Genomic DNA, 144,179 nt, shown 5'->3' with positions numbered 1-144,179 from the left:
AGTACTGGTACTCCAATTTGGGTTCAAAAACTCAACTCAATAACGTATACAGTGGGTAACTCCAATTTGCTCTAAGCTTGTGCCTTAAGATTACGGATGATTCAGATATACTTTGTAGATAATTTCTAGGAAAAAATTGATGACTAGAAGTGAATAAGGGACTTGGATGGATAGTGTAGTTCGTTTCCTATTAGAATTGAGGTTTTAGGATTATAACTTTTATAATTCATGTTTTAGAGTTTACAGCTTTATTGTATATACCGTAGTTGATAGTAAAATGTGAGGAACTCCTCAGAAAGAGATTCTTGTAATATAATCTTATTCCTTCTTACTTTTGTGTCGTGATTAATTAAAGAACGCATTAATGAGCTCTTACCCGTGAACGTGGGTTGACACATTATCGGCCGAATTATGTAAATCATGTGTTCTTGTGTTCTCCTGTTTGTTTTTGTTGTTGTGCTATTTTTGTGCTTGTTTTCTATGATCGTTCTCGTTTATTTCATCTCCAAAAGATACTATTTCTGCTATACTTGTACCGTGTGGGTTTGAAGAGTGCTCGATAACCCCTCAGCCGGTCCCTTCAAAGACAATACATAAATCATATGGTTGCAAAATTTGTTTTGCCATCTTGCGATTTATACATACCTATTTAAAAGTAGTCTTTAAGTGACACAAAATTAATATTACATAGTAAAGTCTAATTTCGTGAGTCATAGAATAGTGAAATAAAAATGCGCTAACCCACATAGTGACAAATTGAACTTCACTCTTTATTTTATATTTTTTTTAATATTTTGAAGTTGTCCATTATTAATATATATATATATATATATATATATATATATATATATACGGCAACTAAATGGCAATCAAAAAATTACTATCCACGTATTTTATTGGTAAAATAGGAATGTTTAAACATGAATTTTTTTTGATTAAAAAAAGAGAGAAAGAGGAGCGAAAACGGCCCCGTGCACGGCGCATAGAATAAAAACGACGTTGGCTCCCGGAGCGGAAGCTGCAGCGACGTCGGTATTCAGAGCGGTAGCGGTACTTATTTCTCCTCTCTCACTCTTTTTATTGGCCCGAGTTGTAACCTTATGTTTAATATATCCTAATTTTTCAGTAAAATAATAAATCAATTGACACCATTGACACCAATCGAAAAAATTGAGTACCGATAGATTTAAAACCATTGTCTTCCTATATAAACGTCTGCCTTTCTGAAAACCTCTCTATTTAGATTATTGAATTTAAAACATCCTTGTATAAATAATAAATTATAAAAAATTCCATCAATATACGTTAATAGGGATTTTAAAAATACCCCTCTTGATTACAATGTAGAGAAAGGGTTCTCTGTTTATTTTTACCTAATCTCAAATTTGTGAACAATATATAATCTAACCCGGTTTAGGTCGGACGGGTATCCAAACAGTCTAACCCGGTCTCCTTAATAAAAGAAACAGTCGTTATAGATTGAAATTGCTAGTTATCTATATAATTTTGAACTCAACAAATTTCCCAATGCACAGCGGACGGGCAAGGCAAGGGAGAGAGGGGGGATCTAGCCGAGTCTAGCCGTACGCGACGCGGTGCGGGCGCGGGGCGGGCGAACTCGATAAAATTCCCAATGCACAGCAGGCGGGCAAGGCAAAGTAAGAATATATATATTATTAAGTTATCTATACAAGTCACCTCATTTTTTTTAGTTCTTTTTTCTAAATAAAATCTTAATACACGTTACCTTAACAGAAGTATGTAATCAAAAAGAACGTAAGTTGATCTTCTCTAGAGATCTTATTTGTCTGGTAAATTATAATAATGTTACTTAATATGAAAACACGTTTCGTACTTTACCAATTCATGAACACATTTTAAATGTTTGTATAATTAACTTTTTTTTTCTCTTTTCTTCTCCTCAACTACAATATGATGGTATTGTTTTCATCCGTGGTCTAATAACAGGAAAAATTATTAATCTATCGGGTCCTATAACTAATGATAGATTTTACGATAGTTATTCCAGTCTCTAAGTTGGGGAATAAGAATAAAACATTTTTACTTAAGTTCGGGGGATAAAAAGCTCATCATATTATCATAATGAAAAATCTCCGAAAACACATCGTNTACTATAACTTTTTCTATATTATTTCAAATTTGACCTCAGGATTTTTCTATCATTATTGGACCAAGAAAAGTTGGGTCGAAGCATGCAGAGATATACGTTTCTGTTTTTGAGTGGAAACGCAAAAATTATATCTTAATCGAATTAATGTAAAAAATGGATAATGTACGCATTTAGACTGTAATTACAAATAGCTTATCTAAAGATGATAATTAAATACATGTGAAACACATGGTTGGTATGTAAATAGTATTCCACAAATCCCACAAATAAACACAACACCTAAAATCCCATTTGTTTAATTAGAGCCTTAACCTGGTCTTTTAGGCTAAATCAAGTTGTTTGATCAAATTCAATCAGTGTAATATGAAATTAATCTCAACTTATTTGTTTGGCACCCCAATAATTTCACATTAGCTATATAATGTCATTTTTGTCAAAAAGAAAAAGAAAAAGAAAAAGAATTGAGATGTAAGTAACACATAAATAATTGTTGGAGGCTTAGTTATAAAGCATTAATTTTTGGATCATGTGATTTATACCCATTAATAAGTTGTTGATGTTAGGGTATTAATTAGGTGGGTTGTAACTAGAATGTCAGTTGCTCTGTCAATTCAGCTCGCCGTTCACAAGCGAGCCATTGTTTGATTCGAAATCGGCTCGAACTCGGCTTGCTCGTTTAATAAACAAGCAGATTACGAGCTCACTTTTCTCAACCCAAGAAAATAAACAAGCTAAATTTGCGAGTTGACCCAGCTCGCTCATGTTTCGGCTTGATATAGCTTGAAACTAAAATAATATATATAAATATTATTTTCACCCCAATAGTCCGATATCAAATAGAAACTGAGTTGTGATTAGATAGATAACTGGCTTAAACATTTTGGGCGGTGGTTTGGACCCAACTAATTATTATTACCAGCGAATTGGGTCATTACATTTGGTACGTATAATAGTCGATTTACCCGCCAAAAGTATGAGTGGGGCTCACACCGCCTAATAATTTTAGGCTGAGTGTGTGACTGGGTTGACAAAAACGTCAGGGCCTAAACGACGGAAGTCTGTGACACCCAATAATTCCACATTTGATGAAAATAATTGTGATTAGGTAGATAAAAAACTATAAGTCTTAATAATAATAATAATAATAATAACTGAGCTTAAATATTTTGAGCTGGTGATTCGGTCGTTACATGTAAAGTAAATTCAAATACTACTTTTAACCTTTTGTTTTTATTAGATGGCTTTTAAAAGTGTAATACTAATTAGTAATACTACAAAAAAAAAGAAAAGCAAGCATCTATAATAAAAAATTAATAATAATAATAATAACAGCTAGTATTAATATTTTATTCAAGATCAATTCAAATCTGTTCGAAAAATTTTCTAAGCCAGCTCAAATTAATTTTGAGTTGAAAACGACTTAGATTTTGTTTTAGCTCATTTTAATTTCAAACTGAACGTGAGCCTGCTCAAATTATTTCTGAGCGGATCTCATATTGGCTCTAGCTAGCTCATGTTCGGTTCGTTGACGATTTAATTCAAAAGGTGTAGCATACTAGGATCAACAAAATGAAAATAACTATTTATCACCAACCGTCCCTAGAGCATGTGGCAAAGGGTTTGGTGGTTGGTACCGGAGACCCAAGTTCGAATCCTAATTGATTCACAATTCTAGCTTAGTTTATTTCTAAATGAAATAAACGAAGCGGGTAGCGTGCTACCTATCTCTCAAAAAAAAAAAAAAGAAAAAAAAGAAAAAAAGAAAATAACTATTTATCTTAACTTGGTGTGTTTGCTTCTGATGATTAGAAGTTCATAACTAAACATAAAGGCTAAATTATAAAACACCCCTTGCACTTTGCGCCGGATTTTAATCACCCCCTTGCATAAATTTTGTTTTCAATTGTATCCACCACTTTATAACTCGTTTTCATAAAGTTTTACACCCGATATATATATACCAGCAGTCATCAAAACTTTTGAGATCTATTTGAGACAGTAATAAAGTACAAGTTTAAATCGAATCNATATATTTGCTATTTGATACAATTGCAGCGACCTGTATAAAATTAATCCAAAGTTTAAGTATGTAAATTTTTCTTTCAAAATGTCTTTATGTTCCTAAAATAAATTTATACTACAGTATTATTAAAAAAAATCATTCGATTTTATCCTCCAATAATTTTTTAACTTATCAGTCGACATGCTTTAAGTTTTCAAAGTAGTTTATATTAAATAAAAAAAAAATAGAACTTAACTAAATTTACTATAACTTTTTCTATATTATTTCAAATTTGACATCAGGATTTTTCTATCATTATTGGACCAAGAAAAGTTGGGGTCGAAGCATGCAGAGATATACGTTTCTGTTTTTGAGTGGAAACGCAAAAATTATATCTTAATCGAATTAATATAAAAAATGGATAATGTACGCATTTTGACTGTAATTCCAAATAGCTTATCTAAAGATGATAATTAAATACATGTGAAACACATGGTTGGTATGTAAATATTATTCCACAAATCCCACAAATAAACACAACACCTAAAATCCCATTTGTTTAATTAGAGCCTTAACCTGGTCTTTTAGGCTAAATCAAGTTGTTTGATCAAATTCAATCAGTGTAATATGAAATTAATCTCAACTTATTTGTTTGGCACCACAATAATTTCACATTAGCTATATAATGTCATTTTTGTCAAAAAGAAAAAGAAAAAGAAAAAGAATTGAGATGTAAGTAACACATAAATAATTGTTGGTGGCTTAGTTATAAAGCATTTTTGGATCATGTGATTTATACCCATTAATAAGTTGTTGATGTTAGGGTATTAATTAGGTGGGTTGTAGCTAGAATGTTAGTTGCTCTGTCAATTCAGCTCGCCGTTCACAAGCGAGCCATTGTTTGATTCGAAATCGGCTCGAATTCGGCTTGCTCGTTTAATAAACAAGCAGATTACGAGCTCACTTTTCTCAACCCAAGAAAATAAACAAGCTAAATTTGCGAGTTGACCCAGCTCGCTCGTGTTTCGGCTTGATATAGCTTGAAACTAAAATAATATATATAAATATTATTTTCACCCCAATAGTCCTATATCAAATAGAAACTGAGTTGTGATTAGGTAGATAACTAGCTTAAACATTTTGGGTGATGGTTTGGACCCAACTAATTATTATTACCAGCGGATTGGGTCATTACATTTGGTACGTATAAGAGTCGATTTACCCACCAAAAATATGAGTGGGGCTCACCACCGCCTAATAATTTTAGGCTGTGTGCGTGACTGAGTTGACAAAAACGTCAAGGCCTAAACGGCGGAAGTCTGTGACACCCAATAATTCCACATTGGACGAAAAGAATTATGATTAGGTAGATAAAAAACTATAAGTCTTAATAATAATAATAATAATAATAATAACTGAGATTAAATATTTTGAGCTGGTGATTCAGTCGTTACATGTAAAGTAAATTCAAATACTATTTTTAACCTTTTGTTTTTATTAGATGGCTTTTAAAAGTGTAATACTAATTAGTAATACTACAAAAAAAAAAAGCAAGCATCTATAATAAAAAATTAATAATAATAATAACAGCTAGTATTAATATTTTCTTAGAGGTCAGTTGAAATCTGTTCGAAATTTGAGCCAGCTCAGATTAAGCTCGAGTCGAAAACGACTTAGATTTTGTTTTAACTCATTTTAATTTCAAACTGAACGTGAGCCTGCTCAAATTAATTCAAAAGGTGTAGCATACTAGGATAAACAAAATGAAAATAACTATTTATCTTAACTTGATGTGTTTGCTTCTGATGATTAGAAGTTCATAACTAAACATAAGGCTGAATTATAAAACACCCCTTGCACTTTGCGCCGTATTTTAATCACCCCCTTGCATAAATTTTGTTTTCAATTGTATCCACCACTTTATAACTCGTTTTCATAAAGTTTTACACGCGATCTGTACCAGCAATCATCAAAACTTTTGAGATCTATTTGAGACAGTAATAAAGTACAAGTTTAAATCGAATCAAAATTTTGTATAAGGAGGGAATTGAGACGGGGACAAAGTAAAGGGGGGTAGATGGCTACAAATGGAATGAACAATTGAATCAATTAAGAGAAAAAGAAAAGGAAGAGGAGGTAGCTAGTAATTTATGTTGAATTTGCTTTTTATTTTCTTTCTCTCTCTCTTTCTCTCTTTCTTTTTGCTATACATTATGTTCAAAATAAGAAAGAATAATCTCATCCATGATCCCCAATAATGAATAAAAGAAAAAAAAAAAAGGACAAAAAAAATATGTACTTCAATCTTGTAGTACTATTGTGCCTAAGTGCCCTACTTGTATGAGGATATACTTTGAGGAGGCTTAAACCCTTGAGTATGTTGTCCTTGCAATTGTGTTAATCTCGCAAACACACCGACCATCGGCGCGGTGTTGTATGTACAGGCCTCTGTCTGCATGTAGTTCCCCCTGGCGTCTCGGAACTCATCCTTTGCGTTTGGCCCCCCGACGATCGCGCCGACGAGCATGTTAGGGTTCTCCTTCCCCCGGCCGAACCATGCATCGTAACCCTGAGCGCATCCAATAAAAGCTTTGTCTTTCTTGTAGGGGAGAATCGAAGCAGCTCGATGGTGCACCCTTCTGGGGTGCTTGGACCCGAAGCCAACTAAGTAGCTGAGTCCCGTAGGGTTCGAGCCCAAGATGTAGTCCGCTTGTGACTTTGCGAAAGATAGTAGTTCTTGGGCGCCCAGTGAGCCCGTTGGGCAAGTGAGCTCTTGGTTGGAGGATTTCGAGAGGTAGTTCGAGAAGGCGGTGGCGAGGAAGGCGGCGCCGGAGACGTATTGCATGTTGTTCCACTGGCGAACGAAGAGGAGGCCACCAGGGGTGCGCCGCACGTTGCTGCCGGCCGTGTTCTTGTTAAGGCACGAGCACAAGTAGTGCTCGGCTTTCGACTTGTATTGCTTTAGTATTTTCTCCTGCTTTTCATCGACTTCGAATTCTCCTTCCATTAGCAACTGAAAAGAGGCGAGATAACTGAAAAGTTAGTACATAATTGTAAAATTGAAAAACTACGAGTAGAGAAAAAAAAAAAAATGTACGTAAAGAGCAGAGCACAATGGGCGCAACTCCGTGCATTTATTTCAAGAGTGAGTCCCAAACACTAAGTAAAATAATCTACCACACATGTGCTCCTACTTATACACATTTGTATTTATTTTTATGTGCATGATCTTGTGGTTCTAAGTAGTAAATAATTACAAATTTTGTTTTTACACACAATAAATGTGATGTGTATATTCAATCCATATATTTTGGATCTGTAATTAAGGACTAAAAGCAAAAGGGAGGTGTAACAATTGAAGGGGACATTTACCAAATAAGTGCATCACAATTGAGATATGTGTGAGAAGGAAATAATAATTGGGCAAGGAAAGAGACAAACATGTGAAGGCCCCTTTCACACATAAATGCCTCTTCAACTACAAAGGAGAAAATATCTGGTGTTATATATGAGTCAAATTCAAATCAGAGTTAAACCCTAAACTATGAGTTTTAAATTTATTTATTTTGTTGGTATAATTGCTCCACTTATTTAAACCCCACTTTAAGGAGTCAATAATTTAGGTCCCACATACCTATAATTTCCTACCTATCTCAACAAAGCTCTCTACACAAAAAACTGATTGCACGTAAACCTTACCTATTCGACAATACGTCCATTTCTGCTTTTAATTGCAATTAACAATAACCAAAATTTTTCATAAATAAAAAAAAGGTAAACTTCAAATGCCATCTCCGTGGTTTCGCACTTTCTCACTTTAGTGCCATGTGGTTTAAAGTATATCAAGTTAGTATTATGTGGTTTCATTTTTATCTTTTCTTCAGCCTTTTCGTTAATATTTCGTTAAATTATATACAGAAAACTTTAGATACCCCACCTAGGTTTATCGAATATTCACTTAAGCACCCTTTAATTTTAACTTTGTCACTAATTTAACAAAAAAAATTAGTGGAATCGATAATAAAAAGATAGAAATGAAACCATATGGCACTAAATTGATACACTTTAAACCACAGGGTGTTAAAGTGAGAAAGTGTGAAACCACAAAGGGTGGTATTTGAAGTTTTGCCTAAAAAAGATCTAATAATATTTTTGCTGTTGCGAGAAGTGAAATTATGATTTTGAAGGATTAGAAACAAAGATTCCAATTTGCAATTTTGATTTTGCTATAGGGAACTTTTTGGGGAGAACTTAATGTGCTACATTTTCAAACAAACCAATGCCTATGTACAGTCAAAAATAGGTCAATTTTGGTTTGCCCACCTCACTAGCATGTACATTGCTCCCTAATAAGTCATAAAATAAATGAGCCAATGCATTCAGTTAGTTACCTATTTGGCCCCACCGCTGCTTTCATCTGCAATTATATGATTACAGATGTTTAGAAGTAGAAGTTTAAACTTAAAATTTCTAATTGTTTTATAGCAAGAACTATTGACCAGAATCTGAAACAGCTCTTCTCCTACAGCATTTTTCAGATAAAAGCTTTATCAGAAAGTACCATATTGTCAAAGGTGGGTCATTTTAGGTTAACCCACCTCACTAACATTGATTCATTCCCCAAAAAGTCACATAAAAAAAACAAGGAGAGAGAGGTGAGTTGGTGCATGCATGGATGCAATTTGTTGACTCCACATTATATATTTTCCTTAGTTAGAACTGTGTCTGATTGGTCAACAATAATCTATGAGCTGGATTTGACAATTCCAAGCTGTTCTTATCTCGAGCTACTATTGGACAAATCTAGAATAATAGAATAAATATTATAGTTTACTCCTTGTTGAAGGGAACTATTGTTGGTGTGATTATTAATTCATCATGTTGTTCACCTAGTACTAATAATTTTAGACATAGTTTGGTTGGGAAAAATAGATCTAAGACGGTCGCTAATCACTTTCACTATCCCCCACCAAATACTATCAGAATTCGACGAATTTTGGTTGTCTAGTAATAGTTACGTACTCCGAGAATATTAGCAAAGTCGTATTTGTAACTACACATGCAGAGATCGAATCTTAAACCTTAGATACAGTAATTCAGGTAACATATGGTCACTGGAATAGCAATTTTGTGTATTGTCTTATTTCTAAAATAGTAATTTGTGAAACAGTTATAACCTAACTTTCAGATTATTTGGATGTCCCAATAATATCTCTTATCATAGTAATAATTTACCATATTCTTGAATAAAAAAGGAAAGATTTAGAGGGTTTATAGGCTTCTTTTTTTTTTCTTATTTATCCTCAACCTAATATATATCCAATGCCTATTGAGTGAAGGAAAAAAAAAGAAAACACCAATAAGATATGCATGCATCTAAAAAACCTTTATAATAATGATTATACTTTTTCTTTTTTGAAGGTCTCCTCATCAATGAAAAAGAAAGGGTAACACAAAACAATTAGGACGTTTTACCCACCACGCATTTATAACTAAAATAATATTGGTTTTAGTTGGGATCTTAGAAAGATTCTTCTCAAGCTTAATTTCTTTTACATCAGAAACACTAGATTAAAATATTATTTAAAAAAAATGTTGGAAACCCAGTGCCTAAGGCATAATAGTGTTGGGTTTAAGAAAGTTTTGAGTTCGAGTCATATCTAAAAAATATAATTAGTATAATTATTTTTAGACGATGCAGTGTAATCGAACAAAATATTACCTTAACGATGTGTTTAATAAAAGAATAAGTGTTACTACCGAAACTGAGTATTGCTAAAAGCAGAAGCAGACGTAGGCTAAATAACACTCGCAATGTGCCTTATAAACCCACACGATAAAATTAAGGAAATAAAACTATAGCACTAGAAGGTAGAGGAAGTGCCTAATTTTCTCACAAACACGATAATTATAATAATGATAATGATAATCATGTGGTTAGAAGATTCAAATCCAAAGTAGGGAAAAAGTCAGTTTCATGAACAATATCTAATATGCTTTTACCAGTTCCTTACTTTAAGAAACAGCTAATATAATCTCATGCACACAAGTAATTTAATAAATAAATAAGCAAATTTATTAAATAATTTCTTAGTTAATAATGCTGGCACAGCATCTTTGTGTTCATAAATTAAAAACTACCAAAGAAGAGGCTTCAAATCAATGGTCATTTTTGCACATGTACCCTTGCAAAATTGTTTATTTATATACATTGCCCTCAAAAGTGGGGAGATGCAAGAACCAAAGTTTTATTTAAGGATTAATGTGAAAATTTAGATTTAAAATACCGAAAGTTCTTAAGTTCGAATCTTAGTTACGAAATTCTATAGTATTAGTGTGTATATATATATTTATATATATATAAGAGCGTAAAATAATAATTGGCTAGGGGTATAGCCGTAAATGAATACCTTGGAAGCTAGGACTTGGACTCCAGCATATTTGATGTCCCAGCTGAACTCAGTGACAGCCCAGCCGGTCCCGCCGAAGCCGTCGGCATTGGCGACGACGTAGTCCAAGTACTCCGCCCGCCCGGTCGCGCGGTGCAGCCACAGCGCGGCCCACAGGAGCTCGTCATAGTAGCCGCTCACCGACGGGTAGTACCCCTTCACCGCCCTCACGCTCGCGTCGTACTTCCCCCTGTACCGATCCCCGAACTCCAGCAGCTGCACACATTATTTGTCAATACAAAAATTTCAGGGACTTAAATGCAAAACACCCTAAAATTGGTACTGAAACTTAAAAAATTCTGACAATTGTACCAAACCTTGTATCTTAATATCTAAGTACATATATGTATGTTAGGGAAAAAAATGCGCTATAGTTCAGATAAAATTGATCCATTTTTGGTACTTGGTATATACCTGCTCGGCGTGCCGGAGGAGGAGATCGGCGTAATGCGGATCGGACGGTCGGAAGACGATCGAGGCGGCCGCCATGGCGGCCGCGGTCTCCCCGGCGAGCTCCGACCCGGGGTGCTCCGCGTCGATCTTGTACGCCTGCCGCGACGTCGTCATGTCCTCCGGCCGCTGCCAGCAGTAGTGGTCGGTCCCGCCGTCGCCTACCTATTCCCAGCCAATCACAATTCTCCAAAATTCAAGACCAACGAGAAATAAAAGACATATTATTATTATTATTATTATTTTTGCTCTCGGGCGTAAATGTTGTACCTGAGCCCAGAGGACATTGGGCTCGGTGTGGGCCTTGATGAAGTAGTCGGCCCCCCACTTGATGGCCTCGAGGGCGTGCTCGAGCTCGCCGGCGGCGGCGACGTGCTCGCCGTGCTCGAGCACGCTCCACGCGAGCATCGTCACCGTGAAGGCCATCGGGAGCCCGAACTTGACGTGGTCGCCCGCGTCGTAATACCCGCCGACCAAATCGACCTGCATGCGTATCAAGAAAAGAAAAGGCGCTAGTAAGTGCGGTGAGCGGAGCGAAGAGGAGCAAGATTGACCCGATCGAGAGATTTGTCGAGCATATATGTTCGGAACATACGCCTTGCTCGAGGCCGTCGGTGAGGCCCGAGTGGCCGCGCCACGCGACGCGCTGGTTGTAGGGCAGGTGCCCCGACCGCTGCGCCTCGAAGTAGAGCAGGCTCTTCGACAGCGCGCCCGCGTAGTCGAGAGCTGCCGCAGAAGAAGATGCGTCCGCAGCAGCAACAACAGCATATAATACAACAAAACAGCAGAGTAGCCGAATCATCAAAAGAGCAAAGGGGGGGAGCTCTTTCCCCCTATGATCCCTCCCCATTCCCACCAAAATTTAGGAATAAGAGAGAAAGAGATGAGAGGCCTCAAATACAAATAATGATTGTTGCATGCACCAATCATGGAAAGATGAGTACTACTGCTGCTGCAACCTCTTCCTTTGCATTTACTATTTTTTTTTTTTTATGGTGACAAATAGTTTTCTCTACCAATACTAAGGGGAGGGGGAGATATGATTCACACACCCACTCCTGTGTCTCTTCTAAAATAGACTCCTTAACAAACGAATTAAGCTTAATAAGAGGGGGGGGTGAGGGATAGGGGAGCTTCTTAGAAGCCCAACAAGTAGTAGTGGGGGGGAAATGTCAAAGGATTCATACTGAAAAATTCATACATGTTTATGGGGTTGGAGAGAGAAAAAAAAAAAAAACAAAACAAAATGATACATTATTATTTTATTGGGGGTAAAGTGGAAAAGATCAAAAGATTCTTGGGTTTGGGGTGGAGAGAAAAGTTGATTGGGTCTATCTATAGATGGAAAAATTCTAGTATGGGGACTTGGCAACGTTTTGTATATTTCCCTTTTTCTAATTTTCTTTTTATTTTATTTTATTTTACCATTTTTGTGTGATGTGTAACATTACTAGGTCAAACATTTTTTGGGACTATAATGGGTCAAGAGATTGATTAGGTAGCTAGGCTTGGTTACTTGCACAGGAGATATTGCACCTTACATTGATGGGTCCTTTTATATTGTTTTAATTGAGTTTACTGTAGGTGCATCATATTATTTTTTTTATTTTTTCTTTCGGTGAGAAAGAGATACTATACTATCTGCTTTATTTATTGGGTCCGTGAACTTAATTACAGAAATGAGATAACACGGTCTCATGACGAGAAATAAGAAAAAAAATATAAATAAATCACTCAGAAATAGCTCAAACATATCGGTTTGTAAGAATTGTGAAGCTCAATTGAGTCATTTCACGTATAGGTTTAGAATAAGATAAATATATGATATCATGCTGTTCAAAATATTATTACGATAATTAGAAAATCATTCAGAAATAATTTTACCACACTTTCTATAGTAAGAAATTAGGATTCAAAGGCTCGATCACCACGAAGAACATTAATTTGTTTGATTCTACTTACCCAAACTCTCAATATTTTTTATTTTAGTACCGAAATTTTTAATTTGTTTGATTTAACTGATTTAATGGCTCTTTGGATATAAATTTAAACAAAGTGTTTAACTGTACGTATGCCCTCAACTTCTTTTTCTTTTTTGTTTTTTTTTTTAGAATTAAGTGATTTTAGTATAAAATAATTAGAAATTTCATCAAATTCATTAACGATTTCACCAAATTTAAGAACTTTAATTAATTTTTAGTAGAAAAACTAGACCAATTAATAGTTGGATAACTAATAGAGCCATTAAAATTGGATAACTTTTTTTTTTATCTTAACTAGATACAAAGACTCAAATAAATAAAAAAAAAATTAGAAGTTGAAAGAATCTCAATCAAAAGCATAAAAAATTTAGGGATCTATTTCAAAGCACTCTAAAGTTGGGAGGGCCTTCATGCAATTTCAACCCAATAAAATGATTGGGATGGAGTTGTGGCTTCTGAACTAAAACAAGCCATACATTTGTCACACAACAATCACACCTTTCCCACTATTTTGCTTGAAATTGGCAAATATGTATGGAGACCCCTCAACTATAGTCAATTCTGGAAAAGACCACTCAACTTTAATTTTATAAATTGACACTTCTCTACCTTCTAATTTTTTTTAAATTAAATTTTAGTATCTAAGTAACTTTAAAAAAATCTAATCCTATTTAACTTTTTATAAACTAATTTAAACTATTGCATTGAGTTGAGCTGGAATGTTATCGGTAACAAACGGGCTCCATTACTACTCATTTGTTTTCGATGATGGAACCACGATTAGTATCATTGAATATGATTTATACCACTTGAAGTATTTAGAAATTAAATTTCAAATCTTTTCGACATCATTAACTTAATGATCAAAGGGTTTTAAAATTTATAATTTTAATAGTCGATATGAGCGTTTTTTCGTTTAACGGTGTAAAGATATCCAAATCAATTGAATTTTGGTTAGAAAATTCTTTAAACTATTTAGCACAAGATTTATACTATCGATCTTGATTACAAGATTCCTATCATCACTTTTAAAAAATATTCATTTTCAACCGTTCATTTTTGTGTCCATTTGATGGATAAAAGAATAATATCAAAAATTATGAAATTAATTTCTAAATGCTTCAAGTGGTATTGATCATATTCAATGATACCGTTCGTCGATTTGGAGGCTCCATTATCAAAACCAAATGAATAAAAACGGAGCCTATTTGCTATCAATAGCATTCCAACTCAACTCCTACTACATTTGATAGAATTAAAAAAAAAAAAATCTAAACTTGACGGGGCCAGCACAAAATATCCTATAGTTGAGGGGGTACTCATGCATTTTTACCTTTGAAATTTTGACATAAGTTGGTGAGCACAAAACCCCAAAAAATTATGTTAGTGGAGTGTTCAACATCACAAATTGGAGAACAAACCAATGACAAAAAAATATTATTATTAGGTGTGGGTGGTGTCTTAATCAATGTGGTGGGTAACTTCTCTCTTTCCATGAGAGGCAAATTGATTTTGACCCAATGATTCAAATCAAACCACAACTTACTATAAATCATTTTTTTCAAGTCAAATTTCTTCTTTTTTTGTTTCAAAAAGGGAGTGATTTAATTGATTTTATTTAGGTAAAAAGATATATACAAAACTTATCTGAACTATGGACCATTTTGATTCAACTATCTGATCTTTTAAAATTTTGATTTTTTTAAACCCAACCTGTCAGCCTGTTTCAAAATTTAAACTCATCGTTTATCTTTACAAGTTTAATTATCATATATTATATAATATTCGTAACTAGAAATTTATTAAACTAAATAATTAGCTTAAATTTTGAAGTCAGGTTACCGTTAACCGACTCAAATCAAATAAATTGAAAAGTTGGATAGTTTTCTCAAAATGTTAGGGAGTAAATATTAATTAGCTTCTCTGTAGCTTAGTGTATTTTTATTTTGTCAATCTGTAATATAATAATAAAGTTATACACTGATGTACTTTCAAAAAATATATATATATACGATGGCGCCTGCAAATTTTATATTTTGATTGAATTTTAAGTATTTTAGAACAGGTTTTTTTATGTAATTAAACCCAATCCAAAGTCGAAATTTGAATTCAAATTCGAATGAATTTTGATAGGATTCACCAAAAGATTCTTAAGAAAAATCAGAATAGTAATTTCAAAATATTAAAAAGAAAAAAAAAAAAAAAAAGATTACGAGGATGGTTTTCAACGTCAACGTTTTATTCATTCATGTTCATGCATTTTAGATTCGTACCGTTTATTTCTTCGCATTAAATATTTTGTTCACATTTATATAATAGAATAGCGATGTAAAAATATATTATATTTGAGATTTTTTTTAAAATATTTTATTTATTTTTATTTATTGTGGAAGGAGCAACTTTATTAGAAACGTGTTGGATTCTTTCTTTTTAATTTGTTTTTTTACGCTTAAATCACGTTGTATAAATTACGTGACTTACGCGTGCGGTCTCTTTCAATTTTAACGTCAAAAATTTGTCACTACCCACATTTTCCAAATATTCAAAAATAAATCAAATTATATTCAACAATAAATATGTATATCGTGCTCTAAATTTGATCCCTTCAATTTATATAGTTTTAGAAAAAAAAAATAATAATAATTTAATTTTCAGAACCGAAAGTTAGGCGTTTGGTAAATAAAACTTCCAATGATTTTAAAAATCTCCAGTTTAGATTTTTTATTCTATTAGCAGAAATGAAAAAAATTATTATTTTTTACCATGTTTTAAAAATAAATCTACAATTGATACTGTTAAATACTATTTAGACAAATAATGTCGAATATTTCTCAATTTTGCAACATTATTTACAAAGTGATAAAGTATTTTAAATCTATCTTATATCAGCTGTTAAAAATTATTAGTTTTCTGACAAATAATGTTGAAAAATCATTAAAATTACTTTATAAAAGGCTTAAATAATCTTATATTATACCTAATGGTGTTAATCATTAATCAGTGATTTAGATTATTTTATAACTCCATTATTTTTTAATTCAATATAAAAATATGGGTAAACTTCAAATACCAATTTTGTGGTTTTGCACTTTCTAACTTTCGTACCATGTGATTTAAAGTGTATCAATTTAATACCATATGGTTTTATTTTTCTCTTTTCATCAGCCCTTTTGTTAACTTTTCGTTAAATTATATATAAAAAACTTCAGATACTCCACATATGGTTTATCGAAAATTCACTTTAGTATCCTTAAGTTTTAACCTTATCACTGATTTAACGAAAAAAAAAAAAAATAGTGAAGAAGAGAACAAAAAGAAAAAAAAATGATATCATAGGATGCCAAAGTGTACAATTTAAACCACAAGATACTAAAGGAGGGGTGATATTTAAAGTTTTCCCTAAAAATATTATTCTTAAAATATTAATCTACATTTTCTTTATAGCTTGTGTGCAAAGCCCAAAAAAGAGTTTCCAATCTTTTTTTTTTTGGAAAAACTTCATAAAAACGCTCCTGTGTTTTCGCACTTTCTCACTTTAGTATCCTGTGGTTTAATGTGTATCAATTTAGTGTCGTGTAGTTTCATTTTTATCTTTTCGGCAGTTTTTTCTTAATATTTCGTTAAATTATATACCAAAAACTTCAGATACCCACCTAGGTTTATCAAATATTCACTTTAATATCTTTTAATTTTAATTTTGTTACTGATTCAAGAAAAAAAATAGTAAAATTGATAAGAAAAATAGAAAGATGAAACCACAAGGCACTAAATTGATACACTTTAAACCACAGGATACTAAAGTGAGAAAATACGGAACCACAAGAGGTTTTTTTTTAAAGTTTTTCCTTTTTTTTTTTGTTTAATTGATTTTAACCCACCACCTTAGCTTTGTTGGGAAGCAACTATCTTTATTTTTTTTTCTTTTTTTTTTTTTGGGTAAAACATCACAACAAGTGCTTTTTTAGAAAAGCACTATTAGCTAAAATAGAAAATAGCTTAATAAGATAATAAAAGCACTTAGCCATTGACACTATTATTCTAACCCTACATTAATTAATTGTCAACCAAAGTGTCAATGTTAATTTGTCGAAAACAAATCCGAGATTATTTTAGCATGGTACTAAATTAATAACGTGCCTTTGAAAATAATGTTACACGGTTAATCGCACGCGTTAATAATAAAAAAATAGTGTACGGTATATATATAATATAATTGTTGGGGTCTTCTATGCAATTTTTAATTAATTTGTTCTCCTAACTAACGTAAAGAAGCTTCAAAAAAAAAAGTCCATGAATTATTATTTTTATTATTTTTTGTTTTATTTCAATAGACCAATTCCTCTATATATTATAATTATATAATAATTTGGGTACAATGTAGAAAGGGTCCTTGTGCAATCTCGATATTGCAACTTGGTTTACGTACTTTTAACTTAAAAACTTTATAATGTAACCATCCTCTTAATTGACTAATAAAGAATTAATTGCACCATGGTCGGTGACCCCCTGGAAAGTTGGAAACTCAAGACTCTGATGTGAAAACTGTATCCTCATCTCTCTAATCTGTCGAGATCAATTATGATCTGAGTTTCGCAGACGAAATATTTTTTAAGAGTGGAATGTAGTATATACTGTGACGCCTCAACTTTTCAGGAGGTCATCCATTCTAGCTAAGGTTACTTCCGTCCTAGTACGCTTAACTCTCTTAACCTCTTGAACCGAGCTACCACTCGAAATGCTTAAGCCAAATTAATAGTTTAGCCCTATTATATCTTATATATAGGACTATCTGGGGTCTCACAATCTTTCCGCATTTAAACTCTGACGTACTCGTCAGGCTCAGACTCACAAGTATCAGGCGATGTGAGACTTGTCTCGCTAGTCTAAATTGACCTTGTGGTGAGCTGTACTGCACCCACAATAGTCAACAGCATGAAAACCTCTCTCTCCCCGTTGTACAATTCTGGCTTAGCCGACATCTCACACTTTCGGCTGGTAAATTGGTTTTGATACCATGCCTGTGACGCCCCAACTTCTCAGGAGATCACCCATCCTAGGACTTCTCTCGTTTTAGCACGCTTAACTCTCTTAACCTCTTGGACCGAGCCACCATCCAAAATGCTTAAGATATATTAAGAGTTTAGCGCTATTATATCTTATATATAGGACTATTTGAGGTCTCACAATCTCCGCCCCTTTCTAGGACTACTTCCATCCTAGCACACTTAACTCTCTTAACCTCTTGAACCGAGCTACCACCCGAAATGCTTAAGCCCGATTAAGAGTTTAGCTCTATTATATCTTATATATAGGACTATCTGAGATCTCACAGTCTCCTCCCTTTTAAGTCATGACGTTCTCGTCAGGGTCAGACTGACAAGTATCAAGCGATGTGAGACTCGTCTCGCTGACCTTGTGGTGAGCTGTGCTTCACCCACAATAGTCAACAACATGAGAACCTCTCTCTCCCTGTTGTACAATTCTGATTTCCGGCTGGTAATTGGCACTGATACCAACTGTGACGCCCCAACTTCTCAGGAGGTCACTCACCCTAGGACTACTCTGTTCTAGCACGCTTAACTTTTTTAACCTCTTAGGCCGAGTCACCACTCAAAAAACTTAAGCCAAATTAAAAGTTTATCCCTATTATATTTTATATATATATATGACTACCTGGGATCGCATATGGTCCCCTACCTTTCCTCAAATTTTTTATTTTGGTCCTCAGCCTTTTTCTTTTTCAATCATATATATTACTAAACTTTCATATTTGTTGCAATTAAGTCCAACCATTAGAATTGTGACCCCCATACCAACCAATAATTACTACATCAGTACCACATCAGAAAACTTTTGTTACAATTAATTATGTTTGACTAAATTGTAAGTAATGCTAAAGATATATAGGGACCTAAATTATAGAAAGAAGAAGTTGGGGACCAAAATGAAAAACCAGTGTAAAGTTTGGAAACCAATGGTACAATAAAACCCTTCATAAAAGATCCCACTTATCAATATTTTTCTTTTATTTTTTAAACAAGGTTTAAAGATTATTTACAACAAACCCCAACTTTTTAATAGTGGAAAACTAAAGTACGCAATATGTAAAAGTTCTTAGACTAAGGCTAAATTATAGAAAACCTCTATATAAATACTCGTCTTTTTATATTTTCTCCGTTACTTTTAAAACCTATATTTTGCCTCCTTTAAATTTTAAAAATATTTTCAAAAAATTACGGTGTTAATAGAGAGGGTGAAATGACTAAATTATCATTACTTGTCCGGTAAGAAAAAAATAAATTTTAATATATTTTTATTATTTTTAAGAGTAATTTTTATATAAATTAAAAAAAATGGACAGAATAATAACGGAACTCTAATTGGGGGAGGGGGGAGGGGGTCTAAATCCATCAACTTAAAATTTTGAGGCGGCAAAATGCAATCTTTTGAAAGTCAAGAGAGACAGTGAAAAAATAAATATTTACAAGAAATTTTCTATATTTTCGCCTAAAATAGATTAGGAAAGTTAAAACTATAGGGGCTAAATTGTAATATTGACATATTACGGGAGCCACCCATACATTTTTCCTGTTTAATTAACTATATTTAATACATACATGTGGTTGGTGGAAAAATGGTTTTCAAAGTACATGTGCCTTTTCCTTTGTGATTAATTAATTAATTAATTAATTAGGGACAAAAATGAAATTCCCTTGTCACTATAAGAACAAGTCAACTTTTCAATAACTTAACATAATACGGCTCTTCATGTTTTTTTTTTAAAAATTTTTTTTAAACCAAATCGAACCGAATTAGAAGCGTGAACCGAACCGAAATAATTCTGTCAATTCAGTTCGATTTATTTTGGTTTTAATAAAATAATTTTGTTAAGTTACTTAAAATAAGATATAATTATGATTAATTTTACATTAAAAACTATTAATTTAAAGATAATATATAATAATGAAAATCTCAAATTATTTGGTTCTTATTTAAGATTGATATATATTTTTTAAAAATTTAGGACTAATATGTACTAAATTATTAATTTTTTATTTTTTGAAATCGAATCTAGTAGAACAAAATAACACATAACACCACGGAAATGCTCACTCCAACTTATGATTCAAAAAAATTACATTTAACTATTCTATCAACATATTTTCACTCTATCATCTTGTTGTTCAGATTTTTATATTTTACTATTCTATCGTTATTAAAAAAATTACTTTATTATTTTATTTTATACTAAATTTTGTTGATAGAAATAAAAATAACTGACATGTAGTTAAGTGTAACTTTCATGAACTACAAGACGTCAAAGTGAAAATAAAATAAACTATGGGGAAAAAATTGAAGTTTACTTTTTTTTTTTTTTTACTTATTTCAACCAAAATAAAATTGAATTATTCTCTTCTCATGCTATTCTCATTGTTCTCTATGTTGTAAAATGCCTAAATAATTTACTTCTAGAAAACTGAGTGGTTACTGAGTCATAATCTATGAAGGATCTCCCTCTATTAACTTTTTTTTTATAGCTAAAATATAGAAAAACCTTCTATAAATATTTATTTTTTTTATTTTTTTATCCTGGCTTTCAAAATTTTATTTTTTGATCTCTTAAAATTTCAGAAATATTTTCAAAAAGTTAAGGCATTAATGAAGAGGGGATATTTGGTTACTTCTTGTTATTTGTTTTGCAGAAAATGAGATGGACTATAAATAATTTTTCGACATTTCTAGTATTTATTTCAGCATAAATCACTTACTCTTAGGACCGTTTGGTTGCTTGTAGTTGCAATTGCACAGTACTTGTAACTGCATGCAAATACAAATTTGGTATTTGGTTTGATATATTTAACTCTAACTGCTGCAGTAAGAATTGCAGAAGGAGGTCCAACTGCAGTAGTTGGAACTACGCCCAAATTAACCACAGTTCCAACTGCAGTAATTGGAGAGGGTAACTTTAAACAAAAAGTAAGCTTACCTTCTTAATTATTTTTAAAATAAAAAATAAATTTTTTTACATTGGAGGTAATCTCATCATCATACATATATAAAATAATAAAATTTTAAAAATTATTTCTCAACTGCATACAACCAAACAAATTATTTGTAGTTGCGGCGTTTTCTACTAATTTAAACATTAATTTAAGAAATTGATAGCCAAATTTAGCCATTAATTTTGCACTAATTTAGGCATTAATTTTAGATAACTTAGGCATTTATTTTGCCCTTATTCTTAACACTCCACTAGGGTGTGAGACCCCGGTTTCTGTCAGTGGGGACTTGTCGACAGCTCTGGAGAGTGTCGAGACAAGCCCGAGTCGCGTTGGCGTCAAATAGACGCGAAGCGGACTCCGTGCGATGCGAGGACAGCATTCTGTGTGAAAATCTGCGAAATTGCAGGATTTTTACTCTATTGTACCGGTACAAGGTTAGTGCTGTACCGGTACAACCATCATGGAAAGTCGCTTGCTGTACCGGTACAAGGGTCCATTTGTACCGGTACAGAGCGTGCGACAGAACTCAGTTGCTCTCGGGTTTGGCCTTGTACCGGTACAGCAATCCATGTACCGGTACAAGGGAGTTGGTAAGGGCTAAATCCGTAATTTTTCTATCTCGTTTGTAACGATTCCTTCCCTCTCTCTCTATATCAGTTGGAAACCGAACAGAGGAAGAGAGAGAAGGCTTTTGTGCTTACTTCTTTCTCTCTCACTCTAAGCTTGGTGGAGGTGGAGCACGGTTGAGCCGGGGATTCGCCGACGTCGCGCCGCGAGCCGTTCGAGCGAGCGTTTGTTGCCGGGGCATTGCGAGGAGGCCGGGCGAGGGTGCGTCTTCGCCGTCCTGGACATCGCGCCGAGGATTGTTGCTGTTGAGGTGAGCATTTGGTCGCAATTGCTCCGAGTACTTCGGGTATCGTTGATTTGAGCTTAAGTGCTGTTTTCGCAGAATCTACCGTCGACTGTTAGTATTTCGGCTCGTTCTCCGCGTAGGAGCGTCGGATCGCGACGAAACTTGGTTCATTGGATTCTAGACTGCGAGAGGATTCCACGGAGCCCTCACTTGCAATTTTTGGACGAGGTTAGCTTGGTCGAAACTTGGTCTCTTTCAGCTGCTGTGAACTTAGGCTGATTTGTGATGTTATGGTCGTTTTAGCTCGGCGACCGGTCTAGGTGGTCCCTGAGGAATCCAGCAGCATCGCGGGTGGCCGAGGCTGAGTTCGCTGCCAGGAAATTGCACTCGAGGTGGGTTACATCGGTTTTACTCCTAAGTTCATAATCGTCGACATGTATAGATCTCTATTTTGGTAATCTAGTTTGGCTCAAATTCTTGAATGATTCTAGATTGGTAAAATCTGAATTCTCGAGCATGTTTCATAATTTAAATAGATTATACATGTTGGACTTGGAAATTGAATTAGGAGAAAACCTGCGATTTGGACCTGTCACCAGTTTTAACTACCTGATTTAGCTCTAGGAGCCGTTAGAAAATTGTACTGTCGCAGTTTCTTCGAGACGAGTACTCCAGGTAGTTTAGAATGTATTTACACTCGTGCTGGTTCGCCGAGTGGATTTTTACAGGGTCGTTCAGGTCGTTTCGGACTGTTGGGTGCCGTCAGAGTTGACGGTGGACCCGTATCGCCTTTTTGGCGTCAGATTGTGCCGAGGGCACGTTACCTGTTGGTTGTTAGACCAGTTTGAGTCGATTACTTGACTTTGGCTAGTTGGAGCCTGATTGAGCTCGACAGAGATACGCTGCATACTCGGTTGGGTAGCGCCCACGAGTGCCACTCCGGAGTCAGGCTTGTGCTTTTGCGTTGGTGTCGCTCATGCCAGTTGGACTTGCTCTCCACGGACCAGTTAGAGTGGATAGAGCCCGATAGTCGCAACGGGGCAGGGACGGGTGTATTCACAGTCCCGGGGACGGGTATGCTTACAGTCCCGATTGGATTGGGTCAGATTTGACATTTCCTACAGTTGGTTAGTGTAGAGCATGATAGTGTAGTGGATGATAGCGGTAGAGTATGCTTCCTGCTTTCCTTCTATCCTTGCTCCCTTCTGTAGACTTAGTGGGTGACCGATGTTGTTTTGGGCGGTACCCACTGAGGACTACTTGTTTTTACAGTAGTTCTCACGCCCAGTTGTTACCTATGTTTTTGCAGAGCCACAGGTTCCGGCTGCTGCACCGTCTGCGGACCAGGATCGAGGCAAGGGCGTCGCGAGTTAGAGCCCTACCCGACGTGCTGAGCTAGAGGTGCCCTACTGCAGGTAGATGTTTTGTTTCGAGTTTATGTACATAGTTGACTTAACTCGCCAGTGCGAGTAGCTCTGTATTTTGGATCCGAACTATGTATATGAAACTCTGTTTTATTTAGCTTCAGTTTTCTCTAGCAGCTCTCTACTACTGTTTGTAGTAGTGTTTGATGTACAGGTACAGCTATCGCTTCGTATACAGGGGAAATTCCTCTGTATACGGCGGATTTGTCGGCGTGCCCGGGGAAAGTGTAATCCGGGGCGTGACATAGGGACTCAAGAGAATGGAATTAATGAAAGAAAATTTCTTAACAGGTGGAGTGAACTGCATGTATTTTAATAATCATCTGGGATTAGTTTAATTTCTTACAAAACTAAAGCTACAAGATCAAGGACAAGATAAGCACATATGTATCTACCATGGGTGGAATTAAAACCCTAATTATTTTGAACCTATAAGGGTTCTAGATTTAGGGCATGTTTAATTAGCCCCATTTATAACATTGTTTGATACAGTAATTTTTTAGCAGTGTCATTAGAAAGAGCATCTTTCCTTCATAGCCAGAATAAAAAGGCACTAAATTGAGCTTGGATTTTTCAAGTTCAAAATTTTATTTCTACTTTGCACTATATCTTTTCAACTAAGGCTTAGTTTCATATTGAGATCTATCTAACGCTGTTAGGGCATGTTTGGTTGCTCGAAAGTGGGCGAAGTGAAAAAAATCATTTTTACAAAAGTGACTTTTACAAAAGTGACTTTTCAGTTCGATTGTTTGGTTGATATAAAGTAAAAAGTTAAAAGTTAAAACTATAATTTTATAATTTTTTTAATTATTAAATTATATATAAAGAGATAAAAATATAAATAAACGACTTATACTTGCAATTTAAATTTAAATTTAAATTTATAATTCAAAGTTATATTTTAAAATTTAAATTTAAACTTATATCTGAGTTTAAATTATAATTAAAATTTAAGACATATATTTAATTTACAATTTGAATTTAAAATTTATGTTATAACTTATAACTGAAATTAAATTTTAAAATAAAAGTTCAACACAAAATTAGAACATTTATTCAAATATGAATCCATAATTTTAATTTACAATTTGAAACATACATTAATTTACTCTTTGATCTTAAATTCTGAATTTAAATATGAATTCATAATTTAAATTAATATTTAAATTAAAAATTAAAATTTGAGTTTAAATCACAATTGAAACTAAACATTTGAATTCAGAAGTCGAATTCCAAATTCAAATTGAATTTCATTATTGAAATTAAATGTAAATAGCAAATTGAAATTTGAATTTGAATTTGAACTTGAAATTTTAAATTTTAAATTCATTAGTCAATAATTTGAATTTATAGTTGGAACAATTTGAATTCAAATTTCAAATTGAAGTTCTTAACTAAAAATAATTTGATTAAAATTTATATTTTAGACTTTAAATTTAAATTCTAGAATTCAAATTTAAATAAAATAAAATTTAAAAATTTAAATTTAAATATAAAATCACAAATTTAAATTTAAAATTTTGTGTTGAATTTTAATTTATAAATAAATTTCAAAATGTGATCATAATTTTAATTCAAATTTAAAGTGAAATTGAATTTTAAAAATAAATTTAAATATTAAAGTTAAGACCAAATATATAACCTCTTAGCTAAGCTCACCGCTTTCGATAACTTCCGAATTTTTTGAGCCGAAGTCAAAAAAGTGAAATTTAGTTATAACTCACTTTATCGGCTCACTTTCGTAAAGTGACTTTCAAATTCATTTTCGTAAACCAAACAACCGATAAGACGTCACTTTCTAAAAGTACCACTTTCGATGCTTCACTTTCGGCGAACCAAACATGCCCTTTAAATAGAATGGAGTTGAGAAAAAGCATATAGGGATATGCATTTGCGTTTTCCGATGGGACCGTAGAAAATATATTGTAATCCACTAACTGCAATATGCGGAACGCAATATTACGTACGGAAACAAACAGGATATTTTTCCTTCATCGTTTCTCACCACACGTAACGCAATCTCCTCTCAATCCCAAACGAAACCTAAATATTTTATTAAAAGCTGTTGAAGGTAAAAGTCAAAACAGAATTGTAGCAAATAGGGCCTTATTAGACTCCAAAGATCACATAAATACAAAATAGGTAAAAATATACAAAACTTACCTAATATATGGACGACTTTGAATTGGCCCTAATCTTGGGAAGTTTTGATTTTACCATCCAACCTTTCAATTTATTTGAATTGAGTCAGTCAATCGATACTTTGACTTTAAATTTTAAACTAATTACGAGAATTGTATAAAGTATGCTAATTAATTTAACATGTAAAAATAAACAATGCATTCAAATTTTAAAGTCAAAGTACAGTTGGCAGACTCAAATCAAATAAATTAAAAAGTTGTGTAATAAAATTAAAATTTTGAAATGTTGGATAGCCAACTCAAAATTGTCAATAGTTTAAATAAGGGCCTTTTTTGCATTTTGCCCCCTGGCAAATTTTTATTTTAAAATTAGTCCTGTCAAAATTTAATTTGCAAAAATGGCTCTGAGCCTGCCGCGCAGGCGCCACGTCAGCGCCACACGAGTAGGACCCGTGTGTTAAGTTGAACACGGTGAATCATTCACCGTGTTCAAACACGGTAAATGGTTCACCGTGTTTAGTATGTATTTTTTGTATATTGAAAAGAGGAATAGGAAGTAGGGATGTCAATAGGTATGGATATCTGAAATATTATCCGAATCCAAACCCGAATAAATTATATATATATATACATAATTTATTTTTATTTATTTATACAATATATAAAATATTTAATAATTTGTATTTCTTAGATCTTCATCCAACGGTATAGATTTTTAAAACCCGCTGGGTTCAGGTTTGGATTTCGAGTGGTCAAATATGGATATGGGTATGAATTTTTAAAATCCGTCGGGTTCGGATCCGGGTTTGGATTTTAATTTGATTTTCAGATTCGGGTTCGGATTTTTGAAAAAGAAAAGAAAAGGAATACAAATTCCCTATTCCTCTTTTCAATATACAAAAAATACGTATTAAACACGGTGAACCATTCACCGTGTTTAGACACGGTGAATGGTTCACCGTGTTTAACTTAACTACCGCCCCCAGCCCCGCCCGCGTGGCGCTAACGTGGCGTCTACGTGGCAGGCCTAGGCCTATTTTTGTAAATTAAATTTTGACGGGACTATTTTTAAAATTAAAATTTACCAAGGGGCTAAATGCAAAAAAAGCCCTTTAAATAATTTTGATACATTTTACCTTACAAAATAAAACCAAGGCCAATAAATTACAATTTTGGTTCTCAAACTATGAAACATGTGGCACTTTAGTCCTCAAACTTTAATTCATTATGATTTCTGACTCGAATTATAAAGCGTGTGACTTTTCAGTCGTTGACTATTAATTAGTTGTATTATCTGACTTGAACTTTCTGAATTGTAGTAATATCTTACTTAATAATATAACTACCACTAAAATACTACACTAATTCAAAAACTAAAATATAATTTAAATTAAAAATTATAATTAATTAAAATTTAAGAACTAAAATTTCAGGCTCCTCACATTGAGAACCAAAAATTATATTTACCCTAGAATCAGTGGATAGACTCATATCTATCTCTCCCAAACACTACACTGTTTCACAAGTCAATTTAGTTAGAGACAAAAGTGTTTGGTGAGTGGTCTATATAGTTGTGTCACCTTTTACTTTTTCTTTGTGGGAGAAAAAGTGTATGGAGTGGTCTCACTCACAACTAGGAGTAATAAAGGAGCCAAAAAGAACAAAAACAATTGAACAAAAACAATGATAGGAGCAAAGACAAAGTTAGGCATGAGGAAACATTTGATTTGAGTTTGGTGCCCATTGCTGGTTAGCCATCTCAATTACTTCAATTTTGAGCAAAAAAAAATCAATCTCTCTCTCTCTCTCTCTCTCTCTCTCTCTCTCTCTCTCTCAATTAAACATAAACAAAATCATTGCTTAGAACTAAGCCCACCATGTGAAGAGTATTAATTAGTTTTGTACTATGATTAGTTTGTACTATGTAGAGATTGTATATAATATGAGGAGCTTTTTTTTCGCTAATCAGCTTTAGTATTAGGTTTAGCATGGTACCATAATAATATAATTTGTTTGAGTATTGGTACTCACACACCCCAAAAGATGTATATATTACACACCTTACTGATCTTATGGGTGGGATTGTTTTACTAATCACATTATGCCACAAGTAAACAAATCCCACCCATTTGACTTGTCAATGTTTGAATGCAGGAATATCTTATTTTATATCGTCCTATTTGGATGCAAAAATATATTATTCGATATATCTCTATAATTTATCTGAGAAGTTTGTATATTTGGTAGATAAAAAATATGATCAAAATTAAAATTAGATATATATTAGACCTTCAAGTCATTTTTTTTATAAGATAAATTGCCTCGCAGGTAAAATATGTTATCATTACTACCAAATTATTAATATCAAGACGTTTTAAAGAGCAAAGATTAAACTCCTTTTTTTTTACAATCGCACTAAAAATTTCTTGTACAGATAATTCCGACATCCAAACAGGACCGTATCTTCTTAATTTACTCAAGAAGCTTATATATTTGGTGGATGCAAATTGTGATCAAATGTTTAGATTAAATATCATATTTCAATTTCAAATCATTTTTTTAAAAATAAGATAAATCACGTCATTAATGAAATATACTATCCTAACAAATCATGAATATTAAAACTTTTCAACAAATAAAAAAATAAAGTTATTTCTTACGATTACATTAGAAAATCTTCATATGAATAAATTATTATTGAATAACTTATTCTGATGTACAACTATGGTTTTAGTAAATTAACGACCACAACTCGCTAGATTTTTTTTTTTTTTTGGAGAGAGATAGATAGCACGCTACCCGCTTCGTTTATTTTATTCAGAAATAAACTTAGTTAGAAATATAAATCAACTAGAATTCGAACTTTTGGGACCTCGGGTATCAACCACCAAGCCCTTTGCCACTTGCTCTAGGGACAGTTGGCAACTCGCTAGATTATTAAGACCATTAGCTTTGTATTATATACAACTTAGGATCATGGCTATATTTAATGTGAGAAATTTGTCCAACAATTTACTTAAGCTTTTAAGCTAAGCCCGACCCGTTTAACATAAATGATGTTATTATTAGAATTATTAAGAGATAATTAAATAAATGACAGATTCACCAAGCGGTTCACAAATAACATGGTAGACCAGGTCCAAGAAAATAATCTCTCTCTCTCTCTCTCCAGATTTCTCCCTCTCTTAAGGATGTCAAAAGGTCGGATTTGAAACGGATTTTAAAAATTTGATTCTAAACCTAAACCCAGCAATTGAAATCCGAATCCAGANATATATATAAATATAATTATATAAAATCTATTTAGATTTAGGTCGGATTTCGGCTCAGGTCATGAGATAAAGACAAAATCCATATCAATTTATCATCAGATAAATCAGCTCCATTCAAATTCGAATTTTGATAAAATTTCAAATATTAGCATCCATTGATACCTTACTCCCCCTCTCTCTCGCTTAATTTTGACAACTCACTCTAGGAAAGAAAAAAGAAAAAAAAAAAAAAAAAAAAAAAAAAAAAAAAAAAGCAGTGCATGTTAGATGCATCAGTGCATGTTAGACGCATTTGTCTTTTTCTCGCCTACTTAAAACAATTTCCCCCCAAATACTTCAGGGTAGTGTTGTTATTATTTTAATAATATAATATATATATTTGGCAGCTACAAATTAAAGAGTTGGTGAACGACTCAACGTGCTTAACATATATAAAAATAATAAATATTATAAGACATGCAAAAACTAAGCATATAAGCATATACTAATAATAAATATGAGCATAAAAATGTAAAATATAATTAAATAAATTTTATATCTTAATAAATAGTAAAAAAAAAAAAAAAATTAAAGAGATCCTCGCGCGGAAGCATGCAGTCAAAGTGGTGTTGGGAGAAGCGGCATACAGCTGGAGCGAGTTTGTTGTTTCAGTCAAAACCTTATCAACAACACAATCACGTTAACGTAGATCCCCACATGACGCAACCATTGCGTGTTGCTTACCTCATCCCATATTGTCTAAGAAAAACTTCAAATAGCACCCCGTGGTTTCACAGCTTCTCACTTTAGTACCGTGTGTTTTAAAGCGCAGCATCAATTTAGTGCCATGTGGTTTCATTTTTATCTTTTTATTATTGATTTTACTAATTTTTTTCGTTAAATCAGTGGTAAAGTTTAAAACTAAAAGGTACTAAAGTGAATATTTGATAAACCTAAATAGGATATCTGAAATTTTTTTGTATATAATTTAACGAAATATTAACAAAAAAGCTGACAAAAAGACAAAAATAAAACCACAGGACACTGACTTGAAACACTTTAAACCGCAAGGTACTAAAGTGAGAAACTGCGAAAAAACATGGGTGGTATTTGAAATTTATCCAAAAGAAAAGTAAAAGGATAAAATGTGGAAACAATTCCCAAATTTTAGGAATCGATCTGATTTAATGTAATTATAAATAAATATAGTATAATTAAAAATATATACATTTATAAATAAAAATATTAAAATTATATTTTAGAATGAATTGCAACTATAAGTTATATATTTGGTTTTATGTAATTGAAAAATACACTTAGTAATAGTTGAATTCAAATGCATCAAACCAGACTGCAAATTAACTTGTCAATGTACGTGCAACCAAACAGCCTCTTAGAGTTTTGGCAAGTAACGTCTGAGCTTTCATTTTTGACAATTAAACCCTCTAAAGTGTATTAAATGGTTTAATTAATCTTTTTTCAAACAAAGTTATCAATTTCGGCAAATGTTTTATATGTGATCTTATGAATCTTTCTATTAAGATAAATTCTACGCAAGTTTCTATTTTGGATGGATCCTTTAGGTAAATGTGGTATTGGAGAAAACGTCCTAGACCCGCTTTGTTCTAGGGTTTTCTGGATTTGATTCCAGTATTCTTTGTCATGTTTATGAGTGGCGGTGCTAAGATAAAATTTTGACCATTTTTTAAATCAGATCGACCTTTTGGGTAATAGTTAAAAACACAGCGAAACTTTTTTTCTTATTTGAGTGCTTTAAAAAATAATAGGAATCCAAAGCGAATTTACCGGATTCGTCGATACGGATGCTTTGTTTTCATTCGTGAGAAGAGAAAAGTTTTTTTTTTTTTCTATTTTAAAGTTTTACAAGATCGATCATCTGTAAATTATGTCGCTATTACAATTGTTCAGTTAGTTACTTTGCTCAAGAAGAAGGATCAATTAAGCTACATGAAACTTATTATGACTCAAAATGTTTTATTTGCATCTAAGCTTTTGCTACACTTTATATCTATATATATATATGTAGAGAGAGAGAGAGAGAGAGAGAGAGCAGGGCTGCTGTTCTCTGAGGAGCACAGAGGCCTCCGTCGCCGTTTTCGATGATGGAGTTTCCAAATCGACGATCGGCTCCGTTAAACTTGATCTAGCATATTTGAAGTTTCTAGAAAATAATTTTTGCGATTTTTCGATATCATGTAATTAGCACAAAATCAATAATTTTTAACGGCTGATTATAAAAATTCTATAAAAAGTGGTGATATAGCACTAAAATTTGCGATCAGAAATATTGATCTTGTTGTAGATAGTATAAAAAATTTTGTATCAAAATTTCATCTGATTTGAATACTTTTACACCGTTAAACTTGAAAATGGCAGATATCAACCATTAAAAATTATAGATTTTGAATCCTTTCGATCACTAGGTAAATGATATCAAAAAATTACAAAAATTATTTTTTAGAAACTTCAAATGCACTAGATTAAGTCTAACGGAGCCGATCGTCGATTCGAAAATTTCATCATCGAAAATAGCTCAGGAACACGGAAGCCTCTGTGCTCCTGTGAAAAGAAAATTGGATAATGTTGACCTTGTGTAAGTCTAAATCAAGGAATTGTGACACAAACATGTAGTCATATTTAAAAAGGCATCTGAAAAGAATATTTAGTAATGAGATACAGCTGGAAGTAAGCTGCATACTCACTGTTCAGCAAAAAAAGCATTGATAGATCTGCTAACCTTGATAGAATAAACCCTAGTAGTTGACTAATGCATTCTTCAAAAGATGATGTTTTCCTAATTGTTAGTACTTATTTAGTCTAATTTCCACTTCTGTTTTCAGACGTCTTATAGAGTATTTGGTAAACAGGACAATTTGTCACTGCTGACGTAGCGAAATAATTAAAATTCTGCCATTTATTGTACTTCTGCTGTGAGGAAAATCTGTTAAAGAAATATGCGTAAGAATTAGAAAGTAAGTTGAGGGGCCCGCTATCTTTGCACTGCTATACTTCTTTTGTGGTCAGGATAATAGTATTGTCTCTCATTTTCATTTCTGAAATGTCTGCAGATTACACCCCCACACACTTTTTGTTCCAAGTATGATTACATTCGAGCTAGGGATGTCAATTGGACCGGATTTCAGACAGATTTTCAAAAATCCAAACCCAAACCCGACTATCAAACTTGAAATTCGAATCTTCGAATCCGAACCCAAATCCGATGACGGATAAGGTGACAACAACGAGGCGGTCAAAAGATCAAACAGCCCCTGCATACTATCCTGTAGGCCTGGCAAATGACGAGCCAGCTCGCAGTTGACCGCGTTCGACTCGATTATTTGGCTCGCTCGAGCTCGACTTCAAAATTAAATGAGCGCGAGCCTTGAGATTACTCGGCTTGTTCGAATTAGGCTAGAAAAGGCTCGATATATTATATAATATATAATAGAACTACTAACTATCGAAAGTGATAGAAAAATCTGGTGCTTCGATTTTTTGTTCTTAATATATCCCTGTTATCATTTCTTATCTTAGATTAAACTATTATCACCTTATAGGGACCACTCAATTCTAGAGTAATTTTTAATACTCTAGGGAGGACGCAATCCATCGCCAACCATACAATTCTTAATCAAAAGTTAAAATTTTGAATAACTCAATCTCTATATTTTCATAGCATAGTAGTCTATCACTATAAAATATATATATTAAAAAATATATAAATATTATATAATTTTACATTAATATATAACTGAGTGAATGATTTTCAGTTTTGTTAAAATTGGCGCCAATATTGTTGCTCGCATCAAAAACAAATTAATTAGCAAATAAAAAAGAAAAATTTCACTAAATTTATATTATGTTTCTTTCTTTCTTTCTTTCACAGAGCTCTAAATTTCAATATATTTCTCCTTCATTTTTATTTTTCTGTCTCTCACCCTAAGTAGTAAGCGAAAGTCCTCAAAGTTACAAGTAACAGTATAACAGCATATTGTCTACCTACTATTAATGTATGGATCTGAAATCTCACAGCCTGCAGAACCCAAGGATACTATAGAATTCCGATGGCGAATTTTGAAAACATATTTAAACTGGAGCTGACATAAAACCGCCTAAACCCGAATGTGGACCTGAAACCATTCCAAAATAACTGTTCTTTACTATATTGTAAAAAATATTATATTAAAATCTATTTTTTTTTAATACAACTTGAATACAGCATCAAACATAATAATATATTATATATATATATATATAATAAAGAGAGAGAGAAGAGAAAGAGAAGGAGAGAGAGAGAGAGAGAGTTGCTAGAAATCATCGATAAGAAAACGGACTCCGTTGCCACCCATTTGTTTCGATGATGGAGCTTCTGAATCGACGATCGGCATCGTTGAACATGATCTATACCACTTGAAGTGTTTAGAAATCAATTTTTATACATTTTCAATACTGTTCTCTTATCCATCGAGTGGACACAAAAATTAACAGCTGAAAATGAATATTCTTTAAAAAATGATAATAGGAGTCTTGTAATTAAAATCAAGAGGATAGATCTTGTTCTAAATAGTTTAAAAAATTTTCTAACAAAAATTCAATTAATTTGGANGAATCTAAATCCATCAAGTTTTCTTTATATCCGTATCAAAAATCATATCTGTTTAGCATCGGATAAATTCGCCTTGTTTAGATTCAGATTCGGGTAAAACTTTGGAAATCCATACCATACTTAGTGAATTCAGATTCGGCAAAAATTCGGTACAGATATAATACGCATAAAATTCGTTTTCTTATTTTTAAATTCGTTGAAAAATTCGGCTTAAAAAACGGATTCGGTATAAAATATAAAATATAAGATATAAAATATAAGATAATTTATATTTAAAAATAAAAATTATAAGCTTTTTATTCATATTTTTAATAATTCGGAAATAATTCGCAAATAATTCGGCTGGCCCAAAAATTCACGAATAATTCATTTTTTTTAAGAAAAATTTATAAACGGACCGTTTAATTCGAATTTTTAATAATTCGTGAATAATTTACAAATAATTTGCGAATTAACTAACTAGGATCCATACCCATTAATGCAGCCTAGAGAGAGGGGTTCCTGGCATATCCGAAATAACCATGAACAATTATTTTTCCAAAAATAAAACACGAACAATTATTTTCAAAAAAAAAAAATCATAAAAAACAACTTTTTTGAGAGTTTCTAATTTTCCAGATAAAAGATTTGAAAAACAAAAATACTAAATTTTCATAAATCTGAAACTAACTTTTCCACGATTAACCGAACGAAAGAAAAATACTTTTCTAGATCAAAAACTATATTCTAAAATATTTTTCAAAAAACCAAATACCTCCAAACCTGGAGTTACTGCCACAAAACAAACAAGCCTCTTCAGAATCCCACAACATAAGAGAAAAGCAAATGCTGATACTCATACAAAACCTGCAATGCAGAACTACTAACAGCATAACATTGTCGAGCCGACGCCGACGAGTTTTCGAATCACTCCCAAAATACTGCATATGCATGTATGCTGGTAATAAATATAACAGGAAAACAATACAACGAATCGGCAAAAGCATCAACTCTGTGAGGGTAAATTTACGCTTATTGGTCACTGAACTTACAGTTAAGTTTCACTTCCGTCTCCGAACCTCAGTTATAGTTTCGATTCGGGCACTGAACGTCGATTTCTGAACTCATCCTATTGAAATAGTTTTCGAACCTCAAGGCCTCAACTGAAACAAAGTGAAGTTCGGAGATGTAAGTGAAACCTACAAAACAAATTCAGCGACCGTCGGTTTAATTTACCCGTCTCTGTAATAATTTGTGATTGTATACATGCGTCTTTTGATGGCCTATCCTGAGAAGCGCCCCAAAACGCCACTCTTCTTCGAGCACGATGAATACGACTAAAAGAAACGGAAAAAAACAAAGGAATGGACCTATGTATAATGAAACAGTCCCATACGCACCTCCGCCGAATCATGATTTTGCTCTCGGGCTCGACTTGCCCAGGCTACGGGAAGAGGCGAATCGAAAGACTAGAACGGGCTCGTTACTAACCGCTTTCGATGCGGCAACTTCTTCTAACCGCTTCCAAATGAATTCCCTCTTCTTTCGTACTTCGTCTTCTCTGGCTTCGTCCTCTTGGAATCTAACCGAGCATTCTTTGAAAAGCTCGCGGTCGGCGTCGAGAAAGAGCTTCCGCACGTTTAGGGTTAGACTTTGGACGGCTGGGTTCCAGTGACTCCTTATATTCCTTTCCAAAGACGGAAAGATTATCGGGAGTATGACTTTGCGGTTTTGAATGATGAGGTCCCGAACATGGTCGTTGTTCCATAAGAATAGAGTTCGCTCCGCTACCTGAAAGATGGTAGATTAAATTTATCAAAAATTTCCAATCAGCACAAAATGGGAATGCATCATAACAATGAAAATAAGGCCTTGCTTGGTCCCATTTACTGTTTTTTTTTTTTTTTTTTTTTTTTTTTGAAACTCAAACTTTATGGATTAGATGCTGGCAGATACGCTTCTCCATTCTTGTTATTGTTGGGCAGCATCCAAATTCATCATTTTTTTAAAAAAAAAAGAGAGTCAATACTCGAAATATTACTATTTTTTTTTCTTTCTTTTTGTTTCCAAACAAACATCACAAATGTGTAGGCTGCAGCAATTTATCATCACTTCGCACAGACAGTAACAGAATTTGAGTCTGGAGAGAGAAAAAAAAAAAAAAAAAGCAAAAAGAACGGCACCGAATCATGCGAAAAGTTAATTACTCTAGAGGTAAAAATATATATTGACCCCCTCGACTTAGGCCATTCTGAAATAGGCCCCTCATTGGATCAAGACCCTTCAACTCCTAATTTTTTTTGGAATTAAATGATTCAGTCAAAAAAAATGGGGATTTTGTCTAAGTCACTAGTGCTTTCACCAAATTTAATGACTTTAATCACTTTTTTACAAACAGAACTGCGTCAATCAATAATTAGTAACTAATAGAATCATTAAATCTAATAAAATTTTAAGCTTTAATTTAAGCTTTATGAAAATAGCTCTCTACCCCTTGTGGTAGCGTGTTTTTTTTAAAAAAAATTTCCGTGTGGAAAACGGTTTTAAAAAGGTTTTCCTTGGTTTTTCATGATTCTTAGTGTTTCAATTGAGTTTCCGAGTGGAAAACGTTTTAAACTGATAGATGTGGATTTGTGAATATCATATGATAAACTTATGATGGAATGAATGTGATGTGGTGATTATATGTGGATTATTATACTGTGTGATTATATCTTGTACTTGTGCGACACCGTGCAAATACAAGGGAGACTCTATCCGTGTGAACAGTGAATTCCCTATATTTGTGGCGGGTCTGACGTCTTCTGGGCACAAGCAAAAAAAAAAAAAAAAATTGGGCACTTCCGCATCGGTTTTAAAACCAAAAGGGACCCCGGGTCATGATAGATTAAAGGGTGGCAATCCGAAAAAGAAAAAAAAGGTTGTGGGGGCTATTTCAGACTGTCCTATATAGTTGAGGGGATCTCCATACATTTTTACCTTCTAGAATGTTTCGACTTCTACACCATCTACACTGTACACCATTCGGGAGATAACTGCATAATACAAAATAAGCAGAAAATGTATCTATATTCTCTAGCAGTATGAATTTTCATCTAACACCACAGATACAAAACAAGCAAGATGCGAGTAAGATCAATCAGAAATATAGTAAAAGCGCAATGAACCGACAATCTAATCAGCAAAAGGAAATTTCTTTCGTAGAAAATATGCCATTAACTGTAGCATATATCATTCTCTCACTGAAACATGTCTGTATATTTGTTTGTTCTAGAAATATGCATGTACCTGGTTATATTGAAGACATGCTAATAGAGAATAGACACATAATATAATATAAACCATGAAAATGCACAGCATGCTTTCAAAAAGATGTGCATGAACAAGTTGGCTTAAACATAGAAAGAAATGTGCTATTACTATCCTCAACTAAAAAACTTAATGCATGCGGAGCAAAACCAAGGCGGGATCTCTTATTACAACTTCAATAAATGTTTAGATATAGGACAGATGTAACATATCAACATTCTAGTAAAGTATCGCATTGCAATTCAATAATCATCCCAAATTTCTGGACCTATTTGCTGCAGTGGTTTAATTCAGGCTGACATTGACAACAATAATCAACCATTGCTATGATCGCCACACACCAAATTGTACTTTCAGCTAAACAACGTACTTGAACGTCTTTGATCATGAGAAAAATACTGATTCACTCTTCGCCAATCAAAATATAACTGCCTGTTCCATAGCTAACACTTCATGACATTGGCTAATGTTCTTCAAATTAGTTACAGTTGCATGCAGTTGTCTCTCCACAAATTTAAAAAATTTGTCCACTGACTTCAAGAAGAACATTTTTAATTAGAAGTACTTCGACTAGTATAAGAAGCTTATTTTCTCGATAGTTACTGACTTTGATTTCTGATAGGCTGCTCTAGTTTTAATCCATAATTTAACTTTGTATAATTATTGTTACTTCCAGATTCAAAACTCTGTCACATATTTCAGTTTTTTTCACAATCTAGTGACTTCAATAGATTCATGGTGGCGTGAACTTCAATAGATTCATGGTGGCGTGACTTTATGCTAACAGTGTCAGATATGCATTAATGCAGATTTGCTAGAAGATACTGTAGCAGCTCTTCGTTCATTCCTGAGAACTACAATAATACAATACCAACTGCCAGCATAGCATATAAGTTCTCTTGCTTTGAATTGAAGTTTCCTTCTTGACGGAGAGGGCAAATTTTGAGCATAGGTTTTTTGATACCTACCAAAATATTTTTCTATTAGAAGAGTTTGACGTGTAGGTGGTATGATAAGGATGCTAATACCATCTTCAACAAATTTTATTACAGTAGTATGGTCACTATTGACAACTATTCTCCATTTAGGATGGAAAGGGTTCATAGTTTTAAAAGGCACCATACAAGGCACACAAAAGAATAATTGATCCTATGCGCAAGGCACACACCTAAGAAGATGAAGCACACATTTGCTTAAATTATCATGAAATAAAATACTCATCAAAAGATCTATATTACTATTATAAACAAATCACAGGTAAGATTCAAAAAAAAAGAGGAAAAAAGAAAAGTTGTAGCATTGAATTATCATAATAAACAAACAGCTCCATTGAATCACTAATGCGAATTGGTACATCAAGAATGCTATAAATTGCAAATTTATTAGGGGCATTAGGGGCCTGCATCTTAGTATATACAGAAACATTCAATACCCATCCTGCATTATAAATCCTTTTACACAAATATTTTGAACTCGCTTTTAGAACTCAAAAAACTATATCTTGGCAACAAGGGCCTAATTATTGACATGCACGTAGGCCCCAAGGCACCCTGCTTGCCGCCTTGAGCCCAGAACTACGGCACAAGTTTGAAGCATGAGTTTCCACACAATGAAAATATTAAATAGGTGTCTGCTAGTTGCTAGAAATCTAGGTCTTTGAAGCATGCAATGGGTACAAAGCAGCAAGGAGAAACGATGGCGTATGGCAAATGAGAAGCACCAAGAACTTAACCCAGTACTTCATTTTAAATCCATTCAAAAAGCAGTAGTTATAACAAGCATAGATCATATAAGATGAAGATACATAGTTAAAGACACCAAACTGAGGATATCAAGTGTCCAAAGTTTGACATAAGTTCCATAACATTGAAGAGAAGACCCAAAAGAAGTTGTCTAAAACTCTACCTTGGTCTCTAATTAAATTTAGGACACGTTTGGTTCAAAATAGGAATAAAAAATAGAAATAGGAATGGAAATGGACGGGAATAAAAAACAGAATGATGAAAACTCCTAATTTGTTTGGTTTATAATAAAAATCAGAATCAAAATCATGTTTAAATTGAATTTCAAAAAAATTTAATTTTAATTAAAATTAAAATTTACTATCTCATTCGTAATCCATATTTAAATCCAAATTTGAACTTAAAATTTAAATTAAAAATTCAAATTCAATTTTAAAGTCAAAATTAAATTAAGAACTAAATCCAAATATCAAACTTATATTAAAATTTTAACTTGAACAAGAAATTAAAAACTTAAATTTCGAATTCATAATGCAAATTCAAATTTAATCTAAAATTAAATATAGATTGATATTTGAATTTAAATAATTGTTGGTGAAAAGAAAGAAATTCTTTTCTGAATCCCTTCTAGAATCAAAATTGATTCCCACCTCCATGGCGGGAATTATTTTGGAGGGATGGAAATCTGAATGCTAATCCCTCAAGCCAAACACCAACACAATAGGGATTGATCATTCTGGTTCTCATTTTAAGTCTCAAATCCAATGCCCTTAAAGTTCATCTTTAGAGTTAGAAGTACCGAAGTCATCTACTAGAGCATCTGCATCAAACAACACATCTTCAATGTCGGCAACTCTTATTCTCTTTGCTTGTGTTGTGGATAAAGAACCAATTTGAGATTTAAATCTCTTTTTTTTTTTTTTTTTTCAAGAGCATTACTTAGCTGATGCATTACTCTAGAAACCCTAAACCATCCACTAGTTTCTCGATCATCACAGTCTGCTTTAACAACAATGGGATTTCTACCCTTTCTTTCTTTCTTCTCTTCGAAGGCACCAAATTATTCCAATGACGACATTTGATAAACTAACAATAATATCCGCTCATTCGCTTGAATCATCCAAGAGTTCTACACTATGGCAAGATAAATCACTCGAGGTGCTCTAATGATCCCGCCAACATTCATCCAAACAATAAATAAGAAACCTTTAGCCAAAGCACCTACCTTTACCAACTCACTAACAAGACCATCTTCTTCTAGTTCCTTAGGCTTTTGGATGAACAATATGTTGGCTTAAATGGGCCTGCCCTGTGGCGGGGACGGGAGGCTATATTGGGCCAAGTCATGTTCGAAATGGCATGAAGTTAGGTGGGCCCAGTCATGTTCGAAGTGGTGTGAGGTTGGGCCGAATCATAATCGAGACTCATGAGCACTGTATGTGTACGCTATAAGTGAATTGATTGTGTATTTCTAGCCGCTCAAGCTTTTGGACTTAATGGTTAGCACCAACGATCCGACACAATAAGCAGTTGAATCATGCAAAATGGGCCGGTACCTGGAAATGCGAGCTGTTTATGCACCGCCCGATCTGCCGGAACAAGGGGATCGCGCAGCAGAGGAACTCGGGCGGCTGCGTGGCCTCGAGAACCTCCTCGAGCTCTCCAAGGAGCAGCACCTCCTTCGCGCTGTTCGTGACAGGCCAGTACCTGAGGATCCCCGCGATCACCGCGTCCGCGAGCTTGCAGTCCTTCTCGACGAACTGCGCGACGCAGCGGGCCAGCTGCTGGTGGTACGCGGCGACGCAGCGCGGGCGGTGGAGCGGCACGAGCGCGCGGGCCAGGAACAGCTTGTGCTCCTCCTTGAGCGGCAGCGCGAAGCCGCTGATCACGCTGCCGAGGACCTCCAGCAGCTCGGCGACCCCGTTGTGCCGCTCCGTCTCGAAGACGAAGCGACAGAGCACGTCGGCGACGGCGCGGCGGATGAAGGGGCGGTGCACCATGAATTTACCGTAGACGCGGTGGAGGATCGTTTTGAGGTACTCGCGCTCGCGCGGGTCCTCGGAGTCGAAGAGGTCGAGGAGGCGGCGGACGAAGGCGTGGTCGACGTAGCGCTTGGCGATCTTGGGGTCGGTCTGCGGGGATGCGACGAATCGGAGGAAGAATTCGTAGACGGCCTGGAGGTGGGGCCAGGCCGGGTCGAGAAAGGGCTCGAAATCATCGTCGGCGCCAATGCCAATACAGGGCTCTAGAGGGCTGTCGGCGGCGGAGGCGGAGGAGGACGGAGGGAGGGGGCGGAAGATGTTGGCGGCGACCATGCGGACGGCGGACTGGACGGCGGCCTCGCTGAATTTGGCGCTGCTGCCGGCGGGGCCGAGGTAGTCGACGAGTTCGAGAAGAGTCTGGAGCTTGACGTCGTTGTGGGGAGTGGGGGCGGAGGAGAGGTCGAAGACGGCGGAGCAGAGGGAGAGCTTCTGCAGGAAGAGGGCCGGCCGGTCGGAGGAGGGGACGTCGCGGAAGGCTGAAAGCGGCTCGAAGGAGAAGGAGGAGGGTTTGCGAGGGAGGCGGCCGAGGAATTGCTTGATGTTCATGGCTGCACAACCCTCCTCTCTCCCCCTCCCCCGTTTCCCTCCCTCCCTCCCTCCAAAAATGAAAAAAAATAAAAAAATAATGATATTAAAAAAAAAAAAAAGGGTGGGGGTTTAGAGAGGGAAGAGTACGAGACGGGGAAAGTGGGGTGGACGGAGACTCGCTGTCGCGTGGGATCACGGAAAAAAAAGTATAGAATGCATTAAGTTATATATTATTGGGAAAGCTTCTAAAACCCCGGCCTGTGGTTTCGTGCATTCTCACTTTGCTACCCTGTGGTTTAAAACGTATCAATTTACCCCCCTGTGGTTTCATTTTTATCTTTTCGGAAGCTTTTTCGTTAATATTTCGTTAAATTATATACAAAAAACTTCAGATAACCATCTATATTTATCGAATAGTCACTTTAGTATCCTTTAATTTTAACTTTGTCACTGATTTTAAAAAATAATAATAATAAAATTGATAACAAAAAGATAAAAACGAAACCACAGGGGGGCAAATTGATACGTTTTAAACCACAGGGTAGCAAAGTGAGAATGCACGAAACCACAGGGGAGGTTTTTGAAGTTTTCCCATTATTATTCACGGTCTGACACTCCTTATTAAATATATTTATTGTATAAAAAAATATTTTTATTATATTTTAATAAAAAAATAATTAATTAATATTATTAATGATAAAGTGTAAGTACTATATATAGACCTTCTTGTGAGACTAGTGTCGCCGCGCGATGCGGGGACAAATATTATGAAAATATTATATTTTTAATCTAATCCAATTCATATTAAATAGAAACTATCAAATAATCTCAAAAAATACTGTAAAATAGGTTAAAAATAAAATAACAAAGAGAAAATAAAAGAGTGAAAAAAAAAAATTAGAGAAACTCTCACTTTGTATTGGTCTCTAAGAGGGTGGGACTTGCTATTGCTATTGTTTTCGCAGCCACAACCGCAGCCGCCGCCGCAGCTTTGGTCTCTATTACCATCACATTCACCGCCTCCGCCAGCGCTATAACTTGAAACAACTAAAAAACTCGACACAAAAAAAGAGGAGGGTAGAGTGGGCTAGGGAGGAGAAAAAAAAGGGGGATGGAAGGAAGCGAAGCGGCGGACGTTGAGAAGATAAGAAAATACTAAAAGTAGTAGTTGAAAAAAAAGAAAAAAAAATAAATCCCATGCCTCATGCTAATTAAATGAGACGTTATATGCGTAGGAAAGACAAAGGGTTGATTTCATAAGATGAAAGCCAAGTGAAGAAAACAAAGCCACGTGGCATTTCTTTTGGGGATTAATTGGTATTAGTCTCTAAGAGGATGAGACTTGCTATTGTTTTCGCAGCCGCCGCCGCTTTGGTCTCTATTGCCATCACATTCATCACCTCCGCCACCACTATGACCTGAAACAACTAAAGAACTCGACACAAAAAAAAGAGAAGGTAGAGTGGGCTAGGGAGGAGAAAAAAAAGGGGGATGGAAGGAAGCGAAGCGGCGGACGTTGAGAAGATAAGAAAATACTAAAAGTAGTAGTTGAAAAAAAAGAAAAAAAATAAATCCCATGCCTCATGCTACTTAAATGAGACGTTATGTGCGTAGGAAAAACAAAGGGTTGGTTTCATAAGATGAAAGCCAAATGAAGAAAACACAGCCACGCGGCATTTCTTTTGGGGATTAATGTGTAGGTATAGATAGATATAGATTAGAGAGAGTACGGATAAATTAAATCGAAGTTTTTATCTTCTTCAAACCTTCGATTTTTGTAACAAATTGTTCTAATAAATTTATATTTAGTGAAATGGTCTCGGTCATGCGAATAGGGATGTCAATGGATATAGATACCCAAAATTTTATTCGAATATGAATTCGAACGAAATAAATTTATTCGATACTAAAGGGATATAATTTCGAATACGAAAATAAAAAATAAAAATCCGACGGATTTGGATTTGAATATGGATTTTAATTGTACCCGACCTAAATCCAAACCCGAAATTATTTTATATTATATATAATATATATAAATATTTGATGTTATATTTAAATTTGTATTTTAAACATTTAGATTTAATGTAATATATTTGGAAATATTGTAAAGAGAAATAATTATTTCGGATTTGGATTTTCGGGTTCGGACTCGGTATTGGGTTTTGAATTTTTGGTTCGGTTCGGATTTGGATATGAATTTTTAAAATCCATTGGATTCGGGTACGGGTTCGAGTTTTTGAAAATCTGTCCCGAATCTAACTCGTTGACATCCCTACCTACAAATGTCATGCTCGACAACCCAAAATTATGTTGATATTTTTAAGCTGAACATAATAATTCAGTCATCATGTTTAGATACGGCGACCAAATTAGTGTGCTCTTTTGGTATTCTCACCATATTCTATTTGTTCCTATCACTCCTAAATAGAAAAATAAGGTTACAGTGTGGATATGAATACGGCAATCTACTCACCGCCTCTCTTTAATTTTCATCACTGNATATATATATATATATATATATATATATATATATATATATATATATATATATAGACCTTTTTGTGAGACTAGTGTCGTTAACCGCGCGATGCGGGAATGGTATTATGAAAATATTATATTTTTAATCTAATCCAACCCATGTTAAATAAAAACTATCAAATAATCTCAAAAAATACTGTAAAATAGGTTAAAAATAGAATAACAAAGAGAAAATAAAAGAGTGAAAAAAAATAGAAAAACTCTCACTTTGTATTGGTCTCTAAGAGGGTGAGACTTGCTATTGTTTTCGCAGCCGCAGCCGCAGCCGTCGCCGCCGCTTTGGTCTCTATTGCCATCACATTCACCGTCTCCGCCAGCGCTATAACTTGAAACAACTAAAGAACTCGACACAAAAAAAAGAGGAGGTAGTGGGCTGGGGAGGAGAAAAAAAAGGGACTGGGAGGAAGTGAAGCGGCGGACGTTGAGAAAATAAGAAAATACTAAAAGTAGAAGTTGAAAAAAAAGAAAAAAAATAAATTCCATGCCTCATGCTAATTAAATGAGACGTTATATGCGTAGGAAAGGCAAAAGGTTGGTTTCATAAGATGAAAGCCAAGTGAAGGAAACACAGCCACGTGGCATTTCTTTTGGGGATTAATTGGTATTGGTCTCTAAGAGGATGAGACTTACTATTGTTTTCGCAGCCGCAGCAGCCGCCGCCGCTTTGGTCTCTATTGCCATCACATTCACCGCCTCCGCCACCACTATGACCTGAAACAACTAAAGAACTCGACACAAAAAAATAAGAGAAGGTAGAGTGGGCTGGGGAGGAGAAAAAAAAGGGGGATGGGAGGAAGCGTAGCGGCGGACGTTGAGAAGATAAGAAAATACTAAAAGTAGTAGTTGAAAAAAAAGAAAAAAAATAAATCCCATGCCTCATGCTACTTAAATGAGACGTTATGTGCGTAGGGAAGACAAAGGGTTGGTTTCATAAGATGAAAGCCAAATGAAGAAAACACAGCCACGTGGCATTTCTTTTGGGGATTAATGTGTAGGTATAGGTATAGATAGATATAGATTAGAGAGAGTACGGATAAATTAAATCGAATTTTTTATCTTCTTCAAACCTTCGATTTTTGTAACAAATTGTTCTAATAAATTTATAGTTAGTGAAATGGTCTCGGTCATGCGAATAGGGATGTCAATGGATATAGATACCCAAAATTTTATTCGAATATGAATTCGAACGAAATAAATTTATTCGATACTAAAGGGATATAATTTCGAATATAAAAATAAAAAATAAAAATCCGACGGATTTGGATTTGAATATGGATTTTAATTGTACGCGACCTAAATCCAAACCCGAAATTATTTTATATTATATATAATATATATAAATATTTGATGTTATATTTAAATTTGTATTTTAAACATTTAGATTTAATGTAATATATTTGGAAATATTGTAAAGAGAAATAATTATTTCGGATTTGGATTTTCGGGTTCGGACTCGGTATTGGGTTTTGAATTTTTGGTTCGGTTCGGATTGGGATATGAATTTTTAAAATCCATTGGATTCGGGTACGGGTTCGAGTTTTTGAAAATCTGTCCCGAATCTAACTCGTTGACATCCCTACCTACGAATGTCATGCTCGACAACCCAAAATTATGTTGATATTTTTAAGCTGAACATAATAATTCAGTCATTATGTTTAGATACGGCGACCAAATTAGTGTGCTCTTTTGGTATTCTCACCATATTCTATTTGTTCCTATCACTCCTAAATAGAAAAATAAGGTTACAGTGTGGATATGAATACGGCAATCTAGTCACCGCCTCTCTTTAATTTTCATCACTGTTAATTTGAAAAACAGAAATTAGGATGTGGATATAAATTCAGCCACCATATTTAAACACAGTGACTGAATCATCATGTTCAACTTAAACTATATAAGTGACATTTTGGTTGTCAAACTTTAATTTGTTGTAATTTCTTGAACGAACTTTCAGAATTATTACAATTTAAATCGTATAACCTAATTTTGTTAATTAAATATTGATGTACCGTTAATATAAAAGCAACATCACAGAATTGTGATAGATAATGTGACAATATTAAAACACTATATCACTTTTAAATCACCGATGCGTCAAAATTTAATCAATTAAATTAGATTGTGGAACTTTACTACAACAATTCTAAAAGTTTAAGTCAAAAAAGTGTCACGTATCTTATAGTTTGAGAACCAAACATACAATTTACACTGGGTAACACTATAGTCCTCAAATTTTAATTTATTATAATTTTTTGTTTAAACTTTCAAAATTATTCCAATCAAGTCCCACATTCTAATTTAGTTTATTAAAAATTAACGCGTTGTTGATGTAAAAGTAATGTGTCATCTCAATTATTGGCACAGAACCAACAACAACACTGCTACATCACTTTCATACAAATCATATATCAATATTTAGTCAACTAAATTAAGTTAGAAAACTTAATGCCAGTAATTCTGAAAACAAATTAGGCCAAAATTATAATAAATTCAAGTTTATAGACCAAAGTGTCAAACTCATCACATTGAGGACCAAACATATAATTTACCCTTAGTTGAATAAGAGAGATGGGATTAGAAAAGCTTAAGAATGAAAAAGTAAATAAATAAATAAATTGTAATATTAGAATGCCAAACTAACATTTATTTTTTATTAAGTAAATTTATACTTTTGATCCTTAAATTTATGAGCCGCCTAATATTTTAATTCTCAAATTTTAATTTATTATAGTTTTTGACTTGATCTTTATAAATTATTATAATCAAGCAGCGCAACCTAATTTAATTAACTAAATATTAATTTACTTGTAATATAAAAATAATATAATAATATAATGAGCATGGCTACTATGCTATTAGGAGCACAGTAGTCCTTGTGCTCCTAACTTTCTAACTACTCATCAAATAGTACAGCAGCCCTTGTGCTCCTAACTTTCTAGCCACCCATCAAACTGATGGGTGGCTAGAAAGTTAAGAGCACAAAGATTGCTGTACTCCAAATAGCTACTCATAATATAATATATATTTAATAAAGAACTAGGCTAATATACTATTAATAGCACCAAGTCATTGGTGCTACCAAGTTTTTGGCCATTGGATTAAAATATGTGCGGTTAGGATGATGTGGGCCCCCTAGAATTGAGTGGGTGGTTGGTTGAATAGTATGATCTAACGGGTGAAAATGATCAAAAGAGTAGATCTAATGGCGAAAAACTTGATAGCACCAAGTGCTTCGTGCTATTAATAGCATAGTAGCCGGACTTTTTTATAAATATGTATAAAAAAAGTATTATTACATGCATCTAATTTATCTGTGTATTTATGTACAGTGTGGAATGAATCTGTTTCTCGGAAATCTCATACTTTAAATTTTTTATATATATAGAAAGAAAATGTAATTCAAGAATGGTAAGATTAAAATATGGGAGGAAACTAAAGAGCCAATAAATGTATAATTTTAAATGTGACCTGTAAAATCGCCCGAAAAATAAATTTTTAATAAAAAAATATGATTCCGAGCATTTATTTGTCCGTAAAAAATTTCTTTTGAAAAACTCTTTTTACAAATCTGAGAAAAACGGAAGTTTTTATTTTTCGCTCGAAACAAGCCGAAAACAAAAACCATTTTTCACGGATTTCGGAGAGGCGGAGTTCACATGCGCGCAGTCCAGGAGGTGGGGGAGGTCCACCATTTCCACGAGGTGGGGGAGGGGTCCACCATTTTTTGCACAGTTTTTTCGCAGAGTTCGAGGTAGAAGGTCCACTGGGGTGCGGTCTACCTCTCTTCCCCAACTTCTTTTTAATGTATATAATATAATATATATAAATATATATTTATATATATTTACATATTTTAAAAATAATATTTTATTTATAAATATATTTATTATATAATATTTTATATCTGGTAATTTATTTTATAGTATTAAATATATACTATTATATATTATATTATATATTTAATTATTGTATAATATATTTTAAATATATTTTATTTATAAATATAAACTATAATACTAATATATATAATATGATAATAATTATATATTAATAATATAAAAAATATAAAATAAAAAAATGTATATAATAATTTTTATTTATATATATATATTTTTTTTTCAACCAAACAAGCGTCGTGGAAAACTATTTTTCTTTTCCTACCAACCAAACATAAACGACGTAATAAGCAAGCTAATAACAATCTTGCAACAAAAAAGAGTAATAACAAAATAATAATAAACAAAATAACAATAAGCAAGCTTATAATCAATAGTACAAACAGTTAGACGAAATTGTCTGGTCAAAGAGCATATTTACCAAAATTTTAAAGTTTGTAGTAATAGTTTTTTTTTTTTTTTTTTTTTTTTTTAATTTGTAAAGATATGTGAGTTATTTAGGACAAGGATTTAAATGCCGTGATATAGAATCATATCGAAAACTTATCAATACGGTACAACACGATACGNTGTAATTTGTAAAGATATGTGAGTTATTTAGGACAAGGATTTAAATGCCGTGATATAGAATCATATCGAAAACTTATCAATACGGTACAACACGATACGTGCCGAGTCGTGCCGATACGTACCAATCACAAAAATTTCATGTATACCGACACATAATATCATGAAATATTTATTTTCTTTAACAACAAAGTATTCTAACTGTTTATTATATATTTTTACCAAATCTTTTTAACTTTATTGAAAAAATTACTTACTAATTTAAAAAATAAAAAGTCTTGAGCTGTATCATTGCCATGGAGGTTCTATCATACCGATATCTTGTTAGCACGAAACGACACGATAAATACGGCCCATAACTATGGACACTTAAATCCTTGATTTAGGGTGTTTTCAAGATAATAACAACTGGAGAGCAAATTGAAGTTAGTCCCTATATAGACATTTCAAGTACAAGTCACAACACATGAGCGAGAAAAGAACCTACACTGAATTTTCCATCTGAATTACCAAGAAAACGAGAGCCAAACTATTTTAGTTTCGAGATCGGACAGGCTTACCGATCTGGATAAAAGATGATTGCATAGTGCCGACGAGCCCAGACAGAAGACCCGTCAAAGATAGTATAAGAACAGCCCATACATTATGTTTTCTGCATAGATAATACTTTTCAACTCCTACATTATGCGCTTCAATTCGAATTTTTTGATTCCATAGAGTACAACTTTGTGAGTATGAGAGTGAGAATAAGGAAAGAGAAAAATTAAGATAACAGCCGCCATCGACGCTGCCGCAGGCCTTGAACTGCAGGCATGAACGTCTGAGCTCCAAAGCCGTATGCAGTTCATATCTATCCATGTTATCAGAACTTACCGAGACGTAGTTTGCGTCTTGCAGACCTTATCATCATTGCATCCATCCTGCATGAGAAGAACACAAACAATGTCATGAAGCAAAAAGGTGGAGCAAACTTTTTGTTTTTTCGGCCGACAATGGTGGCAAAGGCATTTTCTAATGCTATTAATCCACATTCGGCGCAGACATAGTCAAAAGCATTTCAGTAGAGTTGTACAAAGATGCCTGGTTATATATATATATCAGGGTAAATGATTTAATAAAACTGATTTGCTAAGGGGTAGGAAAGAGAGGTTGGCAAAAATAGAAGAAATTTCTATTGTTTGTTCCCAAGGTTGTTGCTTCTGAAATAGCCGCAGTAACGAGTCTTACATATGCAACGCTCATACCTCGTCGTTGCACAAGCAATTTTAAATGTTACTACAAACTATGCCAATTTGAGAACCAACCAAAACACTTTCGCAAATGAATTTACCGGCTTGCCAATCATCTATGATTTATAACCCTGTAAAATCCGGACTCTGGTATAAACACCCCATGAAAATGATGTCTTAGTAATACCATTATCTTAAATCGGACGGTCACCCAGCTTATCATGAAGCTGGTTACTAATTGGAAAAGGTTTCTCTTTATCCTTTTTTTTTTTCTTTTTTTCTTTTTTTTGAGGGGCATTTTTGCAAAGTACAGCATTTAAGAAATTAATTTTTTGGAGGTCATGGAAAAACTGAGATTTGGAGCGGTTTCTACCTAAATAGAGAATTTCTGAGACATATGTAAATATGTCTATGTTATCAAATAGGTTCATTCTTTTAATAGTATGAATTTCCATAAAATGGCAGTCATGCCGTCCTACGCCAAAAAGACGAATTCTAATTTATTGGAACAGGTCATTATAAAAGATAATTAACTAACAACCAAGCTATGACATCTTAATTGTACATGATACAACTATGTATAGATGTCTGTTGCCAAAAGTACGATAAATTAATTCATACCTTTCGTCTTGATTCCAAAATTTCTTCCAGCGGAGGCCGTCCTATAGATAACAAGAAGACAACAATAAACAATTGAAGTAATCTAACCTTCAAATTCAAACAATTTAAATGCAAATTGCTTGAAATATCCATCTTCAATTTGCAATCAAAACGCATATATCATAATTAAAGATAAACTTGCATATGGAGGTTCATTTATGTCACCTAACCTTATCAAGAATGATTACAACTCCATCAGGACAAACTTCATTGCAGTTCTATTAATTGATAGTGTTAAATTTAAGTTTTAAAAACATCATTCTCTGGTAGCTTAAGTTTTTGGAGCACAACTGTTGTTTCGTATAATTTAGCATGATAACAGAGTAAAAAGTCCTGAGTTCGAGTCCCGCCAAGCTCCTCGCTTCATTTAATTTCCTCTCATTTAATTTAGTTCCATGTCTTGGACCTATCAAAAACGTCTCCAGCCTAGACATGCGAGGGAGTGTTGAATATAAATATTGAAAACACAGATCTCTGGTAGCTTAAGCTCTCAGAGAACAATAGTTATTTCACATATTTTAACAGATAGCACACATATGACGTATGAAGTTTTATGCTTCCCTTGATAATTTAAGATATATGCAGCTTCAGTGGCCATAAAAACAAAGGGTAGAAACAAGTCATCAAAGAGGAGGTCATCTTTTTCTTGAAGTACGTAATTTTAAATCGAGACCGCGTGATATAATTTCCATGGCAAACATCTTTCTTTTCAAGCCGTAAATATTTTTGTATCTGTTGATCATTAATATGAGTCATTTAAATATTTTCTTAAGAACAGGTAAAAACCTAGAGAGAGGAATATTCATTTTTTAAGTACTGAATAATCTAAATACCTAAATGGCCATCAACGCAAAATTGCATCAAATACCTGTAATTTGCAAACGATATTTGGCCCAAATGCTATAGATTGCATTTGCTATTGTAGCCACCTGAAATATGTAAAAGGATATGTTTAACCAAGCAGCAACAGAAGAATTAAAGTGCACAGTACTTTAAGACATATAAGGCTTAATAAATCATAACATAGAAATATAAGCATGGTCAACATAATAAAAACCAATTCTAGGTAGATATCTTCTAAAGATAATAAAGCTAACTTTCTCTATCATGAAATTAAAGTTTACAAAAGTAGGCCGGTTAATTCCAGCTTGCATGAAGACAAACAAAATTCTATATAAGATAATGATAGGGCGAAGTATTGATTGGAGTGCATGAAGTTAAAACAAAATTCCATAAAAGATATCGAAAAGAATTTTCTAACAAACTTTCAACTTTTTTGAATCGTTTTTAACAGTTAAAAGTACAGTTACAACCAATCAACCGTTAAAACAGTCAAATTTGAGATGACTTGATGTAAAAATAGGTAGCATTGAAATTCCATAAATTTTGGTTTTTAGTATCTTCAAACGCTATAAAACATTTCTACTGGCTCCAATTGTTAAATCAAATGCCCAAACATTGATTTTGAAGTGACAATTCACAAATCTATCAACCATACATAGTAACATTTAACTTGTTCATTTATTTTGAAGTTCCAGTTAATCTTCAAATTTGCGAACCTATGTAACTTGTAACACTCTCTCCAGAGATTTTCGGTTTGATCAATCATTACTAAATTAGAAGACTAAGTGCACGGTATTATAGATGCTACCTACAAGGGAAGAGGTTCCAGAATTGCTGCATTCTCATAGGAAAGGTGGTCAGGAAGGCCCTACAATCATCAGTCTACAGTGAGGGAATGTTTCCGCCAGAGGGGGAAGGTAGAAAGCCTTTCGCCACTGCCTATAAGTCACCGGCTCATTCTTCAACAAGCACATGCTCGTAGATAACTTTCTCCTCAGTACAAACCCGGTTCGAACCTTGATTACTTGTTTTAGGTTGATAAATATTTAAGGGTTTGCTTTTCTGTCTTCCTTCTACCATATCATCCTAAACCAAGCTGTATCCTAACAATAGATCTGACTAAAGGCATTTCTATCAGAGAAAGAATCTACATTTTGTCACATTAATTGATCTTATCAAAAATAAAATATGAACTTTCATTCACTTCAGCCTTTAATAGAAGATCTATCTAAGCTGTTTTTTGGAAAATGTAGTCAACAAAGAATGATAACGACAACACTCAAAATGAGATGAACTACAAAGGACAAGGTGTTCAAGCACCAAAACTGTGCTTAAGCTACACTTACAAAAAGTCTTTAATAAAATGCTCATACTGTAGCTAGCTGAAGTGGCATCATCCACAATTACCCATAATATAAACAAATGAATAGTTAAAGGTGCTTATTGTCCAAAATTAAAGACTTACAGGCTCATATTTTGTAACTGTATAAACCCATCCAAGCCCAATTTCCTCATACAATCTTCTAAATGCCTGTAAACACATTTTGGTAACAGCGACTTAAATAATTCATTCCGAAGCAATGACTTTAGTGCTTTACTGCAACATAACCTTAATCATATTTATCACCTTTTTGAAAAAAAAAAAAAAAAACCTTTCTGCTTAACTTTCTCATGCTCTTATAATTCTACGGATGATATTTCTCTGCAGCACAACTTAGTACATTAAAGAAATGTATTGTCTTAATCAACAACAACATATCCTTAATTATACATATGCTCAAAAAATAAAAGAGAAGAAAATCTAAAAGTTAGACATAGAAATATAAAATAGAAAGTCATAATTAGATATGATGAAAAAGAAAGCATTTCCGTTTTACAGGAGGGATTAGAATGTCATACCTCAACATCTCGAACAACAGTTCCATCTGAAAGAATCGCATGAATTCTTCCCATAACCTACAAGACAGGAGGTTTTCAGTAGCTCTGGTGGCAAAACACAAATCTAAAATAATGCTTCCACTATTCTAAGTTTACAAAATCAGACCACATTATAAACTATCAGACGAGCAGAAAAGTACGAGTAGGAAGCTTAGGGATTCTACATTTTACATTTTACAAATAGCGTTAGACATCAAGACATTTCAATCTCAAATTACACAAATATCTATATATCTATTAAGGTTAATAAGGATGCTAAGTTGATAAATGAGTATGTCGCATCCTTAGCACTACTACAAAATTGCCATTTACTTTTTCTGATAGTTGATTTTAGAATAAATAATGGCAAATGTCAAGAAAATTTACTTCTATATGGTATTACAGAAACCCTATAAAAGCCAAAACTGTATGTACGGGTAGACTGCAGGGTGTGCCATGGCACATGCCATGTTACTAGTTAATACTTCTTTTTTTTTTGAGAGAGAGAGATAGGTAGCATGCTACCCGCTTCGTTTATTTCATTTAGAAATAAACTTAGCTGGAAATGTGAATCAACTAGGATTCGAACTTGGGACCTCATGTACCAACCACCAAGCACTTTGCACCTTGCGCTAGGGACGGTCGGTGTATGAATTTATGAATTTATGTTCATGTATAGTATTCAAATGATGGGCCCAGAATGAACAAACTATGAATTTATGTTTCTTCACTTGACAACAAGAAAATAATTCCTCTAGTTAAAGCTGCTTAAGTTAACAATTAAAATCTCCTCGCTCTGCTAAGGGTAGAGGATTCAAGACAATAAACACAGAGATATTGAACGGCGAACAAACCTAGGGAGTTTCAAGAAATCAAATTCATTTAGGAACTGATTTGTTCAAGTCAAAACTCAAGATACAAATTGTGACTTGTTGAAGTTTTAGGACGAGCCATGGATTTTATGCAAAACATTATAATAATTTCACCTAGAGAATAATTGTCAAATACTAATTGTCATAAGAATGTCAAAATTTCAACAACAGACATACATCACAGCAACAAATCTGTTACTTGTTACAACTATACACTTTAAAGTAATAGGTGGGTATCCATCCTCAACAAATTTGTAACTTGATTATTACTACATTTTAGAAAGAAAAGTAATTCAAAATAGGTAGGCATTCATTGTTAACCCGAAAAAGATATACTGAAAACAGAATTTCAAGGCTATGACATACAGTTTCATAGTCAAGGCCCTCATTCTCCTCAGGTGAGTAATCTTTTGAGCTTATATCAACAAATTCTATAGCTCCATAGGATTTATTCCTCTCTTTAAGCATGTTTACCTAACAGAAAAAAAAAAAAGGTTAAAAAGCACTGAATACGCCATCAACAACTCACACATCTAATATATAAAACATCACAGAAAGATACCATACAAATAAACTGGGAGGAGAAATGCCCTTTTCTCAACAAATTGACTACACATAGAAATGAAATTTTATGATAGTATTACTATGGTTAAAAAACACACAACACCCCTTAATCCATAGGCCGTTTGAACACATGTTCCTGGACTTGTTTCTTTTCAGTTTGAACCACTCAACCAAAATATTGCTTGGTTTAAGAAAATTCCATTAGGTTCAGTTAGCAGCTAGGTCTTCGTAGTTTCAAGCAAAGAAGTTTAAAAATAGTCCACCTAGTAATATTGTAATGCTAAGTTACCCAATATTATGTCAAACAAAGTTACAAAGATCGCTAAGTTCTGAATGAATTATCTGAAATCAAGCAACATCTTAGTCGAGCAGTTTCAAATCTCAAAAAGCTCAAGATCCCGCTTCCAAATGACCTCTAGTTGGGGGACTCCATTAGATTTCGTCTAAAGACAATGCGGAAATGAAATTATGCATGAAAAACAAATTTACAGCAATAAGTTAAGGAATGATGAAGTCCATAATATAGTAAATGAGCCTAATCCAAGATTATACTTCAAAAAAAGGCTCCACGGAGCATTTGCACACTGGTGCCATGTGCTCTTGGTTGTATCACTCACATCCCTTGAGGTCACTAGTAGGGGTGAAAACAAATCAGATAATATCCAACTGTATCCACGCCTGTATTCGATTTCCATCTGCATCCAAATAGAAAATATCCGGATCCTGTTGGATACGGATGCGGATGTGGTCTCAAAGAGTTCAAAAATGCCTAGATATCCGAAAAAATCGGATATTGATCCGGATATCTGGAAATTCATATATGTAGCCCACATGATAGAAGGCTTGCCTTGCATATAAAGGATGGGGAGTTCGATTCCCACCACCAGCATATTTTTTTCAAACTTAATAACAATTATTTAAATTTAAATGTATATCTAAATTTAATTTAGATTAAATTATAATTCTCATTTGTATTTGAATATGGATATAAATTTAAATTTAAATTTTTTAGTAGATAAATCAGATTAAATTATAATTCCACATCTGTATATAAATATGGATTTAAATTTAAATTAAATTTTTCAAAATTTATATAAGTTTAATATTTGAATATTGATATAGTTTTAAATTTTGACTTTGAACTTGAATTTAAATTGTGAATTCATATTCAAATTTAAACTTTAAGTTTAAATGGTCAGTCCAAATTTAAATTCATTCGGTTACTAATTTAAATAATAAATTTAAATGCTAAATAAAATTTAATTTTTTTGAATTTCAATTTGAACATGATTTTACATTGTGAATTCAATATATAATTTTGAATTCAAATTTGAGCTGAAATTTAAACTAAAATTTGTATTCACTAAATATATGGAAGCCTATACTGTCGAAGCTAACATGTAAGTTCGAGTGAAAGGACAAACAGTTAGTAGTGATCAGAAAAAAGAGAGTATGATCCAAAATAGCATAGTTTTGTTTGCACATGTAACTACCACAGATATCACACAATGTTATAAATGGTGCAATCCAAGTTTCAAAATTTTCCCGAGATGAAATGTACTGGTTTCCCACTATATCTTAACAAAAAAATAGAGCATATGAGTATGATGAATTTTAGCATTGCTAAGGGCACCTAGGCTATTTCTCAACTGAAAACCCAGTCCTAAACACTCGTTCGTTAAAATCAACAAAGTTTGAATTACAATGTGCCATTAGGACTATTATTTGTGCAGGTTAGCAATGCAAGCGAAATGAAGAGAACATTAACAAGGATTGTGTTGATCATTTACCTAACTTGAAATTTAAATAAAGGCTTCTGAATCACGTAAAATATATATAATCTGAATAAATTAGCACAAGATGAAGCATACAATCTCAAGTTTTGAAGAGTTAAAAAAATGATTCCTTTCCAAAAAAGCTAGTTCCTTCTAGTTCCAACCCTCTACTCTTCATGCAAACAAAACATGAGCCCAACATTAATCTCGATCATCGGGCCAAATATGAAAATATAAAACCTTTTTTCAAAAAAAAGAAAAAGAAAAATAGCATACGGAAGAACATTATGATGAAGTTACTATAGCAGCATCTATGATATATAATAGTATCATTGCTATATACCCTTTGCTAAAAATAAAGAGCAGACCTCACGCATACAAAGCGGGCAATCCCCGTCATAAAGCATTTTGATCTTCCATGTTTTAGATGACGAATCATCATCCTTCAATTTTATCGTCGATTGTGGGTTGGCATCTGTTTGAATTTGACATCTGAAAGCTAAAAATATCGTATTGCCAGAGAAAAATATTAGGAAAAATTACCAAACATTAGTAAATTGAGTAATAACGAATAAGAAAACTTGTATACACACTGTAATGACTGATGATAGAGCAAAGTAGAACTTTATTCAACACTTAGGCTCTGTACGATATCCAATGATTATTTATTCCATATGAAGCTTACCCCGTGTGATTGGAAGGTCGGAGTTTGATTTTTTGCTCCTACGAAGGTCTTGGCATTCATAATTTGGTAAGATAGCATAATTTACCTACTACGTGATTTTATCTTATTCCGAAAAAATAACTTGATGGTCGAACGTGGTATCCGCTCGTTTCTTCGACCATATACTACAAACCTTTTGAGTTAAGGCCCTGATTGGATGCATGAATATCTTGTTCGTTATTTTACTTGAGAAATTTATAAAGTTAATTGATAATGAGTGCGAAAAAGATGTTTAGAATAGAATTATTATATTCGCCCTTCAAATTATTTTTACCAAGTTATGGATAGTACTTACAATCACACTGGAAACTTCTACAGAACCAAGATCACAAGAGTAGCAAAAGGAAAATGCGCTAAACCTGGCCCTAAATTTTAGCAAATTCTTTGAAACTTGATGAGTGGTAAATTCAAGGAAACCTAAAATTATGCATAGATTATGCGATTAATTTGATTACTCACCGTAAAGAGGATTGGAGCGGGAGAGTGGGGTTTGGAATCGAGAGGACGCGCGAGGAACCCTAGTGGGAGGAAGGAGAGGCGGACGAAGACGAAGCGTGGATCGGCAGAGCGACGACGCCATTCTCGTCGGCTCTTCGGGTGCGCGGAAGAAGGGCCGGGCGTGGCGTCGTGGATGGCGGAATTGGGAGGGCTGCAGGCATCATATTTTTGGTGGCGGGGGAAGGAAGGGAGGGAGGGAGGGAAGGCAGCAGTGGATTCGTGTCGGAGCGCTGGCCTCTCGTGATTCACTGGACGGAAGGAGGGATGCCAGCGGGTCGGCTTCGGGGCGGGTTTTTTTTAAAAACCCGAACTTGAATCCGCCGTCGAAGCTTGAAATTTTGAATTCGAATTCGACGGATTTAAAAAATTCATAAAAATCTGATCAGAAATCCAGACCTGCGAATTCAAATCCAAAATAATTATTTATCTTTACAATATCTCAAAATATATTATATTAAATCTAAAATTTTAAAACATAAATTCAAATATAACATCAACATTTATATATATATATATTATAATATATAATATAAAATATAAAATCAATTCGGATTATTTCGGGTTCGGGTAGGATACAGTCAAAATCCATATCCGAATACAAATTAGTCGGATTTTTGTATTTTATTTCCATATTCGAAATTATATCCGTTTAGCATCGAGTATGTCCGCTCCATCTGGATTCGGATTCGGATAAAACTTTAGGTATTCATACCCATTAACATCCTTTAGCCATCTATTGTGATTTTCAATGGCTCAAGAATGTTGTAAAAAGATTCAATATTTTAAAATCGGGTGAAACAAATATCTGAAAATATTACTGGGTTAAGAGTCACTGATTCAACTTGACCTACTTACTGAACTAATGATATTAGCGTATGTTATAAATATTTTATTATTATTTTTAAATTTATTTTATAAAATATATTTATATAATTATTATTCTAGTATTATATTTAATTATAAAATACTGTTTTCTTAGCTAAATTAAGGAGATATAAGTTTTTATATTTTACTTTTTATAAAACTAATTTGTCCTAACAGAAAATAAAACCAATTAATTTGATTCAAGCCGTTGGATTTTAATATAATTTGATCAAAAAAATTCGGCCAGGTTGATTAAAACCAAACTAGTTCACCGGTTCAACAGTTAAACTGTCAGGTCGAATGATTCAAAGCAATTTTTTGATTTATCCAATTTAAAGGGTTGAACCGAACCATTTTATAAATTGATGTAAGATCGAACAAGTCGAATTGGCATGTTTGACCCGAATTTTAAATCATTAGAAAAATTAGCGAGTAATGTATGCAGCACTACAGACACTTAAAGGCTGTTAGGTTTCTCAAAAAAGTGTGGAAAATTTTTTTTATAAAATAAGTTTCTTATGAAAAACTTCTTTTTCAGTTTTCTGTCTACTTGATTCTAAGAAAAAGTGAAAAACTTAACTAGTATTTTTGGAAATCTATTTTCCAAATTTTATGAAAAATTAGTATTTTTGGAAAGCTATTTATGAAATCCGGACACTTTTAACTCTAGTGATATATTTGAAATAATTTTTAATATTAGCCTTCTAAAAGAGATAAATCAGAAAGTCAAAAACTTTTCAGGAGTAGGGTTGTCAACGAGTTGAACATGAACGAGCTGGGGTTGGCTCGTGTTCGCGAGCTAACTAATTAAAGTATCGAGCCGAAAAATTCAGCTCGTGTTCGGCTCGTTTATTAACAAAGTGAACACAAGCTTGCTCATGAACAATAAGTTAAAAGATCCGAAAGGATATATATATGATATAAATTTTCGAGATTTTACTTATTAGACTTTGATTTAATGGTTAAAATTTTACACATAAATGGATCTTTTTATAATTAATTTGGGCTTTATATTTAGATTGGACTAAAAATTAAATAATAAAAATATATTATATATATAATTATTTATTTATATATATAAATATAAAATATATGTATTCGAGCTCTTATCAAGCCGAACACGAGCGAGCTGACCCTAAACAAGCTGAAAAATTCAGCTAATATTTGGCTCATTTACTAAATTAGCGATTCGATTTTGAGCTCATTTCGAGCCGAATACAAGCCGACTCCCGAACAGCGAGCTGAATTGCCACCCTATTCAGCAGTATATCTAACAATACTTAATTTGGCAGTACAACGAAACCGCGTGGCGAGAGGATGCAAGCCTATTCCACGTGGCACGTTTTTAATGAGGTGGGGTCCACAAAAAAAAAAACCCTTAACTATTATAACCGTAAACCCTCTCTCTCCCCTCCCTCCTCCTCTTCTCTTCAGATGCCCTTTCAACCCATCTCTTCTCTCTCCCTCTCTCTCTCTACCCCTCGCGCTCTCTCTCTCTATCTATCTCTCGTGCTCTTTCTCTGTCTATATCTCGCGCTCTCTCTCTACATCCCTCACGCCCATCCCTCCCACCCCTCCCTCCAAGTTTCTCTTTCTTTGATCCTCGACGGCTCAGTGTGGTTTTCTCTCTCGTGCCCTAATCTGATCCTCTTCGCTCCTTTTCTCTCTCATCTCTCCTCTTTCTGCCTGCCTTCCATCTCTAGCCATCTCTCCTTCGCTTTCTCTCTTTACTCCGATTAGCTGGCATCAGGTTGGATTCGCCCTGATGGGGTCTATCCCTATACCTATGGAGCTTACAGGTGAGCCTTATTCTACTCTCTGCCGATGGGGTCTCCCCCTATACCCATTGAGCCTACAGGTGAGCCCTCTCTCTAGTTCGCATTTCTATTTTCCGGATTTACTATTCTTTGCTGTTGATGTGGTCGATCGCGGATTGTGCGATTGTGATGGAATCCATCACTGTGGTGGCCCCTAACCCTAGATCTACTTGGCCCCTAATTCTAACCAGAGCCAAAGAAGGAAATGGGAGAAAAGAAAGATATCCCAAGATTTGGGTGATATCATCCCTACGCTAGCCTTTTTTGTATTTTTATATATTTATATTAGAGCCTACTCTTCTTCTCTGTACTTACTATATCTGCTAAAGGCTATAAATAGAAATCTTTTTTAGAAAGTTCTGAACCGCCTTCTCTCTGCAGTATATATAAGGTAAAATATATTTGTGGCAACAAATATTCTACACCTCTATTTTCTAAATCTGTAGTACTAACTGATCCCACAATTTTAGGCATCTATATTTTTCACTACTGTTATTGTCTGCATACTTTGCTAGGTACGCCCCCTATATTCCCCAAATCTGTAGTACTAACTGTTTTTTCTTTGTGTGTTCAAACTATTCCATCTCCTTGATTCCTATCTCTATTTTTTTTTTTATAAGTTTGGGCTCTGTTGTTGTATTTTTGACATTTTATTATTTTTGTACTTTTTATGACTTTTTTTCTCTGCTTTTAACTGGTAGTTTACATTTATCGTTTCTGCGTGTTCCATCTCCTTGATTCGTATATCTGTTTTTTTATCAGTTTGAATATTGCTGTTGTATTTTTTGCTTTTTTATCAGTTCTCATATTTTCATATTCTTTGCATGATGCCAACGGCTCTTTACAACATATATAATGCCAACAGGTTGGATGGCCTGTTGACGGGCAACCCCGTAATGGTATTTTTTTTTTCCTCGGCTTTCCTAGCTGTCTTTATTTCTACACCTAATTTTATTTTTTTCTCCAAGTCAATGATGAACTTGGTTACAAAAAAGTGTGAACTCATATCTCAGTTTAGACATTGAAATTGTCTACCATTTCCAGAAAAAAATGTTTTAGTTGGCGGGAGTGGATTGGATGGTTTATTCAAAGGCAACCATCTGTAACAGATTGGACGGCCTATTCAATCGCAACCATCTACTGTTGTCTGTTGCCTGATTCTACTATCTTGAGGCTTTTCCATACTCTTTTCAGTGCTCTGTTCTGTCCCCACAAGCAGTTCGGTTGGTGTTTGCCTGCTCAAATGATGAAAGAAGTTGTTAAAATTAGTCTATTTCTCACACTTTCACCTGAGCCTAGCTATTTTTTAAGATAAATTACTATCTATTGTGTTTGCGTTTTCTTGCTTTCTTGGCGCTTTTTTTTTTTTCGCTTCTTAACCCCCGCCCCCCTCCTCCTCTTAACCCCCGCCCCCCCCTCCCTTCCCCTCTTTTTCTTCCCCTGTCTCATTTGAAGGTTTTTTATTTGTTTTCATTTTCATGTTTTCTTTTGATGTTGTTTACTACTTTTTATCTTCAGGGTTGGTTCTATTGTTTTTTACGAATTTTTTTTTCTTATTCTCTTTAGTTCCGGTGCTGATTTCACACTTTTAATAGCTGTGCTTATAACTTTTTTTTTCTTGACAATGTTTCACCCTTCCTTTCTTGATTTCTCCTTTTTTTTTTTGCTTTGTTTCACTGTTAATGCTTACCTTGCTTTACAGATACTTTTAACTTTTATAGCTATTTTCATTGTTTTATTGAGGCGATGATGATACCTGATAAAAAAGAAACTCTGCAGTGTCAAATTCATGTTAGGCAGTGAGTTGTCTGTGATTTCTTTAAAATGCAAATGCGGTTAACTGATGGTTGTGGATTGGGTGGCCTGATCAAAGGCAAGCATCTACGCCAGAGTTGGACGGCCTGTTCACGCGCACCCATCTACTACTGTTGGCTTCACATTCACGTTCACATTATCTTTTTTCCTTTGGTTTGGACCTATCTAACCAACTATGCCATGATCACTTGAAGCTCAACTAATCGCTTCTTTTCTTTGATTTATGTTATGGTTTCAAGGAATTGTGCCAACAGATTTTTCGGTGTGCTTTCTTCTCTTAATCCTCACCTTTTCCTTCCTCTTTTCGGTTTTAACTTTGATTCAAAATTTTTGAAGTTTTCTTACTTTCAGTTATTTTTGAAAGTTTGCAATGAGGATTCAACTTTGCCATCAACTTTAACATCAAATTTTTTGAAGGCTCAAAAAAGGCTGTTTTCTTTTTAGGTGTCCTTTATTCTCTAAAAGTTTTCTTGTTATTTACTACTTAGGCAGATTTATAAAGTTGCTTCAAGGGATTGTGCTGACAGTTTTTTGGGGGTCCTTTCTTCTCTTAATCCTCGCCTTCTCCTTCCTCTTGTTAGCTTTAACTTTGGTTCAAATTTTTTAAAGTTTTCTTACTTGCATCCTTTTTCCCCACAAGGCTTCAAGTTTGTCATCAATGTTGCCATCAAATTTTTTAGAGATTGAAAAAAGACACTTTTTTTGGTGTCTTTTCTTCTATTAAGATTTTCTTGCTATCTACTTCTTAGCCAATTTTTTTTTAACTTGCTTCCCTTACTTCTCGCCTCCTTTTTCAATCTTATTTGCAGCTTTCGTTCCCATTATTTTTTTGCTCAAATTTGGATCTATCAAAACACTGCTTTATTTTGATTAATGTTGTGGTTTCAAGGAATGCACTATTTTTTATAATTTCCATTTCAATTTTGTATGCTTAACCTCTTTGCTCCGTTGTACTGTGCTGATAGTTTTTTCCTGGGTCCTTTCTTTTCTTAATTCTCGCCTTCTCCTTCCTCTTCTTGAATTTAACTTTGATTAATTTCTTCCTCTTGCTATTCGCCTTTCTTTCATTCTTCTTGCTGCTCGCCAAGGGATGGACTGTCATCCTGCTACTTTAGTGAATTAAATTGGAATTCCAGGTTTGGATGGCCTTTTCAAAAGCAACCATCTGCAGCCATTTTTCTATATTGATGGTATAAATCGAGGCTTCTGTTCGCTGCCTTTTTCGCCTATAGTTTACAGCAGCCTCTTGTTGGGGAAAACCCGCAACGAATAATCCGATTGTGACAAAATCTAACTAATTTAGTGATAAAATTAATAACATTAACTTACCAGTAATCACTAAATTCCAAAAAAAATAAATTGTGGAAGTAGAATGCCAAATTAATTTGATCCGGAAGCGTGCGAAGCACTGCCCTAAGGCGTATTCCCGTCCTTCGTGCGGGATTAACCGGAAACACCGCCCCAAGGTACGACCGGAAGTCCTTCTCCTACGAGCACGATCGCGGAAGAGGTTGACGGAGACTCTTTCAACACTCGGTGAAAAATAATAAAATGAAAGAAAATAACAAATGATTCTCAAATAGTATTCCTTCTCACTGTGATCTATGTTTTCAAAGTGTTCACCTCATATGTATATATATGTCCTGTCCAATACTATGGACGAGGTAACAAAATATAAAGGGTTAAAGTATGGAACGTTGGAGCCCACAACGTTCCAAAGCACTAATTAAGGTCTTAATTAGTGGAACGGATCTGCGCACGATCCCCCCCCTCGCGCGAAGCGGCCGTAGTTGATGCGGCCGTTTCGCTAATTGATAATTAAAAGTTAATAAAAAAATAAATATTAAATAAATAAAATTTTGGATTTTCTCCAACAATCCCCCACAAAATTCAAAATTATTTTAAAGATAAAATAAAATAAAAATAAAAATAAAAATTAAACAACAAATAAAGAAAATCAATTAATCACCGAGTGTTTATACTATGTAATAGGTAAGGTGTCTTTAAGAGACTTAACCTCACTTAGTGCAAATAGTTTCCATCAGAAGGAATCGGAGTGAACCAGGTCTTGAACTACGTTCCTTTGACCCTGACTTCAACTATCACACACACAGTACAGAATTCTCTGTCACGGGTCTGTGCGTTAATGGCCGTGCACAGTACCTTGATTTTTCATAAGAGCTTCTATGGATAACCCACATCTCATAGCCGCGGCCACATACGGATACTCTTATATAGGTGGTTTCCTCCAGGGATGTGTGTAGAGTCACATCTCGCGAAAATTATCGCCTCGGATCCCATTAAGAGCTATGAGCTCAGCCTCAACCACTACACAGAGCACTACTCACTCTGCGGAATATACACATCTGTATACCGCCCAGACCCGTGCGATGTACCTCCCGGAGGCGGCCAGGGCCCCGCACTGTACGTCTAACGAACTGCTTTCCGGACTTATCCTGATTCCAAGATCTCAGTAGCTCCCCCTACCCTGAAACGGGCATTTCCCGGAAGGACGTCACCCTTGGGTTGGAAACACTATCCTCTAGGGAACTTCTTCCAAGTTACACCATTTTTGTTCGACGATCCAACCGGTTTCTCGTGACAGATGTCAAATATATCTCCTCGAAATCGAGGTTAGGGTAGGGATACNNTTGTTTTTACCACATTGAACCTTCTTCAAGGGATCTCCTATCACAAAGGTTGGGTTCCCACTGCAGGAAGGCCCTTTACGGGCAAAGTCCCATCCCCCTCGATGACTCCAGGACCTTAGTCCTATTCAGGCCTTTCGTTAAGCAATCTGCAAAATTCTGATCAGATCTGATAAAACTTAAAGAAATAATATCATGAGAAGTTAACCATCTAACAGACTTTTGTCTCAATTTAATATGTCTACTTGCTTTAGAATTTACCAATTTCTTTTTACAAAAATCAATTGCAACTCGAGAATCACACCTAATAGAAATAGGTGGAATAGGAGAAAAAATCAACGGAATCGATGACAGTAGATTCTTGAGCCACTCGGCTTCAAGACAAGTAGTATCAAGAGCAACTAACTCAGCCTCCATAGTACTTCTGGCTATTATAGTCTGTTTGGTGGATTGCCAAGAAACTGCACCTCCACCAAGAATAAAAACATAACCAGAAGTGGATTTAATATCCAAAGAATCAAAAATCCAATTTGCATCGCTGTATCCCTCAATTACAGCAGGATAGCCAACAAAGCAAAGAGAATAAGAGAGAGTACCTTTAAGGTAACGAAATACTCTTTCCAAAGCAATCCAATGAGACATACTAGGGTTACTAGTATATCTACTCAATCTCGATATGGCATAGGCAATATCAGGTCTAGTCCTATTGGTTAGGTACATCAAAGAACCAATAATCTGGGCATATCTCTCCTGATTCACAGAATTACCAGTGTTCTTCACAAGTTGAACACTAGGATCAAAAGAAGTAGAAACAGGAGAGCAGTTAGAAAATCCGAATTTGTCAAGAACTATTTGGGTATAATGAGACTGGGTCAGAAGAATAGAATCTGATGATCTAAGAATTTTCATTCCTAAAATCACATCTGCTTCACAAAGATCCTTCATATCAAAATGAGTAGATAAAAAGGATTTAACTTGATTAATCAGATCAAAATCAGGTGCAAGGATCAGGATGTCATCAACATAGAGGCAAAGAAGAACACAACGATCATCAAATCTCTTGAAATAAAGACAGTTGTCAAAATCGTTTGTCTGAAATCCATATGACTAAATAACACTGTCGAATTTCTCGTGCCACTGCTTAGGTGCTTGTTTTAGTCCATACAAAGAGTGTAAGGACTGAGATTTTTTTTTGACAGTGCTACTAAATTCTCTGTTGATGATGTTTATGTGTGTAATTTAATTACATAAGCACTCGTCAAGTTTCGGGCGAAAATGAGCTAAAATGGAGAAGATACGCGACTTTCAGTTTTCACTTAAGTGAATAGTAACTCCGGTTTTCCGGGGAAGCCACGGAGTAGAGTTGGCTTCTGGTGCGTNTCAAAGAACCAATAATCTGGGCATATCTCTCCTGATTTACAGGATTACCAGTGTTCTTCACAAGTTGAACACTAGGATCATAAGAAGTAGAAACAGGAGTGCAATCAGAATATCCAAATTTGTCAAGAACCATTTGGGTATAATGAGATTGGGTCAGAAGAATAGAATCTGATGATCTAAGAATTTTTATTCCTAAAATCACATTTGCTTCACCAAGATCCTTCATATCAAAATGAGTGGATAAAAAGGATTTAACTTGGTTGATCAGATCAAGATCAGGTGCAAGGATCAGGATGTCATCAACATAGAGGCAAAGAAGAACACAACGATCATCAAATCTCTTGAAATAGAGACAGTTGTCAAAATCGTTTGTTTGAAATCCATATGATTCAATAACACTGTCAAATTTCTCGTGCCACTGCTTAGGTGCTTGTTTTAGTCCATATAGAGAACGGACTAATTTACACACCTTATTCTCTTGACCAGGCACAGAGAAACCTTCAGGTTGAGTCATATAGATTTCTTCTTCAAGATCTCCAAGAAGAAAAGCAGTTTTGACATCCATCTGATGAATCAAAAGCTTATGAATAGATGCTAATGCAAGAATGACTCGGATCGTAGCAATACGAGCAACAGGCGCATATGTGTCAAAGTAATCAACTTCAGCTTTTTGTCGAAAACCTTGAGCTACAAGCCGCGCCTTATACTTCTCTACCGATCCGTCAGTTCTAAGCTTCTTTTTAAAGATCCACTTACATCCTAAAGGTTGGTTTCCAGGGGGTAAATCAGTGAGAATCCAAGTGTTGTTGCCAATAATTGACTCGATCTCACTGTTTATGGCCTCCTTCCAAAAAGAAGCTTCAGAAGAACTCATAGCTTCCTTGTATGATGAAGGTGTACTTTCAACTAAGAAAGTAAAGAAATCTTCACCAAAGTTCTTCTCAAAGCGAGTTCTCTTGCTTCTTCTTAGTTCGGTTGGTGGGTTAGGTTCTACAGGATCTAAACTATATGATAAATCAGATGCAGATAAATGATCAGATGTAGATGCATGATCAACTGTAGGCTGAAAATCAAGTGCAGATCTAGAGATATGGGTTTTAAAAGGAAAGATATTTTCAAAAAAGGTTGCATCTCTAGATTCAATCAAGGTATCATTGAAAATCTCAGAAATCTCAGAGTTGGTTACAAGAAATCTATAGGTGTTGCTATCTAGGGAATATCCAATGAAAATGACATCTACTGTTTTAGGACCAATCTGTTAGGTCCTATGTGTTGGCAAGTTTCGTGGGTCGAGTCGGAGTCTTGAAGAAGTCCGGAGCGGCGTATTGAAGATCGAAGAATCCAAAGCTTCGAAGAATCAGAAAGAACGCAAAACACGCAAAACTTGAATCACAATGCTTAGGTAAGCTTTAAATCTTGTTTATGGTGATTCATACTTATTTATAGATCTTAGAATTATATTTTCAAGTTGTAATTGATTAGAAAGTTTCTAAGAGCTTGTAAAACCCGAAACAATGCATTTTCAGCGAAAATTGTATTGTTGTACCGGTACAAGGGTTTTCTGTCTAGGGTACAGCCATCAGTGTTTGCGCAGAGTGTTTGATGGTTGTTCCGGTACAACCATCATGGCTGTACCGGTACAAGCCCTATTCCGGAACAAAAAGCAGTCTGTCCAGAGTACAGAAGCTTCGCAGAAAAACTTCCGTCATGCTGTATCCTGGACAGCTTTCCTTGTTCCGGTACAAGGTGCTGATTTTGGAAAAAAACTTTCTAATCCTACTCTGTTTGATTCTAAAGTTTATAAATAAGCTATAGGGGTTCTCTAACTGATTAAGCATCACGAAAATACATATTTGAAAAACCCTAGAGGCTCGAATTTCATCTAAAACCTATTTTCTACAAAAAGCCTCTTTTAGATCAAATCGAGATATTGAAATTTGATATTAATATGTCGATTTGATCTCCGCTTCGCTTGGAGTTCTATTCCCTGGTTTTCTACAATACTCCAAAGCGAAGGATCACCATATTCATGATATTCTTCATGGTGGCGTCGTGGATTCGGCGTATTTGACGGCGGTTCGTAGATTCGGATCGTGGGCTCGTGGATTCGAGTGGCGTCGTGGATTTGGCGTGATTGAAGCTTCGTGGATTCGAAGTGGAGGCGTTCGTGGATTCGGACGTGAGGGCGTGGACAACCCGGAGGGTAGCGCGAAGATTCATAGGAGGTTAAGAGAGGTAGAGTCCGTGGAGTCGGTAATCACCTTGTAATCTTTTCTCTTAGTGAATTATTTTTTCGTGTGTTGGTCCCGTGGGTTTTTCTCCAAGTTGGAGTTTTCCCACGTAAATATCGGTGTGCTTTTTATTTTTCGCATTTATTTTTATTGCATCGAGATTTGTGGCTTTTGGCCGTTCACCTATTCACCCCCCTCTAGGTGATATATACAATTTAGATAGATCCTTGGGCTCCTCAAAACTTTCACAATCTTTTTTCTTTTGGGCTCAGGAATAGACACCTTAGCTAAGCACCCCCACACTCGGAAGTAACTCAGCCTAGGTGCTCTTCCCTTCCAAAGTTCATAAGGTGTCTCGGTTCTATCCTTAGAAGGAATCCTGTTGAGGATATAACAAGCTGATAAAAGAGCCTCACCCCACAAGTTCTGAGATACACCAGAACTTAAAATCATAGCATTAACCATGTCTAATAGGGTTCGGTTCTTTCTTTCAGCTACACCATTTGATTGAGGTGAGTAAGGAGCAGTTACTTCATGAATTATTCCATATTCCTCGCAGAACAGATTTAATTCACTTGAAGTATACTCGCCTTCTCTATCAGACCTTAGAATTTTAATCCTCTTCTCCAATTGGTTTTCAGCCTCTGCTTTAAAGGCTTTAAACTTATTGAGGACTTCATCTTTGGTTTTCAAGAGATAGATGTAACAAAATTTGGAGTAGTCGTCTATAAAAGTCACAAAGTAACGACTTCCTCCACGAGTAGGACCTCTATTGGAATCACAGACATCACTATGAATCAGTTCAAGAATCTGGGTATCCCTATAAGGAACAGATTTAAAAGATTTTCTAGGCTGCTTAGCTTGGGTACAAATCTCACATTTGGACATAGGATCAATCTTGAATTTGGGTACAAGGTTAAGATTGGATTGTTTCATAATAGATCTAAAATTTACATGTCCTAATCTGCCATGCCATATATCACAAGATTCAGTATTCAAAACAATAGTAGAAGAAGTAGAAGAAAAAGAAGAATTTTTATTATCAACAAAAGAAAGTACATTCAGTTTCAACAAACCCTTAGATACAAAACATTTTCCAATGAACATTTCTCCCTTAGAAATTACAACTTTATTGGATTCTAATACAATCTTATATCCTAATTGCACTAATAAAGATCCACTAATCAGGTTCCGTCGGATTTCAGGGGAATGTGCACATTGTGAAGGATTAACGTCTTTCCTGAAGTTAACTTCAGCTTGACTGTTCCGATCCCCAACACATTGACAGCTTTTCCATCTCCAACAGTTACACATCCTCCACTTGTGTCCTGATAAGAGGAGAATAGGGACCTATTAGTGCAAATATAGACATTGGCTCCAGATTCTAACCACCAATCTAAATCATGATAGGTAAGATTAACATTAGGTACAAATGAGACTGACCTAAAAGTGGAGTTGGAAGGTTCACCCTCAATCATGTTGACCTGAGGTTTAGGATAGTTGTTCTGAGTGTTTTGACCCTTCTTGTAGACAACCTTCTCTTTCTTCCGATAAAAACATTTTGAAGCAAAATGGTTGTCACAGCCACATACATAACAGAAACCATCCTTCTTCTTATTCCCACTAGACTGGTTGGTATTGGGTTTCTGGGTGTGGTTCCGGTTTCGATTTGGGTTCCTACCTTTAAAGCCTTTACCCTTAGGTTTAAAATTTTTACCTTTAGGTTTATACTCATGGCTCTGGTTCTGAATCTCGGTCAGATTTATGTTTGATCGGTTGTTGGACGGTTTAATCTCTCTAAGTCGATATTGGTCTTCTATCCTAATGGCTTGGATTACCGATCTAAGTTTAAGAGTTTCCTGGGTTTGTCTAAAATCTTGGGCAAATTTGGTCCAGGAAGGGGGTAACAGGTTGCCTGATAGGTTTCATCTAGGGTTGATCCATTCCTATGAATCTCTTGGACAAAATTCTGAAATTGATGAATTTGATCGTTTATAGGAATGTTGTCTACCATTATAAAATTGTTAAAATCGATAATGGTAAATCTAGCGACACCTTCATTATCTCTAATGTAGGCATCTTCTAAGGCAAACCATAAATCTTTAGCAGTTTGATATTTCCTATAGGTTTCATAAAGTTCGTCAGATAGGCAGTTAAGTATTCTAAATCTACAGTGAAATTCAATTTCCTCAGGAGATTTGTCAGTTTTATGTTCTGTAACTGAGGTGGTAGCAGATTTAGAAGAATCAGATGGAGGAGTCACAATAGGAGGACCAGAAGAATTTTTAGAAGTAGGATAAGGAGGTGTTTTTCCAATTGCAGTTATGAGGCCTAAGGTGATAAGCCAAGCCTCTAACTGTTCTTGCCACCTCAAAAATCCTACCCCTTTAAATTTTTCTGGTTTAAGACTAGAAGTGTCATCGAAAGCCATTCTAAACAATCTAGTTGAGAGAATAAAGAAATCAAGGATGATAAAAATGAGCTGCAAAAAAGGTTCAAAAACCCTTTTTAGAAAAATAAACATGTTGTTAAGGTTTCTACCCTAGTCAACCAGAATATTTTAGGGCTTAAGTGTTTAAAATTAATCTCTTATGAAAGTTCGTTCAGCAGCAAACAAATGGCCCAAACAATTTAAATATTTGATTTCAATTAACTAATTTTAAATAGATAATATATGCAATGAGATAATATTTATACAGCAAATAGAGTTAAGAATCTACTGCAATAATAAAAAAATAGAAAGTAAAAGTGGTAGTGCTGGTTAGAGGGAGTAGTGTTTGAAGATGCTATTTAGGCCAATCGCGGGTTCAAATCCCAATTGAAATAGTTTTTCAAAAATATTATAGCAATGTTTTCTTTCTTTCCTTTTCTTTTCAAACAAAATTTTACTGGAGCAAAACCAAAACAGTAAAATATATGTTTTTTTTTTCCCGAAAAACAGTATAAATTAAACTTAAACTTTTGAAAAAAAAAAAAAAATTTACTGTAGCAAACTTGTTTATCTTTTTAGGAATATGACTGTAGCAATTTTTTTAATAATCCGTACAATGTTTTTTGGAAAACAAAGTAATGCTACAGTATTTTTTTTAAAAAAAATTATAGTAGAAGACAAATAAAAATTGCAAGCAAACTATATGCAATTAGATTTAAAAATCTAATATATGATGTATTTGACACTATTTGATCGCTAGGCAAATGATGTTGTAGAGAAACAATTAAAAAAAAAATCAAACTGCAAAAAGTAACATGTGACAGGTTTGCCTGCGAAAGTGCAGACCATCTAAAATTCCACAATGTGTAGTTTCAACAGCTATAAAGGAAAGATATATGCAAAAATGCTGTTTTTAGGATTAACAATACTGCATCTTATATATCCACTATTTCAATCAACTTCTGCACATTATCAAGAATCAAAAGCCGAGATAAAATAAGTTCAGGTGTCACCCCAATTGGCAATCATGACAGCACCCTTCACAAGTAAAATGAAGGAGAGATACGCTTTTTAACATTGCCTGAAACATTAAAGGCTGTCAACGAACCGACCACAAAGGAGCTAGCTAGGTTATGCTCAAATCGTTAATAAATAAGATGAGCACGAGCTAGCTCCAATTTATTTAAATTTTTTATATTAATCATACAAATAAATTATCAACCAAATTATATATATATATATATATTTAATAATAAAAAAATTGAGTGGTTTATATTTACCNACGATCCCCCCCTCGCGCGGAGCGGCCGTAGTTGATGCGGCCGTTTCGCTAATTGATAATTAAAAGTTAATAAAAAAAATAAATATTAAATAAATAAAATTTTGGATTTTCTCCAACACCTCTTATGTTCAGCCGATGACACGAAAAAAGATAGTAGCAATGGTGCTTGCTTACGGTGTATCTGTAGTATCCTTATTTTTTTATTATTATTATTATTTTATTTTTATTTGGTATAATATAGGTTTGCCTTTGGGGTATAAGGATGCCACATGCATCAATTTCCTTCCCCTTCTCCCATGCATACCTATCAACTTAAGTACAGAGGGTGTGCATGCACTTCATTAATTAATTCTCTCTTTCGTTTCGGCCGAAGCAACGACGAGCTCGGGGAGTTGCCGCGAGCCGATTTCAACACCAATGACGCGCCGCGGAGCCGTTCGAGGGTACGGTTGCAGTCGTAGCGTCGCAGGGAGCTTAGGCGAGGGCGTGTTTTTGCCGTTCTCGACGTCGCCCCGCGTTGGATTTAGCATACGAGGTGGGTTTATCATCGGAATCCTACTCCTATAGTATTGTTCGTCGACATATATCGTTAATATTACAAGTTGTTATTATTTAGCTCAAATTCATGAGTAAGTATGTTTTAGAGATATAAACTGAATTGGGAGCATATTATTAGTTGTTATTAATCATACATGTTGGACTTGGATAAAACATATGAGAAAACCAGCGTTCGGGACCTGGCATATGTTAAACTACCTGATTTAGCCCTAGGGGCCGTTGTATTTTTTTATACTGTTGTAGTATCTTCATAGTGTGTAACACACTGGACCTTTGCAAATTGCGAGGTTCGAGTGTATGGGTGTATTTCGAGCTTTTCCACACTTTGTGGAGGGTTGTAGAATGTTTTCCGACCTAAAAAGTTCGAAAACTGAAATTCTGGACAAGTCCTGAGAGTTTTTACTCTCGGGGACCGGTCCCTGGAAGGAGAGACCGGTCCCCCAGTGAACAGTGTTGCGGCAGCCCTGAGGCAACCGGCCCCTGGCGGGCGAGACCGGTCCCCGAGCGCGTTTTCGCAGAGAGAGACCGGTCCCGCGCTGGGAGAGACCGGTTCCCGAACGATGGTTTTTCGAGTTCGCAGCAAGAGACCGGTCCCTGTTGGGGAGAGACCGGTCCCTCTGGGCGAAAACTGCCCAGACCGGGCTGATGTAATATTGGATTTTTGAGGGACCTCCTGGGATTTTGTTACTTTGGATGGCCTAAATAGCCCTTCCACCCTCTCTCTTTCTCATTTCTCTCCTCACACTCCCTCCATACTCTTGTTAGAGGAAGAAGAAGGAGGAGAAGAAGAAGGAGAAGGAGGGAAGAAGAAGAAGTTTGAGAGCTACTAGTGGACTTGGAGCATTTTCCTCACCCTATCTTCTTCCTTGGTGCTTGGTGCTTGGACTTGGAGCTTACCAAAGAGGAGATCTTCATCCTTGAAGCTTGGATTGGAGCTTCTTAGAGGTTTGTTGCTCTTTCCCTCCCTCTAGACCTTGATTTGAGGCTATTTGGTAGATGGAACCCTAGAAATGAGATTTAGGGTTGATTTTGGGGCTTTTTGATCTAGGGCTTTTGAGGCTAGATTAATTGGATTAAAACCTTCCTTGGGCTTGGTTTGGAAGGGTTCTAGCTCTCTTTTGGAGCTTTGGAAGAGATTTCTTCTCTTGAGATGAGTTTTGGCCCTTTTTGCTTCTAGGTTAATATTTGATTTTATAAGATGGTTGTAATGCCCTCGTATCTCTTCGCTGATCACTTTTAGGTTATCTTGGGGCTCGTGGACAACTTTGTTCGGCGAATCGAGGCCCTACGCGACGGTTCGGTGGGTTTGACCTAGCCTATGATATGAGAAATGCTCATATTTGGCAAATATGTTTCGTAAAATAGAAATTCATGCATTTCCTTGTTAAATGTATTTAATATGAATTTTCGAATGCTTAACCTGCATATATTATGTATAGTGAAATTTTAGACCTCTATGTGGTAGAGTGCATGCATGTGAGACTTAGCATTCTGTTTATGATTGGGAACCATGATCCTTATTATGTAAATGAACCTTGCTTCATGTATTTAACCTATACGCCAATTGTGACACTAGAAATGTTAGAAGCCTAGAGAGGGTTTGAGAACTTTGACTATTTGAGAATTGGGACAATGTCATGAAGAGGCATTGGGCCCGGGGTCATGGTAATCATTGGTATTGACGTTTTAATGGAAACATAGAACAAGATTGGGGCTTGATCTGTTGTGATGCTTAAGTGTCATAAAGAGGCACTAAGCAAGTGAGTGTTGGGACATCACTTAGTGACACGAGGATTGGATACTTGAGATTTGGACTATGCTTGCTTGCTTGCCATTTGTGCTCATTCGCACATGCTTGTGAGAGTCGCTCCCTACAAGCCGGCACTCCGGAGTTAGCCTACGCGACTTATGTTCGCTCGTGCGGTATTGAGAAGCCTACGGGGTCGAGTGGGACAGACACATTCCAAGAGTAGGGATGTTGGGCTACCACAGGCACTTAGGCGGCACAAGCTGGACTACCTTGGGTGGGTCCCTAATTGGAAATGGAAATCGACACGGTGTGACATATGGTCAATCACTACTAGATAGGATTAGTAGTTGGATTGCTTGGACATGCTCATGATATAACATTGGTACAATTAGTATACTTGCCGGTTTCATTATTGCGTAGATGTACATCACCATGCATCATGCTTACTTGGGACATATAGATTAGCACTTCAATTATGCTTCCTTACTGTTGTTACGGTTATCCTTATTGTTGTTTTTTTTTATACTCACTCTGTTTCTTTTGGGGCCTAGTGGTGCGATGAGCTGAGGTCAGTAATTGCCCACTGGGAACTATAAATTATAGTTCTCACGCCCTCTGTTTGGTGTTTTCTTTCAGAGCCTTCCAGGCCGGGAGAGGCTAGGGACCGCGGGAAGGGAGTTGCTTCGAGCTAGCTTCCTTCGAGGACGATTCGCTAGGTGGTCTACCTCTCATTGTACTTTATTTTGAAGAGGTTGAGAGTTTTACCAGTGTACTAGAGACCACCACTTTTGTACTAGAGGCTGATACTACATAACTTATGTTTACTTTTATGTTTTAGTTATGTTCTATTGCGATTAGTATAGATGTTAGAACTTTACTCGCTCTGATATCATTAGTTGTTTGTTATTTCATTTCCCTTATTTGTTCCATCTCTTGCTTTTACTTCCGCTTTTCTGGTAGACGCCTTATATGTGTAGGCATATGGCGGATCTGGGCACGCTACCGGGAGGGCCTCCGCCGGACCCGGGGCGTGACATAGTGAGTATCCCAGGTAGTTTAAATTTCAGTTACGCTCGTGCTGGGATGCCGAGCCGATTTTTTACAGTAGTGTTTACAGTATTCCGGATTAGTGGGTACCGTAGTGGTTAACAGCGGACCCGGATTTGATCGTTCCAATATCAGATTGTGCCGAGGGCACGTGACTAGTGGTTGGTAGTACTGTTAGACCTGTTTTCTTGACTTTAGCCTGTGAGAGCCTAATTGAGCTGGACAGAGATACGGTTGCATATTCGGGTGGGTCGCGCCCACGAGTGCCGCTCCGGAGTCTGGCTTTGTGCTTTCACGTTGATGTCGCTATTTTGTTTTGCTATCCACGGACTGCTTAGTGTGGAGGTAGCGTGGCTTAGACAGGCGGGACGGGTGCGTGCACAGTCCCTATTGAGATTGGGTCAGAATTGATAATAGACACAGTTGAATAGTGTAGTGGCATGTAGTTGTAGATTTCTTTTCAGCTTTACTTACTAATTTCATTTCCTATTGTAGTCTTAGTGGGTGAGCCGATGATTTTGAGGGCGGTACTCACTGAGGACTATTTATTTTTACAGTAGTTCTCACGCCCAGTTGTTACTTTGTGTTTTGTAGAGCCTGCTGTTCTGGCTGCTGCGTCTTCTGAGGCTGATCGAGGCAAGGGCGTCGCGAATTAGAGGCCTACCCTACGAGTTGCTGAGATAGAGGATCACCGGCTGTAGGTAGTCCTGGTTTACTTTTGAGCTTTTGTACATACTGATGCTAGATCTCGCTGGAGCGAGTACTTTTGTACTTAGTTATCTTGTATGTATATGAGATTTGTTCGTTCTACCTGCTTAGTCTCTTTACAGCTCTATACTACTGGTTGTAGTATCGTATGTTCTACGGTTACCGTTACGCTTCGTATATAGGGAAAATTCTTTGTATACGGTGGATTTGTCGGCGTGCTCGGAAAATGGGTAATCCGGGGCGTGACAGTATCTGAGCCTCACTATTTTTTGTACATAACATTTTCTTCTTGCTTTACTTATGTTTGATTTTTTTTTTCTACTCGAATTTCATTTCTTCTGTTTCCTATGACAAAAAAAAATAGAAAGTAACAATGGTGCTTACTTGTGGTGTAGCTGAGCCTCACTATTTTTTTTATTTTTTTATTTTTTTGCATGACATTTCTACTTGCTTTACTTATGTTTAACTTTAGCGATTCTATACTTTTTTTTTTTACTCGGATTTCATTTCTTCTCTCTCTCGAGTACCTTCTTTTTTCTCTCTTTACAGCTAGCTGATTGTTTTGTGTATGTGTGTGTGTGTGTGTGTGTGTGTGTACAAACTTTGATTTTTTTTCTTTTCAACTTCATTTCTTCTCTCTATCTCAGGTGCCTTTCTTTTTTTCCTTTGATGACTGTGTGTTCCATACATAATAATAAATTTGTGAAATTTTATCTTTATACTAGCTGTTCATCTTCTTGCTTTTTTATTTTTTACCTTCTAACTTTTTTCACTCTAACCCTTTGCAAAACTTTGTACAACAAAAATGTTTCCTTCCCTTCCTTCCTTTTTTTTTTGTGTAGTTGGGGTAATGACGACTATTAATGTTTCTTACGTTAGGTTGCTAAGTGAGGTTTATGAACAACTCCAACTAAATGTGCCGCAGATTGTAGTAAACGTGGATGCCGAGGGCAAATTTGTGGGTTATATGGATTTGCAGATTCCACAAAGCGAAATTATGGTCGAAACTGTTCGTTGTTCGAGCTCCCAATTCCCTACTTCTGCTAGTGTTGAACAAGATATGCACGCCTTGCTCTTAAGAGGCTTAAAGATGAATGCGACTTGCAAATTAAAGATATTAATTATGATGACTCTCTATTGTATAAGAATTTATATAACCACCAAACTATTGATTATGCTGTGGTGTTTGCACAACTCAGCAACCTTTCACGTGAATATAACTTTTTGAAGGAATGCTACATAAGTACAGTTGCACAAGAATATGTTAATGAGCGAATCTAGCTGCGGCGTGCCGTTGAGGAATGCTATGTCATAGTAAACTGCATTCTTGCTGTTACACCTGCTCCTGAGACTGATCCCTCTGAAGCCATGTCTAATCAATTGCCTCAATTAATGAGGCTCTTTTAGCTGGTCATGTTCTATTTTGTTGCCATGCTTTGGTTTTGGACAAAACTATTTGCACATCGCTTTTTGAGCTTGGCATATAAGAATATGTACTTACCTTAATTATTACCTCACTTTCTATTTTGTTGCCATACTTCTTTTTGGGACAAAGCTATTTGCACATGGCTTTTAAGTGTGACATATAAGAATATGTACTTCTTTTGATCCTGGTATTTTGGTGATTACGTAATATTTATTTTCTGACCTTAATTGGGTTTTGGCCATGAAAATAAAACAACTCATTATGTTTGCCTTATTATTGGATTATGACATTCAAGTTGTCAGTATTGGTTCTCATGAATTTACATTAGATGGTGGTTGCCGGTTTTACATTTGCGTGTTAAATGTTTGAGTACCACCTGTGGAAGTTTGTATACTTAGATTCTTTGTTCTATTATGTTGTGATTGTGTTTTTTTCCTAGTTGCACCCTTAGCTTGCTTCCTGCTTTCCTCTTGGATTTTTTACTTTTGCATTTTAAATGTTAGAATTTTTTCATTTGCCTTCCCTTGGTTCCCCCCTATTTTTTTGAGGCAATGACGACAGTTAATAGATAAATGGATGGATTGGCATAAAACATTAACAGTTGGACCACCTATTCATTTATCCAAAGTCGTGTTGTTAGTAAGTAGATTGGCCATTGCAGGAGTGGATGGCCTATTGTTAGGCAACCACCTCCTAATGTGATTTCCTGGGTTGCTGTTTTAGCCCATAGTTCATATGGTCCTCGGATTTGGAAATTATTAAATCTTATTTACCTAAAAGAATGTTGCATAGATTACAACTAATGAATGTTTCAGTTCAACGAATTACCGTCAACCATCAGCAAAATATTAATTCGCAAGAAGAGATGCGTGTGAATAGAAAAACTACTACTCAATTGTTCGCTCTCGACATATCTAGCACTCAAGTGAATTTATTCTCAGGTTTATCTTATAAAACTATTTATTTTGTTTTCATTATATATATAACAATAGTTCGTTCATACTTTTTATCAAATAGAATACAAAGTTTACTTGTGAAGCTAAAATTGCCAAAATTGACACATCGTTTGGTTGGTGGTACAAAGTATGTTATAATTACAAATCAGCTGTCAAAACATTTGATGGTATCTTTCTATACTCTAATTGTGATAAGACTGATCAATCTCCAATACCATGATAACTATTATATTTTTGCCAAATTGTTTCCTAATTTTTGGAATAAATCTTAGTTGCTAAGTTTTTACATTTTATTCCTTTTTTTTCCCTCCTGCTTATGTTGTTAAAAATGTACAAATTAAATGCTATTATTGAGGATGATACCGGTTCTGCGAATTTTACTATTTTTGGAAGATTGGCGCAAGATTTGATTCATATTCCAGCTCAAAACCTTGCTACTTCGCCTGATTCGGAAAAATTTATTTTTCCTCCGGCAATTAAATCAATTATTGGACATAAGCATATCTTTCAAATAATACATGGCGTACAAAAATTCAGAACAAGTGTTCCTTCTTTTAAAGTAGTCAAAATTTTTAATATTCACTACGATACGAAAGAGAACACTTAATTTCCAACCAAAAATTTATTAATCAAATGTGAAGAAAAAGTTGATTCTCCTACTACTCACAAAGACATTTCCAAAGAATTATTTGCCAAGGCATTCCCAAGTACAACCATTTTCTTAAGGTAATATTTTCATACTTTTGTCGTATTTAATTCGTATTATATACTGAAAATTCTAAACACATACACACTTATATATATAGAGAGAGTCCTGTTACTATACTATTGATGGTACCAAACTCTTAGTACAGTTGAATTTCTTCCCGCACATGCTTTCATCCAACAGGCGAAAACTCGATAGTAGTATGTGTGTATGTGTGTATATAAAGAAAGACAACTCCAATATTGTTAATAATATTTCAACTTTTCTTCTTAGCTCTTAATAAAATAGTATTTCTCTAATAATAGCAATAATTAAGTAAATTAATCAAATAAGTCAAAATTCTATTAATAGTATTCTCGCTTAACTTTATATATATGTGTGTGTGTGAGATTTATTTTCTTTAACCAACAAAGATATATCGTTTTACCCATAGCTCTCCACCACTTGCAGATGATGTAAGCGAAACCCAACCTGCCAAAAAAAAACGACTTTATGTGAGTTGGGATGTCGTTCATTTTTTCCCAATACATATATACTATTTATACTTAAGACTATGTTCGTCTAAACTTTTTTTCTTTGATTTGTAGTTTTGATGAAGATCCTTCGACAAATGAAGACTAGCTATGAAAATGTATAATTAATACTGTATTTATATTATATGTTTTACTACACTGTCAATCTGTTTTAAATTTGCATAGAAAATTATACTTGATATTGTATTTATATTGTATGTTTTATTGCCAAACAAATAAAGACTATAAGATATAGCTATGTGTTTTACTATATATTTTAGGGAAAACTTCAAAAACCCCCCCTGTGGTTTCGTGCATTCTCACTTTGCTACCCTGTGGTTTAAAACGTATCAATTTACCCCCCTGTGGTTTCATTTTTATCTTTTCGGAAGCTTTTTCGTTAATATTTCGTTAAATTATATACAAAAAACTTCAGATAACCATCTATATTTATCGAATAGTCACTTTAGTATCCTTTAATTTTAACTTTGTCACTGATTTTAAAAAAAAATAATAATAAAATTGATAACAAAAAGATAAAAACGAAACCACAGGGGGGCAAATTGATACGTTTTAAACCACAGGGTAGCAAAGTGAGAATGCACGAAACCACAGTGGGGGTTTTTGAAGTTTTCCATTATTTTACGACTATGAAAAGCTACCAGATATAGTTATATGTTTCACTACATATTTTATGACAAATTATATTGCTCTTTAATCACAATCTATTTATCTATAGTACAATCTATTTAGCTGCAGTGTAGAGCGAAGTTTTCACTTTTCACTGGTATAGACAATTTCCCCCTTTAACAGATATGGTTTCCAGACAAAGCCAGTGTCCCCAGCCAGCGTCGATCGCAGAAGGGCAGGGGTAGGGTTATGGAGGAAGCGAAGGCGGCCGCCTACTACGACGAGCTGAGCCGCAAGGGCGAGGGCGCCGCCCGCTTCAAGCGCGGCCTCGGCTTCTCCTCCTCCTCCTCCTCCTCCTCCTCTTCTTCTTCGGCCCCCTCCAAACCCTCTTCCTCCTCCTCCTCCTCCCTCCTCTCCAGCTTCGTCCGCGCCTCGAGCCCCACCACCAAAGCCCCTGACCTCGATCGCCGATCCCGCCTCGCCTCCATCCAAAACAAGCTCCGCAAACCCCACGACAACGGCGGCGGCGACGACGACGACGGCGGTGGCTCCGATCGACACCGACACCGCCATCGCCGCCATGGGAGGGTGGACGAGGAGGAGGAGAGGGGGAGGAGAAGAGATGGGCGGGGCGAAGCGAGGGAGAGGGAGCGGGAGAGGGAAAGAGAATGGCGTGAAAGGGGAGGAGACCGCGAGAGCTCGGCGAAGAGGAAGAAGGGAGGAGAGAGAGTGGATTATTCGCGGCTCATCGAGGGTTACGATCGAATGGTTAGTGTTCTCCTCCTCTCTTGTTTTACAGAACCAAATAACCTACAAAATTTTGATTTTAGTACCTGTTAAATTATATGAACCAACTTTCGTTCTCCAAAATGTTTAAGCTGGTAGAGAATGATGTTTTTAATTCACGGCTGTGCTCGAGATATTTTGATAGGCCCACAATGTAAATGACAGGAAGCTGATAATGCTAGAAATCGGGTGGGATTCAAACCTAGGATCTCCAGTTTTGATACCACGTTAAGTTATATGAAACAACAGTTATTCTCTGCAGAAGTTTAGGGAGGTAGAAAACGGTATTTTTAATATTTATATTCAACAGTATCCAATCTTTCAATTTATTTGATTTAAATCACTTGATGGCTCTTTTGATACAACATTTAAGCTGATTTCTTACTCTAATGAATGTATAGTTGCATAAATTGTATAAAATACACTGACTAAACTTGTAAAGAAAAACGGCGTATTTAAACTTTGAAGTTAAAGAGTCATTAAATGACTCAAATCAAATAAACTTAAAGGTTAGATAGCAAAATCAAAATTTTAAAGATTTGGTAGTTTGATCCAAATGGGTGATAATTGAGTTAAGTTCTATACATTTTTACCCTTTTTTTGTGACTGAAAGTTAGGAGGTGATTTATATTATTATGAGAGAATGACTTGAAAATCGAATATTGTATGCAATTCTAGACATTTGGTCATACACCTTATCTATTAAACACGACAAGATTTTGAATAAATGAAAGAGGCATGTTGAAAAAGTTGGTAGGATGGTGTATTTTACCTACGACGCAATTTATATTACTGAGAAAATGATTTGAAGGCAGAATATAGTATGTATTTCTAGAGATCTCGTCATTTTTTTCATTTACCAAATAGGACAAGCATCTTGAATAAATGAATGAGACGGCTAAACAAGACGTTCATGCATTTAAGCAAGCACTTATGCTCAGTATGGATGGAAAGAGAGAGGGAGGATGATAGAAATTTAGGTGAGAAAATCATTTTCTTTCGTTTGGATGGATGGTTGGAAATTTTAGGAGAGAGGAGGAGAAATGGAGTGAAAGGAAGATGAAATCGTTCTCTACAAATTGTTATATTTATCTCTTCAAAAAGTGTGGAGGAAAAGAGAGAGTTGATTTTCTCTTCTTTTGAAACATTTGGTTGTTTTCCCTTTTGTTTCATCTTTTTTCAATATCCTTTTTGGTATCTAGGAATGAATTGGATAGGATAAAATAAGAGTGTGATATTGGGAAAGAAGAGTAGTTTAGCAACTCAGAGGCATTAGGCGGCATGAGATTTACTGGTCTGGTGAACAAAGCTGCCCCGATGAGATAATTGAGTCCCGCCCTACAGGTTGGGATTGTGTTTGGAAAATTTATTTATCCTACTAATTCCACCCCTTCCCTTTTGTGACAGTTGACGTCTTTACCAATTCCACACCTTTACCAATTCCACACCTTACCTTTTGTGACACTTGACGCCTCTGAGTCGCTAAATCCTCCCTCTTCCCCAATATTGCTCTCTTGTCTTATTCTATCCAATTCAATCTTGGGTGTCAAGTGGGACGATAAATCTAGGCTATCTAGCACAGTAATTCTATACAAAATATCGCAATATCGTGAAGAAAAACATTATATGGTTTCCAATCACAACCTAGGAGTTTGATTTTTAGCTATGGCGAGAACTTAATATCTAACTTTTGAGGATGTATCCACCATTTCTGAGATGATTTACGATATTGAGAATGAGAGGGTCAATATGCAGTTGTAGGCATCTTTTCATACCACCTATCGATTGATTACGACATGATCCCTGTGTAAACTAAAGGGAGATGTGCTATCGCTAGAACGCAACAATTCTAATTTTTGAGTTTGTATCTTCCATTTATGGGACTATTTACCAGTTTCCAAGTAAAATGAGTTATAAGAGTCACAATGCTATTTTAGACTCTGGCTATCGTGAGAACTTTATAATTCTGACTTTCGAGGATGTTTCTTCCACTTATGAGATGATTTACCACTTTCCAAGAAAAAAGGTGTTACAGGGACAGAATGCGATCTTTTGATAACGCTTATTTATCAATTACTACACGATCCTTGATTAAAGAAAAGGGATGCTAAATAGGGCCTGTTTGGATGCATTTACAACTTATTTGGCACATCTCTTTTGTTTACTCAAGGGCAATGCAACAATTGGTAGATGATATATATAACTAGATGCCTACGATGAATATAGTATATGCCATCTCTAAGTTATTTATGCGAAATAATGGAAATCACTTAGTAGTTAGTAGGTGAATGCATTATTTTGAAAAAAGAATGACTGCCAGGATCTCGTAATGGACTATAAGCACACCCATAGATCGTAGAAGAAAATTCCGATAGCCCACAAGTTATCACTGGATAACTTGTTTAGACATCCAAACATCCTACAAGTTTCTTCCTCATCAACAAATCAGTTGTTGCTAACTGTGTTGGTATTCAAGAAACCTTTGCTACATTCCATCTAAATCATCCAATAGGCAAACTTTAAACTCCGACGTTCAATTTTCCTATAGGGAAGGAAAACATGATTTCAGTTCTGGAGTAAACTTTCAAACCAATAGAAATGTTTTGTCGTTGGTCATGCCGACCCATACCCAGCATCTGAACCAGTGTGATGCTAGAATATTGTGGGTTCTGTTAAAACGAGTCATAGGAATGCCTAGCTCTCGAAAGTTGGCCCAAATTGATTAACATTAACCTTTTGGACCAAACTAGATAAAATTATTAAGCACTTATATATTCTATTAGTTTACATTGATTCTTTGATATACTGTTGCATTAAAGTTAGTCTCAGCATAAAGAATTATTTTAATATGATTAAGGTTGCTAGATTATGTTGTGTTATCTTGGAGTGTATTTAAACTTATTAAAATGTTCTGGGACTTTGTAGCTAATATATAAGACCGGAATCCAATATTGGCAAAACAAAACCATTGGAGTCCGCACCAAAATCTTAAGTGATACTTCAAGCCTTAGTTGAAAGCTCTTGACTCTCATAATTCTCCTCCAGGGAGAAGTGAGACTTGCTGGGACCTCTGTTTTTATTATCCCATATAATTATTGCACACTTTGTTAGTAAGAGGACAATGGAGAATAAATGAGACTAGAAATGTATCAAAATTTTCAGGAATGATAAAAATACCTAAAAATGTCCCTTCAATAATTTTGCCATCTATATTTAGAACCCTTCAAATAAGTATACGAAGTTATAAGTGGAGTTAAGGTTATAAATATTGTGTAATGGGCACATAGCTGTTGAGATTTTAATGGAAGATTTGTGATTGCGAATGCTATTGGGGGCCTATGAGCCAAAGCAGTGGCTAATATAACTTGGAAGTTTACAATTTAAAAGAAGCTAAAGAAGATTTCTTAGCTGAGATTCTAATAAAGAATCTTCATATATAGTTTTGCATCAATAACTTTAACATGTAGCATTTTGTGGAATGATTCGTGGAAAGCTTACAGTAGCCATCTGTCAGAAAGTTGTGAATTGACCCATTAGGGCAAGTTCGGCCAGAAGCAAATGTCTGTGGGTCTTGGGCTGTTACAGCTGATCTCAAGCCACTATTTCGGTTGCTACAGGCCTGAACTGCTATTACTCCTCAAATATGCATACTGTGGCTGCAGTGTTGGAATCCTGCTGTGGCACTGCTATTTAGAACACCGAGTGTAATTTATCTGCTCCGTCCTACCTGTTGAAACTGGAAGAACAGTAGATATTATTCTAAACATTTTATTTGTGTCAGTAATGAAATTAAGCATAACTTTAATGTTGTAACTGCTTTCTTACCCTCGACAAGTTTATCACATCTTTGATTGAGTGGAAGGAACTGGTTTGGTTAATCTTATATATTTAAAACACCACGTACTTTTAGCTGTTTAACATTTTTTCTAATCTTATATTGCAATTTTGCTATAAATAGGTCATAGCCAATTTACTTTCTTTTTTTCAAAAAAAGAATTACTCTTTTGTTGCGTGAACTGACTTTTCCGTGGACTATCGTCTCATTGTAATAGTGATTATGTGATACACATCCATCTAATCTTAACAGACGCCTGCTGAAAGAGTTAAAGCAAAGATGAAGCTTCAGCTTTCGGAAACTGGTACTATTTTTTCTTACCTGTAATTGTCTACATTTGGGAGATTCCTTGTTAACAAATGTTTTTCTTTTGTCTTTTCATATCTTATATGCTATTCTATTCATGAATCAAAAAATGTTAATGAATCTTTTCTGAAAAAATAATAAATTTACATTCCAGTTTCTGAAGTTTTCCTTTCCGATTGTTTTTCCTTGTTGCAGATTCATATGTTTGACACAAAATGAGGGGAAAAAAAAAAGTGTGCCCTCTGATAAGTTGCATGTAAATATTAAGCTGGGGCTCTGTTTTACATTTCAAACTATTTTTCTCATTCTTTCGCATCTTCTCCTTATGTGGTAAATGCATGCAGTAAATTAGATAGGGTACTTGCTTTCAGAGAAGACGATCTTCTTATGTTAGATTGTACAATTTACAGTGTAATGAAGTAATGCAGAGTAATAAAAGTTGTTTTGATATTGGTCAAATTTCTTTTGTACTATAAATTTGTTTGCTAAATTAGTTAATTGTTTCTAGGCAAGATTACACTAGCATAACTATTTTCTTCCCACATCAATTGGTTGGAACAGGGGATCTGTAATATCCCTTGTGGCTCGGTTCAGGTTCTTGGTGCTTCCGATCGCGGATCCGAGGTAACGTAATCGGTAATCGAGGTTAGAGAGGTAAGGAAATAGAGATAGAAATTGGGATTGAGATAGAGAGAAGAGAAATAGAGGTAGAGAGATAGACAGATGAGGATTGAGAGGTGAGGATTAGGAAAAAGAGTTGGGATAGAGATAAGGGATAGAGAAGAAGAAGGGTTTGGAGAAGAACCTTTGGGGGAGAAATAGACTATTTCATTTTCATTGATAATTCTGTTTGCCATACAATCTCGTACTTATACTTCTCAGGATTAATACTGGAATGGAAATTACATAATCTCTTAGGACTAAACAGCAAAGTGACCAAAAATGAGATGCTCATTGGTTGGGCTGCCATTCGGGGTTGTTGGGCCACCTCTCTGGGCCTTCCGGTCCGGTAGTGCTAGTAAGTGGGTAAACGGGTGCCGGACTCCTCCTTCTCCGCATCATCCGCGACCCTGCGGGTTTTGGGCTCGCCTTTTTCCTCCGCTCCGAAGGCTTGAGGCTCCGACCCGCCTGCTCTCTTCTTCGCCCCAAAAACCAAGATCAGTCGGACTTCTCCTCCAACCTCGGTCCTTCTTCTGCTCTCTCTCCGCTCCGAGGACACCCAAGCTCCTTCGCCCCGCCAAGGCTCCGCCCGGGCCACCCTTCGCCAGCCTGTTCAATCTCGCCGGTCTGCTCCATCAAGCGCGCTTTTCCTCACTTGCTGCGGCCATTATTTCTGCTCTTACTATTGTAAAGTTAGACATTTTTACTTCCTTCCCCTGCTAGCTATTAGACTACTTAATACTTCAGGTCATTACAGGATCCTAATAGATATCTTTTAATCTGGAGAAATAGCAAAGTTAGAAACTTCACTACAGAGAAGAACAAATGTTTCTCTACATCACCTTTTTTCCTTGTGTGTTGATTCTCATCTAAATTAATATATGTTGTATTAAACTGTTATAAATCCTCCTTATTTTAGCCATATTTGTGTCGATTTCATTATGTTTTGTGTGATCGAATTGCCTGTGAGTTTGAAACTCAAAAGGAAATCGGGCCTGATTTCTCCTTAATAGAATCTTATTGCCCATCTTAAAATTTCTGTGAGATGACATTTAATGTCTAGTTTAAAAAAAAATCCTAATTTCATGACTGCATTACTTTCTTCCTAACAGTATAGGTGCGCTTTACTATTTTGCAGCTGCAAAAGATTCTGCTAGAGGCATGACTGTGGGGTGGGAACGATTTGATTTTAACAAGGATGCGCCACTTGATGATGATGATGATGAGATTGAAGGTAGTTTTTGGCTTTTCACACACTCTTTGGTGATGATCATTTCGGCAATTAATGTCTGCTTCTCTTTTGCAGCTGCTGATGATGATGCCTCACTTGTGAAGGATATAGGAAAAAGTTTCCGCCTTTCTGCTGTGGAGGTATAGCTACTATATTCTTTGAAATGTTATTATAATTTACAAAATGCTAATTAAACAGCGTGTGAACTTCCCTAGATTCTATTATTTGCTTTTTCCCCCATCAGGCGAAACGTGAGGAAGAACTTAGGGCTGCTCATGATGAGGCTATGTTTGGAGTATCCTCATCTTCAAATCTTGAGATGGAACCTACCAAGAGTAATTACAGAGAAAATCACGAGGATGATAAATCAAAAGATGCTGACAAAGAACAGATAGGAAGCAGCACTCTCATTAGCGAGAACGTAAAGTGTTTATATATATATTTTATTTGTTTCGTATGAAACAAATAGTGCAAAGTTAATTGCTTTTGATGCACATTGTCTTAGGTTTTCTCCATGCAACAAGGTTCCTGGCGAGATCGAGCTCGAAAATTCCGACATGATGGTGAAAATTGAAGTATGTGACGACTGATGCTGAATCGAAAACTGTTAGTTCAGCCATCTATCTTTCACATTTGGATAATTCACAAATAGCTTGTAATTGATGCGGCCTTAATACCTGTATTTATTTGAAGAGAAGCATCATGGAGAAGCCGAGTTTCAGAAGAAGAGATCTAACCTAATTGAGGAACTCTTTGCTGAATTGAGTGTGATAAAAAGAGATTTTTGCTGCAAATCTTATTGTAAGATTGCACCGGATGAAGTGCGCAATGTATGTAAATCTTACATAAGCAGTTGGCCTGTTTGATTGTTCTTCTACATGTTGATATGAAAAGTCTTTCTTCTTTCATCATCCTTATAGTTCCTGTTCCTCAGTGTTTCTTTCTTGATGTTTTCTTCGTAATTATTGTGTTAGGTTTTTGTAATCCTTTATTAGATAGTTGTGTTGATTAGTCATGTTTTATTCAAGCTTATTAGATCTCTCCACTTGTTGATCAGTCATGTTGTAAACACTTACTTTAATGGGGAATGTTGTCAATTATGGCTACCTGTTGTATGACCTTAGCTATTCCGAGCTTACCAATCTGAAAAGTGGGATGTGTCGTAAAAAGCGAAGCACTAAAATGAAAACAAAAGTAATATTCTTTTCTTTTTCGCATTTACATGTTACAATGTCCGTGTGATGTCAAGCGATATTACAGGTCTTATTTGAGAAACTAGTACAATAGAAGAGATTTGAACAAAAACAAACATTGATTGTTTTGTTTTACTTTACCAAAGCAAAAATGGCAACAAATATTAATTGAGCGGATCAGGACCGCAAATTGAGGCGCCAAATTAACTCAATCAACTCAATCAATCAGTGGTCGCTCCCTCTGTTCCCCTTCTGGAGGCTAACCAGCCCGTAGTAAGTCCCGGCGGGGCCCTTGGCCATGAGAGACGCGTGCGTGCCCTTCTCCACCACGGCGCCCTTCTCCAAGACGGCGATGAGGTCGCAGTTCTGCACGGTGCTGAGCCTGTGCGCGACGACGACGCTGGTCCTGCCGACCATGACCCTGTCCAGCGCCTCCTGCACCACCTTCTCCGACTGGCTGTCCAGCGCGCTCGTCGCCTCGTCCAGCAGCAGCACCGCCGGGTCCTTCAGTATGGCCCGCGCGATCGCGATCCGCTGCTTCTGTCCGCCCGACAGCTGCACCCCCCGGTCGCCGCACGGCGTCTCGTACCCGTCCTTGAGGTTGCTGATGAAGTCGTGCGCGTTCGCCGCCCTGGCCGCGCCCTCCACCTCCGCCTCCGTCGCCGCCTCCGCCCCGTAGACGATGTTCTCCCGTATCGTCCCCGCGAAGAGCGTCGGCTCCTGCCCCACCAGCCCCACCTGCCTCCGCAGCCACCGCAGCTGGTACGTCCTCACGTCCCGGCCGTCCATCTTCACGCTGCCCTTCAGCGGGTCGTAGAACCTCTCCACCAGCCCGATGATCGTCGACTTGCCGGACCCGCTCTGCCCCACCAGCGCCGTCGACTGCCCTGTTATGTTCAACATCACAAGCCTTAAATCTGCTTTTATTAGAGAACAACGGTCATCTCTCGTATCATTTTATGTAAACATTACCTACCTGCATGGATCCTTAGGGAGAATCCTTTGAAGATTATCACGTCGGGGCGCGCCGGGTACGCGAAGTCGACCCCGTGGAGGTCGATGTCGCCTCTCAGCCTCTCCGGCTTGTAGCCGTCGGGGTCCTCCGGCTCGATCTTGGTGGTGCGGTCGAGGACTGCGAAGACCGAGGCCACCGCGTCGGCGCCCTTGGCGAGGTCCGTCGTCATGCTGCCGGCGTCGGCGATGACGCGGCCGGTGCTGACGAGTATCATGAAGGTCTGGATCAGCTCCTTGAAGGTGATGTGGCCCTGGCGGATGAGCTTGCCTCCGTACCAGAAGTCGAGGGCCCAGGTGCAGGTGGTGAGGCTCATGGAGGTGGCGAGGCCGAGGCCGGCGAACCAGGACTGCCGGCGGCTCTCGCGGGCGGGGCCCTCCTGGGCGGCGTCGAAGAGGCGGAGGATGCGGCCCTGCGAGGAGAAGGCGGTGACGGTGCGGAGGTTGGACACGGCCTCGGCGGCCAGCTTGCTGCTCTCGGCCTGCGCCTTGATGGCCTTCTTGGACATGCTCTTGAGGAGGACGCGGCGGAAGTAGAAGCACACGATGATGATCGGCTGCACCGCGATCATCACCACCGCCAGCCGCCACGCGATGATCAGGCCCATCGTGAACGCTATGGTCACGGCCGAGATGGTCTGGATCACCAGCGCCATGCGATCACCCACCAGTGATCGCACCTGCAAATACATATATATATATGCAGTTGTAGATCAGTGTATTCGTCAATGTCGTACTCAACTTTGCAGCTGAGCACAAGAGTATGCACGGCGGGACTCGAATTCAGAATCTTTTTACTCCGGGCACTTACCACGTTGGCGTCCTTGGCCAGCTGAGCGGAAATAGCGCCGGAGGAGTTCTCGTCCTGGTCAAACCACCCCACCTCGAAGGTCAGAATCTTGGCCAGCATCCTCTCCCTCACCCTCTTGGTGAGATACTCCCCCATGGCGCCGAAGCTGTAGTGCTGCCCCACGTTGATCGAGAACGACGCCATCGCCAGCCCCACGAACACCAGCGCGTACGTCCGGATCTTCGACTTGATCTCGCCGTGGTCGGGGTAGAAGTACACCGACACCACGCTCCCCATCGCGAACGCGTACACTGGCTGCACCGCCCCGTAGAGCACCGCGCAGACGCTCCCCAGGACCGCATGCTTCCACTCCGGCGCGTTCATCATCAGCAGCCGCCGGAACGACGGCACAGGAGGCTTGGCAGGCTGCGCTGAAGGGTCTTCGTCGTTCTCCGCGTTGCCGCCGGCCGACCGCGCCGAGCTGGTCCTGCTGGAGAGCCGCCTGCTCAGGCTGTTGCTGGCCAATCGCGAGGAGCGCGATGCGAAAGCGGAAGACGGCCCAACCACTTCTGTTCAGTGTTCAGTGTGTATAAAATATTAAAATACCGTTCTATAGGTATGAGTTGCAAGATTACACTGTAAATTTGGCTGTAATTGGGGTTAGAACTGGGTTGGGTTCGGGTCTGATCATACTATGCCCAACCCTGGCTCAAAAGAAAAAATTTTGGGCTTTCGGTCGGACTTCTACCTAAGTTTAACAAAACGAAGGCCCAGCCCAGTCCCTATTGAGCTTTGTTGAGTCCCATTTTATGCATTTATCTACATATAAATATATCATATATATACTATATAGAGTGAGCATTAGCATTATGTATCGCGAAGCACGGAGCCTTCCGTAGCTGCCAGCTCGTTTTCGCATGTCTCGCGATTTTCGAGATCGGTCCGCATCGGCGCTCCGATTAAACTGTGCTCGATTCACACTTGATCTACGAGTATTATGAAGCACCTAGCGAAAATAAATTTTATGATTTTATGATATCTAAATATTGCCCGTACGGAACGAAGGGGCCAAAAAATCAACGGCTGAAAAAAAAATTTTAATCAAATGTAATAATATGACATTTATAAATTTTACAATATTGATCTTGTGTTATATTTTATAATGAATTTTCTAGCAAAATTTCATCCTATTGGAGATATTTCACGTTAAACTTAGCAAGACGGCTCACGTACGGCCATTGAAATTTGTTGGTTCTTGAGCCCATTCGATCACTAGGCAAATATTATCGAAAAAATAATAAAATTTATTTTCTATGTACTTCAAATACTCTAATCAAGGTTAACGAAAGCGATCGACGATTCGGAGATGTCGCACCACGAAAATGCAGCCTGGGAAGCACGAAGGCTCGTGCCTTCAGATGCTAGTAGCCTCACGTTAAGTATATTAGTATAACTTATAGTATATATATATATATAATATATATTATATAATATATATATTATATATATATATAACATTAGCCTCCTACTTTTTAAATAGTAACAAGTCATTGCGCTGCTTGTAGTTTTCGGCCCTTGGCATTAAAGCATGTGCGTTAGGATGATGTGAGCCCCCTAGGATTGAGTGAGTGAATTGGTGAAATAGTATAATCTAATGAAGCGCTAAAAATGTAAAAGGCAGAGATCTACACGGTCTAAGAAAAATTTACTCAAGCCCAATGTTAGTATTTTTACAAGCACCATAGTCGGAACTCATAATATATATATATATATATATATATATATATATATATATATAAAACTAAATATTTTATTTTGGTAACTAACGTATCGGGTTTTTGAGCCGGGCTTGGACATGTCCAAATAAGTCCAAAAGTTTTTCAGACCTAAATTTTTAAATCTCGCCGTGACCCAAAGTTATAATTTTGATACCCAAAGTCCGACTATGCATGGCCTGTCGGGTCGGGCCTTGTTTAGACCCAGCCCAGTTCCACTCCCTAGCTGTAAGCCTAGCATTGCTCAAAGTGTTAACCAGTACAATGTGAGAAGTTTGGAATCTATTTGGAATATTACCACACTATTTTTCGCATTTTAAGTTGGTAGAATTGCACAAAGCTTATCGGAACTATGACCTATTTTAAAATGACTGTCTAACCTTTTAAAATTTTAATTTTACTATCTAACCTTTCAATTTATTTGATAAGTTAATAGTATTTTGACTTTAAAATCTGAATGCGTCGTTTATCTTTATAGATTTGGTTATTATACTTTATATAATTTTCGCAGCTATCAATTTATTAAAGGAAGTAATTAGCTTAAATTTTAAAGTGAAAATATGATTGGCCGACTCAAGTCAAACAAATTGAAAGGTTGGATAAGTAAAATCAAAATTCTAAAAGGTTGGCCGCTCGTTTTAAAATGGTTTATAGTTCAGATAAGTTTTGAGATATAATCGGCTGTACCTTCATCTTCCCTCGCGTCTCTGGTTTGTTGAAGGCGAACGAGGGCTGCGTAGAGGCCACTGTCGTTGGCGATGAGTTCGTCGTGGGGACCAAGCTCTTTGACATCGCCGGTCTGCATGACAGCGATGAGGTCGGCATTGCGGATAGTGGAGAGGCGGTGGGCGATGACGAGAGTGGTTCGGCCGACGGCGGCAGCGTCGAGCGCTTCTTGGACGATGCGCTCCGACTCGGTGTCCAGCGCACTCGTCGCCTCGTCGAGGAGGAGGATCTTCGGTGCTTTAAGTATCGCCCTCGCGATTGCTATTCTTTGCTTTTGTCCTCCCGACATTTGAACTCCGCGCTCACCGACCTGAATATAGAAAGTCATAAAAACTTCAAATACTATTCCTGTGATTTTGTGCTTTCTGTCTTTAGAATTCTATGGTTTAAAGTATATCATTTTATTATCCTGTAGTTTTATTTTTCTCTTTTTTTTTTTCAGTACTTCTGTTAACTCTCTGTCAAATCATATACAAAAAAAACTTTAGATACTCCACCTATGGTTTACCCTGTGGTTTCATTTTTTTCTTTCCGTCAATATCCTGTTGTTTATCGAATTTTCACTTTAGTACCCTGTAGTTTATCAATAAAGAAAACTTATGTTTATCGGAAATCTTATGATACTCCTTACTTCGTATATAACTGAAATACAAAATTACTTAGGTTGCCTAAGTTAGTACCCTATTGTTTTAACCTTGTCATTGATTTAACAGAAAAGTTAATATAGAGATTAACGAAAAGAGAAAAAAAAATCAATGTACTAAAGTGATACATTTAAACTATAGAGTATTAAAATGATAAAATGCGAAATCACAAGGGTAATATTGAAGTTTTTTCTTTTTTTTTTTTTCATACTTTGCCACTATGCCGTCTTAAAAGTTATACTTGAATAGCTCATTTCTTACTTTACCCTCGCGTGGTTCAAAAAATGCATTTAATTATTCAATGACGATCAAAATCTTTTATTTTAGGGGTTTTTTTTGCAAATAGCCCCCTAAGCAATTTTTATTTTAAAAATAGCCCTATCAAAATTAAAATTGCAAAAATGGCCCTGTCTATGCCACGCAGGCGCCACGTCAGCGCCACGCGGGCAGGGCTGGGTCAGGATATTAAGTTGAACACGGTGAATCATTCACCGTGTCTAAACACGGTGAATGGTTCACCGTGTTTCTTACGTATTTTTTGTATATTGAAAAGTGGAATAAGGAGTAGAGATGTCAATAGATATGGATATTCGAAATATTATCCGAATCCAAACCCGAATAAATTATATATATATACATAATTTATTTTGTGTTTTTTATACAATATATAAAATATTTAATAATTTTTATTTTTAGATTCTTGCTACTCAACGTATAAATTTTTAAACCCGCGTTGAAGTTAGATAAAGATCTAAAATAATAAAATTAATTAATTTTATATATTGATAATCAAATAAAAATAAATTATGTATTATATTCATTATATATATATATATATATATATATATAATATATATATATATATATATATATATATATTATAATATATAATTTATTCGGTTTGAATTCGGAGATAATATTTCGGTATCCATATCTATTGACATCCCCACTGCTATTCCACTTTTCCAATATACAAAATACGTAAATAAAAATACGCTAATAAACACGGTGACATTTCACGTAGTTTGAACCGTGGAATGGTTCAGCAGTGTTCGAACTTACACACGGCCCAGCCCTGCCCGCCTAGCGCTGACGTGGCGCCTGCGTGGCAGGCCCAGGGCCATTTTTGCAAATTAAATTTTGACAGGGCTATTTTTAAAATAAAAATTTGTCAGGGGTCTAAATGCAAAAAAAGCCCTTTATTTTATTATTCTATATGATAGTAGTTTTTTCTAGATAAAAACATAGTTATAGTTTTAGAATAATTAAATATAATTTTTTGAACCACATGATAACAAAGTAAAAATGAGCTAGATCACAGGAGGACAAATTGAAGTTTACCCAAAATTTAAGTATTCAAAATACCACTCTCTGTAATTTAAACTTTTGAAAAACAACGCTTCTTTCAAATTACTTTAAATCGGGATCTGATCTCAAATATTTATGACTGTTATTTAATATTTATGACTATACAAAATAACGGCGGTTCCAAGTTACTTTAACGCTCCTCAAAAATATTTTTTCTTATCAAAACTCTCTTTTTCTTACAATTGAGTCATCCAATTTATAGGAGAAATTAAGTTGTTGTTTTTTTTTTTTTTTTTTTTTTTGGGATAGACATTTCCTCATTAATCTGATGCATTTCCTCTATTATTGGAGAATTTGGAGAATCTAAGGGNTAAAAGTGAAGACATTTGATAACTTCATTAATTTTGATTTCCAATATTTTTGAAATAGGTACACAAATTACGCAAGTTTTGATTCTACTCCGACATTACAGTATTTGTGACATTTTTTTATGAATTATTTCGTAATCTCATAAAATATTTTAATATTTGATGGAGTATTTTGTCAAAAAAAAAAAGTAACAAATACTGTAACGTTAAATAGTGAAAAATTTTGAAGTTGATATAGACTAAAATTTTTCGAAGTCCTTGATATATTGTACAATTATTCTACTAGTATGTACGGAGGTACTTTGATTTGACTTGAAATAAAAATCTTGAAATACGTGTTAAGTTCAAATACTTTTAAACGCATCAAATGCTTGGTACTTTTATATCCTTTTATCTGAATTAATGATTGACGCTGTAACATACGACTTAACACAAATGAATTTTCTAGAGACCCAACTATATGACTTTTCAGTATTGTTTACGTGTTATTGATATCAAATTCGGTAATTTTTAATGATAAATATATAATAATATATTTTGAACCATTTGTTCACCTAGTAAATAAATTAAAAAATTTTGAAATATGGTTTCTAAAAAGTTTAAATACTGTAAATTATGTTTGATTATGTTGATTGTCAATTTGAATGCGCATTATCGAAAATGATATAAAAAAAGGTTAATTGCATACAGGTTCCCGCAAACATAGTGAATTACAAATATATCTCTGTAAAATTCAACTTTTATAAGTTATCTTTACAAAAGTTCTAATATTTTCAGATATGTCCCTCTGGTTTGTTACTGTTGGAGAACTGTTAAAAAATTATTTATATTTCCAATTTTGCTATCACAAATATATTCCTCTAAAAGTTATAACAATATAATGTAAGATGAGTAAAAAAGTCAAAAATTAACCCGGATAAAGTGTTTAACCTATGGTTAATTAAACGTTTCTAACGGATTCTAACGGTAGGGACATATCTGAAAACATTAGAACTTTTGTAGGAATAAGTTGAACTTTATGGCAGCGTTTGGTTAGGGGATAGGGATAGGAATAGGCCCTTATCCCCCTTTTATACCCAAACGTAATTTTTTATCCGAGAATAGTAGTTCTCGGTTATCCCCACCAACACCTCTATTTTCTATATAAAGCTATCTAAAATTGTTCTTATCCCCGGGAACAACTCAATTTTCATCCAAACATTATTTTTCTCATCTCCATACTTGTACCTATCCCTATAATAGTTAGTTCTTGCTTATACCCGAATCAAACGGTACCTATAGAAATATATCTATAATTCACTATATTTGTAAGGACCTGTATGTAATTGACCCTAAAAAATTATCAAAAACTTGATACTTCTTAAAATAGAATATTTAATTTCTTGAAAAAATAGTGTGCTTCAATTAAAATATTTTAGTAATATTATTTTAATAAATTTGGATTTTGTAATGTGTAAGGGACCTACTTTTCAAAGTCCATGAATCAAAATCTTAGTAAAAGTATGAGCAGGGCCACTATACTTTTATGAGTATAGAGCCTTTCGTACTCATAAGTTGTTTTCGATGTTGGAGTTTTCGAATCGATGATCCATATCGTTAAATATGATCTAGAGCATTTAAAACTTCTATAAAATAAATTTCGTAATTTTTCGAAGTCATTATAAAATCCATCAAGCGGGTGTAAAATGAATGGTTAAAATCGAACGACATCCTAAAAATGAATGATCGGATCCTTCAGTTTAAAGATCGGAGTTATTGATCTTTATTTAGGTAGTGAATAGAATTTTCTATCAAAAATTCAACCTATTCCGATTTTTTTTCACCGTTAAACTAGCAAATATCTTATACTGACTGTTAAAAATTATCAATTTTGTGAGCTTTTGATCGTAAGGCAAATGATATCGAAAAATTATAAAATTTGATTTCTAAAAGTTTTATATGCTCTACATAATGTTTAACGGTATGGATCGTAGATTTAGAAGCTTTACTATCGAAAATAACTTATGAGTACGAAGGCGATCGTATTCATAAGAGTATAGTAGCTGGACTCGTAAAAGTATATATGCATGTATAAATAATTACTCTTAGTCTATTATTTATGTAATTAATTAACCACTAACTATATTTGCTTGACCTAAAAGCGATTCCTAGAGAATCTCTTGACTTTTGCTATAAGATATTTATTATAGTCATTTGAAGCTCCACGTAAACTTCTATTGTGGAAAAAAAAGGGCCTTTTTTTAGTTTTTTATTTTTTATTTTATATTTTATTTTTATTTAATTCTAAGCTAGTTATGGAAGAAAAGTATTGGTCAACAAAGCTTATCTTTCAAACTTTAAAAATTAATATTTTTAAATTTATCCCCAAGCTCAATAATACTAGTGCATGAAAGCCTAATCTTTTCTTTTCCATCATAAAAAGTCTATAAAATTTCGCACGCAGTTGCCTAACTTTTTCACAATATCAAATAAATCCTCAACTTTTCAAAATTCCCTTTTTTTTTTTTTGATTTTATACATTATTTTTAGCAAATTAGATACATTCATGAGGTAAAAATTTAGATTTAGATATGCTATTACTTTAAAGAGCTTAATCATCTATTAGAACGTCGCTACAGTTATGATAAACTAACTCGCTCAAATCAGATAAAGTAAAAAGTTAGATAATAAATTAAAAGTTCGGCATATTCTTATCTCGCGAAAAAAAGAAGAAGAAAGAAAATAACCTACCTGGGTGTCATATCCTTGAGGCAACTGAGAGATGAAGTTGTGAGCATTTGCGGCCTTCGCAGCTGCCACTATTTCCTCCATTGTTGCATCCTCTTTTCCGAACAATATATTTTCCTTTATCGAAGTTGCAAAAAGCGCGGGCTCCTGGCTCACCAGCCCCATTTGCGACCTCAACCACTTGAGCCGAAGCGTCTTTATATCCACCCCGTCGAGCAAAATCTCGCCCGCCGACGGATCGTAGAACCTCTCCAGCAGAGCGACCACGGTCGACTTCCCCGACCCGCTCCCCCCGACCAATGCCACCGTCTTCCCCGCCGGCACTTTTAGGTTGAGGCCCACGAATATCGGGTTGTCCGGCCGCGAGGGGTACGCGAACTCGATCCCCTTGAACTCGATCTCGCCGCGCACTTCGCCCAGCACCTCGCCCTCCGTGCTCTCCGAGTCGATCTTCGGCACCCTCTGGATGACTTCGAGGATCCGTTCCCCCGCCGAGCTTGCCTCCGAGAAGTACTTCACATTCGTCAGCCCGGATCCCAATGCTCTACATATATCATATATCACCAAATGATCGATCAATATCATTGCTGACGACTTATGAGTGAAATGACTGACTGATATAAAAGTAATCAGCGCTGCTTTGAGATTCGTATAGAGTACTTTCTGACGAGATAAAAGTAGTGAGATCTTAAAAGGGTAAAAATATTATTACAGGCCACCCATGACGGCCGCGGCGCTGACGGCGAAGACGGTGCCGCCTTTGCCGCCGTGGTACATGACGAGGCGGCTGCCATACCAGGTGCTGAAGGCCCAGATTGCGAAGGTGATGCCGTTGCTACCGATCGCGAGGCCTTTCGCCAGGCCCTGCTGGAGGCCGAGCTTGACGGAGTCGTCGAGCGCGGCCGAGAACTTGGCCATCGTCCGCCCCTCGGCGACGAACGAGTACACCGTCCGCACCGACGACACGGCTTGTTCCGCGATCGACCCGGCCTTGTTGTACTCCACGCGGATCCTCCGCGCCAGGCCCATCAGTCTCCGGCCGTACACCAGGCTGGGTATGATGAGCAGTAGCGACATCGGCAGCGTCGCCAGCGCCAGCCGCCACATCAGGAAAAGCCCGACGGTGTAGCTGCCGACGAAGAGCGAGGCGTTCATGATGAAGTTCGGCACCTTTTCGCTCAGCACGTCCTGGATCACCAGACTGTCGTTCGAGACGCTGGTGATGACCTCAGTCGTCGAGCCGGCCGTCAGGTCGAAGAACTCGATGTCCTGCCGCAGGACGGCCTTCAGGTACCGCGCACGCATCGTCGACGCCTGCCGCTCCCCCGTCCTCGTCCAGCAGAATGCCTCTGCAGTTCAAAATACCACCTTTTTTTTCATTATTCGAGCACGCAAAAACGCACAGAACTTGTCCGAACTATAGACTATTTTAAATTTATTATTTAAAAATTTTTCAAAATTTTAATTTTACTATTCAATCTTTCAATTTATTTGGATTTGAGCCGATTAGCGGTACTTTGATTTTCAGATTTGAATGTGTTGTTTATCCCGCGGACTTAATAAATATATTTCTTTAAATGCGTTGTTGACCGATTCAAATCAAATCAATTGCAAGATTAAATTTTTTTTTTTTTTAAAAAAAATAATGCATCACCTAAAAAAGCTGACACCCACGTTCCCATTGCCAAGAACACGAGATTCCGTGCATTCTGGAGAAGAAAAAAGGAAAAAAATAAAAAACAAACACGATAACAACTGAGCCTCCACGGCTTTCCGAAAGAAAAGAAAGAACAGAGAAGAAGGAAGAAGAAGAAGAAGAAGAAGAGTAGAGGATTCGTCGCTACTTCGTCGACTTTATGTGTGAATTCCGACAACAAGGTGGCGCCGGTGCCGCCGCCGCCGAGATCGTTGAGGATCTTGCTGCTGATGTAGAGCATGACTGGGGTCGAGAGGCCGTCGCCGATCGCGCCGAGGATGCCGAACGTCATGAACGCCTTGTCGATGGCGTCGGCGTGCATGAAGATTGAAAAGAACGACTTCACCGCCGAATTCGACGGCGGCTTCTCCTTCTTCCTCCCGTTCGCGTCCATCTCCTCCTTCTGCTCCTCCTCCTCTTCTCCCTCTGCCGCCCACGCCAAAGAAAAAGTGAGGAAGAGCTAAAAACAAAAAGAAAAGCAAAATGAGTGCCTATTAACTACTCTAACCTGCTGTTATATATATATATATATATTATGAACTAGGCTAATATGCTACTATGCTACTATGATCTAGGGTTGAGTGAGTGGTTGGTTGAATAGTAGATCTACGGGTGAAAATGATCAAAAGGATAGATCTAACCTAACAGCGAAAAACTTAGTAGCACAAAGTGCTTCGTGCTATTAATAGGCATAGTAGCCGGACTATATATATATATATATATATTATAGAGTCCCTATGCTATTAATAGCAGAAGCATTTGTGGCTACTAAGTTTTCCGCCGTTAGATTAGATTATCCTTTTGATATTTTCCCACCGTTAGATCATACTATTACCAACCACCGCCCACTAACTCTAGGAGGCCCACATCATCCCTAACACATATCTCTTAATTCAATGGCTAAAATTTTAGTAGCAATATGACTTGGTGCTATTAATAGCATAGTAGCCTAGTTATTTATATATATATATTATATATTATATACACTTGATTAGTTTATGTAACGGTACGTGATGACGGAATATATAATATAATTGTAAGACTTTTATTTTTTTTTTTTTTTTTCGGCATGATAGGTACTATTAGCTGGATAGAGCGTGAACACAAATTAAAGATGAATTTTATACAAGAGAAGTGAGAAGAGGGCTTAAAACGGCGTCCACATGAGAAAGAGATTGGTAAATAAATATATTGGCGAGTAATAATTGGTATTCGAGGTTCCAAATTCAAAATATAATTATTTCATATTTTTCACTAAATTTATCTTTTATTAAAAAAAAATGAACAAATCGTATCTTTCTCCCTAAAGCTTTATTTGGTTTCGGAATAAATCGAAAATAAATAAAATTTATTCCCGCTATATATTTCTATCAAACAGTGTAAAAAAGTGATAAAAATAGTTATTCTGATCAAACCGAATTATTCTAGATAATTTGAAAATAACTATTCCACCTTTTAAGAAGAATAGAGCTGTTCTCATACGACACTTAATTTATTAATTGTTAGAAGGATTGATTAATTTAAAATTAAGTAAAATAAATGAGCTAGATCCAAGTAACAATTAAGTAAGTAGGGCTATTTCAATTGCCCATGATTCTACTTCTGCAATATATTAGTAGCAGACACGTTCTAGTGAAGCATTTAATAAAGAAATTTTTTTTTTCTTTTTAGAGATTTGGCCAAATTATACTTTTGGTCCTCAGACTATGAGATATTTGGTATTTTGATTATCAAATTTTAATTTATTATAATTTTTTGTTTCTATTTTTTAAATTGTTTCAGTTAAATTTTATAATTTAATTTAGTTGACCAAATATTAATATGTCTGCATGGTAGTGCCGCAATTGACAACGTGACAATAATTGAGATATTATAACATTTTCTTATCAGCGACATGTCAATATTTAGTCAACTGAATTAAGTGGTGGGACTTGATTGCAATAATTTATTAAGTTCGAGTCAGAAATTATAACAAATAAAAACTTTAGCATTAAAGTATCACGGGGCTTATAATTTGGGGACCAGAAATATAATATAGCCTAGAGATTTTCCAATAAAAAAGTTACTAAAATTATTTTTAAAAAGTTATTGAAGTTATTTAAACTACGTTGTTGAAAAATCCTTGTACTAAAATTTTGCCAACTACTTTTCTTGATCGCATAACCATTTCCTGCAACATAATAGGGAAACAGTAGTATAGGGAGACATTATCTTTCATTATTTTTTAAAATACCACTTTTGTGATTTTGCACTTTCTCATTTTTGTATGGTATGATTTAAAGTGTATCCATTTAGTATCCTGTGGTTTCATTTTATTTTTTCATCAGCCTCTCCGTTGACTTTTCGTTAAATTATATTCAAAAAATTTCAAATACTCCACTATAGTTTATCGAATATTCACTTTAGTGAAGGAGATAACAAAAAAAGAAAAAAAATGAAACCATAGGGTACGAAAATAATACATTTTAAACCACAGGGTACTAAAGTGAAAAAGTAAGAAACCACAAAGATGGTATTTGAAAATTTTCCTTTTTTTTTTTTTTTTACTTTAGTATTATGTAATTTTAATTATATTATTTAAGTATTCTTTGATCTTTTTTCGTTTTTTGTTACGTTCTCCGTAAACTTTTTTGTTAAACTTGTCATATGCAACATACGTGCGTTAGAGAAGTCCACAAAAATCGGTAAAAAGACATGAAATTTTTCTAAATAGAGATGTCAATCGGTGCGGATACTCGAAATTTTATTTGAATCCGAATATGAATGAAGCAGATTTATTCAAAACTAAACGGATATAGTTTTAGATATGGATATCAAAAATGAAAATCCGAATTTATTTTAGCCGAGTTTTAGATATGGACATTAAAAATAAAATTTTGTCGGATTCAGTTTCGGATAAAACTTTGGATATCTGTACCCATTGTCGTCTCTAGCTATTATGTGAAGATTAAAGTCTGATTGATTTGACTCGAGCTTCTGAAAAAACATATTGTTTCTAAGAATCTTGTGAAAAAGAAGTGATAATTTTTTTTCAGTGAAATTTTACCATGTGTAATTATTTCTTCATTTAAAAGAACTTTATATTTAAAAAAGAAAACTTTTTCAAAAGTCGGGTCCACTAAACATAATTCTCACCATTGAATTGAATGTATACACATTATCATTATTATAATAATTATAATTGTTATAATCAGAATTGTTGGGTAAGTTATCTATGAAAGTGACAAAGTGGTTACTACTTTAAATAATACACTTGCATGGAATCTTCATCCTTATAGAAGATTTTTTTTTTCTATTTTTTTTTTCAACTTTGACCTTCTAGAAGATGGAGTTAAAATAATCTAATGGTGACAAACTCTACATGTGGCCGGCATACCCTAGAATAGCCAAAAGAATCACTTATTTTATTATTATTATTATTATTATTATTATTATTATTATTATTATTTTGGTTTTTGAGGAGCCTCATGTGGTCATGTGAATCATGCCCAAAGAAACTAAAATACTATAATGTGACACATACAATTATAATTTATTATAACTCAAACCCAATATCTGAGATATTTTATGAGGATAATCAGGATGTGAAAGGAAAGTATATTTCCACAAAGTTTGGAGTAGAAGGACAAGTCTAAAATAAAAGGGGAAAAAAGAAAAAAGAACCCCTTGATAGGAAATTCAAAATGAGTTTCAAAACATTTGAATAAGAGGTAAGATGTTACAAATGTCTATGCATGATAATTCCAAGATACATAGTGGAAAAAAGTCTAGACTTTTTCAATAACCTTATGTATAATAAGTAGTTGAAAAAAATCTTGTTGTTTAGGCCCTATTTGTATGTATAAATATTTTTTCGACATATTCTCTTAATTTATTTAAAAAATTTATATATTTGGTAAATAAGGAGCATGCGCAGATGGATCATCATATCTTGTAGGAGAAATATGCACATTATTTTATCAAATTATGAATAAAAAGACTTTTGAATAAATAAAAATTAGACTCCTCAATTACAATTATACTAGAATAATCTCGTACATAATAAGTTGTCCTTTTGTAACTTATTTCGACAGCTCAACAAAATTATAGTGTAATAGTTATAATAAAGTCAACTAAAGATAATATAGTAATTTTATATTAAAATGATGTTTTAAAAAGTTTTTGGTGAAATTTAGTTAGAAAATTTTAGACGTGTTTCATTACGGTACTCAAACTTTTAAGTTAACGGCACGACTTTTCTGAAGTGTTAAAAGAGTTTCACTTTAATTTCAAGTAAATGTCTACTAGAATTAATTTCATCCAGCATATTTAAAGTTAGAAATATATGAGAAAAGAAGAAAAAAAAAGAAAGAGAGAAAAGAAAAAAGAAGTACAATTTCCCTATTAAAAATAAATTTCGTCCCTCACATCAAGCATCATCTTCAGATTTTGTCCTTTAAAATCAGTCCTTTTCTTAAAGTCCAATCTATGTAACATGTGAGATTTTATTTTATTTTTTTAATTTTGTAGCATTAAGTGCAATATGTAATATATTCAATATGAACTGCAATAAATATAAAAAAAGGGTTAATTTTATACAGCTCTATATAAACATATCGAATAGTAAATATATTTTTACAAAATTTAACTTTTTATATTTATTCTTGCAGAAATTCAGTGATCTTCATATTTACTTATCTGGTTTGTTATTATTAGAGCACTGTTTATTTTTTAACAGAAGATAAAGGAAATGATATTTTTGTAATCATAAATATATCACTACAAAAGCCCCAATTATTAGAAATATGTAGAAATGTTCTTTCAAAAATTTTCAATGGTCTTCTTCTTCCTTTCTACCATCACAAATAATATAAAAGAATAAAATGTCAAATTAGCTCATTCACTAACCGGGATTAGGCATTTTACCTATGGTTAACTATATTTTTCTATCGATATCTAACGTAGGAGTATATTTAAAAATGTTAGGACTTTTATAGGGATAAATATGACAAGTTGAACTTTGTAGGAATATTTATTTTATTTGATTCGATATGTTTGTACGAAGTTGTATGCAATTAACTTTATAAAAAAAAAATACTGTTTTTAATAGTTTAAGTTATTGGAGAACATTCACATTCTTTACTATAATATCAGGACAAGAAATTTATAGTTTGAGTCTCATCAGCTTTATAACATTATTAGTTTTGTTGAATATAAATTTTTAAAATATTGTTCTTTGTTAGTTTAACTTATAAATTTTAAAAATATTGTTCTTTGTTAGAGAATAGCAGTCGTTTCATATTCTTAGTAGAGAAAATTGCCTATAGATCTTACTATAAAAGAAAAAATAAATAAAAAATAAAAAGTCTAAATTACAGGAAATTCCTTATAATTACTTCTTCTTCTTTTTTTTTACTTTATTTTCCTAACTTCTAGAAATCTATATTTTGTCCTCTTAAAATTTCAGAAATATTTCAATAGAGGTGTTAATGGAGAGGGCAAAATGATCAAATTACTCTTATTCCTTAAATACGAAAAATTTTTTTTTAATATATTTTTGTCATTTTGGATATTTTCAGTATAAATTATAAGAAATGGACTAGACAGAATAGTGATGGAATCCTGATAGAATAGGGGGCTAAATGCAATAACATGAAATATTGAGAGAGTAAAATATAAGTTTTTGAAAGCTGGGGAAGCAAAGTGAAAAAGCGGATATTTACAGTATTTCTTTTTGTAATTTAGCCAAAAATAAATATTGGCACTCAAAATAAATGTCAAATTCACCTAAAAAGCCAAATGCCCACTTCATAGTATGTTTGATGAAGAAATATATGTGACTAATTAGTTGCTTGTGGCAACCAAAATGGTACAACAATTTTCTCCAATTAAACCAATCACCCTTACTTTTAATATTCTTAGTTGACGAAATAAACGAAGCGGGTAGCGTGCTACCTATCTCTCAAAAAAAAAAAAAAAAAAATTCTTAGTTGACAGGTACCTCTAAAACTATCAAAATCCTTTTCCAAATAATGGAAACCACCCAAGTACCCTCAAACCTATAAATATTCAATTTCAAAATTATGAAATTCACATAAAAAATGAAAAAAAATGGGTAAAATAAATGGATGGTACTATATAGTAGGGTCCTGGTTTGGAAAAATTCTAAAATGGACCGGTTATAGTGGTGACATGACGTCCCCAACCAATCAAATAACTTTTTTTTTTAAGTTATCCGTTACATCATGATTAAAAAGTATTTTTATTGTACTTTTTTTTTGAAAAAAAGAGATATGATTGATTTGTTATTGATAATGTGGTGCAAGTATGACACAGTAGATTTTCTCCTAGATTGGGCCATACTGTGCTGTAAAAACATGATCTTTCGATAATTTTATTTAAAATTTTTTACTTTTGAATTGAAAATTCTCTATATAATTTTTTTGTTTTGAATTTAGAAATTAGGTTGAGCCAACTTTGGGTGCCTTCAATTTCAACTACTTTAACACCAACTCCAATAGTCCCACATCAGAGGGAAATAATTTATTATTGAGAATATAAAAGACATCGTATCCAAGTAATAATAACTTAGCTTAAGTATTTTGGACCGATAGTTTGGGTTTAATGAATTATTATTGCTAGTAGGCTGGATTGTTACATTTGGTGTGAAAGCCGGTTCATCAGCTGGAAGTCTAAGGGGGCTTTATAACACTTGGTGATTTTGGGGCTGAAACATTTTGGGTCGATAGTTTGGTTCTAACGATTTGATATTACTAGTAGGTTGGGCCATTATAACTACTGTGTCTGAAGCTAGCTAGAATCAGCGAGCCAGTTGACCGAGGATGAAGTTCGATCCATTGAGTAAACTGAACCATCCTCGCCATCCCCACGGAGGTCACCACTCGAACAAAGAGATAGTTTGGATCGTGGCATTTACCGTGTCAGGCAAGGTCACCGACCATCCTGAATATTTTTTAGAAAAAAAATACTCAAATTTTGAATATGCAATACTATTTTTGAAATTCGTTTCAATACCAAAGTCTTTTCGCTATGTACTAATTAAATTTAAATTTAGATAATATTCGTACAAAAAACTATTTATTTTTCAAAAATTTTAGATAGCCAGAGGGTTGACAATCTATGCTTAATTGGTTGTGTTGGACTACAGCCCAACCTTGTGGCTCGGCACGGCCCACGACTATTAATGGGCCAAAAGGCACATGGGCCGTCGGGCCTTTATTACATCTCTATCTCTATATAAGTATTGCTCGTATTGTATTATTCATATTGTTTTTGGTGGGTATGCGTGTTCGTCTTCTAAGCCGTCCTGAGTGAATGTGGAGAGAGGTGAAATCGTTTTCGGCAGTAAATGATCATTTTTACTATTTGTTTTGCAGTAATAAAGATATGGTTAATACTCGAGTTATCCGAAACAGCGTAATTGACTTCGGCCTACCCTCGGCTGAAGTCAATTATGATGAAGAGAGATAAAGAAAAAAATAATAAAATAATACAATACGTAATGCTAGTTATAATTATATATATATATATATATATATATATATATATATATATATATATATATATATATATATANTGCTAGTTATATTTAAATATATTTAATTATGAGACTAATTATTTTTTTATTTAGTTTGTATATTTAAAATATGATAAAATTTGATTAGTTAAGTTTTATTACTTCATTTAGTTATGATGAAAATTAATTAGTTAAGTATATATATATATATTACATTATAATTTTATTGTTGTATTATTATAATTTATGCATAAAAAAATAATTTAGTTATTTTAGTTTAATTTTTTTAATTATACAGAAATATAATTATATTATTTATATTTATTATATTATAATTTATTATTTATACATAAATTATAATTTTATATTATTCGCTTTCTGCTAAAATAAACATCAGAATTGAAGGAACTTCATTTCCATAGCTATGAACAAACAATAGAAGACTAGTTTTCATCAAATTCCACTTTCAGTCAAAGTCCAATTTCGGTGAAACAAACAGGTCCCTAGCGGTTCGTTCTATGGATTTATTTCGATCTTCCACTATCTGCCTATAAAAACTCCGACTCTCGAAACAATGCTAGGGCCGGCAAATAAGCGAGCTGGCTTGTGTTCGACTCATGTTCGGCTCAGTATTCAGCTCGTTTGAGTTCGACTCAAAAATTAAATAAGCTGAGGTTGAATAGAAAAAAAAAATTCAAAATTTACTTCAAGCTGAGCTTGAGTATTGCTGGGCTCGCTCAAATTAGGCTCGAAAAGCTCGATAGTAAATTGCATCATGACATGTCTTTCACTAATAATGGTTTGTCCAACAAAGTAGGATAAGATTTGGGACCATTCGAGTTAATTAATGGCCTGTTTACTTCTTCAAAAAAAACCTAAAAAGAGAGAGAGAGAAACCTTTTTCTTTTTTATAAATAGGCTTATAAAATATTATAATTAAAAAATATTACTTCTTAAAAAATATTTGCAAAATTAAGTCTAAACTATGTTACATAAGTCCCCAAAAAAACGACGAAGGAATCACCACTTTCTAAATATGGCAAATCGTTTGCGACTTTATTCAAAATATTAAAATTATTAGGGAATACTCATAAAATTGGTGAATTATTTATTACTTTTAAAAGCAATATACATGCGCGGAGTTCAAACTTAAAGAATTAACATTTTATGTGAATATGGTGAATGATTTTAGCGTTGCTTTCTTAAAAGGTAAATCATTCACCATATTTTAAAAGCGAAAATTTAGAAATAAAAGTTTATAGACTTATATTTACACTTTATTAAAATCTTTATATAATTAGTTACCAAATATCTCTAGAGAGAGAGAGAGAGAGAGATAATTTTTGGTTTATGTCAAATTCTATGTTTAGATATTTGAAACAAGTTATTGGATAATAATTACTACCAAATGAAAACTTTTTCATATGATTTATTCTTGATACACTACAAGAAATGACGGTATTGGTGGCCAAAATAGTGTGGCGATAAATTTTGTCGCCACTATATAGTTACTTATTATGGCAATAAAAAAAATTGCCACCGATTAGTTAACTAAAAGTGGCAATACTACTTTCGCCATTGAATGATTATTTTATCGCCACTATTTAGTTATCTACTGTGGCGATAAAATAAATGGCCACTGATTAATTAACATAAAGTGGTGACACTACTTTCGCCACTAAATAATTATTTTATTGCCACTAAATCATTATTTATAATGGTGATAAAAAAAATTGCCACTGATTAATTAATTTAAAGTGGCAATATTACTTTCGCCACTAAATGATTATTTTATCGCCATTATTTGGTTACCTATAGTGGCGATAAAAAAATTTTGCCACCAATTAATTAACTTTAAGTGGCGATAAAAAAAATTTTGCCACCAATTAATTAACTTTAAGTGGCGATAAAAAATTTTGCCACCAATTAATTAACTTTAAGTGGCAATACTACTGTCGCCACTAAATGACTAATTTTTTGTCACTATTTGGTTAGCTATAGTGATGATAAAAAAAATTGACGCATATTATTAATAAAATTACAATAGAAATAAAATATTTAAAAAATTTATATCAAAATAATGTATAGTGAAGATGAAAAAACTGTAGGTGTTAAAAATTAAGGGTGAAAATGTACAGATACACCTTTAACTTCAGATCATTTTGAAATTGCTCTATGAATTTTAATTTTATTTTGATTAACATCTCCCAACTTTTTTTGATAATTTTATTCTAGTTAATTTAGTTAAATTTTTAAATTCAAGAGCTTTATTAATTAGTGTTTATCTATTAATTATTTTCATTTATTTTTTAAAAATTAATTAAATTTAACTTAAATAAATAAATAAATTACAAATTATTATTAATTAAATTAAAATTTTAATTTTAATTTTTAAAATTAACTTATCAATATGGCATAGACTAACTCAAATCAAATAAATTAAAAGATTTGGTAGCCAACACTACAACAAAATATATTTTTACCGATGCTTTTTAGACGACGCTTTATTCTAACGTCTTTAATACTTGATATATGCTGACGCTATGATTAAATGTCGCCAATAAACAAATATCTTGACGTCGCTTCCAAAGCGTCGTAATTAATTACATTATTTTTTAATTATTTTAATTAAGATTTTAATTAGCTTATTTCTAAATTCTCCTGTGTGAACTTCATTAATATTAAATTATTCCAAGCTCTCAACAAATGTAAATGGCTAACAGGAAGCTAATTTTAATTAGTTTTTTAATTTAGAAATAAGATAATTAAAATCCAAGATAATTAAAAAAGTATTTAGATCTTAACACGGGAGAATATTACAAGCTCTCAACAAATATAATAATTAAATTAATATTAAATTATTTTTTAATTATCCCAATTAATTAGCAACCATGAGTGTTCTCACAATGAAGAGGTTCAGATGTCTGATCCTCTTCATCAACCCAGCGCCCCAGCTTCATCAATTAATAACCCACGCCCTCTCTCTCTCCACTCCCATGTAAACCCACGCACTTCATCAACCCGGAGCTCGATCCCCTTCATCGCACGCCCCAGCTTCATCAACCCGGTGCTCGATCGAGGCGAAAAACTGCGATTTTCTTATTTCGGAGATCGAGTGAGAGCGAACGATCAAGCGAAGTAGAGAGAGAGAGAGAGAGAGTTCGATTTTTTGATCTGCGTCCAAATGTCACGAAGCCATTCGAATCGAGGGTGATTCCACAGTGATTCGACGATCTAATAGGTTCAATTTTGCATATGATTTCGCTTGTTTCTCTCGATTCAGTTTCTCAATCTCATATTTCGGATTGGGCTCTTTTTTTCCTCAATTTATCGTCCTTTTTTTGGCTTTTTGAGTGCGAAGAACGCCGATCCTGAAGAATTGGGGGATTTTAAGTTAAAATTTGGGAAAACCTTTTAGTGATTATTTAGTTTGAAGGCTCTTGAGTTTCTGCTACTATTTCTTGATCCAAATGAAGTAAGTAGGATGATATTGTTGCGATCTGTATAATTTATTTTGCGAAATTAGAGTTAATCCTACTCGCTATGTTGTCCTGTTCAAAGCTTCAAATCGAATTCTCAGCTACGTGGTTCTTCTTTTTTTTTTTTTCTTTTAATTCTCACTAATTTTTCGATGTCCTCCGGAGATCCGATTGATCATTTAGGGCCACGAAATGTTCTTCATCTCCCTCGCCCTCTCTTCGATCTGTTGCTGCGATCAAATTTCGAAGATCTGAGCGATTTCGAAGTGATTGAGCCGATCGAGTTAAACTGCGATTTTCCTATTTGATCGCGTGGATTTGATCGCACTGCTCCAAAGCTTCCTTAGGTGCGTCGATCATTATATTCTTCAATAATTATGTTTGGATTCATCCCAAGTATTTGTATCTATCTTTTTCGCTATTTGCCTCTGTTGGAAAATTTCATATAATTTTTTGATCTCCTCTTCTTATTTGATCTATATATAGTGTTAGATTGGATATTGTACTTGTAGAGTGTAAATTTTTATTCTATATCTTAATTTTTGCTTGGTTGTGTTGTAGCTGGATTTGTTATTTTCAGCTAGGTATTTAGATTTTTCTGATTGTATCCCAGTTAACATCTCTGTCACAGGTGGTCCTCTTCACAAATCCAAGCTCAATCCCAAACTGCGGCACATCGCTCCTCTTCCTCTGCTGCTTCTTGTGCTTGTTTTCGGCAAAATTAAGCTCCAATTCGGACGACGGATCAAGAGAGATCACCATCGATACTGGTATAATCCCTTACCAGTGTTTTTTAATTGAAGCACCATCCACTATCTTTTTGCAATTCCAGCTAGGCCATGGGAAATAATTTCAGATCTGTGATTATTTGCTTAGAGACCTTGAGAAGATAAGCTTGTTCAGAATGTATATGTTAGCACAACAAAATGTCAACACTCCTTGATAGGTATTTATTAACTTCTTTATTCAGAAGCAGGAACTTACACTGGGCCTCTTTATTCAAACAGAGAGAAAAAAAAAGGGATTCTTATCAACATGTTTTTGAATAGGTTAGACTGCAAATGTTTATGTAGGGCATTAAAGCATGTCAATGAGCTTCTTTTTGACAAAGTAGAAGAAACAGGAGACTCTTTAGTAGATTTCTATGACATGATTATAACGTGAAGGGTTTATGCTAGTCAGAACTGGTGATGGAGTGAGGTATGCCTGTCTCTAGACTTTAACCAAGGTATCTTTAGATAGTGATTATATTACCTGGAGAGATTAAAACCCCGAATATTAATAAAAGAAGGTAAGTATCTCGGAGACTGTTTGTGATGTCCAAACATAGTAACGATAGTTAGTGAATACTGAAAACAATAGTAATTTTTTGTCCTGTTTGTTCTCTTGTGCTCTTTCTTGCATTCCTTCGAGGAAGCTAAAGCTTCTTCGTAAGATTCTATTCTTCATTAGTGAGGTCCTTGCTAATTGCTGTTAATCTCCTTTGTGACAGTCACAAGTCAGTTGAATGATATCTTATGCTTCCTGTCAATATAATAATGTTGTAACTCTCATATACAATCTTGATTTTCAGAAAAATATAGGAATCTCCGGTTTATGAATAATATACAGTTGAATTGTTTGCTACGTAGCTTGATGAAGATTGGCTGCAGCTTTGGGTTTGATCTGAATGTTTGAAGAGAATTGTAATTGTTTACAGTGCCCTGGTGTTGGTAGATTCTGTTTCTATGATTAAGGTTCAACTTTTGTGTCCAGAAATTGTGTCAAGAATCTCTGTCATGCTATTAAAAATGTAATGAATTCTAGGAATATGTGGTGTCAAGTTACCTCTAAGCTCAATTTTTATTATTTATTATTTATTTTTCTTCGCAAATCAAAGTTTATATTACCTTTTTCCATCTCTTTACATGTTAAATTTCACGTGTCATAATCTTCTTGATTATGCTTCTGATTATGCTTCTGTAGACTTAAACCATCAGCTTGGGATCGCATGAAAAAGAGGTCATGCTACTTTTGTTGTATATTGTTTAATTTATATAATTTGCTTTTCTCTTTTTTGTTTGTTGCAGGAAATGAATTGCTGTTGAAATAGGAGTTGAAGCATTTTTTTTTCGTTTTTAATTATTTTCTATTTTCAAAGTTGCATGAGAGGTTCAGGAATGATGTTGAACTGTATATCGAATATTATTACTCTATTGCTTTTAAATTGATTTTGCTATTATTTTGTTTTTAAGTTGTTGTGGATCAGAAGACAATTAGCCTTTTAAATTGTTGTTAAAAAATTAATTTTGTTTACTTTAATATTTTGTTTGTTATTTCATAAATGTTCTATTTATAAAATATAAGCTATATATTTTTATATTTAGTTTATTATATTTTTATTATTGGTGACCATTTATCGCACAGTTGGTGGCGACAAAAAGTTGTCTTTTTATCTTCAACTAAGGTGGCGAGTGTGGTGGTTGCCACATAAGGTATACATTTGGTGGCAAAAATGTATTGCCACCTTATCTTCATAAAAGGTGGCGACTAATAATGGCCACTAAAAAATCATATTTGATGGGGATAAAATGTCGCCACTCTATCTTTAATAAGGTGGCGATTAATAATTGCCACTAAAAGTCATATTTGGTGGCGACAAAATGTCGCCACACAATTTTTAATAAGGTAGCGACTAGCAATGGCCACTAAAAGTCATATTTCGTGGCGATAAAAGGTCGCCACGCTATTTTAAAAAAGGTGGCGATTTTTCATGCTTCGCCACAATTTCATTTAGCGGCAACACTTTCGGTGGCAGCTTGTGGCGACTTTAAAAGTCGCCACCTTTTGAAAAGGTGGCAACTTTTTATATATATGGTGGCGACATTAGTCGCCACCAATATATAATATTCTTGTAGTGATAATACCAATCTTTTCAGATAGTAATTTTTTTTGTAGATTTATAGTATTTTATGAAAAAAGAACTTAAGAGGTTGTATTATATACAGTTGCGAATATTTTTATATATTTTTACTGATCAATAATTTAACTCTTTCGAATCACCAAATGAAGATATACTGGATAAAATATAGCACAATATATAAAAAGGGTTAAAGAAATAAAACTAAGATTTATTAGATTCTCTTTGGCAAATAAATTCATCTAATTAACATTATCCATTATTAAATCAAAATGGTTTTGGAATATTTTTATGACATAATAACATAACATGACCCAGGAATCTACATCTACCTTATACTCCTTCTAAATAAACAATCTCATTTTCTTTGTCTCCAAATTAAAAAAGTAACAAAAAAAAAAAGATAAAAATGTATGGAACCCCTTAACTATATTGGCTTTTCTGAAATAGCCCCCTCAACTTTTGGTTTTTCGATTGGGACCCCCACAACTTGTAATTTCTTGAAATTTAAATAATTTTAGTTAAAAAAGTTTTGAGAGTTTATCAAATTCATTAGTGATTTCACCAAACCTACTAATTTTAGTCATTTTTACCAAAGAAAATTAGGTCAATTTGTGGTTCATAGCTGGTAGAATTATTGGATTTGATAACATTTTTAACTTTAGTTAGTGTAAAAATTAAAATAAAGAAAATCAGAAGTTGAGGGGACTCAATCCCAAAAAAAAAAAAAATTGAAGGGGCAAATTCAAAATGATCTATAAGTTGAGGGATTATGTATACATTTTTACCAACAAAAATTAGGTTTCTTTTCAAAAAAATCAAACAAATAAGCCACCCCATTTTTAAAACAGTTAACTTGTCAGCACCAACCCCTATTTAAGAGAAATACTTGCACCTGGACCCGGTCTATAGACCAGCAAGCCTGCGGTCCGAACTACGCGGTGAACCGGGTCCACGGGACGATCTCGCCGCCGCCGTCGGAGAGGTCGCCGAGGTCCATCGACGACTTGGTGGACACGGGCAGCGCCGCGTACCGCACCGAGAAGCCGCGGCGGAAGGCGTCGTCGTCGGAGTCGTCGGCTCCACCGCCGTTGCCGCCGCTCCCGTTTCTCTCGTCGAAGTTGCGTGCGTAGCTCAGCGGGTCGTACCCGAACCGGCCGCCGGCTCCGGCGCTTGCGCCGCCGCGCCGGCGGCGGCCGAGGCGGCGGAGGAAGGTCTTCCAGCGGGGGCCAGCGATGACCTCCGACCACTCCCGCACCTTCCGGAGGGCCCGGACGCCGCGGTCCCACCACCAGCGGCGGGTGGTGGGGCCCCCTGCTGTCGCCGCAACGTGATCGTCGTGGTCCCTCCTGTCCACAGGAGTAATGGCGGAAGCAGTAGTTGAGACAGTGGTATTTACTGGCGACCCTGCGGGGGGACGAATGCGCTCCCAAGCGTCCCGCGGCCATGGTACCCAGAAGCAGCAGCACCCGCGCTTCGCGAACATCGCCTCCGCGGCCGCAGCGTCGTCTGGGGTCGGCGACGGTGCCTCCGACCCCATTTCCATTACAACAACCACACGACCACCAACAACAACAACAACAATTCTTATTCAAATCCCCCTCTCTCTCTTTCTCAATCTCTTGAATGGTGAGGAGAGAGAGAGAGAGAGAGAGAGAGAGAGAGAGAGAGAGAGGGGATTAGATTATTGATGTAATAATTGTTGTAATAATAACTACAATAAGACTAATTAGAAAAAGTAATAGGTGGGGGAAATGGACGGTTGAGATTTGATGGCCGTTGGAGATGTGGGGGCGGGAACGGACGGATGCGGTGAATGGGGGGAGGTGGGACCCACTGGAGGTTCCCCGAAGATCCCGGAGATTATAACGGTCGCCAAGAAAGGAAGAGATTATTTCCTGGACCGAGTGTACAGTATAATTCATGCACCGCACTTTTATGTTTCCGAATTAATGTCGTATCTCTTGAGATTTAGTAATGGTACACAATAATTAATGTGTTATATAAAATTAAAATCGAGATCAAAATGTATAAAACTTATTTCTAACCTATATTTAAGCGCACTATTTGCTCTAAATAAATAAAACATTCAAATTTTGAAGTGCGAATTTAATGTTTTATTTAACAATAGGTTCTTCCAATAAATCAATGACAAAAAGTAGGGTAATCAACAAAGTAAATATGGTGGTGGACAAGTCATATTCGAAGCGAATTTTAAAAAATCTGAATATAAATCTGACAATCAAAGCCAAAATCTGAATTCAAATCTGAATGCCATGTCCGGAGCTTGAGCAGAAGCAAATACGATAGCGTGCCTAGAACCGCAATTTTCTATACACACAAAACGACAAATAATAATAAGGCCTTTTTGCATAAAAAATTCACTTATTTTGGGTTTTTGCAAAATCAGATCATCTTTTTCGTTTTTCCAGATTCGGTCCGCTTTTTCAGTAAACTGACCAAAATACCCTTATTACTTTTTCTCTTTCCTCTTTCTCTCTTCTCTTCGTTTCTGTCGCTGGCGGACCGTCGCCTTCTTCTTCACTGTCGCCTCCCTCCTTACCCTCCTCTCCACCGCCCGCGACCCCCTCCTTCTCTCCCCCGCCGCCGCGGACCCCCAGCCCGATCCCGTCGCCGCGGCGGCAACGGCTGCGGCGAACGGGGTCGGGCTGGATGCGGAGAAGAAGACGACGGCGAAGAAGAAGAAGGGGAGGCCGAGCGGCAGGGTGCAGGAGGGGGAGGCGGAAGCACAGCCGGCGCCTGCGCCGCGGACCCCCAGCCCGATCCCGTCGCCGCAGCGGCAGTGGCAGCGGCCGGGGCGAACGGGGTCGGGTTGGATGCGGAGGCCGAGGCGGAGAAGAAGACGACGGCGAAGAAGAAGAAGGGGAGGCCGAGCGGCAGGGCGCAGGAGGGAGAGGCGGAGGCGCAGCCGGCGCCGGCGAGGAGTGGGGACCATTACACCATTACACCATTACACCATTTTGCACCATTACACCATTACACCATTTGCACCATTACACCATTACACCATTACAATTTTGCACCATTACACCATTACACCATTTGCACCATTACACCATTACACCATTACACCATTTTGCACTATTACAGCATTACACCATTTGCACTATTACACCATTACAATTTTGCACCATTACAACATTATACTATTTGCACCATTACACCGTTACACCATTTGCACCATTACACTATTACACCATTTGCGCCATTACACCATTCGCTGGTCGGCGGCTTCTGCGCGACGGCGGGAGGAGGGGCGGCGCCGACGGAGAAGAACACGCGCGGCGCCGGCGCCGGCTGCGCCTCCGCCTCCCCCTCCTGCGCCCTGCCGCTCGGCCTCCCCTTCTTCTTCTTCGCCGTCGTCTTCTTCTCCGCCTCGGCCTCCGCATCCAGTTTAGGCCTTCTTCTTCACCGTCGTCTTCTTCTCCGCCTCGCCGTCGTCGGGCTGCATGTACAAGACGGCCAACTCGGTGTACCGGCCGGACACGCCGGAGTCGCGCTTCACCAACTCGTCGGACGAGGGGCGCGATCGGGACATGACCAGCCTGTCGACGACGCCGTCCGACGACGAGTAGCATGACGGCGAGTCGTCGGAGAGCGTGATACGCGACATCAAGTCGTCGGCGCACGTCGACCGCCTCTTCTTTGAGCCCCCCGGCGCCGACACTGGCTCCATACTCGGCGACGCGGCGCCGAAGAAGGCGGAAGACGACGACGACGACGGCGACGGCGGGGCGGTGCCGTTCAAGGAGAGCGTGGTGGTGGCCATGGAGTCGCGCGACCCCCTCCCCTCGCCCACGCTCTCCTCCGCCTTCGCCGCCGTCGCCATAGCCGTGGGCTCGGCGACGGCGACGGAGACGACGGTGGGGGTGGGCTCGGCGGCGGCGGCGGCGGCGGGGGAGAGGAGGAGGGGGTCGCGAGCGGTGGAGAGGAGGGTGAGGAGGGAGGCGACGGTGAAGGAGGAGGGTGAGGAGGGAGGCGGCGGTGAAGAAGAAGGCGACTGTCCGGTCCGCCTCTTTTTTTTACGGCGAGAAAAAAAAAAGAACGACAGAAATGAAGAGGAGAGAGAAAGAGGAAAGAGAAAAAGTAATAAGGGTATTTTGGTCAGTTTGCTGAAAAAGCGGACCGAATCTGCAAAAACGAAAAATGTAACCCGATTTTGCAAAAGCCCAAAATAAGTGAATTTTTTATGCAAAAAGGCCTAATAATAATCAACTCATGTAGACAAGAGTTGGAATATTAAAAAAACACCAAAACACAGCGTGGGGAGCTAGCTATGGCGCGACTCCCATACCGCTATCACCGATGGAGGATAAGAGAAACTCTGAAAAAAAAGGCAACAAAGGAGTGCGAGAATTATATAAATTAGTTCTCAATTGGTATAATTGCCGTAAGGAGTAGGCTCTACCCATTACGTATAATAAAGGCATAATAATGAAGTATGAAATAAAGGGTACTAAAACAACATGTGCTCATAACAAAATAAGTCTACTATCATCCCTATGTAATATTGGAGTATGTCTATTATGATCTTCACATGTATCAATTTATATGATTATATGTTGAGTATTGATTATCCAATCAACTTGATCAACACAAAGTCCAATCAAACTTACATCTTGTCTAGTGGTGCTGGCTTAAATGGGCCAGCATCCTGTCCTGTGGCAGGGGGCCATGTTGGGCCGACTTATGTTCAAAATGGCGTGAGGCTGAGTGGGTCGAGTCATGTTCGAAGTGGCGTGAGGCTGGTTGGGCCGAGTCACAATCGAGGCCCGCGGGCGTTGTATCTGTACGCTTTAAGTGAATTGATTGTGTATTTCTAACAGCTCGAGCTTTTGAAATTAATGGTTAGCGCCAATGATCCGACAAGTAGTTTCAGAGCCAGAGGTCACGGATTCGATTCTCGCATGCTGCAAATATGTGGCCATGTTGGGTCGAGTCATGTTCGAAATGGCGTGAGGTTGGGTAGGTCGAGTCATGTTCGAAGTGGCGTGTGGCTGGTTGGGCCGAGTCACAATCAAGATCCGTGGGTGTTGTATCTGTACGCTTTAAGTGAATTGGTTATATATTTCTAACAGCTCGAGTTTTTGGGATTAATGGTTAGCGCCAATGATCCGACAAGCGGGATGTTGAATAATCACACATAGACCTACAACAGTACTCCATAGTACATAGACCCACATCAGTACTCCATAGTTAGGGTGAGCCGAAATCACATTCTTGTAAGGCTAAACCTCCATCCAAAGGATCATGACTTGTAGGGAGCAATCCTCATAAGAAAAAATAGCTCTTGTAAGTTGTATTCCAATAGTTCACTTATTATACCACAATTGGAATACATAAAAGGGTAATCCGGCAATATCGACATTTCATCAAATACGTAGTAGGCACTTTCATGATCTAAAGCTCTCTATGACATAATTTTTGTCCAATTGCTATTGCACTATCGGGGCATTTTCTCTAAGTGCACTTCATCAAAGAGAATAAATAAACAATAACTACAAAGCATGTAAGTATAAGTTGTCGGATCATTGGTGCTAATCATTAATACAAAATCTCAAGTTGTTGGAAATACGCAACCAATTCACTTAAAGTGTACAAACACAATGCTCATAGGTCTCGATTGTGACTCAGTCCAATCAGCCTCACACCACTTCGAACATGACTCGGCCAAATTAGTGTCATGCTACTTCAAACATGACTCGGCCCAATCCTACCTTCTGCCACAAGGCAAGATGCTAGCCCGTTTAAGCCAATAATGGGCCAACCAGCCTCACGCCACTTCGAGCATGACTCAGTCCTACCTGACCTCTTGTCATAGGGTAGAATGCTGGTCTATTTAAATGAAAAATCAACCCCCTTTCCCCCTACCCTTCCCACCACATGTACAAATTCGCAACATGCGAGAATCAAAACCTGTAACCTCTGGCTCTAATATTATTTATTGGATCGTTGGTGCAAACAATTAAATCCAAATACTTAAGTTGCTAGAAATACAAAACTAATTTACTTAAAGCGTACAAATACATCGCTCACGGGTCTCGATTGTGACTCGGTCCAATCAGTCTCATACCACATCGAACATGACTCAGCCCAACCCAACCTCCTGCTACAAGGCAAAATATTGGCCCTTTGAAGCCAGTAACAAATAATTTGCAAATTTATAGTTCAAGACCATTGCCTTGCAAGCTTGGTCTATGGCCCTCTTTATTAACAATCCTAAATCTACAAATTCGATATTTTGTTGTGGGTAGCGTGCAAAATTTGCATATAAAAATAACATAACGATCCAACCCGCTAGCAACAATAATTTGTTCGGCCCAAACCACCGGCCCAAAATGTTTAAGCCTAGTTATTATTACAAGTGTATAGACCTCATAAAAACTGATCGGAATCAGTATCTCATCCGATGTGGGACTATTGGGGTGTTACAAACTCCCCCTATTTAGACCCTGACGTCCTCCTCGGGTTCAAACCACTCCTCAGGTTCAAACCAGATCACAAACAGATAGATCAGAATCAGAATTACCAAATGAGAGGTGGCTCCCAATAGATAGACTATAATCAGAATTACCAAACGATGTGAGATTCAGAAGGTGGCTCTTATGGGTTCAAGAGGTGGATTCTAAAGGTGGCTCCTACGGGTTGAAGAGGTGGCTCCCGATCCATTGGTGTAGCACTTTGTTCCGCATAGCGCTTAACTCTCACACTTTCAGTTGGCATTCGGCTCTGATACTAAATGTAACGACTCGACCCGCTAGCAATAATAACTCGTTAGGTTCAAACCACCGGCCCAAAATACTTAAGTCCAGTTATTATTACTAGCGTATAGGCCTCATATAAACTGATGGGAATCAGTATCCCATTCGATGTTGGACTATTGGAGCGTTACAAATAAATCAGCAGAAACATATAAAAGTTATCTCAGCTATGAACAATTTGAATCAACTACCCCACTTTTCAAAATTTTAATTTTATTGCTCAGCCTTTCAATTTATTTGATTTGAATCGGTCAATAATAATTTAACTTTAAAATTTAAGTTAATGTTTTAGTTTAATGAATTTACAGATGCAAATTGCATGCATTACACTAACAAAATCGGTAAATATAACTGACGAATTTAAAATTTGAAGTTAAAATATCATTCAACCGATTCAAATCAAACAAACTGAAAAGTTGGATAGTAAAATTAAAAAATTGAATAATCGGTTTAAAATAACCTAAAATTTAAAGAATAATAATTAGATGAATGTTACACGGAATAATAATTAGATGAATAAAGAATTGACATATGCTGTGTCTAAAGTCTAAAGCCTACTTTTTTAAAAGTTTTTGAGTTGCTTCCCAGGAATTTGATTATTCTAAAAATTTAATTATTGGAAGGGGACTCCGCGAAAATTTAATTATTTTAAAAGTTATTCCCAGGAATTTATTAATGATTACCCATCAAAATCACTTTTGCCTTTTGAAACTGGAAAAAAAAAATTTGGTGGAAATTTCTTTTTACATATTTTAGTGTGTGATTTATAGAAAAAAAAAAATTCAGTCGCACCTGTTTGTTTAAAGAAAATAAATAAATAAAATTTTTATTATATATATTATATATTATTTATATATAATAATTATTATACTATATATATAATATATTAAATTTATATTATATTATAAATTGATAAGCATATAGTAGTTGGTATGCTATCGGAAACATAAAGTAGTTGGTGCTTTTGATTTTTTAGCCCTTAAATCAACCCCATTGATCATTTCTAATATTATTAACCAATGGGGATCAGTCAACGGCCCTAAGGGGACTGCTATTATCCCAACCATAGAATTTTTGATCAAATGGCTAAAAAATCGAAAACACCAACGACTTTATTCTTCCGATAGCACAGTAACTCTATACATATATATATTATATGCAATAGTAAGTATACAATATTATATAAGAAATTATATATATTCATAAATAAAAATAGGTCAATTTGCATAAAAAATACACTTATTTTGGGCTTTTGCAAAATTGGGCCACCTTTTTCATTTTTGCAGATTCGGTCCGCTTTTTCAGCAAACTGACCAAAATACCCTTATACCTTTTTCTCTCTCCTCTTTTTTTTCTCTCGTTCTTTTTTTCTTTCTCTTCCCAGAGAGCGGCGAAGGCGGATGAGGCGGCTTGTTCGGCGCATCCTTACCCTCGTTCGCATACCCCCGCACCTTCCTCGTCTCCGACCATGTCGAGGCCGCACCGCGACTTTTTTTTTTTTCCTCTCCGACTCTCCTCCACCGTTTCCGACGACGACGCCTCTATCGCCCTTGCCCGTCCTTCTCATCCTCGCCCTCTCCTTCCTTCTCTGCTGCCTCCGACGACGACGCATTTTCGCAGGCGCCGACAATATGCCGGCGCATCCTTACCCTGGCCTGCACACCCCTGCACCTTCCTCGCCTCCGACCCTGCCGAGGCCTCCTGACTCTTTTTTTTTCCTCTTCGACTCTCCTCCACTGTTTCCGACGACGACGCCTCTTTTGCCCTCTTCCGCCCTTCTTGTCATCTCCCTCTTCCTCCTCCTCTGCCGCCTCCGACGACGATGCATCTCGGCGCCGGCGCCGACACCGTGGAGGTCACTGCGGCGTTGCAGCATCGGAGCAGGGGGGTCCTTAGCGGCAGCGCCGCCGGCGCCGTCGCCGTTGGCAGAGAGGGGTGACCAAAAGAATTATAAAAAAAGCAAGAAAAAAAAAGATAAAAAATTATAGAAAAATAAGGATGAAGATGAAATTGCATCGTTAACTGAAAAAAAAATTATAAGTTGTATTACTTAAAATGTAAACTGCAGCTTTAAGATGAAAATTACACTTTTTAAACAAAAATTACACTCTTTGGGAGATATTTACACTGTTTCTCCTCTTATTGCACTCTTTCAGATGTAAACTACATCCATTAAGATAAAAGTTACACTCTTTAAACAAAAATTACACTGTTTCTCCTCTTGTTGCACCATTTCTCTTCTTGTTACACTATTTTTTATCTTAAACTGCACTCATTTAAGAGATATTTATACTGTTTCTCCTCTTGTTGCACTGTTTTTCCTCTTGTTGTACTATTTCTTCTCTTGGTATACTGTTTCTTCTCTTAAAGGATGCAGTTTAAGATAAAAATAGTGTAACAAAAGGAAAAATAGTGCAACAAGAGAAAAAATAGTGCAACAAGAGGAGAAACAGTATAAATATCTCTTAAAGGGGTGCAATTTAAGATAAAAAATAGTGTAACAAGAGGAGAAATGATGTAACAAGAGAAGAAACAGTGCAACTTTCGTTTAAAGAGTGTAATTTTTATCTTGGTGTGTGCAGTTTACATTTGAAAGAGTGCAATAAGAGGAGAAACAGTGTAAATATCTCCCAAAGATTCGTTTAAAGAGTTTAATTTTTATTTTAAAGCTGTATTTTACATCTTAAGTAGTGCAACTTATAATTTTTTTTTGCAATTAACGATGCAATTTCATATTCATCCTTCTTTTTCTATATTTTTTAATCTTTTTTTTTTGCTTCTTTTATAATTTTTTTTGGTTACCCCTCTCCGCGGCGCCGGCGACGATGCCGCTAAGAACCCCCCGCTTCGAGGCTGCAGCATCGCAGTGACCTCCACGGTGTCGGTGTCGGTGTCGGTGCCGGCGAAGATGTATCGTTGTCGGAGACGGCATAGGAGGAGGGAGAGGGAGAGAACGAGAAGGGCGGAGAAGGGCAAGAGAAGCGTCGTCGTCGGAGACAGTGGAGGAGAGTCGAAGAGGAAAAAAAAAAAAAAGAGTCGCGACGCGACGTCGGCAGGGTCGGAGGCGAGGATAGTGCAGGGGTGTGCAGGTGAGGGTAAGGATGCACCGGCATATTGTCGGCGCCGGCGAAGATACGTCGTCGTCGGAGGCGGCAGAGAAGGAAGGAGAGGGAGATGACGAGAAGGACGGGAAAGGGCGAGAGAGGCGTCGTCGTCGGAAACGGTGGAGGAGGGTCGGAGACGAGGAAGGTGCGGGGGTGTGCGGGCGAGGCCGCTCTCTGGGAAGAGAAAGAAAAAAAGAATGAGAGAAAAAAAAGAAGAGAGAGAAAAAGGTATAAGGGTATTTTGATCAGTTTGCTGAAAAAGCGGACCGAATCTGCAAAAACGAAAAAGGTGACCCGATTTTGCAAAAGCTCAAAATAAGTGAATTTTTTATACAAATTAACCATAAAAATATAAAATATATATAATAATATTTCACCCTTCCGTGGTGGTCCAGTGTGGACCACTCATGCGGTCCACGAGCCCTCACATAATGGACACCGATGTGATGGATTCCCTCAGTCGCCTTTCTTGCTCACGAAAAGCTTTTTTTTTTTTTTCCTCAAAATCGTTAAATAAATTTTATAAAATAAATTATTTTATGCCAAATCAAAAGCTAGAAAAAATATTTTTAGGATAACTTTTACGTGAAACTACATACACACTTAGCGATAAATTTTTAATTGTTTGGCTAATCGTAAAAATATATTTTTTTTAAAAATAAGTTCGCAAATTTTTCCAAACACAAAAGTTCCATTTTTTTCACTCAAAAAAGTGAAAAACGAAAACAGCTCTCGAACATAACGACACATGCATATGCATATATAATGTCCACTGAAGGAATTTTGAAGTGGTCCATGAGCTTAAAGCAAAAGCTCATGGAACATATGCGTAAACTATATGGTTTATATATTTTATTATTAAATAATATAAAATATACAGTAGTTGCTCTCTATATAATATTGCATATATACTTGTTGTTATTCTCTGGTCACGTATAGCGTGGTCCAGATCTGTCGTATACATAAGGACCACCCACGCATATGAAGCAACGACTACAACAAATCAACTAATATAAACAACAAGGATTTCCTACGAGTTGGAGTATCAAAATATAAAATTATTATTCTATTATAACTACTGATCGAACATGTACTATTACAAGTTTAGTCCAATTGAACAACTTCTCAAAATTTTAATATTCTACAAAAGGACCCACCTCTAGAAGCACCAAAAAAAAAAGAGAAAAAAAAAAGGAAAACTAGCTACTGTGCAATCGCCTGATCTCGATCACCCACGGAGGACGAAGAACTTCTAAAAAAAAACCAACAATATTGCGTGAGAATTAACTATATAAAATAGTTTCTAATGGTACCATCGCCGTAAGAAGTGTTCTGTTAGATGTACACCCTAAAAGCCAATCAGATCGAGACATATATTCTTTTAAGAACAAAAATTTATATTTGACTTTAAAATATTATGAATAAATTTGGATTCTTATTTCCATTCATATTGTTTATGTGTCCATAAATCGTCAAAAAAATTAATAAGATAATGAAATATATTTTCAAGAGTTGAGAATTGAGACATGTGTCATTGATAGTTAATTCCTAAATGCTCCCGATCGATGGATTATCATCGGGACAGTAATTAATCAGGTGAGATTAGTGCATAGGTCGCTTCCTCTTTTTGGGTAGACGAGTCTCGAGTTAATAGTATAGGAACATCGAAACGAATATCCAGGTGGTTGTTAGAGAACAAAGATACCGAGCATGACCAACGCGAGAAGTCATTTGGATGTCTACTCACTCGTTAGTGACTTATGTATGTTGCAGTGGTGTGACCGGTCCTTTGACCTGCGGTGTCTCGGCTATTCACAATAAGATTACTGTAGTTTGGCTGTATATACACTTGTCCCTACCCATTCGGGTCCTTACGGTGCATGTTGGCTGCATTGTAGGAACATGGTGTGCACTTATATGGAATTTATCTTCTTTGGTAGATACGGACGTTAGCCCTATGTGATTATTAGACCGAGTTTAGAAAATCTTGGTTAGGGCAGAGTTAATAGTGGAAAAAAATTTTCAATATTAGAAACTCGAGACGAATAAATTTGACATATGACAGACAATGGAGTTTGACGAGTTATTTCATGACCTTCGTCTAGTCGGAACTCTAGATAGAAACACTGTATCATACGGTAACTGCACCAAGAGGTTCAGTATTTCATTCTACTGGAATGCCACTACATGCTGATAGGTGTCACTGTTGGGTTGTGAGACTCATGAGAATTATCTAGATGATCGTATAAATTTCTCGTCTTTCTACAAATGACACTGGATATGTTGGTGTAAAATCCAAAATTTCCTAATTACTTTCTTTTATTATTATTATCTTATTAACTTATTTATTATCCTTTATTAATTTTAACTAATTAATATGTTTTATATATTATTTTATTTCCTAAATGAGTGGAAACGTCCGCTCAAAGAGCGGACGTTTTCCATCTTAATTGGCGCTGATTATGAGCGACGTGGGTCGAACGTTGTGGACCAACGTTCAACTCCCACATCTATATAATGCTACTGTTTATACACTATGTGGCATGATGCAGAGAAAAAACAAAATAAAGGGATCAATGAAAATTTATTTTAAGTTTATTCTATTTTCCAATTTTCTTTATTTTAATTGATTCTTATCGCTGGGAGTTGAAAGAGTCTTCGTTAACCTTCTTCACGATCGTGCTCGCAGAATAAGGAATTCCGGTCGTACCTTGGGGTGTTATTTCCGGTTAATCCCGCACGTAAGGACGGGAATACGCCTTAGGGCAGTGCTTCGCACGCTTCCGGATCGATCAAATTTTCTATTTGGATTTAGCGATTATCTGTAAGTTGATTTATTTATTTTCATAATAAAATTTAGTTAGATTTAAATCACAATTAGATTTCTGTGCGGCATTTGTTCCAACAATCTAAGGCTTATTTCAATCTGATTGTGATTAAAAATTCAACAGTCTAACAAATGCTAATCCGTATTAAATTAATTTTATATGCATATAATTTACTTGTTAAATTGTTTGTATGATTGGCATTCAAACATAAATTTTTTCGGGATTAACACTTTAACCTATAATTGCATATTATTTAATTTATTATTAAAGTTACAATTTATTTGGTGATTATTGTTTTTTTAAAAATTGCCTTTACTGTAGCTATTACTACAACAGAATTAGGTTATAGGGACACATGTTTGGGACACTTTTGAGTAAGTGTCCTATTTATGCTAAAACTTAAAAACACATCTACTAATGCCTAAATATAAAGCCCAATCCAACCAAAAATAAAAGATTACTCTACTCAACCCACCACACCCAGTCCACTTGGCCCGATTACAAACAGAAAAGAAAAAAAAAAGAGAAAAATCAATTACTATCTTTTCTTCTCTCTTCACTCAATCCACTGAAATTCTAGACGAAAAGCCTTTACTGTCGTCCTCCTCCGCCACCACAGCCAACGAGATAGAGTTTTGGCGGTTGTTAAATGCTTAAATAAGTGTTGGTAAATTAGCAGCACTTTTTTAGGTTATAGCGACACTCTTTAACTGTCACTATATACCTAGCGACCCCATATAGCAAACTTTTTAAAAGTGTCGGTAATTTTAGCTAGTAGTACTTTTTTAACTGTACCTACATTTAAAAGTGTCGCATATACGTTTTTGTTTGTAGTATATTTTGTAAATATATATATATATATATATATATATATATATATATATATATATATATATATATTGTTTTCACTGTTTTTTCTACGGGATTTTAAAAAAGGGAAAAAAATTCTTTGGTAAAAAAAAAAAGAAAAAAAAGAGGAGAGTTCACTACAGTAAATTTAGTTTATGTGTACGGATGCATTCATACCAGCATTGTCTAACCTATAATATCATCTCTTAGTTGTCACTATATTTGTTACATTTAAGTATTTTATACATTGGTTACAGTATATCATTTTATTCTGTTTGTGCCATCTATTTATTGTTGACCCAAATTCTGTTAGACATGATTAAGGCCATATTTTTAAATTCTGATATATTTCAGAACTTGTGGGGGTTACTCTTTTATCAGTTTGATAAATTTTGATATTATAATTGCTCTCGTGATTTTATCCTAGTGTTCATCTTGGAAACGAATTTTGCAAATTCTAAGATTGGCAGGTAAATTATTTTGAGACATAAATTTATTAGATGGTTATTTTTATAATATTACTTATTTGATTTTGTCAGATTTGATCAGAAATTTTGCAGATTATTTAATGAAAGGCCTGAACAGGACTAAGCTCTTGAGATCATCGAGGGGTATGGGGCTTTGCCCATAAAGGGCCTTTCTGCAATGGGAACCCAACCTTTGTGATAGGAGATCCCTTGAAGAAGATTTAATGTGGTAAAAACAAGCTGTCAGGTTGGCGAAAGAGCATTTTCTACAAATTTTATATAGGAGTTTTAGCTCCAATCCCATCCCTATGTTGAGTAGTGCTCTGTGTAGTGGATTAGGTTGAGCTGAGAGTTCTTAATGGGATCCAAGGCAATAATTTTCGCGAGATGTGACTCTACACACATCCCTGGAGGAAACCACCTATATAAGAGTATCCGTATGTGGCCGCTGCTATGTGATATGGGCTATCCATAGAAGCTTTTATGAAAAATCAAGGTACTGTGCATGGCCATTAACGCACAGACCCGCGACGGAGAATTCTGTACTGTGTGTGTGGTAGTTGAAGTCAAGGCCAAAGGAACGTAGTTCAAGACCTGGTTCACTCCGATTCCTTCTGATGGAAACTATTTACACTAAGGGCTTGTTTAGTTCAAGAGTGGAATTGGAATGGATAATGGAATGGGAATGAATTGGAATGGTAATTGGAATGGTCCACTCCCCCAAGACGTTTGGTTTATTTGTGGATTGGAAATTGGAATGAGTTATTCACATTTCATTGTTTGGTTCGTACAAACTAAAAAAATTATAGGATACTATAATACTAATTTTACTCTCAAATATAAATTTATATTATTTAAAATTTATGAAAAATATAATACTATTCTCTAATAAGTTTTCCAAAAAAAATATCAAATTTATTTTTAAGAACTTTTATTGATGTGGGTTAGAGATAGGGTTCTGAGAGAGGATAAGTTGTTTTTTTTTTTTTTTATGAGAAAGGGGTGAGGAGAAGAAGGGTGAGATGGTCACATGGGCTTCGAGAACTTAGTGGGCTTCCAGAATGAAATCTCAATCCGGGCTAGAAGACCGGAATCAAGTTGAAGGCTAATGGGACATTCCCATTCCAGTCCGGAATAGGGATTCCAAACCGATTCATGCGAACCAAACAAATTAACCGGATTTGATCAAACCAGTTCCCATTCCATACCCAAAATGGATGAACCAAATAAGCCCTAAGTGGGGTTAAGTCCTTAAAGACACCTCGCCTACTGCATAGTATAAATACCCGGTGATTTATTCATTTATTTATTTTAATTTTTAAGTTTCATTCCTATTTCGATAATTTTGAATTTTGTGAGGGATTGTTGGTGTAAAATCCAAAATTTCCTAATTACTTTCTTTTATTATTAGTATCTTATTAACTTATTTATTATCTTTTATTAATTTTAACTAATTAATATGTTTTATATATTATTTTATTTCCTAAATGAGTGGAAACGTCCGCTCAAAGAGCGGACGTTTTCCATCTTAATTGGGAAAAATTCTAGAAGGCAACGGGTATATTAGTGACGTGGCGTTACAAACCAATCAAATTAATCCTTTTAAGAATATATGTCCCATCCTGATTGTAAAAAAGTATTTTTATTGTACTTTCGTTTGAAAAGAAGGAATATGATTGACTTGTTATTGATGACGTGGTGCAAGTGTGACAGTGTAGAATTCCTCCTTAATTGGCGCTCATTATGAGCGACGTGGGTCGAACGTTGTGGACCAACGTTCAACTCCCACATCTATATAATGCATACTGTTTATACAGTATGTGACATGATGCAGAGGAAAAACAAAATAAAGGGATCAAAGAAAATTTATTTTAAGTTTATTCCATTTTTCAATTTTCTTTATTTTGATTGATTCTTATCGCTGGGAGTTGAAAGAGTCTTCGTCAATCTTCTTCACGATCGTGCTCGCAGAATGAGAAATTCCGATCGTACCTTGGGGTGTTATTTCCGGTTAATCCCGCACGTAAGGACAGGAATACGCCATAGGGCAGTGCTTCGCACGCTTCCGGATCGATCAAATTTTCTATATGGATTTAACGATTATCTGTAAGTTGATTTATTTATTTTCATAATAAAATTTAGTTACATTTAAATCATAATTAGATTTCTGTGCGGCATTTGTTCTAACAAGATATGAGGTTCGGGATAGTGCATGGGACGATTTTAATTAACTTTGACCTTATGAGTAGCGAGCTGACTTTTGGGTCGAACCTTATGTTCTTTTAGACTTTATTCTTTGTCATTTGATTATTTAATATTTTGCAGTTGTGGATTTATACTTCTTAGTACCTTCTTCTTTGGAGTTTTCGGATTTAGTACTTAGTGTTCATCACCTTGTAGATATTCTCCCGATGTTTATATAGTCTTATTCTTGTTGTTTGAGGAGATTGGGTGTGGTAGTAAATTATTCATTTTGTTTAAGCTAAATTACAGAAAACCCTCCTGTCAATATCCGCTTTTTCACTTCTTCTTCTGTCATTCAAAAACCTATACTTTGCCATCTTAAAAAACAAAAAATGTTCACTTTAGCTCTCGCCGTAAATGTTTCGTTAGGATTCCGTTTATATATTATTTTTTATACCCAAAATAAAAAATGTTTACTTTAGCTCCCGCCGTAAGTGTTCACTTTAGCTCAAAATAAAAAACGTTCACTTTTGCCCTCTTAAAAAATAAAAAATGTTCACTTTATCTCCCGCCGTAAGTGTTTCGTTAGGATTCCGTTTATATCTTATTTTTTATACCCAAAATATCCTTGAAACCCTCATCCATGCCCACACACATGCCCTCGGCTGCTGCCTCGCCCTCGCCCTCCTCCATCGTCGGAATGAGCAAGATTGGAGAGGAAGAGATGAAGAAGATGAAGGTACTTTGGTCATTTTGTCATATCGTACCCTCTATGAACATTTCTTATATTTTAAGGGGGCAAAGTATAGATTTTTGATTGACAGGGAGAAAAAGTAAAAAAAACGGATATTAACAGGGAGGGTTTTATATAATTTAGCCTTTTGTTTAATCTATTTTGTTGTCGTTGTCGTCGTCATCGTTTTTGTTGCTGTGGTTGATGCTACGATTGTTTATAGTACCGTAGATTCCCACACTGTATATGTACAGAAAGGATTCCTATCCCTTTAGATAGGGGAGACTTTGTTCATATGGCATGTCTATACATGTTTGGAGGAGTATTTTTGGTTAAGAAAAATTCAAACATTTTCTACTTGTTTTTCCTACGAAAGATTTTACAAAAGAGTTTCGGAAAATAACAGTATGTGATAGGCTAACGAGGATGACAAGATCAAAACAGGAAGAGTACGGGTAGAGTCTAATGGTTTGGGATTAACGAGTTATTATTGCTATTAGGTCAGGTTTGATTGTTCCACAAAATGTAAAGTTTAATTATTACAAAATATTTTATAGATTCACATATTTTAATATTGTAATTTGTTTTTTCACCAAAATGTACATATATGGTGAAACATATTTATTTTTGTCCTTGTGCCCTTGCTATTTTTATTTTCTGATTCTACATATACTGTCATTTAATTCCTCCTATTTAATTATTCCCAGTCTTGGCCTATCAAAAAATTTAGAGTCTAGACTAGGGATGCAAATGGATCCGGGGTGGTGGAGCTCCCGCCCCGATCCGCCCCGAATGGGGCAGTAAACGGTAGGAAATAAACGGATTCGGGGCAGGAAACGAAAAAATTTTTGATCCGCCCGGAATCCGCCCCGCCATGATCCGCCCCGAATCCGCCCCGAATCCGTCCCGAATGCATGTCTTTAAAATTTTTCCATATGTATGTATTTAAAATTTTTGAATTTTGTTGCGAGTTGTAATTGATATTTTTGATTTTTATAGTTGATATTATTAATTATATATAACTTCATAATATTATCAATTAATATTAAAAATTTTGTTGATTTATATTTATAAAATATTAATAATATTATAATTTATAAAATAAATACTATTTGGCGGGGCGGAATCGGGGCGCCGGCGGGAAGCGGGTTATAAGGCGGGGTGGATTATGGGATAACTATTTTCAACCCGTCACGGATTCGGGGTGGGAGGCGGGGCGGACTTTTTGTAGTCGGGGCGGAGCCCCGCCCCGCTCCCGCCCCCAGATCGCCCAGTTTGCATCCCTAGTCTAGACCATAGTTAGTAATTCGATTCGGCAAAAATTCGGTACGGATTATTTCGGATAAAATTCGTCTTCTAATTTTGAAATTCGTTGAAAAATACGGCTAAAAAACGGATTCGGTAATTATTCGGATAGATTTATACGATTTATACGTTCTTCAATTAAAATTCGGAATCAAAAATTCGGCTATTAAATTAAAATTATTTTCTCAAGATTTATTCTATTAGTATAATACTCATATTTCTTAGAATATAAGAATAAAAATAATTAAGTAAAAAGAATAGCAAACTTATTATCATTATAAATAAAATGTTAATATAATATATTTTATATAAAATAGAATACTATATATAATAAATAAATATATATTTATAAATAAAATTTATATATATTATATATATATATATATATATATATATATATATATATATACTATATTAAAATATTAATGACTTATGAGAGGGAGATCACGGTGGACCTCCCTCTCATGCCGGTCCACGAGCCAAATGGCCGTGGGACGCGTCCCATCCTGTTCTCCAAGCCCCGATTTCCTTCTTCTTCTTCCCAAACAGCGGCCATTTCTAGCTGCTTCCTCTCTGCCTTTCTACTGCTGCTTCAAGTCTCAAGTCACAAACTCGATTTCTTTTTCCAAAAATTTATAAAATAATTTTTTCAAAAAAAATTTGAGGGACAACTATTGTTTGGAAAAAAAAATTTTAGCGAAAATTTTTTTTTTCGAGGAATTTTACAGTGATCCAAAGTTCCGCGACGAAAGCGATGGAGGAGGAGGACGCCGACGATGGCGGCGACGACGCGGCCGCGAGTCCGCAACCGCCGTTTCTTTGGACGAATCGCGAATGATTCGCGAATGATTATTATTGTTGAAAAAAACGCGTTTTTTTACGCATGTTTTGGAAAAATTCGGATGCCGGCGTTTAATTCGGTTTTCGAAAAAGTCGCGAATAATTCCCGAATTAAACGCGAATTAACTAACTAAGGTCTAGACTTACAATGCGGGAAGAAGAGTATTATATATAAAATAATATTAGGTATCATTTGGTACAGGAATAAGTAAAATGGAATAAATACAAATTTTGAAATAAGCATGAATAAAACAAATTTTATATTTGAATAAAAGCTGAGTAAAAATAGCATTTGAATGGTGAAATTGGAATAGTCGAAGAAGAGTAATTATCGTTTTAAAACAACAGTATTTTACCTAATTAATTATTATCAAAATATTAATTAAATAATAAAATTAATAAATTAATAAATTAATGAACCATGAATACTGTATACGGTTATTGAGAAGTACATACCTACATTAATTAATTAATTATAAAATATAACTTTACTTATTATTTAAGGAGTTAATAATTTAATTAGTTTAGATAATTAGTTAAATTACATTAATCAAAATATTGATTGGTTAATCAGCATAAATATTAGTTATTGCATAAACTACCTAAATAATTATTTTTTAATGAGCTATATATATAGCAAACCTACTATGCTATTGGAAATATAGAGAATTTTGATGCTTTCGATTTTTTGACCGTTGGATCAAGAATTATACGGTTGAGATGATTGCAGTCCTCCCTAAAGTTGAGTAGTACCTCTACGGTTGAGTGGTTCTCACAGGTTAATAATATTAATTCAAAGGTTAGAAATATTTAACAGAGCTGATCTAAGAACCAAAAAATCAGAAGCATCAAATCCTTTATACTTCCAATAGTATAGTAGTTCTACAATATATATAGGACCACTATCATCCTAACAGTACATCCTTTCATCCAACGGCCGAAAACTTAATAGTACCAAGGGCTTGGTACTATTGATAATATAGTAGCATAATTACATATATATATATATATATATATATTAATATTATAATATATAATATAGCTATATATAAAATAGGGCTTAGAATACTTTACAAGTATCACCCAAAGTGGATACTTGTGTTGTTTTTAGCCAATTGATCTACATTTTTGATTACCTAATAGCCTTTGGATCAAACAACTATTCCACCTACATCACCAACCGTACCACCATCAATCTCAACTTCACATCCTCCATCTAAGGCTAAAAAAACCACAAAGTATCCACTTGGTATACTTTTAACAAGTATTCTAGCTCACTCTTATATATATATAGATCATACTATATATATATATTATATATATGATAGTATATATAGTGAGCTACAGCTATCGAGGAGCACGGAGCCTTCGTGCTCTAGCTCTGTTTCGATGTTGCGACTTTCGAATCGCGACGCCTCCGTTAAACTTGATCTAGAGTATTTGGAGTACCTAGAAAATAAATTTTATTATTTTTCGATATCATTTGCCTAGTGATCGAATGAGCTCAAAATCAACAAATTTCAATGGCCGTAGTAAGCCGTTTGCAAGTTTAACGGTGTAGAAATATCCAAATCACGTGAAATTTTGATAAAAAATTTTTTATACTATATAAAACAAGATCAATATCTTTGATTTAAAATTTTAATGTTATATTATTACATTTTGTAAGATTTTTATTTTCAGCCGTTGATTTTGAGCCCTTCGTTCACTAGGCAAATGATATCGTAAAATCATAAAATTTATTTTCTAGATACTTCAAATATCTAGATCAAGTTTAACGGAGCCGAGCTGAAAGCACGGAAGGCTCCGTACTTTCGATAGCATAGTAGCCTCACTCTCTCTCTCTCTCTCTCTCTATATATATATATATATATATATATATGACAAAGAGCGAGAGAGGATGGGGGAGGGTTGGGGTGATCCGTGTCACTCCAAGTTCCCAAACCCTCCTCTAATGCGGTTAGAATAGATGTTCCCGCATATATATTTCACCATACTGTGTCATACGAGTTTATGGAGGGTGGTAGGTAGGGAGCATAACGTTGGAATTTGGTGCCAACATGCTGACTTTAATTGTCGCGCCACGTTCTCACCGCGTGAATCACGCCTCCAAAAATGAAAAAAAAAAAAAAATGTTACTTTCGTATATGTCCCTATAAATATATTTTTATAAAGTTTAATTTTTATATATTATCTTTATAAAAATTCTAATATTTTTAGATATGTCTACTGCTAGTATTCGTTAGAAAAAATTAATTAATCATAAATAAAAAAATATTTAATCCTAATTACTTAATACGGTGAATTGACTTTTCTATCTTTCTTCAATTAATAATTGAGGTTTTTAGGAAGATATATTCGTGATGGCAAAAATATAATTTCACTTATAAAATAAACAATGGTTTAACGATAATAAATGAGAGGAACATATTTGAAAGTTGAACTTTATAAGAATATATTTATAATTCACTATGTTTGCAGGGACCTGCATGAAATTAACCAAAAATAAATCTAAAACCAGCTTTGTGTGTCTCAAATCAATTAATTATAATTATATTTGTTAGTTAAGCCATTTTATCATAATTTTTTAAAAAATATTTGTATTATATTTTTTAGAGTTAATTGTATACCGCTCTTGGAAAATATATTGAATAGCAAATGTATTTCTACAAAGTTCATTTACTTTTAATTCTTTTTCATATAAAAGTTCAGTGATATTCATATTTGTTCCTCTAATTTCTTATTGTTAGAGAATTGCTTATTTTTTAATAGTAGATAGGTGAAATGTCAATTTCACCATAATAAATATGTCCCTCCAAAAATCTCAACTGCTATAATCTTGTAGAAAAAACTTTACTTTCTTATATTCTTTCTCTTTAAAACCCAGCCTAATTCAGTATTGTTGCAATCTCTTCTCTCACTACTTTTCTCCTAAATTTTTTTCAGCAAAATAAGAAAAAATAATCGAGGAAATTAAATAAGGAAGCAACACGAAACGACATGGGTGAAGCAACATGCGTCCGGATGAATGGAAAGGGGGAAATTCTTGCTACAGATTCGAAACTAGTATGAAGGAGAGAGAGAAAGAGGAAGAGGAAAAGAAAGATAAAGAAGAAGAAGAGTTTCCATAGCTAGAGATTTGATTGAGAGGAGAAGGTATAATATAAGAAGGATAAAAATGTCAATTATCTCATTGACTAATTAGGATTAAATATTTTACTTGTGGTTAATTAAAATTTTCTAACGGATTATAACGACAATGACATATTTGAAAATATTGAAACTTTTGCAGGATAACATAAGAAAGCTGAATTTGTGGGAATATATTTATAATTCGCTATATTTACAGGATACTGTATGCAATTAATCCTACTTTTTAAGTAAAAAAAATTGATTGATTAATATATACATTTATATATAGGTATCATATAACTTTTATTTCTAATTTTGTATTATTTATTATTATATAATTTTTAGTGTATATATAAATATCAAATGTGAGTTTTGATGCTTTTAATATATTTCTAATTTAGTAAAATATTCTAAATATATTCAAATTTTTATAAAGCATATTAGTTAAACAATATTGATTGCCATATATTTTTAATAATTTGATGCGTCGTACCTAATAATTTAATAAAAAATAAAAAATAAAATTTAATAATAAAATTAAATTTAAATAAAAATTAACTATAGATTATAAAATGGCAGAATGTATTGTACCATCTTGTAATTTGTAAAATATATTATTTTACTATTATTATTTAATTAAATATTCTTTTTGTAAACTAAAAATAAAATTATAAAATATTTACGTATAACTTAATTAACTTTTCAAATCACGAGCGAGGTCGCAAAATAAAAAAAACGCATATCGAGGTAAATTAGAGTTTACAGTCCAAGAATATACGTGCATGGGATACTGCAGTATATATAAGAGATGAAGATTTAACTTATTACGTATCGGTAGTATTAATGAAACTATCGTAACTTGGAATTGGCTTAAATATTAAGTTACCTAATTGTTTAATATGATAAAAAGCTTTAGAAATGTATTTCAAAAAGCCATGCTCCATAAAAAATAAAATAAAAAATGGCCTAGATACTTACTACAATATTTTTAAAAAACCAACCTTATTTAGCCACATTGGAAGAAAAAGAAAAAGAAGTGAATACTCTATCCAAGTATGGCATGTGTACATGAGAAATTGGTTATAAATTAAGGGTTCGATTCTACGCTACCTTAACCACTCAACGTGTTGGTGTATTGGTAAAGGAGTGGACTGAGTTTTGTAGAGTTGGATGACGTTCTACGTTTTTTTTGGTGCCCAATTCAACGTTTCCAATTGTTTTTTTTTATCAATTTTCTTTTATTTTTCTTCTTAGATCTTTTTTTTATTGATTTTTTTTCTTTCCTGAGGCTCCTACTGCCTCATTCTATATAGTTAAATTTATTTGCTAAATGAATGAAACAGGTAGCGTGCTACCTTTGTCTCGAAAACTTATATTTTTTAATTTATATGAATTATGCAACTCAAATTTTAAAATTCCAATTTAAAACTTACATTTTATAATCAGGACTTTTGAAAATTCATCTAATTTATTTTTACATCATTTTAAATACCAAGGAAAAAAATATGATATGCTATTAAAAAATTTTCAAAATATCTAATTTATTTTTAGAGTTCGGCTACTATATTTTTATGAGTATAGATATTTTTGTACTCATAAATTTTCGGCCGTTAGATCTACCTCTTTAATCATTTTCATTAATTAGATCATACTATTCAACCGACTGTTTACTCAATTCTAGGGAATTAGTATTATCCTAATCGCACATCCCTTCATTCAACTGCCGAAAATTTTTGAATATATTCGTAAGAGTATAGTAGACCTGCTCTTATTTCTGATTGGCCAAAATATATATTTTACGACTACATTTTTTAAAAATATATCCCTGTCCTTAAAGATTTAATAATAAAATTTGAGATTTAGAAAAATATTTTAAAAAATAAAGAATAATTTAAAAATGTCAAACAATACTAAAAAAAAAGTATATAAGAAAAACCCTAATTTATAATTCATATAAATTAGGGAAAACTTCAAAAATTCCCCCTGTGGTTTCCTAGTTTCTCACTTTGCCCCCCTGTGGTTTAAAATATATCAAATTGCCCCCATGTGGTTTCGTTTTTATCTTTTCGGTAGCTTTTTTGTTAATATTTTATTAAATTATATACAAAAAATTTCAGATACACATCTAGATTTATCAAATATTCACTTTAGTACCGTTTAATTTTAACTTTATCACTGATTTAAGAAAAATAAAATAATAAAATTGATAAGAAAAAGAGAAAAAGAAAACCACAGTAGGGCAAATGGATACATTTTAAACCACAGGGGGCAAAATGAGAAACTAGGAAACCACGGGGTTTTTTTTGAAGTTTTCCCCATAAATTAAGTCCATAAAAGGTAGTCTTAAAATAGTGTTATGAAGCAAGTGGAAGGGAGAATCTCTTTGGCTAGTTCAATTTATGGTATTGGGAGGTGAGAATTTTTTTTTTTTTATCCCCAATATTTTAAAAAAGAGAAGATTGACTGCATAATATACAAATTTGACTACTGATGAAAGTGGTATTAGGATATTCCCATCTACTATTTGACTCCGTTTTCTTAAATGAAGGAAAGTAGTATTATTATATTCTATTTTGCTATTAAAACTGCGACACGTCGAAGATATAAAATAAGACTATTTTAAAAATATTTTCAGAATGGTACAGCGTTAATAAAAAGACGTATTTTTTCTAATTTTTTTTTGTTAATATTTTTATCATTCAAAGAACATTTTTGATATAGATTATAAAAAATTGACTGAATAATAATGGAACACTCACAGAGGGGTGCTAAATGTAACAAATTAAAATATTGAGAGAGTAAAATATAAGTTTTTCAAAATTAGAAATAAAAAAAAACGGATATTCATAACAAAATTTTCTGTAATTTAACTTGAAATAAAATATAATAGAACTAAATTTTTTTAATATGAGATTAATAAGATTAAGCGTGTTAGGATTAAAACAATTCTAGAATGGATAATTCTCAATTTATAAAAATGGTATTGAAATACCAAAACTCAATTTGCGCAAAGTAAGGGGCTCTCCAACAATTTCTCGCTGGGAAAACTCCGATTCGCTGTCATGTACTACTTTTATCTCTAACCAAAAATGAGTTGAGTGTTTTAGAAGCACTAAAATTAGAATAAAGAATGATAACATTTAGAGACAAAACTAGTACACGGCAGAATATTACAACTCCTTAATAAGATGTTTGTGAGTGGCCTACAGGATAATAATTACTAGAAATGCCAAACTTCATAGATGTTATTATTAAGTGAAAATAACCACCCAAATTTTGGACTTTTGTAATTGAAGGATTTTAACTAAATAAATTAAAAGTTTAAACAAATTGATTGGTAATTCTATTAAATTTAATAACTTAAACTACTTTTTAGCAAATTATATCAAATTAATTAATGACTAATAGCTAATTGAGCTATGAAATTTTATAAAATCTTTTAGTAACATTTTTTAAAAAAACTTAATTAACTTACAACAAAAGTAAAAAAACTCAAGATTGAGAGCTTAAAAGACAAATTATAATTCATTAGGCTATTTGTAAATAGCATGGAACTTAGGAACTGTGCTAATTCTATATATGTTATTAAAAATATCAACACATAGGCAAAAACCCCAAAAATAGCACTTCTTTACTACTCATAAGAAATTCAATTAATTTATTAGACTTTTTATTAGGTTTAAATTTTGAGGAATGCTTCAATACACCAGATAAATTAAATCTAGCCCTTCATATTTTAAGGGCGAGATTGTCTTTTGTATAGTGGTTACCTGCTCAACAGGTTACCATTCGTAAGGGTAATATGGGAAAACAAATAAAAACTAATTACCAAATTTGATCAACCCTACATAACTATATGTTTTCTTGTTTAATTTTGTTACTTACCAAATTAGATAGTACTAATTAGATAAGTAACAAACCTTTATAAAATTGAGTTTAAAAATCAATTTGAGCTTAAACTTTAAATGATCTATTGCTAAAAAATTATAAGAATATATAGATTAGATATTAGTTCAAAAATTGAAATAAAATAGAGATGAATTTCTCTCTCAACAAAAAAAAAAAAAAGAAATGGGATTCGGAGGAAGATGAGATGTTGTCGATGGGAAATTAAAAACTGGAAGAGAAAGAATAGACATGGATTTCTCTCTCAACCAAAAAAAAAAGAAAAAATAGCTTCGGAGAAGAGGAGAAGATGATGGTGGTGGGTGAAAACTTAAGTAATAGACATAGATTTCTCTCTCAGCAAAAAAAAAAAAAAGAAAAAAAGAAAAAGCTTCGGAGAAGAGGAGAAGATGATGGTGGTGGGTGAAAAGTTTTCATAGGAGTGAATGAGATATTTTACAAAAATAATGTATTAAGAGACGAAAATTTACCAAAATGCCCTCGGTGCTAAAAAACAAAAAAAATTGCCCTCTTGAAGAGTTGACCGGTACCGATGGTATCAAATACCGGTCATCCTCTTTTAAGAAATGCATCTTGACCGTCCATTTAAAAAATTTTAATGGTTAAGATCTTTTTGGTGTATAGGAGCATTGCTCTTAAATTTGTATATAACCTAAATAAATTAATCAAATTTACACCAACCAACTTTAATTTTTATCTTTTTAATAAAAAAAAAGCTACAAGAAACGAAGAACCACTCTACTTTAAAAAGTCGAACAATTTAATAAGAAACTCACAAATTACAATAAGTTTCTTTCTTATTTATCTCTTTCTAAGATCTAAAATACAAAAATTTGAGACTCTTATTTACCTTACTATTAAAGCTAAAATTGTAAACTATGTATTAATCAGAGTTTTTGTACTTTCAAATACCTATTTGTACAGCAGAAGCTGTACTCCGGTGATCGGCGGCGGCCGCAGCGATGGAGGTTCGACAAAGCGGGCAAATCGGATTCATCAGCAGCCAGTTATCCACGCAATGCGTGTGAAAGCTATGCCCACACGACGGCAACAATTTGCAGCTATCGCCTATTTGAAAGACGTCTAGACAAATAGTACAGTTGGTAAGAACACTTTCTTTTATATTTTCTACTTGGCAGAAGTTAAAGCGAGGGAGTCTCTCCAGCTCCTCTGAAGATAACCTCTCGTGGCTTCTGCCGCCGCGACTCTCGATCGTCGAGGCGGTTCGCAGCAGCCCCTTGAAGGCGCGGCAGACGGTGAGGGCCTGGAGCACCACCAAGACGCCGACGGCGGCGAGCGGGACCGCGGCGGTGATGATAGAAGAAACAACCATTATTCGCGCGGCGACTCCAAATAGCACCAAAGCCATTGCTAGAGGGAGAAGCACTTCTTGGGGCAGCAGCACTAATCACTTGAGCTTTTTCTGCTTCTCTTATATGGTTTTTTTTTTTTTTTTTTTTTTTTTATTTTTCTCTCCTCCTATTTTAATAGGAAATCACCATGGCTCTAAAGAAGAGCACAAAAGAGAGCTTAGGATTTAGAAAGAGTAGAGAATAAAAAGGAGAAGTGGAAGTAAGGGAAAAGCGGGTGTGAAAAGTGTGGAGGTATATACATTTTTTTTTTTTTTTTTTTTTTTTTTGTACTCTCTTTAATATTATTTTGTTTATTTTTTTTTTTTTTATGTAAAGATCTTAAGAAGAGACCCCCCAATAATGAGCCCTTTTTGAAAAGCCCATAACTTTTGGTTTCTTCTTCTGTTTTTCAAGGTGTACGCTGATTCAGGCTTTTGTCCTTTTACCACCGCATAGATTAAAATAGTAAGCTAATATATTTTGTAAATAAAAATTATTTAACTTATGATCTATTTATAATTCGACTATTTAACCTTTATACTTTCCGATTTTAGCTTGTTAAAAAAGTAGACTACTGAATTTTGAAGTGAAAGAACTATAATATAATTCTGATTAAAAAAAAAAAATAGATAGTAAAACTAAAAATATTAAAAATATATAATTAAATTAATTTTGGCTGTAATTTGAGTAAGTTTTGTAAATAAATTTTAAAAATAAATACATAAAGTTAAGGGACTAGTTTTAAAATTCTAATGGAAAAACAGAAAAAAAAAAATAGCTTCGAAAAAAATAATGCAAAAAAATATATATGCTAATATTTATATAATTTGGTCACCAATTAACGTTCTCCCGTAAAGGCGAAGTAAAAATTTTTATTAGAAAAAACTTCAAATACTCCCATGTAGTTTCGCACTTTTTCACTTTAATATTCTGTAATTTAAAGTGTATCAAATTAGTACCATGTGATTTCACACTTTCTTACTTTATTATCCTGTGGTTTCAAGTGTATCAAGTTAGTATTATGTGGTTTCGCACTTTCTTACTTTAATACCCTATGATTTAATATTTCGTTAAATTATATACCCCGAAATGGATAATAAAAAGAAAAAATTGAAACAATATGATACTAACTTAATACACTTGAAACTATAGGGTACTAAATTAAAAAAGTACGAAACTATAGGGTACTAACTTGATACACTTTAAATCATATGGTAGTAAAGTAAGAAAATGTGAAACTATATGGGTATTTAAAGTTTTTTCTTTTTATTAATATTAAAAGTCCAGTACAAAAATTTTAAAAATTAAATCGTACTCGACACGCAATACCGTGCGCATACGGTGGCCAGCATCACGTCTCGAAGTAAAGGGCACGGATTCTTGGATTGACTTAATTGGTTAGCCTCTTTGGCCGTTGAATAGTATTACAATGGATAGTTGATTAAATAGTGTGATAAATATAATTGCTAAAAATTTATTAGTACAAAAGATTTTATAAACCTCTCGTCCAAAATATTTAAACTCAGTTATTATTATTAGGATGAAGTTTGCTTATATATACGCAATGACAATCTCATTAACATCCGATGTGGGACTATTGGGTGTCACAGGCTCCCCCGTTTAGGTTTTGACGTTCTCGTCAGCCCTAAATACACACGAAGTTCAAAATCATCCGGTGATGTGAGACTCGTCTCGTTAGTCTTGCCATTCTGATTCTGATTTAACCTGTTATTCACCGACTATGGTTTAGCCTGTCATTCCGACTTTGCCTTAGCTAAAATTTATTTTACACTTTCGGCTGGTGAACCGACTCTGATACCAAATATAATAACCCGGCTTACTAGCAGTGATAACTCTTTGGGTCTTCAAACAGGTGAACTAGCTCTGATATATACCAAATATAATAACCCGGCTTACTAGCAGTGATAACTCATTGGGTCTTCAAACAAGTGAACTAGCTCTGATATATACCAAATATAATAACCCGGCTTACTAGCAGTGATAACTCATTGGGTCTTCAAACATAAGCTCAATTCTAAAAGTTGTATTTTTTTCTAATTAAATTATGATTTAACTTTAATTTTGATAACTGCAAGTGTATACCAAAATACACTGCAACTTTGCTACGCTAGTTTTTTAATCAAACTTATTTCATTTAGAAATAAACTTAGCTGAAAATGTGAATCAATTAGGATTCGAGTTTGGGACCTCGGGTACCAATCACCAAGCCCTTTGCCACTTGCTCTAGAGACGGTAAGTTTTTAATCATAACTTGTTAAAACAAACAAACAACTAAATCATGAAGTGTAAGACATTATTATTATTATTATTATTATTATTATTATTATTATTCTGACCAAATAAATTTAAAAACTTATACAACAAAATTAAAACTATTAAAAATTAGGTAATTAGATCAAACTGGGTTATAACTCGAGTAAGTTACATAGACAAATTTTATGAAGAAAACATTGCAAAGTTGATGGACCAGTTTCAAAATACCAGTAGTTGAGATGCTCACAAAGCATTTTTATTTTTTTTTTTGGGGTAGATTGCATTCAGCTTTTTATAAATATATCAAATAGCAGATATATTCCTATAATGTTCAACTTTTATTTTTTTATCCCTACAAAATTTCTGTCGTTTTCAAATATATCACAACGGTTAGGATCCGTCAGAAAAATATAATTAATCATGAGTAAAATATTTAACCTTAATTAGTGAATGAGTTAAATTAATCTTTTTATCCTCCTTATATTATCAGATAAAATATTTTTAAAAGAATATATTTATAAGGGCAAAAATATTATTTCACTTAACTGCTAATAAAAAATAAACAGTGCTTTAAGAGTAACAAATAAAAGAAATAAATATGAATATTGCTGAATTTTTANCGTTAAAAAAAAATAGTATTTTAACGGTAACAAACCAGAGGAGTGAAAATTAGTATCACTGGACTTTTGTAGAAATAAAAATAAAAAGTTGGACTTTATAGGAATATATTTGCTATTTGATATATTTATATGGAGCTTTTTGCAATTAATCCTTTTTATGTTAATTAAGAATTTTGAGCCGCTTGAGTAAATTGCATTACTGATCCCCAAACTTGAAGACAAGTAATAAGTTTCATTTTTGGTCCCAAAATTCTTAATTAACATAAAAAGGATTAATTGCAAAAAGCTCCATATAAATATATCAAATAGCAAATATATTCCTATAATGTTCAACTTTTATTTTTTTATCCCTACAAAATTTCTGTCGTTTTCAAATGCAACAAAAATATTATTTCACTTAACTGCTAATAAAAAATAAACAGTGCTTTAAGAGTAACAAATAAAAGAAATAAATATGAATATTGCTGAATTTTTATAAAATTATATTTGCTATTCGATATGCTTACAGAGAGCTATATGCAATTAACTTTTTTATTTTTATTTTTTGGGTTGCTGGTAGTTGTTATGATGAACCTCTGATTTTTGTTGCAGGTAGTTGTTATGCTTTTGCTTAATTTCCTTTACCAGTCCTGTGTGCACATCATGGGTATAGGTAGAGACTGTGGGGCTGAAAAGGATGCTGTTGTTAGAGATTGCGCCCACTTAGAAAGGACATGGCACCCCAATAATTAACTTATTTTTAACTTTTGGGATACTAGTCTTCAAAATTTTTTGGCTAATTTGGATTAAAAATTCATCGATTTTGAAATTTTGCAAAATTACGCCAATATTTTGAATTTTACAAATTCAGTCTGAATTTTTTAAAAAATGATCAAAATATCTTTATTCATCTTTCTCCCACCTTTTTTTTCCTCTCGTTTTTTTTTTTTTTTTTTTTCTCTCTCCGACCCTCCACCGCTTTCGCAGCTCTCCCTGATGGTACTGAGGGCGGCACCGCGTTCTCTTTCTCTACCTTTACCTAAGCAGGCACTAATGCCGGCAATGGAGGAGGAGGACTAAGAGCAGTGCTTGCTATCGCCCGTGAGGGTGGGAA

At 35.1% G+C, this 144,179-nt stretch overlaps 7 protein-coding genes and 1 long non-coding RNA gene across 15 annotated transcripts; 2 read left to right on the top strand and 6 right to left on the bottom strand.

Moving 5' to 3' along the window:
* LOC109718749 (endoglucanase 7-like) lies at positions 6,135–12,187 on the bottom strand. The gene is made up of 5 exons (XM_020245143.1): positions 11,628–12,187; positions 11,303–11,515; positions 10,997–11,197; positions 10,544–10,798; positions 6,135–7,146 (listed from the first exon to the last, which is right to left on the bottom strand). Exons 1-5 carry the CDS (start codon positions 11,880–11,882, stop codon positions 6,466–6,468), a joined length of 1,605 nt encoding a protein of 534 aa, XP_020100732.1. The 5' UTR covers positions 11,883–12,187; the 3' UTR covers positions 6,135–6,465.
* Positions 34,125–40,974, bottom strand: LOC109717904 (serine/threonine protein phosphatase 2A 59 kDa regulatory subunit B' gamma isoform-like). Its single transcript, XM_020243860.1, has 2 exons — positions 39,900–40,974; positions 34,125–35,083 (listed from the first exon to the last, which is right to left on the bottom strand). The coding sequence occupies exons 1-2, from the start codon at positions 40,929–40,931 to the stop codon at positions 34,703–34,705; spliced, it is 1,413 nt and encodes a 470-aa protein (XP_020099449.1). The 5' UTR covers positions 40,932–40,974; the 3' UTR covers positions 34,125–34,702.
* LOC109718732 (uncharacterized protein At5g50100, mitochondrial) lies at positions 48,391–57,245 on the bottom strand. Of its 2 annotated transcripts, XM_020245121.1 has the most exons (8): positions 56,961–57,241; positions 56,146–56,276; positions 53,805–53,912; positions 52,549–52,605; positions 52,115–52,180; positions 50,675–50,735; positions 49,768–49,808; positions 48,391–48,837 (listed from the first exon to the last, which is right to left on the bottom strand). In XM_020245121.1, the coding sequence occupies exons 1-8, from the start codon at positions 57,079–57,081 to the stop codon at positions 48,787–48,789; spliced, it is 636 nt and encodes a 211-aa protein (XP_020100710.1). In that variant the 5' UTR covers positions 57,082–57,241; the 3' UTR covers positions 48,391–48,786. The 2 variants fall into 2 exon arrangements, with proteins under 2 accessions (XP_020100710.1, XP_020100711.1); XM_020245122.1 differs by lacking the exon at positions 52,115–52,180 and having other exon boundaries at positions 56,961–57,245.
* Positions 79,957–87,678, top strand: LOC109718357 (suppressor protein SRP40). 3 transcript variants are annotated; one of them, XM_020244551.1, is made up of 7 exons: positions 79,957–80,528; positions 84,634–84,685; positions 86,486–86,581; positions 86,654–86,718; positions 86,823–86,999; positions 87,084–87,184; positions 87,277–87,678. In XM_020244551.1, the coding sequence occupies exons 1-6, from the start codon at positions 80,010–80,012 to the stop codon at positions 87,150–87,152; spliced, it is 978 nt and encodes a 325-aa protein (XP_020100140.1). In that variant the 5' UTR covers positions 79,957–80,009; the 3' UTR covers positions 87,153–87,184; positions 87,277–87,678. The 3 variants fall into 3 exon arrangements, with proteins under 3 accessions (XP_020100140.1, XP_020100141.1, XP_020100139.1); XM_020244552.1 differs by having other exon boundaries at positions 87,272–87,678; XM_020244550.1 differs by having other exon boundaries at positions 87,084–87,678.
* LOC109718356 (putative multidrug resistance protein) lies at positions 87,757–99,281 on the bottom strand. The gene is made up of 8 exons (XM_020244548.1): positions 98,965–99,281; positions 98,775–98,829; positions 97,833–98,469; positions 97,124–97,664; positions 92,035–92,383; positions 89,594–90,141; positions 88,748–89,462; positions 87,757–88,658 (listed from the first exon to the last, which is right to left on the bottom strand). Exons 1-8 carry the CDS (start codon positions 99,208–99,210, stop codon positions 87,997–87,999), a joined length of 3,753 nt encoding a protein of 1,250 aa, XP_020100137.1. The 5' UTR covers positions 99,211–99,281; the 3' UTR covers positions 87,757–87,996.
* LOC109718594 lies at positions 109,222–112,044 on the top strand. 5 transcript variants are annotated; one of them, XR_002218480.1, is made up of 5 exons: positions 109,222–109,573; positions 109,995–110,158; positions 110,443–110,581; positions 111,385–111,523; positions 111,881–112,044. It is a non-coding gene; the product is annotated as an uncharacterized LOC109718594 (long non-coding RNA). The 5 variants fall into 5 exon arrangements; XR_002218481.1 differs by having other exon boundaries at positions 109,226–109,573; positions 111,443–111,523; XR_002218483.1 differs by lacking the exon at positions 111,385–111,523 and having other exon boundaries at positions 109,229–109,573; positions 109,977–110,158.
* Positions 113,469–114,336, bottom strand: LOC109718593. Its single transcript, XM_020244898.1, has one exon. It carries the CDS (start codon positions 114,254–114,256, stop codon positions 113,645–113,647), a length of 612 nt encoding a protein of 203 aa, XP_020100487.1. The 5' UTR covers positions 114,257–114,336; the 3' UTR covers positions 113,469–113,644.
* On the bottom strand, positions 139,580–140,436 carry LOC109718667 (RING-H2 finger protein ATL14-like). The gene has a single exon (XM_020245007.1). It carries the CDS (start codon positions 140,207–140,209, stop codon positions 139,745–139,747), a length of 465 nt encoding a protein of 154 aa, XP_020100596.1. The 5' UTR covers positions 140,210–140,436; the 3' UTR covers positions 139,580–139,744.

Source organism: Ananas comosus, linkage group 12 (assembly GCF_001540865.1).
Source record: "Ananas comosus cultivar F153 linkage group 12, ASM154086v1, whole genome shotgun sequence".
In the NCBI taxonomy this organism is placed as follows: Eukaryota; Viridiplantae; Streptophyta; class Magnoliopsida; order Poales; family Bromeliaceae; genus Ananas; species Ananas comosus.
The sequence above is the reverse complement of the archived record's forward strand: the minus strand, read 5'-3'. Positions and strand labels throughout refer to the sequence as shown.

Excerpts from the sequence above, each read along its gene's own strand:
- LOC109718749 (XM_020245143.1), bottom strand. The coding sequence starts at position 11,882 with ATGGGGAGGGATCATAGGGGGAAAGAGCTCCCCCCCTTTGCTCTTTTG. Across the intron at positions 11,198-11,302 it reads CCAATGTCCTCTGGGCTCAG|GTAGGCGACGGCGGGACCGA; the intron begins GTACAACATTTA and ends GGCTGGGAATAG. Across the intron at positions 7,147-10,543 it reads TCCAAGTCCTAGCTTCCAAG|TTGCTAATGGAAGGAGAATT; the intron begins GTATTCATTTAC and ends GCCTCTTTTCAG.
- LOC109717904 (XM_020243860.1), bottom strand. The coding sequence starts at position 40,931 with ATGAACATCAAGCAATTCCTCGGCCGCCTCCCTCGCAAACCCTCCTCC. Across the intron at positions 35,084-39,899 it reads TAAACAGCTCGCATTTCCAG|GTAGCGGAGCGAACTCTATT; the intron begins GTACCGGCCCAT and ends ACCATCTTTCAG.
- LOC109718732 (XM_020245121.1), bottom strand. The coding sequence starts at position 57,081 with ATGGCGTCGTCGCTCTGCCGATCCACGCTTCGTCTTCGTCCGCCTCTC. Across the intron at positions 53,913-56,145 it reads GCCCGCTTTGTATGCGTGAG|GTAAACATGCTTAAAGAGAG; the intron begins GTCTGCTCTTTA and ends TTTTTCTGTTAG. Across the intron at positions 48,838-49,767 it reads TTTTGGAATCAAGACGAAAG|GATGGATGCAATGATGATAA; the intron begins GTATGAATTAAT and ends CTTCTCATGCAG.
- LOC109718357 (XM_020244551.1), top strand. The coding sequence starts at position 80,010 with ATGGAGGAAGCGAAGGCGGCCGCCTACTACGACGAGCTGAGCCGCAAG. Across the intron at positions 86,582-86,653 it reads TGATGATGATGAGATTGAAG|CTGCTGATGATGATGCCTCA; the intron begins GTAGTTTTTGGC and ends TCTCTTTTGCAG. Across the intron at positions 86,719-86,822 it reads TCCGCCTTTCTGCTGTGGAG|GCGAAACGTGAGGAAGAACT; the intron begins GTATAGCTACTA and ends TTCCCCCATCAG.
- LOC109718356 (XM_020244548.1), bottom strand. The coding sequence starts at position 99,210 with ATGGACGCGAACGGGAGGAAGAAGGAGAAGCCGCCGTCGAATTCGGCG. Across the intron at positions 98,830-98,964 it reads TCACACATAAAGTCGACGAA|AATGCACGGAATCTCGTGTT; the intron begins GTAGCGACGAAT and ends TTTCTTCTCCAG. Across the intron at positions 92,384-97,123 it reads CTCAAGGATATGACACCCAG|GTCGGTGAGCGCGGAGTTCA; the intron begins GTAGGTTATTTT and ends TTCTATATTCAG.
- LOC109718593 (XM_020244898.1), bottom strand. The coding sequence starts at position 114,256 with ATGGAAATGGGGTCGGAGGCACCGTCGCCGACCCCAGACGACGCTGCG.
- LOC109718667 (XM_020245007.1), bottom strand. The coding sequence starts at position 140,209 with ATGGCTTTGGTGCTATTTGGAGTCGCCGCGCGAATAATGGTTGTTTCT.